General features: G+C 38.5%; 2 protein-coding genes across 8 annotated transcripts in view; both read left to right on the forward strand.

Annotated features, from left to right (window-relative positions):
• Positions 1-14268: 14268 nt before the first annotated feature.
• Positions 14269-116363, forward strand: LOC108697225 (protein Aster-B). 7 transcript variants are annotated; one of them, XM_041571268.1, is made up of 21 exons: positions 14269-14452; positions 37654-37864; positions 58608-58631; positions 76411-76431; positions 84469-84492; positions 93753-93837; positions 95043-95146; positions 96431-96526; positions 96616-96696; positions 96889-97004; positions 98268-98421; positions 99513-99693; positions 101599-101742; positions 101981-102099; positions 102229-102371; positions 102451-102554; positions 103416-103625; positions 109605-109689; positions 110742-110849; positions 111976-112096; positions 112376-116363. In XM_041571268.1, exons 1-21 carry the CDS (start codon positions 14430-14432, stop codon positions 112457-112459), a joined length of 2238 nt encoding a protein of 745 aa, XP_041427202.1. In that variant the 5' UTR covers positions 14269-14429; the 3' UTR covers positions 112460-116363. The 7 variants fall into 7 exon arrangements, with proteins under 7 accessions (XP_041427202.1, XP_041427205.1, XP_041427201.1 ...); XM_041571271.1 differs by lacking the exon at positions 14269-14452 and adding an exon at positions 14600-14698; XM_041571267.1 differs by lacking the exon at positions 14269-14452 and adding an exon at positions 33206-33390.
• Positions 116364-136759: 20396 nt separating this feature from the next.
• The window catches only part of scn3b.S (sodium channel, voltage gated, type III beta subunit S homeolog), a 16150-nt gene continuing 8730 nt past the window's right edge, over positions 136760-144179 (forward strand). The window contains exon 1 of the mRNA XM_018227684.2: positions 136760-137368. Coding sequence (XP_018083173.1) covers positions 137314-137368 — 55 coding nt within the window. The 5' untranslated portion in view covers positions 136760-137313. The remainder of the gene's footprint in view (positions 137369-144179) is intronic.

A 144179-nucleotide genomic window follows, 5' to 3' on the forward strand; every position in this document is an offset into this window, starting at 1 on the left:
ATTGAGCATAGGACTGGCCAGATATGGGATGACTTTGACGTAGTTGGCCAGCTTAAATATATTGCAATATATGGACAAACAATCCCTGTTTTGTTTAAAGGGTAAGGCATTTTTTAGTAGCAGTATGCACAAAATGTCGCTGTCTTAAATATATTGATAATGGGTTGAGTGCAGAGGACTCTTGTATTTGACTAAGTTACAGAATGCCACAGTCCTCTAGGATGAACTTTAACCCATTGATAAATACGCTTTTAAAAATTCCATAGAAATAAATAGAGAGTGGCAGAATTTCACTCAAGTGGACTGTGGCGATCTCTAACTTCACTCTTTGATAAATATAACCCATAATAGAATTATACTTACAAGCTTATAAGTTATTTTTCCTTTATTTAATGCTACATTTTGGGTTTAATTTATTTAAGTCCGATTTTTTTCTAGTTGTAGTTTTAAAGGGGAAAACACAAAGGAAAAAACCCCGCAATTTATTAAACCCAGATGGTGTTAAAAGTCTGAATAAAAAAGTACTCCATCTCAAATCTGCCAAGATCATGTAGAAGTCAATGGCAAATGTCCCATTTACAACTGGAAGACATAATGAGCTGTGCTTGATTTTGTTTAATTATTCTAATGGTTTGTGGTTTTAGGGTGAAATTTGAAATGCGAAAAAATCATACAATTCTGATTTTTTATTTCAATTTTTTTACCGCACCAGATTTTTTCTAGTAAATTTATTGGTAAATACGGTAAAAATGTGCATGTGAGTTTGGACAAAGTGGTTTTAAGAAAATAGTGAGAAATTTTTGGATTTTAGTAACTAATTCTCATAGGGGCAGATGTATCAAGGGTCGAATTTTTAGGGGTTAAATCCCTCGAAATTCGACTGGGGAATAGAATCGAATAGGGAATTCGGGAAAATTTACACGCTGGCAAATAGTCGAATGGGCGAATTTTCACCCGGCGAATAGTCGAGCGATCCAAAATTCGATCGAAGGATTTTCATTTGATCGAATGATCGATCGAATGCCTTTTTATTCGATCAAAAACTTAGAAAAAAAGCCTATGGGACTTTCGGTAGGTTTAATCTGGCGAAGTAGGCAGTCGAATGATTTTTAAAAGAGACAGTACTTCGACTATCGAATGGGCGAATAGTCGCAGCGTTTTTTCGCTCGATCTATTCGAATCATTCTACTCAGGCGAATTTACGCCAATTCGATAGTCGAGGAGCACAAAAAACTCCTCGAAATTCGAGTTTTTTTCCCTCTATTCATTCACCCGAGCTTAGTGAATGTGCCCCTTAATGTTCATTATATGTAACTAAATGGCTACGACTATGCTTTCTATTGTTTCCTTCTTAACAGCAAAGCTTGCCATTCACCTAGATTTTTTTTATATTTTTCTCTGCACATCCTTGATAATCTCATTCACACAGTATCTGGTATAATCTTTGAAATTCTGCTTAGTATTAGAGAATACATACAAATTTGTAGATTATTGTTTCCTTCTCTTTTTACACTACCATTAGCAGACCCATTCACCTGGTCAGTGCGGCCACATTGTTGATGTTGTCAGATCCAGCATCTTTGCTACACCACCTGCAAATGCTTGTATGCTTGATGATAATCTGACTGACAAAAGGTGTTTTAGAGAAAGTAAAGGATGATTACAGAATATATAATAGACTTTGTTGAACCCAGACAAGACAAGAAAAATAATCATCTTCCACACAAAACTGTGGAAGGCTCACCAAAAATAAACATAAAAATCTGTACAAAACAATGTTCTTTATCCCTTATAAAAATTTAATTTTTATCTCTGTGTTCCAGGGATATAATTTATACACCCTGGCACCTCTTGCAAAAGGATATTTATGCTCCCCATGATGATTACATTTAACCCATCCCCAGGGGAAAGAGGGACATTATTATATTCATTTAGCTCTCTGTCCCCCAGAACCACATTCTGTTCCCCTAAAATTACCTTTTCTGTTTTGTATGTGAAAAGGATGACAGAAAGCATAGTTAAATTCATTGTGAATGTTTTAATCACAGGAGAGAGTATTATAGTGAGAAGTTTTGCCAAGTATTGTTCAGCTAAGGAGTTTATTACGTAAAGTAACTGTCACTTCCTCATTGGCCAGAAGGATATTATATGAAAGAAATGGGCTACAAAAGGGTCTGAATCTCAGCACGCTGAAAGACCAAGTCTCTGCATTGTTGGTGATTTGGAGAAGAGGTGGTCGAGAGATCCATTAATAGATATGTTTTTCTAATCAAAACTCAAAATTCGTCCACCGACTAGGTCTATTTGTCCAACCTGGGGTCTTCCTCTTGATCTCAGACCCCACTCTACTGCACCCAAAATTTTCACTTCACAATAGACTGAATTACCTCTTGTCAGAAAGGGGATATTTATACATTGTCTCTGTTATTTCAAATACATGCAATTTACCATTTGTGTTTTCCACTAATATGCAGTTCCAATTAATGGAAATAGATGAATGAGCTTAAAAGTCAAGTAAGAAAGAATGAGATGGTGAGACATTGTGTCCCTGTATTAAGATTATGACCAAATATGGCAACCCTGATATTTTGTCAGTTCTTTATTAAATACTAATTCTTCTGTTGTTTTTTTTTTTATATATAGTATTTTCTGGCTGAAATGAGAGCGAGAGGAGACTAAACATGAGTTGAAGTCAGGACTTCCTGCTAAAGGAATCAAATAAGCTGCTAGCAGTAGACTTTATTAGCATGGCAAACATAATAATACAGTATACAAATGCAAATTATACAAGTTGTACTGCCGAAAGCATAGATTAATTATAATCTAAACATACAGTATGTGTCATATTGTCTGTTATTAGGCATCTGAAGACTGGCTAATTCTCAGAGTTAATGGACTGCAGAGGTGAACTTCAAAGATACATTAAAGGGAAACTGTCATAGGAAAACCATTTTTTTTTTTAAAACACATCAGTTAATAGTGCTGCTCCAGCAGAATTCTGCACTGAAATCCTTTTCTCAAAAGAATACACTGATTTTTTTTATATTTAATTTTGAAATCTGACATTGGGCTAGACATATTGTCAGTTTCCCAGCAGCCCCCAGTCATGTGACATGTGCTCTGATAAACTTCAGTCACTCTTTACTGCTGTACTTCAAGTTGGAGTGATATCACCCCTTCTCCCCCCCCCCAGCAGCCTAACAACAGAACAATGGGAAGGTAACCAGATAGCAGCTCCCTGATACAAGATAACAGCTCCCTGGTAGATCTAAGAACAGCACTTAATAGTAAAAAGCCAAGTCCCACTGAGACACATTAAGTTACATTGAGTTGGAGAAACAACAGCCTGCCATAAAGCAGTTCCATCCTAAAGTACTGGCTCTTTCTGAAACCACATGATCAGGCAAAATTACCTGAGATGGCTGCATACACACCAATATTATAAATTAAAAAAAAATACATTTGCTGGTTCAGAAATGAAATTTTACATGGTAGAGTGAATTATTTGCAGTGTAAACAGTGTAATTTAGAAATAAAAACTACAACATAAAAATCATGACAGAATCCCTTTAAAGGGGTAGTTTATCTTTAAGTTAGCCTTTAGTATGTTGTAGAATGTCTTGTTCCTAGTAATTTTACAGTTGGTCTTCATTATTTATGTTTTATGGGTTTTTTTTCTTTATTTGCCTGTCTTTTCTGCCTCTTTCTAGCTTTCAGATGGGGGTACTGACCCCGGCAGCCAAAAAAAGCGTTTGCTCTCTGAGGCTACAATTTTATTGCTGCTACTTTTACTACTTATTTTTCTATTCAGACCTTTTCCTATTTATTTTACAGTCTTTCATTCAAATCAATGCCTGGCTGCTAGGGCATATAAGATTCTAGCTACCAGATGGCTGCTGAAATACCAAACCAAAGTGCTCCTGTATAAGAAGCTAAATAAAACAAAAAACACAAAAATAAAATAAAAAAATGAAGACCAACTGCAAATTATCTTAGAATATCAAGATCCACATCATACTAGAATTTGATTTAAAGACAAACTTCCCCCTTAACATAGGAAGCCACAAATAATATGCCTAAAACATTTTTCTACATGGAAAACTGTTTTACAAGGAATGATTGGAGTACAAGAATGTAATTTGTGACAATATTTACAAAATAAACAATTTACAAACTGAGTCGGCAGTTTATCGGCCCATGTTTGTGGCCCTACTACAGTCTTCCCCGATCAATATCTGGCCGAAAGTCGGCCAGATGTAGATTGGGCAGGGTTAAAAATCTCGTTGAATTGCGGCCGCATATGTTCGTAGATACATCCTGCGATCTGACCGCCCATATGCCTAAAACATTTTTCTACATGGAAAACTGTTTTACAAGGAATGATTGGAGTACAAGAATGTAATTTGTGACAATATTTACAAAATAAACAATTTACAAACTGAGTCGGCAGTTTATCGGCCCATGTTTGTGGCCCTACTACAGTCTTCCCCGATCAATATCTGGCCGAAAGTCGGCCAGATGTAGATTGGGCAGGGTTAAAAATCTCGTTGAATTGCGGCCGCATATGTTCGTAGATACATCCTGCGATCTGACCGCCCATATTGGCAGCATTATCATTGAATTGTTGGGCCCTAGGGTCCACGATTGGATCAGCCTGATATTGCCCACCAATATCGCATATCGGGGAGAGATCCACTTATTTGGCAAACTTCTATGCACATGAATGAATGAGTATCTGGAAGGAGATGCCACTGTAATGCGGAAAGCTGTTTAGTGCAGGGATTGGTGGTGGTGTGATTATTTTACAGAGGCCAGTAGAGATGTCGCGAACTGTTCGCCGGCGAACTTGTTCGCGCGAACATCGGGTGTTCGCGCTCGCCGGAAGTTCGCGAACGTCGCGCGACGTTCGCCATTTTGGGTTCGCCATTGTTGGCGCTTTTTTTTGCCCTCTCACCCCAGACCAGCAGGTACATGGCAGCCAATCAGGAAGCTCTCCCCTGGACCACTCCCCTTCCCTATAAAAACCGAAGCCCTGCAGCGTTTTTTCACTCTGCCTGTGTGTGCTGAAGAGATAGTGTAGGGAGAGAGCTGCTGCCTGTTAGTGATTTCAGGGACAGTTGAAAGTTTGCTGGCTAGTAATCGTTTTGATACTGCTCTGTTATTGGAGGGACAGAAGTCTGCAGGGGTTTGAGGACATTTTAGCTTAGGTAGCTTTGCTGGCTAGTAATCTACCTTCTACTGCAGTGCTCTGTATGTAGCTGCAGTGGGCAGCTGTCCTGCTTCTGATCTCATCTGCTGACTGCTGCAATAACAGTAGTCCTTGTAAGGACTGCTTTTATTTATTTTTTTGTTGTTTTACTACTACTACTACTACTACTATAAGAGCCCAGTGCTATTAGTCTAGCAGTGTTGGGGAGTGGGACTGGTGTGCTAATCTGCTGCTCCTAGTAGTTCAGCAGCACCAACTTTAATTTTTTTTTTTAATATTCATTTTTTTTTTATTTTACTTTTTTTTATTTTACTACCGCTGTAGTAGTGTATAAGTTGACCTTTTAGGCATTATTTGCCCTGTAGGCATTATTTGCACACTGTTTTCTTCAACCCGCCATCTAGCTGTGTGACCTTGTTCACATTCTGTCTAAATATCCATAATATTACCGTCTCCAGAAAAAACACCGGAGTGACTTTTTTCAAGCAGCCATAATATATTTTACGTAATCCGTATCCACCGCTGTAGTAGTGTATACGTTGACCTTGTAGGCATTATTTGCACAGTGTTTTCTTCAACCCGCCATCTAGCTGTGTGACCTTGTTCACATTCTGTCTAAATATCCATAATATTACCGTCTCCAGAAAAAACACCGGAGTGACTTTTTTCAAGCAGCCATAATATATTTTACGTAATCCGTATCCACCGCTGTAGTAGTGTATACGTTGACCTTGTAGGCATTATTTGCACAGTGTTTTCTTCAACCCGCCATCTAGCTGTGTGACCTTGTTCACATTCTGTCTAAATATCCATAATATTACCGTCTCCAGAAAAAACACCGGAGTGACTTTTTTCAAGCAGCCATAATATATTTTACGTAATCCGTATCCACCGCTGTAGTAGTGTATACGTTGACCTTGTAGGCATTATTTGCACACTGTTTTCTTCAACCCGCCATCTAGCTGTGTGACCTTGTTCACATTCTGTCTAAATATCCATAATATTACCGTCTCCAGAAAAAACACCGGAGTGACTTTTTTCAAGCAGCATTCATATATTTTACGTAATCCGTATCCACCGCTGTAGTAGTGTATACGTTGACCTTGTAGGCATTATTTGCACACTGTTTTCTTCAACCCGCCATCTAGCTGTGTGACCTTGTTCACATTCTGTCTAAATATCCATAATATTACCGTCTCCAGAAAAAACACCGGAGTGACTTTTTTCAAGCAGCATTCATATATTTTACGTAATCCGTATCCACCGCTGTAGTAGTGTATACGTTGACCTTGTAGGCATTATTTGCACACTGTTTTCTTCAACCCGCCATCTAGCTGTGTGAGCTTGTTCACATTTTGTCTAAATATTGATAATATTATCGTCTCTAGAAAAACCACTTGAGTTACTTTTTTTCAAGCAGCATTCATATATTTTACGTAATCCGTATCCACCGCTGTAGTAGTGTATACGTTGACCTTGTAGGCATTATTTGCACACTGTTTTCTTCAACCCGCCATCTAGCTGTGTGACCTTGTTCACATTCTGTCTAAATATCCATAATATTACCGTCTCCAGAAAAAACACCGGAGTGACTTTTTTCAAGCAGCATTCATATATTTTACGTAATCCGTATCCACCGCTGTAGTAGTGTATACGTTGACCTTGTAGGCATTATTTGCACACTGTTTTCTTCAACCCGCCATCTAGCTGTGTGAGCTTGTTCACATTTTGTCTAAATATTGATAATATTATCTTCTCTAGAAAAACCACTTGAGTTACTTTTTTTCAAGCAGCATTCATATATTTTACGTAATCCGTATCCACCGCTGTAGTAGTGTATACGTTGACCTTGTAGGCATTATTTGCACACTGTTTTCTTCAACCCGCCATCTAGCTGTGTGAGCTTGTTCACATTTTGTCTAAATATTGATAATATTATCGTCTCTAGAAAAACCACTTGAGTTACTTTTTTTCAAGCAGCATTCATATATTTTACGTAATCCGTATCCACCGCTGTAGTAGTGTATACGTTGACCTTGTAGGCATTATTTGCACACTGTTTTCTTCAACCCGCCATCTAGCTGTGTGACCTTGTTCACATTCTGTCTAAATATCCATAATATTACCGTCTCCAGAAAAAACACCGGAGTGACTTTTTTCAAGCAGCATTCATATATTTTACGTAATCCGTATCCACCGCTGTAGTAGTGTATACGTTGACCTTGTAGGCATTATTTGCACACTGTTTTCTTCAACCCGCCATCTAGCTGTGTGTATTATCGTTTCCAGAAAAACCAACTGCCCCTAGCACAGCAGAGGCCGTGCTAGGGGCCGTGCTGCTATGCAATCCTGTGGCCCTAGCAAATTGCCCAGTTTTAAAAAGCCAATGACCCTGAACTCCCAAAATGCTGAAGAGGTAGTTGACTGGCTTACACAGCACACCCCATCCTCTACCGTTTCTAACTTTACCACAACATCCTCCTCATCCTCCACTGCTATGGCCACCCCACGTAACACTTCCTCCACCACCGGTGCCCCTTCTTCACTGGGGTCAGAGGAGTTATTTTCCCATGAGTTTCTTGAACTGAGTAATGCGCAACCATTATTGCCAGAAGAAGATGAAGGAGATGAGGACCTTACACCAGATTTAATTCTGGCAGAGAACACGACAGAGATGGACATAATGAGTGATGAGGAGGAGGTCCCCGCTGCTGCTTCCTTCTGTGATGTGTCAGAAGAAATTGATGCATCTGAGGAGAATGATGATGAGGAGATTGATGTTTTGTGGGTGCCTAGTAGAAGAGAGCAAGAGGAGGGTAGTTCAGATGGAGAGACGGAGAGTCAGAGAGGCAGTAGGAGAATAAGACTTAGAAGAAGCAGGGAGGACAGCCCGCAGGGATCAGTAGGGCAACAACATGTATCGGCACCTGTGTTCAGCCGGCCAACGCACCCGCCATTGCCGCCAATGCCGCCAACTTCTACTGTTACCGCCAGATCGCACACTTCCAAAAAGTCAGCAGTGTGGGGTTTTTTTAATGTGTGTGCCTCTGACAAAAGCATTGTAATTTGCAATGAGTGCAGTCAGAAACTGAGCCTTGGTAAGCCCAACAGCCACATAGGTACAACTTCTATGCGAAGGCACATGAGCGGCAAGCACAAAGCACTTTGGGAGCAACACCTCAAAGGCAACAGGCAAACTAAAAGCCACACTCCTTCTGGTCCAGCATCTTACTGCTCTACCTCTGCTCTCCTTGACCCGTCTGAACCACCCTCCACTCCGCCTTCCACCTTGACCACCTGTTCCCATTCCCAGTCATCTGCCACCAGCCAAGTTTCTGTGAAGGCCATGTTTGAGCGTAAGAAGCCAATGTCTGACTGTCACCCCCTTGCCCGGCGTCTGACAGCTGGCTTGTCTGCACTCTTAGCCCGCCAGCTTTTACCATACCAGCTGGTGGACTCTGAGGCCTTCCGCAAATTTGTAGCAATTGGGACACCGCAGTGGAAGGTACCCAGCCGCAATTTTTTTTCTAAAAAGGGAATACCACACCTGTACCAACATGTGCAGAGCCAAGTTACCGCATCTCTGTCACTTAGTGTTGGGCCAAAGGTCCATATGACTACTGACGCATGGTCCTCCAAGCATGGTCAGGGCAGGTATGTCACCTACACTGCCCACTGGGTGAACTTGGTAATGGCTGGGAAGCAGGGAATGGGTAGCTCAACAACAACAGTGGAGTTGGTGTCACCGCCACGGATTGCACGCGGTTCTGCCACCACCTCTACTCCTCCATCGCTCTCTACCTCGTCTTCTTCTTCTTCTTACTCTGCTGCTGGGTCCTCCTTCTCCTCCTCCACACCTGTGCACCCCCAGCTCCCCCTAGGCTATTCGACGTGCCAGGTACGCCGTTGTCACGCTGTCTTGGGGATGACGTGCCTGGAAAGCAAAAACCATACCGGATCTGTACTCCTGTCATCTCTGCAGTCACAGGCCGATCGGTGGCTGACCCCACACCAACTGCAGATCGGAAAAGTGGTGTGTGACAATGGAAGCAATCTGTTGGCAGCGTTGAGACTAGGCAATTTAACACATGTGCCCTGCATGGCACATGTGTTAAATTTAATAGTCCAATGTTTTGTCTCCAAGTACCCAGGATTCCAGGACGTTCTCACCCAGTCCAGAAAGGTGTCGGCCCATTTCAGACGTTCCTACACAGCCATGGCACGCCTTGCTGACATTCAGCAGCGCTACAACATGCCAGTCAGGCGTTTGATTTCTGACAGCCAGACTCGCTGGAATTCAATGCTCCTTATGTTGGAACGTCTGCTGCAACAACAAAGGGCCGTCAACGAGTACCTTTTTGAACTGGGTGGTAGGACTGGATCTGCACAGCTGGGGATTTTTTTCCCCCGTTACTGGGTGCTTATGCGCGATGCCTGCAGGCTCATGCGACCTTTTGAAGAGGTGACAAATATGGTCAGTCGCACCGAAGGCACCATCAGCGACCTAATACCCTTCGCTTTATTCCTGGAGCGTGCCGTGCGACGAGTGACAGATGAGGCTGTAGACCAGCGTGACGAGGAGCTGGAAGCGCACGATTTCTGGTCGGAATCACCAGAACGAACCCAGGCACCTGCTGCAACGCAGGGAGAGGTGCCAGAAGTGGAGTCAGAGGAGGAAGGTGGCTTTGTGGAGGAGGAGGAGGAGGACCAACAGGAGCAGGCTTCCCAGGGGGCTAGTGGTGACCTTTTGGGGACCCCTGGTCTTGTACGTGGCTGGGGGGAGGAGACCGTGGATGATGCAGTCCTTGATAATGAGGAAGCGGAGATGGATAGCTCTGCATCCAACCTTGTGAGAATGGGGTCTTTCATGCTGTCATGCCTGTTGAAGGACCCCCGTATCAAGAGGCTTAAGGAGAAGGACCTGTACTGGGTCGCAACGCTACTAGACCCTCGGTACAAGCATAAAGTGTCAGAAATGTTACCAACATACCACAAGTCCGAAAAGATGCGGCATTTACAAACCAGCCTGCAAAACATGTTGTACAATGCTTTTAAGGGTGATGTCACTTCAGGAACTCATCAACATTCCAGGGGCAGAGGTGCCAGTAATCCTGCCACGAGCACACCTGCAAGGACAAAGCCCTTTGGCCAGTCTGTAACGTCAGACATGCAAATGTTTTTCTGTCCAAGGCAGCGCCACAACCCTTCTGGATCCACCCTCAAAGAACGCCTCGACCGGCAGGTAGCGGACTACCTGGCATTAACTGCAGATATCGACACTCTGAGGAGCGATGAACCCCTGGACTACTGGGTGCGCAGGCTTGATCTGTGGCCAGAGCTGTCACAATTTGCCATGAACCTCTTGTCTTGCCCAGCCTCAAGTGTGCTCTCAGAAAGGACCTTCAGTGCAGCAGGAGGGATTGTAACTGAGAAGAGAACTCGCCTAGGTCACAAAAGTGTCGATTACCTGACCTTTATTAAAATGAATGAGGGGTGGATCTCGGAGGGTTACTGCACGCCGGAAGACTTGTTCTGACTTCTATGCAGCTGTCCTTCTCTTCAAGCCTCATGACTCCACACACAGCTGTCCTTTAGCGTCCTCCTCCTCCCTCCGCCACCGTTACAAACTAGGGTGCAAACCCTACTGGTTTAATTTTTTCTGGCCTCTGTGCTTCAGTGGCTGCAACCAAAAAAACTGGGCAAACAATGTCTACAAGGTCAACGTATGGCAAAAAATGACTATTTTCAGCATTTATATGGCATATTTTTTCTGGCAACTGTGCTTCAGTGGCTGCGTCCAAAAAAATGCATATTTTCAGCATTGAAAGGCATTGTTTGCCCAGTTTTTTTGGCCGCAGCCACTGAAGCACAGAGGCCAGAAAAAATATGCCATATAAATGCTGAAAATAGTCATTTTTTGCCATATACGTTGAGTCAACGTATGGCAAAAAATGACTATTTTCAGCATTTATATGGCATATTTTTTCTGGCCTCTGTGCTTCAGTGGCTGCGGCCAAAAAAACTGGGCAAACAATGCCTACAAGGTCAACGACGTTGACCTTGTAGGCATTGTTTGCCCAGTTTTTTTGTGTTTGTGCATTAAGGTTCATATACTATTCATATACTACAATAATATGCCACAGTGATTCCTAGGGACTATTATGCTGAACAAAAAAAAGTTAAAAGAAATATTATTGCAGGCGCTTGGCCTTTTCTAATTAGATGCATTGCCTAGGTGGTTAATATGACTCAGCTTTGCCTAAGGGCCCAGCTGAACAGTGAATTGCTGAATCTGATAAGGTGACATATTTGCTTTGCATGCAGTCTACCAAAAATGATGTTTTAAGGTATAGTTTTAAGGCTAGTGTCCTATTGATTTTACACTGCAAGAAGGGTTTTTTTGTGCAGGGTTTTTTTGTTAGCAGCTCTTTTTAAGGAAAAGACAATTGCTTATTTTATTCAGTTCAACTAGTATATTTTGTTCTCACAATAACACTATGTCAACAGTACTTAAGTCACTCTAAACTATGAGGCAAACAGATCAAAGATGTTAGGAATGTGATGCTCACTCACAGTGACAGCTGAGCAATGTCACCTGACATAGAATAAGAAGAGCTGATTGGCTGCTTTTAGACATCTGAAACAGGGAACAGATGGCCAGATGTTTATATGTGTATTTATACACAGAACCGCAGGCATTAGTAGCTGGGAATACGGACATAGGTATAACAAAGCTAATAATGCAGCTGGCTCTTCAGGGTATACAGGTATATAGCACATTTTATGATTGTCAAATGAATTAACTATGCTTAAGTACAAACTTACGGTTGGTTAAAATTTCCCAAAAGCACTCTATTATGTCCAGCTTTTCCTTGGGGGGGTATATGACGCCTCTAGCACATAATTTGTAGCATGTATTGCAAAATGTTGTATTGTCCAAATGTACAATATGGTGCATCAAAGAAATGAGTGTAAAGCTATTTTGGGCTATTTTAGACAAAAAGGGTTAATGCCCAGCTAGTGCATTAGAGCATGGGTTACATTTGACTCTAACACTTAAAGCAGGGCCTTCACCAAGTGGAAGAAATAAAGTTGAAAAATAAAGCTGTTGTGTAGTACAACTAATGGAGGAAGAAGGAAAGCGTTACAGGATAGGAGCAGTGCACACAGGCAATCCACCTCCTGGTGCATCCACAGGATCCGCTCTGGCCGCGGCAAACAACAATCCAAAATAATGATTGCGGACTCCACCAAATAACATCCAAGTGCGAACCGATGTGTTAAAATAAATCCATCTTTATTATGTAGTATTTGTGTAGTATTTGTGTAGTGAAACTAAAACCCCCCCAGGCTACTGTGCATAACAATGAGAAATAAAGGACGCCAGGAGGTAAAACAGAACAGAAACAGTTCATTTGTCAGAGATAAATGATCCACAGTGTTACTTACAGTCCAAAGAGGTATATGCAGAATAGGTACAGCATACCTCCAGGCAGGAATACCTCCAAAGTGTTCCGGATGTAGTAGTGGAGTAGTAGTGGAGTAGTCAGAGAGAACTATCTAAACCTGACACCCTATCCAACTGTGGTCGCTTCACTGTAGGCAATCTTATAGTTTAGGGAAACTACTCCACGCTACAATCCTTAATAGAGCACAAAGCTGCTCTTTCTATGTTCCCTCACTATCTCACTCTCCAAGAGAGTACTATAACAGATATTTGTCCTGTATCTAGCTGGCCTCATTCAGGGGGTCCCTGCTCCCCAACCTAGCTCTACAGATCAAGGTCCCTCTAGGGCAAAATGGCTTTACTGGGCCTTGGTGTAACCAGGCTCTCTGGAACAGATCCAGCTGGGTGAACAACCAGAAGCCAAAGAGAACGTACCACCTCTTACCAGACACTATGTTAAAGTATGGCAGGAAGTGGCTGATCACACAACCATTTTAAAATGCTCCACCATGATGCAGTAATTATCTTTCTATTCAGACCTTCTCCTGTTTATTTTCTAGTATCTCATTCAAATCAATTCCTGGCTGCTAGGGCATATGAAATCCTAGCAACCAAATAGCTGCTGAAATACCAAACCGGAGAGCTCCTGTATAATAAGCTAAATAATAAAAAAGCACAAAAATAAAAAATGAAGACCAACTGCAAATTAGCAAAAAATATAAACAAATTACATCATGCTAAAATTTGATTTAAAGATGAACCTCCCCTTTAACATAGGAAACCACAAATAATATGCCCAACACATAAATAGCCCAACACATTTTTTACACGAATAGCTGTTTTACAGGGAATTATTTGAGAGCAAGAAAGCATTTGGTTTAAATAGCTGCAGAGCAGTTTAATGATAAGTGCTCCCCCTCAGTCTTTAAGAAAATATAACAACCCCCAATCTCTTAGGCACAGAGGGGTACTAAAGCTTCTTTTAGGAAACTTTCCCATTGTACAGCGAGCAAGGCAGTATCTTTGCAGCAAAGTGCACAATGTTCCAGCAATTCTAATTTATACCACACAAATTAAATATCTGACATCTTGCAGTTTATAACATCTCTAGGTCCTGCTAGAACAGCATCTCAGAAAGAGATAAATAAACTAGCGATGGGAAGCAGCCTAATAAGAAATAGGCATTTGTGTGGGATAGGAAGCAGTTTTCAAGATTGCTTAGTAAATCTGCACCATTATTAATAATTGCTCCAGTAAGTATGGGTTCAGGGATGTATGAAATTATGTGCTTTATTAGGCAAAGAGGCAAAGTAATGAATGACAAATACAGATACTATAGCTACTATAAAATAATTAAAAAAGCAATTGTCATGTCTGTCCCTTTTATAACATATTCTAAATATGGAGTATTGCAGTGTCCTTTAGGAACCTATGATTTTCTTGTCCCTTACTTTGCAAATCACTTCCCTTTCTATCCCTCCCACTGTGAGGCAGCATGTTTAGTAAGAATGCCAATTCTAGCATTGCTTCCCACTACCCCCTCCATTCTGCACATGCTCAGCACACATAGTCAGCAGAGAACCTGTATTCAGCAGAGCTGATGGGAGAGAGGCAAAGAGGGGATGTTACAAAAAAAGAAAAAAAACTATTGCACACATTATTGCAAAAAACAGGCTTGATGATCATCATATTCTATTTCAGCATGTCCTGTACCAGACACAGTTTTGAGTGGGCAGGTAGCGATGTACCCACTGGATTAGCCTCTCAGCACTAATGAAAGGGTTCAGGCTTGTCTGGTAAGCAGAGAAATCAACAATCCCTTCCACCCATTGCCCTGCTAATACCTAATCCCTTCATCCCAGGCATAGTACTTCCCACTGGTTTGGATATGGGCTCTGGAAAGTTGGCTTCTGCTTGCTCGTTTTCTCTGCAGCACTTACTGTGAACGTCCGCTGCCAGACTGCAGCTGTCAGGAGGTTATCCATGGATTGAAGAGACGCACTGTACCTTGATGCTGGGGATGCACACAGGATGGCATGCAGGTTTATCATCCTCTGTTTCTAGTCTTGCAGTGCAGATAAGTGGATGCATCTCAGTCTTGGCTGTGACATTTTCATCTCCTTGTGCTTATAAAACTTGTGCTTTTTAATTTATACATTTCTTAATGTTTGCTAGTGTTAAAAACTATTAAACATCTTCAGTTATGCATTGCAGATACTCTTATATATTGGTAAAAGTGCTGAGTTTGAAAATTCATTCATGCATACTAGCAACATTAAGTTAAATTACAATTGGCAATCCTTGCTCATTTTCTAGCTTCTTATACTTGTATTTGACTTTTTGCTAAATTGTATTCAATTGATAGCTATTATATTGTTTCTTAGAGAATAGGGAGAAGGTAAAATGAAATCAAGCACTTTGTATCTGAAGCTACTGTTCCTATTCCTTTTTTCGAGGGCGGGGGAGAGTTGTTCTACCTTCATGTTGTGGTGCATTGCCCTGCTTTTTTGTGCACTTTCAAAGGGAACTTAATGCAGGGGCTATTTCTATGATGGTTATTGCATGGCTGCTATAACTGCATTAGATGGCATATATATTATAGCAATGCAGGGTTTGCTTTCTATCTGCAGCATCTGGTGACAATACCTACGTTTCTGCAATTTCTGTACAGTTCTATATTAAGGCCCTGTTTTCAACTGCCTTAGAAAAAAAAACACTGGAATGCCTGTATTTGTACACTATCTGTTCCATTTGTGACCCCATCTACAAACTGTTTACAATCACTGCAACCTAGATTCTTGATTTAATTCTGCAGAAATATTTTTTAAGCAGCATGGTCCAGTGACTAAGCTAATTGTTATTAAAAAATCAGAGTGCTGACTTGCATGATATTTAACTGGAAACATTGGTATATTTCCAGTGCATATAATTAACAGGAGTAACAATATACATGGAAAATGACTGAGACAAACAAGTTAGAGACAGGGAGTGTGGCAAGAAGTGAGAGGCTGAGGACATGGAGAGGATGCCATCTGTAGTTCGAGCCTTTAATCCTCTTTCATTTATCCTGCTTCCTTTTCTCCCAGTCCTTTATTATTAATAGCCTTTTTCTAACATCATGTACTAACAGTTATCTGCATAAAGATAAATTGCTTACTCCCCAGATATTTGTTATATTATGTACACCGTGGATGTTTATCTCACCCTGACTTGTCCTTTTGGAAACTACAGCTCCCTGCACCCTTATTCAGCCAGATAACTTGCAGATCATTGAAGATGGAATGATTTCGGACTTACATGACATTTTCAAAATTAGCTACATTTTTTTAACTATATGACAAATATATCCCTAAAATAGCAAGTTTATGGTAGTATACTTTATGTAGGATATGTTTGACCTACGAATGACAACCAGGAGGTGCATCATTTAAATAGTCTCACACATTTCTACAATCCTCTTTAAAGCAGGAATCTTAAAGAAACAATCAAATGTCTGACAGGCTAGGTTGATTTTAAGGGTAAGGCCAGACGAGGAGATTCGGGGAGATTTTGTCGACTGGCGACTTATCGCCACGTCTTTTGCGCGACTATCTCCTCGAACTGCCTCAGCATCTTTTCCCCATAGGCTACAGCGCAAAATTGATTGCGCTAATGCACACGCGGCGATGCGTTTTCAATAGTCGCCCAAAATTTTTGGCATAGCCAACCCTTTTAAAATGTGTGGTTCCACGCATGCTGTCAGTCAGTCCCACCCAACAAGGTTTGTTTTCAGTCTGCCCTCATAGTAACACAGGTGCATCAGGAGGTCTCATTCTGAGCGGTTTCATCATGTTGGAAACCTGAAAGCATGCACTGAACAACACAAGAAAAGGTTTGGAAAGCATATCATTGAGTCTTCTTATTAAATGCAATTAATAGATAACCCAAAATAGCAGCAAAAGAGAAGACCACATATCTAAATCCTTTCACACACCCTTACAACCACAGAAAGAGAAATAAAATATACAGCTATTTGAAAATGTGTACAGCCATTCATTTCCTAAAAGCATCCCTTCAAATATCCCTTAAACTAAAACCTAATTACCATTTAGGAAAAATATTTTTAATAATCACAAGTGTTTAAAACTTACAGTTTAGTCCCAGCATTATCCTTTAAAAAGTGAAACTTAAGGAAAATCCATCTGAAAAAAGTTTGCTGAATCTCTGTATCACCAGATGTGTGTTTCTATTCCCTCACTAATGTAGTACAGCAGATACAGATTTGCAATTGTATGCATGCTTTTTCTATAGTACGCTTAAGGTTAAACACTGGATATTATGGTCCCATGCTATCTGCAGGGTACCATAAAGAATTCACAAGAAAGTCTAACACCAAATTCATTAACATCTGCAATTGTCTACAATTTTAACTCCATCTTTTTGAACTTGCCATTACTAACTCCAGTAAAATGGAGTTCATAAAGCCAAAAAAAAGGGAGAAATTGATACTCTAAATTCAATAACATTCTGGAAGTGCTATATAAACAAAATGGATTTTGTGACTCTGGAGTTCCAATGATATTATTTACCCCAGGTGGAGTAAAATATTTTTTTACTTCAGAAAATCATTACACTAATTTACAATCGTTTAATGTTTCATTTTTTTATTTATAACATCCTACACCAATAAAAGTATACATTAAAAGTCAAAGTAAAGCAACGTTGCCAGTTTTTCTGAATTTGATGTTAACACCAGCAAAATGATTGTTAAATAATGTCTGACTTCAGACTGTAGTAATTCACTTTACAAATTAGCCTAAAGTAATTTGGCACTCAAAATGATCAAAATGGCACAAAGAGTACAAAACAGCATTAATGCAATGTATATCATGTTCTCCTTTAATAACAGTTTAACTCCAATAATATCTTAGGTATGATGGCTGGACCCAGTGTAGCTTTCTCTATTGCATGTTGCCAGCTCATACAGGACACAGTCTGTTTTAGCTATCCTGCATGGCTAATTACCAGTTAATTAGGATGCATGATACAGATTGCACTGCTTTCTTGGTAGCCTAGCATTGTAAATTGATTGATAATTAGGCCTACATAGTGATGTTATGTCTTGTTAAAAGGAAGAGGTGGCAATTCTAGCAAGAAATAACCTGCACATTGCATAGCAATGCTTGAGCAACAGTATGCAGTTTGGCTACCATTACGTCATTACTGACAAGCATGTCAATCAACATTCTCAATAAAAAAAGGGAAAATTGTGAAATAATACAGAATGTCCAGAATGTGTAGAAATACATGCAGCCACAAGTTCACAATTCGTCTTGGACTGTGCATCCCTGCATCTCAGCAGTTTATACAATTTGTGCAGTTTATCTCAGGCATCTCTGCAGTTTATGCTCATTTGTTCCATTGCAGATATTATACATCATTAGACTATACATGTTGCCGATGTGCTTTAAAGTTCTGCAATATGTCATAGCTGTATCAACCTTTATGAAACTCCACTAAAAAAGACTGATTTCCATAAGTTTATCAGGCATGCTAATAAATGTAGAAAACTGCTAAGGGAGCTGATTTCATAACTAATCTAAAATATATATAATGGTTGCCATTCCTTGACTGATACTCATAGGTATCAGACTAATTGACCCACAGACTGAAAATATGGATTTTGTGAAATGTTATGCCCACCTCACTATTGTTAATTTGGATAGACAGAAGGAAGTAAATAGGGCCTGCAACTCTTCTGCTGATGCAGAATGCACTTGCTGATATGTCTCATAGGCACATTAAATTGCCCTGAATGCCACTAGATAAACCAAAATACAGTATATCCACAGAAGTATGCACTGCCCTCTACCCTTATGACTGTTTGCCTACATAGAAAGCTATGTCATTCAAAAGCAGATCTGGTTCACCATAACTGTGTTCTTTAATTTGCTTAACATATAATTTAAGTATGAATGTGATAATTTATATGGGGATTCAGGATTCCTTTAAAAAAAAATACTAGCCGAAGCAAAGACCTTTTGGGTATTTTTAATTAAAAGTTTTTCCATGACAGTGTGGCCAAAATTTTTTGTTGCCTATTACTGGACCATACTTTGTGCCATGGTATCTGAAATAATTTGTAAAAACAGTAAAAAAAAATAATTGTGGAAAACACCCACAGCATTGTTACAACTAAATTCTCATGGAAGAATTGCTTAATATTTACAGTGATGATTGAAATGTTGTAAATATTTTTGAATGTAATATGTCTGTGCCCTAACATGTGCCCTAAAATGTGATCTGTTTTCCACAAAAGTCCAAACACTAGAACTTTTTCTTATTTATTTATTTATTGGGAAACTGAAAGTTACACATTTGTGTGATGTTGTGTGATATATATATTATGTGTCCCTTTGCTTTTAGTATCTGGTGTGCCCTCCTACAATTGTCTCAGTTTAAATATTTTGTTTACACTACCCTACTCCAAAAATATTTTTTTCAAGTTTCCTTTCTAAAAGAACTGACAATCTTAAGCGATTCACATACTTTTGCCAAACACAAATATGTAACATTGGATAATTTTCCTCAATAAATAAATGAACAAGCATTGATATATTTGTTTAATTTGGTACTCCTTATTTTGAGGAAAACCAGATTATGTTTTTGGTCATATTTATGCAGAATTTTTTTTAAAACATCAAAAAGCCCCTCTGTTGTAAAATCTACATGTTATTTATATGTTTAATTACTTATTTGTTAGTTGCTCAACCTAGCATTTTTTTAGCTGCAATCAACACATTGATGGTGTGAGATGCTGACACATTTTACCTGCTTTAAGAGGCTGATTCTAGCATGTATTTATTGCATTGCTGTTGACCAACATGGTTGATTTGTTTGTAGTAGGAAAGCATGTAAATTTGAGATAAACCCTGTTTGTGAAAAAGCATAATTTCCCCCCCATCTTTTTATGAAATAGATGGATCCCATTTATTCCTTTCTGTGTAATACAACAAAGAATCTACAGAACCTGTATAAAAAGCGATATATGACATTGCTATAAATGTTATGTTTCCTTTTGGTTTGTCCCATGTTCCACTCCTGTTAGTCTATTATTTAATCCTCTCCTTCATCTAATAATGTATAGCTCCTCGGGCCTTCAGAGCACTTAAAATATTTTACTGTGAGGGCACATAACTTCTAGATAGACTTTGGGTAAAGGGCTGCCTTGTGTCTGACAAGCTTTCACCTCTTGAATTAGAGATGCGGCATTAAGAATTTAATTTAACAGGTAGCAGTGACTTACACTGCAAAGTAAAGCTATGCAAAACTAGATAAAGGATACTTTCACTAAAGAAAAACTGTTTTAAGAGACTCTTTAAAGTTGAAAGATTAGGAGACAGTCTGATGGAACATGAATTCCACGGAAATGGTGCAGCTCAACCAAAAACTTGAATTTGTGTATGTGAAAAGTTAAAAAAAAAGGTTTTTGGAGTAGATTGCTAGAACAAAGAGATCAATTTTGTGAATACTTGGAGATACGTACAAGGAAATAGGGTGGACAGACAATGAACTGCTTTAAAAAATGTGGGTCAGTAGTTTGAATTTTATCCTGAATAGTAGTTTAGGGATTAGCAAATTGCCATAGCATACAAAGCCATTTGGTTAATGGTATGAGCCTGGCAGCTGTATTTATTATTGCACAAGAATGGGTATAGCCAATACACTGTGGCACTGGTCAATCCATGACATTATGAAAAAGTTAATTTAAATTATGCCAACTTATGAGTTGATTGGTAGTGCTTCTAGAAAAAGTCTATAGCTGAATTACTAAATTACTATTTAGTAATTGATTGTGTAAATGGAATGCAGAACTAAGCAGAATCAGCAAAACGACAATGCACCAAGGAAAGGCTGCAAGAGTGAGAGAAGTTTAATTTAAAGGAAACAAAGTCAATCACTGGGGGGTTGCCAAGTTGTTACACACCCCTCAGTGGCTATAGTTGCCTGTCCTCTTATCGCACAGAATATTTGTTCTGCACATGACCCTGCCAATGGTGGAGCAGGGGATACCAGGGGGCAGACAAGAAGATCGTGGCAGTACACTTTGCAGTAAAAGATTGTGGTCTTAACAGGTTGTGATTATACTCACTGAGGGGCTCCAAACAAAAAGCCCAGTGATTTTAACTTTAGTAAGTAGAGTTGGCTGATAAACAAGAGGAGATCTCAGGGTTATTATTCTGAGTCTTATGGTCTTGTTATTTAGCTATTCTCCTGGGTAGGATGGCAAGGAAGACAATGCAAGCCTTGATCTAAAAAGGAATGCAACTGTGTCTATAAATGTTATGTGCAGTTGCCAAAATAATGTTTATTTACTCAAACTTTCTCTATAATGGACCTCATGTGTAGTATGTTTTAAATGAATTTACTTTTGAATAATTTGGTAAAACCAAAGACAGTGTCATCAGTAACGTAACTAGAGGGGGGCGGGCCCTGGTGCGGGACGTGCAGCCGGGCCCCCGCCCCCCTCCGTTCATGATTTTTGGCCCGGATTTCAGTGGCGCGTGAGCTGACGGGGGGCCCTAAGGGGGTGCGGGCCCTGTCCCGCTCGCACCCCCTGCTCCCCCGGTAGTTCCGCCACTGATCACTGTCATTTCTAGTGGAACTGATCTGATAATAGCATACAAGAACTAGAAGGTAGGCTGCTTGTATGAAAGATGCTTGCTCAAAGTAGTCAGTTTATGTACTGTAAAAGCAAACACGGCAATGTTTTACCATAATTAAACCATAACCTTAAACCTAGCATTATCCTATGCAAGTTTTTATCCAGAATACTTGGGACCTGGGGCTCAGTACAACAGACCTTTCCTTAATTTGGACCTTCATACCTTAAATCTACTAGAAAATCATGTAAACATTAAAATAAAACAAATGGCTATTCTGCTTCTCATAACTGTGCCGCCCATTGGGCTTTTATAGCTCTTTATATATATTTTGATAGCCCAATTATATTACTGTTACTTAGTTACTTCATTCAGAGCCTCTAGCTTTAAATTTGCTAGCCAATACCTCACTACCACTGATTCAAGGGAGTCATGTGATCATAGGGCAGCCGTTATTTCCCTTCACAGTGGCAGCCATTCATACCTGTTCAGCTTAGGGTGAGAAGGTATTCTGTTTTTACCTCGAGGATACAGTTTTCTTTTTGGATTACAATTGCTTGCAACAATTCTACAATTAAAGCCAAGGAATTAAAGCTCATCTAATGCTGTGTTCTTGTGAGTAAGCTACTGTCAAATGTAAGTTCATCCATTCCTACAATTTACTGGAGGCAGAATAGTAAAAACAGAACCTTGCACCCTTTGCTAGTGAAGACAAAGGCTTGCACCCTGTACTAGTAAAGATAGCAAGATTGAGACTTGTTTCTTGTTATACAACAAGCCTGCTCACAGGATTGAATCAAGAATTGCTTAAGTCTGCTTATGCTTTGCTAACGTGGGACTGTTAAAAATCAAATGCCTGTGTCTGTTGTCAGCTGTTGCCAGCCTGCTATTTAATCTTGCTAAACTGAACTGTGGTTAACTGGATCTTTTCATCCCTACAATATCTTCAGAGACAGATATAATTTCTCTACTTGTCATAAATCCGTGGATTTCATTATCTATAGAAGTTTATATTGTTTTGACTTTTCAAAGCTTAAGGATTACAGTTTATTTGCTCTTATTGAGAGGATCAAGTTACAAACTTATACTGGACTCTTTTTGCCTGCAAGGTGGTAATAATTTTCATCACACCCAGCTTTCTGTCAAATATATATAATGTCTTTACAAGGATTTGAATGTTCAAGTAATGCAAATATTCAAGAAATGGCATCTGCAAAAGAATTAAATCAAATGTCTGTTATGCCAAAGCGTGCAACCAAACCTTCCCAAAAGGTGATAGAAAACTATGAGACCGAAAAAGATCTTATTTTAGGGAAGCTGGATGATATTTGGAAGAAGAATGTTCATTGTATGTCACTTTTTAATGCCAATTCTGATAATTCCAGTGAACTGAATGATGTTCTAAAACGTTTAAGAAATGCCTTTGACTGTTTTCAAACACTGTCTGAGAGATATCTTGCATTTTTAAACAGATCAGGTATTAAAGGTTTATCTGAGGAGAAGAATAGAATTTATCTCATTAAAGAGCAACGGTGTAACACTGTTCTTGAGGTAATAATGAAGATTGAACATAGGATTGCGGATTTACATGAAGTTAGATCACATAGGAGTGTATCTTCAAAACACACATCCAGGTCCTCTAAATCTTCCAGATCCGCCTATTCACACCATTCCACAGTCTGTGACAGGCTTATTAAAGCACGTGCAGATGCGGAAGTAGCAAAATTATTATCAAAGTTCTCTGTAAAAGAGGCTATGCTTAAAGCTTCTCAAACACAAATGCAAGCAGAAAGAGATGAGGCTGCAGCTTTAGCAAGGCTGAGGGTGTATGAGGAGGCTGTAAAAGGACAAAGTGGGGAGGAACCAATAAGTATTGCTGCTTCACTTGCCTCAGAGGACCCACTGAAGCGTACTAGAGACTATCTTGCAAGTCTCAGCAGTAGGCAAGCAGTAGACAATGCCTCAGAGGAGCATGAATTTACACATAAAGTTCAGGAGCAGTCCCAACAAGAAGCATACATTTTGTCCAGGAACAAAGGTCAAATTACTGCGGATACAAATATTAATGCTAGAAGCCTCTACAGTGCTCAATCCATGCAGCTACAGATGGGTGCACTACAACAGGTTGGCATCACAAGTTTGGATACACCGCATGACACAAAGGCCTTTTCCCTGGGACAAACACTTCTAAGTGATATGGCTCCCTCGCAGAGACAAGCGAGAACAACACTCATTGAACCTCCTCCAGGACTGAACACCTTTGCACCTCCATACATTCCTGCAACCTCAAGTGTAACAAATACAGATACCAGGCTAGAACACGCTCCTCAGATCATTAAGACGGAAAGGTCAGAGATGTCTGAATTTGCCAAGTATATGATCCGACGTGAGCTTATAAGCTCTGGTCTTACAAACTTTGATGATTATCCTGAAAACTACAGATCTTGGAAGTCAACTTTCAAAACAACAATAGAGGATTTGGGAATCTCTGCAAAAGAAGAACTTGACCTACTGGTAAAATGGTTAGGCTCAGTGCTGCTTGGGAAATTTTAGAGCAGACATATGGCAGCTCAGAAGTTATAGAAAATGCCCTGTTCAAGAGAATACAGGATTTCCCAAAAATCTCCAACAGGGAAAATCTTAAATTTCAAGAACTGAGTTATCTTCTTCAGGAATTACAACTTGCTAAAGAAGACCCTTGCTTACCAGGCCTCAGTTATCTTGATACTGCACATGGAGTTAATCCAGTGGTTGAGAAACTGCCTTTCAACCTTCAAGATAAGTGGACATTTTTAGGTTCAAAATACAAACAGGAGCACCATGTCTCCTTTCCACCTTTCTCTTACTTCTGTAAGTTCATCAAGGATATAGCCAGAGCCAAGAATGACCCAAGCTTCATATACACTGACTCAAGAGTACCTACGTCTCCTTCTTCTAAGTCACAGAAGCCAGATTCCAGGTACAAAGAGAAAACTGGGCCAGTATTTGTTCAGAAAACAGATGTTATTCAAAGAGAAAAGGTTGAGAATCCAGACAGACAATGTCCTCTTCATAAAAAACCTCATGCTCTTAAGAAGTGTAGAGGATTCAGGGACAAAACCCTCAAGGAACGCAAAGAGCTTCTTCAAAAATATGGCATTTGCTACAGGTGCTGTGCATCAACAGAACACTTTGCTAAAGAGTGTAAGGCTGTCATCAAATGTTCAGAGTGTGAAAGTATTAAGCATGTTTCTGCCCTTCATCCAGAGCCTCTCAGTCCTTCGTCTGGGCAACAGATAACCCCTGCAGCAGAGAATGGCGGGGAGGACGCAGTGTTAACCACTACATCTCCCATGGTTTCTTCTACATGCACACAAGTTTGTGGAGATCGCCTTCATAGCAAGTCATGTGCCAAAATATGTCTTGTTAATGTGCATCCTAAAGGGCATCCTGAGAAAACTGTGAGAATGTACGCTATCTTGGATGATCAAAGCAATCGATCACTAGCTAGATCTGAATTCTTTGAACTGTTCAATATTAATGGGAACACTGAACCCTACACACTTGGAACATGTGCTGGTGTAACAGAATCAATCGGAAGAAGAGCAAATGGCTTCATAATAGCATCACTTTACAACACTTTGAAGTTACCACTGCCAACTTTGATAGAGTGTAATCAATTACCAAACAATAGAGATGAGATTCCAACACGTGAAGCTGCAAGTCTTCATCCCCACCTGATGCACATAGCTGACCAGATACCAGCAGTAGACAAAAATGCAAACATACTACTTCTTCTGGGCAGAGACATCTTGCGGGTCCACAAGGTTCGTCAGTATTGCAATGGTCCTGGAAATGCCCCTTATGCCCAGAGACTCGATCTTGGATGGGTGATAGTTGGAAAAGTGTGCATTAGTAAGGTACACCCACCAGATAGAATCAGTACATGGAAGACTAACGTGCTAGAGAATGGTCGCACTTCTTTTTTCAAGCCATGTAAAGATCATTATTATGTGAAGGAAAAACCTAAAACTGGCTTTGAGTCATCCCTCTTCACTCAGGAACGGTTAATGTCCTCAACGTATTTCGATGACCAGCTTGAAAACACAATATTCCAAGTTACAGTGGATGACAACAAACCAGCTCCATCTATCGAAGATAAAGAGTTTATTAAGATAATGGACAAAGAATTCTTTAGAGATGATTCTAACAGCTGGGTAGCTCCTCTACCATTCCGTGTCCCAAGACAAAGGTTGCCAAACAATCGAGAACAAGCACTCTTGAGATTTGTTTCACTACAACGTTCCCTGAAGAAAAATCCAGAGATGAGAGAACATTTTGTGAATTTTATGAAAAAGATCTTTGACAATCTTTACAGAAAACAATGGAAAAGTGTTCAGCATCTTGCCGATTATTTTTGGAGCAGATGGAGGAAGGAATACCTCTCTACTTTACAAGACCGCAGGAAATGGCAGAAAGACCAACCAAATTTAAATATAGGAGATCTAGTTCTTCTAAAAGACGAGCAAAGTCATCGCAATGAATGGCCAATGGGACTAATAAACAATGTATTTCCCAGTGATGATAAAAAGGTACGCAAGGTTGAAGTAAAGACTGTTAAAAACGGAACGGCAAAGACTTTCACCAGACCTATCACAGAAGTAATACTTTTGCTGCCCAATAAGGACAACTCAAGGTCAACTCATGGGAATATCAAAGAAGGCATGAATGACAAGGGATAGTGACTGTTTATCAAGTATTCCCTTTATGGATTGTTGTTGCGTGTTCTCTCTTTTTTTTCTCTTTCAGGCTCCTGTGGAAGATGCAGAATTGAACTATTGTTTGTTTTATTGGTTCTTAGATGTACATACATATTTATGTTGATATATCTAAAAGTTTAATTAGATATATAATTTTTAAATAATAGTGGTATCTACAGATACCAAGCGGGGAGTGTGCCGCCCATTGGGCTTTTATAGCTCTTTATATATATTTTGATAGCCCAATTATATTACTGTTACTTAGTTACTTCATTCAGAGCCTCTAGCTTTAAATTTGCTAGCCAATACCTCACTACCACTGATTCAAGGGAGTCATGTGATCATAGGGCAGCCGTTATTTCCCTTCACAGTGGCAGCCATTCATACCTGTTCAGCTTAGGGTGAGAAGGTATTCTGTTTTTACCTCGAGGATACAGTTTTCTTTTTGGATTACAATTGCTTGCAACAATTCTACAATTAAAGCCAAGGAATTAAAGCTCATCTAATGCTGTGTTCTTGTGAGTAAGCTACTGTCAAATGTAAGTTCATCCATTCCTACAATTTACTGGAGGCAGAATAATAACGATTAATTATATCTTAGTCTGTATCATGTACAAAGTACTGGTTTAATACTACAGAGAAAAATTTAATAATTTTTAAAATTGTGGATTATTTGGATAAAATGGTGCAGATTTCTGCTGATAGGAGCATCGGCCCAGGGTGTCCCGTGTGTAAATATAATCATTTGTGGGTGCCTAACTTTTGTGTAAGTCAATGTAAATTGCCTTTCCTTTTCCTTTAAATTGATGCATCTGAATGCTGTCTATTTATCACAGTTTTTAATATTGCCTGTAGTGATATTATTCAGGTTCTAAAAATAACTCGTATGCAAGTGATATCATGCTGAACTGTAGCCCAGAGCTAGCAGTTTTAGTAGCATTGTACAGATTTGCATACCGTAGCTAGTAATAGCTTGCTATAACAGAAAATCATTTTTTTAATGAAACAGGAATACTAGAAAATATCCTTTATGCTGCATTCGGAGCACCATGTTTGGTACTGAAGCCATCATGCCAATGAAACTCATAAGGATAATAGTTTGTGTTCTGAAGTAAGAGGGGACAATGCAGGTACAAGTTTATCCAACCCTTAGCCTCTGTTCTCTCTCTCTTTCTAAACACATGCTACCCATGCATGCATTTATATCTTGCTGAAAAACATGCTCATCAATGGCAATAGTATGGAGTACTGAGGAGGACTGCTTTGGAATCTGTGACTTTAGAGGACCCCAAGAATACTGAGCAACAATAAGGTAAAGAGTGCAAGGCTAAATATACAACTTCATTTGTTATCAAATTCTACATGCAGGAAAGGCCATTTAGACAATTTATGACATACTACAATATGTGTTCTAATTGTCTCATTTCAAATTGGCCCAGTACATGAAGATTTAAAGGCATGTAGGTCATTTGTGCTCTAGATCTTCTAATGACATAGTATGCGTCTATAGAAAATACTAGCATAATTAAAAAGATTGGGATTTAAAGTCTGTAAGAAACATATTTCTCCACTGGCAGAATTTTCCATAGTCTGCCACTGTATCATGTGCTCTCCATATTGTAATTGACAGTACAATGATTATGATTTGTAATAACAATTACTAGTTAGTTCAAAGTAGTTTTCAATTAAGAAGCAGTCACTAGTTTTGTGTTTATTTCATCATCTCTATGTTCTGAGGCTGGTTTAAAAATCTTAGATTAGTGAATAGATGATATTTAGGGAGTGGATTTCTAGTAATCTACAGTATTACACTGAAAAAAAGATATTGAAGTCCTGGCTGATTTTTTGAGAACAGAGGGCACCTTTAGCTAGTTTAGTTTTGTAAGTTCTGCATGATCTTATAATTATGATGGAGAAAAGTATAGTGATATTTAATGTTATGATGGGTGAGGACCTCAGAGTGTGATTCCCACAAAGTTTTCAGCCTACCCACAATAAATTATGGTTAGAGGCATAATACTATCCACAAATGTCTATAGTGGCTTCTACTATCATGGTATCTTAATAGAGGACATTTTTTATACTGGAGGGCAGGTTCAGAAAAAGCTTCATATAGATCATTTAGGTTGTGCACTATAGCAAATATAGTAAACAAAGCTGTGTTGCTTCACAAAAGTGCAAGTATAGATTAGGAGATGTAGGTCATGTAAACAGATACTACGTATGACATGAAGCGAGTTTTAATTACACTTGATAGCATTGACCTACAATGGTACTGAAATCTATAAAAGTGCTGAGCATGTGCAGGGCCTAGTAAAGAGTTAATACATGGAAGCATAATGAAAGTAGAAACAGAGCTAGAACCCTATATGTACCTATGGCAGCAGCCAGGCAGTGGTTTAAATGAGAGAAAGAAGGAGTGGTCCTAAATAGAATTATAAGTAATACAAAGCAACAATATAATTGTAGCCTTGCACCACCACTGCCTACTCTTGCTTATATTGTATTAAGAGTCAGACCCAGAAAGTGATAAAGAAACACTGCTTTCAATAACAATAACTTTTATGAATACTAAAAAACCAATAAACATGTTTAATGTATATATTGGAAAGTTTATTGTGTTATATTTTATTATGCAAATCTCAGTCTATACAACTGGGCTCCTGTAGGTAAATTACCAAGTGGCAAGCCTCCAGTGCATTCTTTCTCCTTGTTGAGAGGTTAGTTTCAGGATAACAGTCTTACTTAACTGTAAGATGTAAATATAATATTTAGTAGGAGGTTTGTCAAAATTCTAAAATGTAGTTGCTTCCTATACCATAACCAATAACCAATCAAAATTTAAACTGCTTTTAGTTTGTGATAGTTCAATTATCAGCCCATATTCTTCAATATGAAGAGAGGCAGAATTCTATTTGGAGGAATTGGTGAATACAATTTCAGACTTAAGGAATAAGAAGGATGTATTAACTTTATCTGACCTGCAAGACATTGTGCAATCAGAAGCCTTAAGAAACAGGGTTCTTTTTTGTGCTATGAGGTGCCTGTACTACTGCAGTGTTTTTTAAATAAGTTCCCCTTAAAGGAGAACTAAACTCCCCGCTGCACAGTCTTACTTCAGAATTCTGTCCCCTCTTGAAATAATTGCACATGCAAAGTGAGCATGTTTATTTTCTTTAAAAGAGAACTAAACCATAAAAAATGATTATCGCTAGAAATGCCATTTAACCTAAAGGTTCATTATTTTTATAGTAATAATGATCCTGGCCTTTAAAATTGTCACAGAAGTTTCCCACCTTGGATATTGTTAGGAGTGTATGTGACACGCACATGCTCAGTGGGCTGTTGAGAAGCTAAGCTTAGGGGTTGTCACCAATCATCAAGCAGAAAATTAAATTTGCCTGTTATATAAACTGATGCTACAGGGCTGATTATTAAAATCTGCTGCTTATTGTACTGTTTATACATTGCTGTGTACCATTAATCTGAATTAATTGCTAATCAGCCTTTTATTGTTACATTTTTGTTTACTATTTTTTTTCTGTGTATGTTGGTCCCTAAGCTCAGTAACTGACAGCAGCACAGAGTATGTGTAGTGAATCACCAGAAAAGCAGCTGGAGAACTACAGGGATATATTTGGAGTTACAGATATTTACTGCTAAATGGTCATGGTTGGCTTGGGTTGCCCAAAAACATATCTGCCCTACTTCTTTAGATCAGTTTAGTTTAGTAAATCAGCTGATAGGTAACACAATTATAAGCTTATTCAAACTCAGCAAATATAAAAATTGTATTTAATTGTTGTGATCCTTTGTTGTGGCTAGGAATATTGTATTTCCATTTTGTATAGCTTGGTTTGAGATATGTCTCTAAAGAACAGTCAGTTTGGTCAAGTGGACCATTTGAGTTGATCATTCAGTTTTATTCTTGCTGTTGAATCAGCTATTTGCTTGGTCAGAATGTCAGAATTATTTTTAGTGTGTTGTATTGCATATAAAATATGGTAAGTATCATTAATTTTGTTCTTAATTTTGGTTTTGTCAAACCTAAAATTTGTTGGCAACCAGAAACTCTACCAAGGGTAAATTGTTAGTTATTTTTCATTTTTTATTTTTTGTGTTCAATATCAATCCACACTTTATTTAAATATTCAACTAAATATCTGATTGCTTGCGATTGTAGTCATAGCTGTTATGTAGCAATATATAAACTGTATTAACTGTTAAGCAAATTTTCTATTTAACATTATGCATTTTATACAAAGTTTTTGTGAGCTGGAACTAAAGGTAACTTTTATAGAGTGCAAAAACAAACATGACTTTATGCATAAAACTGTAGCGTTACTGCATTACTGAGCTGTCCTAACTACCCTTTTGGTCTGCCTGTGCAAGTTCCTTATTCACCATAAAAAACTGGGACAGTTGCTAGATATATTCTGTGAAATATTATATAAAAGTAGAAATACTTAGGGGAAGATTTATCAAGGATCGAAGTGAATTCAGGCAATTTTCGAAGTTAAAAAATTCGAAATTCTAAGTAATTTTTTTAATACTTCGAACATCAAATAGGATACTACGACTTTGAATTTACTTCGACTTCGATTCAAAGTAAAAATGATTATTCGACCATTTGTACTGTCTCTTTAAAAAAACCTTGACTTCAATACTTCGCCAACTTAAACCTTCCAGAGCAATTTTCAAAGTTTTTTATAGTCGTACGATAAAATTGTTCAAATCGTATGGTTCGAAGTATGATCGTACGATCGTATTACGATCAGAAAACGATCGTGTGATGAATAGAATCCTTCGACTTCGAATTCAAATGCCGGAGGATTCTATTTGATGGTCGAATTTCGAAGTATTTTTCACTTCGAAATTCGACCCTTGATAAATCTGCCCCTTAGAATTGCATTCTTTTATAGTTATTTATACTTGTGTACATAGCATCTAGAATCTTATAGATTAAGTAGATAAGTTGAGCATCTGAGGGGTTGTTAAATGCAGCAGGTTGCATTGCTCAGGATACTGACTTGGAGAATAAAGAACAGAAAATCAGTTAGTCTCCCTTCTTCAGGAGAGGGGCCATCACCACAAACCCTCCTTGACACTGGGAACTGATTCTTAGTAGACATTTAGGGGTAACAAACGGAAACTTATTAAATATTGCTTTTTGGGGGCATGGTTTCTCTGTACATTTTTTATGGCTGCTGTGAAAGTATTTTTGTTTCATTAAGATGAAGGGATTTACTACATATTCATTTCATTTATTAATCTGATATAGTGCTGATGCACACACTTTTTTTCTCTCTCTCTTTGTTTTGTAATGCCATTCAGTGTCCACAATTGTACTCCAAGCTAATGCCTGCTGATGCTTGTGAGAGCAATATTTGTCCTGGCCACTTTCCCTGGAATCCAGCTGTTGACTGTTTATGAATGCAAAGAGCAATGTAGTTAAAATCAATGGGCAACATGAAAAAAAAACTTCATTATGGCTAATTCTAAGCAACTTTTAAATTGGTCTTCATTTTCTCTTATTTTATCGTTTTTGGATTATTTTCCTTCTTCTTCTGTATCTTTTCAGCTTTCAAATGGGGGTCATTGACCCCATCGAAAATACAAATGCTCTGTAAGGCTACAATTCTATTGCTATCGCTATTCTCTATTCAGGTCTCTCCTATTCATATCCCAGTCTCTTATTCAAATCACTTCATGGTTGCTAGGGTAATTTGGATCACAGCAACCAGATGGCTGCAAACTGGAGAGCTGCTGAATAAAAAGCTTAATAACTCAAAAACCACAATTAATAAAAAATGAAAACCAGAATATCACTCTCTACTTCATACCAAAAGTTAATTTAAAGGTGAACAGCCCCTTTAAAGCATACATTTTGTGCTTCCCTACCTGGGTTGCTACCTTGTGCTAATGCCAAAACCATGGCAGATGTGTGACAAATTAGAGGTGCCCTTGACGTGGTCTAATTAAATCTCACGCCCTATTCCTGATTATAGTTATTTAGACAAACACACAATCCAGTCTCAGAAAGTTTTGATTGACTGAACACTGAACCATATATTGCTAAATAGAAGTTACACTATTTGATCCCTGTTGATCCCATACTGTTAATTTAGTGTATAACTCCCAAGATTTGAAAAATGTAAAGAGGGAATTTTTTTTACCTTGTCCATTTTATGGTCACACCCCCTAATTACCATGTCCATTATACAAAGTTTGGCAGGTAAAGAAAGTTTGAACACATTTATGTGAGTTTTTGGACAATATTTTTGCTAATGAAGGTGAAATTGCCCTTTAAGCTGCAAGTCTAAGTTCTCCCAACAGAATTGCTTATCTTGAATAATTACAATTGTATCTTTGCTTATCTTAAATTGTTATGGATGTAACTAAGTGCAGCAGGCGCATAGTGTTCTGGGCTTTCTGCCAAAAAGCCCCTAATTTTAATTGTTTCAGAAACTTCAGAATCATAAAGAAACTCTGGACTTTTTAATAAAAATCCGGGACTGCGGGATGAGTTTTCAAAATCAGGACTGTCCCGTAGAAAATGGGACAGTTGGGAGGTATGTTATTGTTCTTCTGTACACTGCTATGTGCACAAGTAGCATTTTACACATAAAAATATACATACATACAGTACATCCTTGGGCTCCAATTTACAGTTTTCAAGAAGTGCATTTGAGCCAACTATCACTATAGTACCGAATGTAAGCATTGACCCAGCATGAGCATGAGCAATGAGGCCACACAGTGTAAGAGAACCCTTAAAGTGCATTGATCAACAAACACACACATACAAAATAAATTTACTAAATAAATGTCGAGCAGAGTTATCTTCTCTTGTGCAGTCACTGTACCTATAGGTGTCATATCATGTTCCCATAAAATGTGTTTATTGTTCTTTGTAACTGCACAATAGTAGCCCTCTGCCATGTTAGGAGAAAGAAGGGAAAATGCAGAAAAGGCATTGGTATATGATGTTGGTTAAGTGTAAAATAGAAGAGCGAGAAAAAAACATATATATTTTGAATGCAGCCTGGGATACACAGAGCAGCTGTGAGTTAGGGAGGAGGGGTGCTCTGAGTGGCTGATCCCTCCCAGTGCTAGCACTCATACAGAACTGCAGAAGGATAGGGGGAGAAACAGCAGAGAAAATAAAGGTTTCTTAACCCCACCAGAACTTCAAATGTTCTCCTCTTTCCCCATATGTTAGAGGGGCACTGAGATGGACCTGGAGGTGAGTAGCCCTCCTGCCTGCTCATTGCCTTTCCTCCCCCTGCTGCTTTCTCTGCATGAATGAATGGACCAAGCGATGCTGCTGGCTCATCCTCTCATGGCTGCCAGGTTAGTGCTTCAGCTTCTGGGTGACTGTGTTGCTCACTGAGGATGTGTCTGCCTGTGACCTTGTGAGTTTGTATACTGTATGCGTGTGCCTGTCTCTATCTCCTGGTGTGTTAATTGACATCTGCTGCTGCAGTAGTTGATGAGGACATTTTAGAGCATGTTGTAGAATCCATGCTGTGTACTGCTGCTACTGCAATGGATCATATTTGGATGCAGAGTTAAAGCAACCCGCTTTTTTTATTGTGACTTGGATGGGGCTCAAACAAAAGGCTGTCGCTTTTCCCACCCAAATACTGTATACTGTATACTCAAATTACCACTGTGTCATGCTGTTGTATCTGCAGTATTTGTGTCAGTTATATATGTGTTAGAGCATGAACATTTTACATAATGCACAGTCTGCATACATATTATTGTAATGCTGTGGGATTGCATTTATTTGTGAGCGGAGAAAATAGAAGAACTTAACATTGTTTTCAGCTACCAACTACTGTATAGATCAATCATTTCTGTGTGTTTACAAAATTTACTCAGGGTGTGTCATTTTGTGTCTCTCTTTACATTGTATATGAAAGGAAACAAGAGCACCTGATTGTATAAATGTGGCCCTATATATCATTTTATTCACAGGCACTGTTAGAAATAGGCTTTTTAACTTAAGTGAGCTCCCTAGAGAATAGCATTGAGAACAGGTGATAGAGCAAGATCTTTACTTTCTTCTTGTTCTCCTCGCCCCCTGTTATTATCATTTCTCCTGAGACAGAGACATTAAACCATCCCAGAACTTTCATGACTATAAGATAAACAGCTATAATTGGAGGACTGAGAATGTGCTGCTGCTGCTTCTGAAGGACATATTACCTTTTGATGTGATACATTTACAAAATGAAAAACATAATCTTTAATGTCTGGAGGTCACGTGGAAAATATGAATGGATCAGCATTTATCAATGTGGTTACCATCTGCAATAAACACATTGGTTCCTATCTGATTGGGGTGTGAGAATCGTTCCTGAAGATTACAGCACATGCTGTAATTCATGATAAGGCAGCTATTGGATGATTTTATTGAAAAATGGACATATTAAGCCTGGCTGTTTGTTAATAGAAGGAATATGCATCTTTATAAGTAACCTGTACTACAGAATAGAGTATCATTGATTTCTTGGAGAGAAGACACAGCTGAACATATGGTAGCTGAAAATGTGTTTTTAGTGGCCTGTATACTATAAGGGAATATTAAATGTCAGCATTACAGCAAATCATTCCTGTGGCCCTACATGGTGACAATAATGGTATCCAGCAAGTGCATGTCTTGAGTTGCACTTGGTGCAGAATGGGAGTTAAACAGGACACCTAGAAACAGATAACCTGTTATCAGCTAGGGTACCATGCTGGACTTGAAGCAAGCTGTATAGGTTTTTTTAATATATTGGCACTGCTTATTCTTTACAGCAATGGGAAACATGCATTTTTTTCTATTTTTTCTTCTCTCTTCTTTTTTTGCACTTATATTTGTTAGTTGACCCTTACTGGAATTGAAAACAAGTAAGGGCTAGATCAGTATGGACTGTCTGTTGTCACTTGGTGTATATCTGATATCCCAAGCATTCATTGTTAAACATCATGATGCCTTGAAAATTTGGAAGTCAACCATAAAAATCACAGATATCACATTGCCTGCATTCTCCAGTTGGAAAGCATATGTTTGATATAGGAGTGTAAAAAATGAGTTGACAATATGACCTGGGGCTGACTAAGGATTTTTTTGATAACCGAGTACTCATAATGGATAACCTCCCACAAGGCCAAAAGAATATTATCCCGCATTTTTTGTAAAAACCTTTATGGTTTTTTAAAAGTGTTTTTTTTTCTCCAAACAAGTACATGACTACTTACTATATCGCTGATGCAGCTTGACCAAGCCTCTAACTGGTTATTCTCTGGGGAAGATGTGGGCATGGCAACTACTTTTAGTTTGTGCCAATGAGAGGATCAATACTGCAAATCCCAGCTGACGAAAATCTTCTTACCTGATTTCCAAGTCTCTAACTGGCAATAAAATACCTATAGCCACTTGCTCAGAATGCAGCGGTCATTGCTCTTCACTGGTCATAGGGGAAATAAGCTCTATATAGCATGCTGCATACGTGACTCAGAAGACATGTAAGAAATGAAGTGTTTCTAGTCTTATCTTTCCATTAAAAGATAGCATTATTGCTACCTGTGTTATTTTTGTTATTCAAGTTTGAAATGCATGAGAGGTACTTTCAGATCTCAACCAAACTGGAGGTGTGTGATTACAGTAAAAACTAATGGATTCTGTACCTAATGTAGGCAGCTTCACAAATACTTGTTGACTGGTATTAGAAGAATGAGCGTAAGAACAACAACACCCATGGAAAGACACACAGGAGAGGTAAAGGGACAGCAAAAAGATAGAGGGTGGTTTATATCAAACCAACAGGAAGGGGGTGAAAGCTTAGAGTAAGTATATATAATGAACTGCAGTACAAGTATGAAGCTCTGAATTACCAAACATCAACATTATTTTCTTTTTCTCTGTAATAATACTTGATCCCTACTAAGATATAATTAATCCTTACTGAAGGGAAAACAATCCTATTGGGTTTAATGAATGTTTAAATGATTTGTGGGAGACTTAAGGTATGGACATCCAAATTACAGAAATGTGCATTATTTCCAGATACTGAGCATTCTGGATAACAGGTTCCATACCTGATTATAGTTAGAATGGGGACAAATATAGCAAATGTAAATGTTGCACCCAATGAAAGATCCTAGTGATCCAAAACATGCTGAAATATTACTCCTTTTTGTCCTGTGCATACCTTCTCTCTTTTTCTTGTTTCCTAAATCACCAGACCTGATAAATTAGCCCTTTTGCACTCACAGGTACACTGATATAACTGGCAACAGGTGAAAGTTCTGGATGGTCTTTATACTTCCACGGTTGAATGCTCTCCAGTTTCCTTCCCTAGCATTTAAGTGCAAGTTGAATGAGCCAAACAGTTCTTACATAAATTCTGCTTGATTTTGGTAGTGTGGGATAAGGTCTATTTAGCCTAAATTCTATTTCAGCAAATACTTTTTGCCTTAGTCAAAATCACCTAAACAGTACCGTTCAGTGTTTATTTGGTCTGTTGGGATTACAGTGTGCTCCCACTAACAGCTGTAGAACAGAAGAATAAGTAAATACAGGATAGGCCTTTAGCATCAGCTGTCCTTCCCAACTCACTTGCTAATGATAAGATCACTGTCATCTAAAAATGCTATTTTTATGCGGGACTTTCATATACAGCCTCCATTCTGACCAATACACAAGAAAAGAAGTAGGAGTAGGGTTCCAAAAAAGGGCTGATTTATGTATGTTAAATTATGCAAGTGCAGTTGCAAGTACCAGCCAATCAGTAATTATTTTTGAACTTCAACAACTTTGAAAATTAAAGAAAATATGCTGTTGGTTTACTACTGGTAACTGTGCTTGTTCAGTTTAACACCTATGTTCATAAATAATCCCTTAAGAGTATAAGACTCACTTTCACACACTGCATCTTTTTGTACCATACACAGTCCACTCTTGTATGATTTCCTCCTTACTGCATTATCAAGGCCTTTTCAGTCTGGATAGTACATTGTAAGCATAAAAATAATAAATGCATTTTTGCTGTGTTTCTTTAGTTAAATTTATCTTACCTTGCCAGTAACAAAAATTGCAGCTGTGACTTTTCTCTTATTTGGTCTAATAACACTTACATGTATCATTGTATTTGTTCCTTCAACATTAATTTTTATCATTTGACTTGCTTTTATTTTTCTGCAGTAGAGAGATTAACTGTGGCAGTCAAAGGTGTACTATCAAATAATGACTGTGTATCCTCATTTTAAGCTACAGAAAAAAGGCACGGTTGCCATAAAATTGTTTGCTATAATAAAATGTCATCCTTTTATACTGTTTACAGATTTACTGAAAACTGGATATGACACAAATAACATAGACAGGCATGCATCCATCAGTGGTTATCTGACTGCCATTATGCTGATTGTTAGGGGAAATATTTTCGTTATACTAAGGCATGGGGGATGAATAAAACACATATAATTTCATAAAATTACCCCTCTCTCTGCTGTGTGCATATGATCCATTTTACTTTAGTTATTGTTGTTTTCAGCTGTTATATATTTGACCAAGATCCTTAAAATAGAAAATATTATTCAAATATCTTTCTTCCCCCATCCTAGCACGGCAAGTAACTCAAATCGAAGTTCTCCTGCTTGCTCCCCCATTCTGCGAAAGCGCTCCCGCTCCCCAACACCCCAGCATAGTGAGGGAGAAATCATGGTGGAGAAAAGCTCGGATCACTCTTCAGACAAATCACCTCCCACACCAGAACCAGGAGTGCAGCGGAGTGGATCATCTCAGTCTGGACGAAGTGGTGGCAAAAATTCAAAGGTATGTTTGTCTGGTTTATATTGTCATCACACCACCCCAACCCCATGTAGCCAAAATAGAATATGTATGTAAGTTTTACTAATATATAGAATAAAATGAATGTGATCTTTGTTTATAATCTACATGCATGTACATTTTGCATAACTGGCAACTCTCACTTAACTGCTCGCTGTTGGCATTACCTTTATAATCTCCTTTTATGGTTGTTTTTTTGTATCACACTCTGGTGGCTTTATTCTTCCTTCATATTATTGACTACCGTTGCACATTGCATTAGAGGTCAGGTATAAAGTTTCTACAGAAAGATGCAAAGGAAGCATGCAGTGTGCACTGAAATCATATCTGATGCCGTTAAAAGTCTGGTTGGCATATATAATATGATATTTTTCTTTTCTTTTTTTGGGCTAAATTACAAATACAGTAGAACAACCATTTTACATCCACTTATTTTAAGTTTTCCCTCATTTTACATTATTGTTTTGTGATCCCACCTATATATTATGCATAATACATTTCCCTGATTTTACTTTTTCTTAGATTTTACACAATTTTTTTTCTGGTCCCCTGAAAAACGTAAAATGAGGGTTCTACTGTAGTTAAAATTTTCAGTCTATAAGTTCTTCTACACAGTTGATATTGTTTAACATGTTTGGACTGATGATTCTTAGATACTAAGAAGATACCTTGCTTATTTTCCCTCAGAGTATAGGGAGACAGAATACAAGTTAATACAAGAAAACAGATGTTAATCAAATTACTTATACAGAATGTATACTGTGCAGATGAGTGCTCAGTTCAGAGGCACATTAGTAATGAATAAATATGGAAAATGCATTTATTACTACTGATTGTGATTAAAAGAAACTTTTTCATTTTAGTATATAGTTTTACTATATATACTATAACTGATTGGTTTAAAAATACAGTAGTAAGGATCTTTTTACAATTAAAAAACAAAAAAACAAAAAAACAAAATATATATATACAGTATAATATATATATATATACACATAGTCCATGAGCGTTCAGCACACCATTAAGAAGATAATGACCCAGGTGCTACTCTCGATAGCAGTATGCAAAAAACAAAAAAGTGAGGTGCACACCAGGAACGTTTTTCAAATAGTTAAAAAAGTTAAATTTTATTTAATGCATTTAAAAAAACAGGTCAACGTTTCGGTCTGTGTCTAAGACCTTTCTCAAGACTTGAGAAAGGTCTTAGACACAGACCGAAACGTTGACCTGTTTTTTTAAATGCATTAAATAAAATTTAACTTTTTTAACTATTTGAAAAACCTTCCTGGTGTGCACCTCACTTTTTTGTTTTTTGTTTTTATATATATATATATATATATATATATATATATATATATATATACGTTTCATTCAGCATATGAGTTCTCTACCAGCCATCTCCTTTATTACATTATTTTTGGATAGTTCAGTGGCAGGATGCAATTGCAATGTATTTGCATTATCTTATGAACACGTGTTATTGTGCCACATTTACTGTATGTGCATCTTAAGCTGTACAGTATGTGATGCCATAAACAGGTCAGTCCAACATTATTATTATGGGCCTAAGTCAGCCAAGGATATATGTTAATATACTAAAGGTAACAAAACAATGTTAATTGTCACCAAAAGGCAACCTTTGTTTTTCATAAAGGGACAGTATCCACCTAAAGCCACCTTTGCTAAAATGATACCATTATATAGGACTTGTGTTGAAATTACAATCTGCTTCCCTTCACCATTATACAGTAGTCATTTGATAGTTGGCCATGTTCACTGAACTTATGTTTTCATTAAACATAATGTACCTCAACGGTACACATAGCATCCATGCAGCATTCTTGGTAGTCGAGATGATGCATATTTGATTTGTATTATTGTGCCTACAACCGACCCTAGCCCATCCCGAACCTCTGTTTATAGGCCTGCAACTGACCCGCCCATCTGTGATGCCACAAAGGCAAGGCAGGGCAGGCGGCACGCCTCTAAATAGATGTAGTCAGAACAGGAAGATGACACTGGAAGGTCTGAAAACCCGCCCCCCCCAGCCTGCACTAGTGCTCGTATTTTTCATGAAGTTACATAAAGGTTAATTCAGCAATCTCTAATGATTATTATACTTATACGGTTTTTACCTGATCAGACTCAAATATGTTCTAACATACCATAGACATATACCATAGCATAGACATTTTTACTAGGGATGCACCGAATCCACTATTTTGGATTCAGCCGAACCCCCGAATCCTTCGTGAAAGATTCGGCTGAATACCGAACCGAATCCGAACCCTGATTTGCATATGCAAATTAGGGGTGGGAAGGGGAAAATATTTTTATTACTTGTTTGGTGACAAAAAGTCACGCAATTTCCCTCTCTTCCCATATGCAAATTAGGGTTCAGATTCAGTTCGGCCGTGCAGAAGGATTCGGCCGAATCCTGCTGAAAAAGGCTGAATCCTGGCCGAATCCCGAACCGAATCCTGGATTCGGTGCATCCCTAATTTTTACTGAATACCAAGTGTTTTCTTTCTATACATGTTGTTCAAATAATAATGATAGTATTAATACTTCAAGGTTTGGAATAGAATTTCAGCACTTTTGATAAAGGATATGAGAGTCTCATATTTTAACTTCTTCATATAGTTTTTTATAAACCAATATCAATAGACAGGATATTCAAAATGAGTTTGTATTTACAGAAGTAACATAAACCCATTCATTTTCTACTTGTATCTATATCAGTTTTTGGCTAGTATTACAGTATCTCTTCACTTCATTACCATATTGTCCTAAGGTAATCAATCCTGGGGTTCTTTGCTAAATAAGGGACTAAAAAAACGGCTCTTCCAATGTAATGGAAGAATGTTTCTACACAGAAAAGGTCAATGTAATTAAAGGGATACTGTCATGGGAAAAAAAATGTTTTCAAAATGAATCAGTTAATAGTGCTGCTCCAGCAGAATTCTGCACTGAAATCCATTTCTCAAAAGACCAAACAGATTTTTTTATATTACATTTTGAAATCTGACATGGGGCTAGACATATTGTCAATATCCCAGCTGCCCCAAGTCATGTGACTTGTGCTCTGATGAACTTCAATCACTCTTTACTGCTGTACTGCAAGTTAGAGTGATATCACCCCTCCCTTTTCCCCCCCAGCAGCAAATCAAAATAACAATGGGAAGGTAACCAGATAGCAGCTCCCTAACACAATATAATAGCTGCCAGGTAGATCTAAGAACAGCACTCAATAGTAAAAACCCATGTCTCACTGAGACACATTCAGTTACATTGAGAAGGAAAAACAGGAGCCTGCCAGAAAGCATTTCTCTCCTAAAGTGCAGGCACAAGTCACATGCCAGATTTCAAAATTGAATATAAAAAAATCTGTTTGCTCTTTTTCGATGACAGGATCCGTTTAACAAGGACCGGAACTAGGGGTAGGCAGAGTAGGCACGTGCCTAGGGCGCAAAGCTGGGAGGGCGCCAGGCACGTACCTTCTCTGTCGCCTACCCCAAGTCCGGCTCCCTTCTCGACTCGGCATTTTTCGGCGCTTCTCAACGCTCCCGCGTATGCGCGCGAGCTTGAATTCGCGCATGCGCACGCGAGCTTGAATGCGCACGTGGACGCAAATTTGTGCAGGCGCCGTGACTGCCAGGCCTGCCTAGGGCGCCTGCCCAGCGTGGCCCGGCACTGCCTTTAACATTGGCAGATAGTGAATTTTTTGTTTGGGAAGGCTAATTTGCTTTATCTTGGCTACAGATCAGAAGATAGATGTTATATACAATATAATTTTAATAATTTTACTTAAAAAATGAAAGTGATAAATTATACTTTTGACACAAAGTGGATGTTTTAAGCTGAACTAAGATACAGTTTGTAAAAAACTATACAGATAGTTAACGAATTCATATAGCAACTCTGCTGTTACTGTTACAGCTTATTGCTGTAGTTTGTAGTATATGGTAAACAGTAACAAATAAAACAGGAGAAACACTTAAGATTATGACTATGAAGATAGATTGACATATACTAGATATACTTAGATTATGTTGCATTAAATTCCTGAGGTTCTGCTGCCACAAGAGAATGCACACATAGGCACACATTCATATATATATATATATATATATATATATATATATATATATATACTGTATATAGTACATCCTTATGCATAAACACAATTATACATCACTATACAAACACACACAAGTACTACTAAACTGTAGCAGAACAAATAATGGTTAATTGGGCACAATTAACAATGGTTATTGGGCACAATACAATAAATCTAATTATAAAGACCTTACAGCCCAGAAGAATACTACACAGAATACTATAAAAAATCCAATCCAATCAAAGTTTACTTGTCCTGTTTGGGCATCAGCCAATCGAGTGTATCTTTCCCCAGATCTGTCCCCACCCCATTTCACTGTCCCTTGCAATGTCTTACAAGCTTTTGCAATATCCTTAAGTTAGTTAGCATTGTTATACAAATAAACAAAGAAATATCTCTGCTGTGAACTGAAATTTTGTCTCATGGTAAAGACAGATTGTGTTTGTACTAAAATAGATTTCAGTGTTCTACACTCTCTTGATATTCATTTGACAGTATATACACCATTAAAGTGTTATATGAGTTTTCTCACACAACTAAAAAAAGTGAAAAGAGAGAAACCAATGTTTTTATGGTATTATGTAGTCGGGCTAATATTAAACAAATCTTATTTGCAGGCAGGATATTCAGAATTTATTTTTAGATCAACAGTACAAGTTTTAAGCATGACATGTTGATGCTTTAGCCTCTTAGTGATTTTGACAGTTCTAACATGGCTAAAGACAGAACCACCTGTGCTTTTATGAGGATATATTTATTAGGAATATAATGTGTTCTTATTAGATGACTGTGTAAAAAAACACATTGTACATGTTTTAAAATAATTGTAAGTTTATGGCTAGTGATGGTCTGGTCTTGAGGTCTAAAAAAATTCCCGGGTTATTCACAAGATAGGGTCTGTAGCTTTGAGCTTAAGTTGAATTTGTTGAAACATATACATTTACTTATTAGATGCAACAAGTCAGATGTTTGTCTTAACATATTTATTTTTACCTTTCTGTTCAAATGTAATTTTACCTTTCTGTGCTCTGCAGTAGACACCACAAGACTTGATATAAATATATATATATACATATACATATATATATATATGAAAAAACTGGAAGCATGCAGGTTTATTAACATTTGAATTTATGATACTCGAGTATAAGCCGACCCGAGTATAAGCCGAGGTACCTAATTTTACCTACGAAAACTGGGAAAACTTATTGACTCTAGTATAAGCCTAGACACAACTACAGCCCTGTCTCCCAGCATCGCACATTCCGCCAAAAGCGACCCCCCAGCGATCAACCGGATTACTGTGTGCATTGTCCCACTGTCCCACTACCATGTGCAGAGGGTGCTGTGTGATATTGCCATCACTGTTAATCTTTCGTATAACCAACAGAGGGCGCTGTGTGATATTGCCATCACTGTTAATCCTTCATATAACCAACAGAGGGTGCTGTGTGATATTGCAGTCACTGTTATTCTTTGATATAACCAACAGAGGGCGCTGTGTGATATTGCAGTAACTGTTATTCTTTCATATAACCAACAGAGGGCGCTGTGTGATATTATATGTAGGGGATTTAGTGGGCGAGAGAGCCATTCCACACACATAGGGTAAAAAATCACTGTCCAGCTTTATTGAAAAAAATTAAAACAACAAACAGACATCCTTGGCAGATGTACTCCTACCCTATGACATGTTAGATCACCTGACGCGTTTCATGCCCCCTTCTGGCACTTCATCAGAGGTAAGGTCACAGGATATCCTGTGCCTTATATACCTGTGTTCATTAAAAAAAATCTCAGATATAAAAAAAAGCAAACAAAAGAATGTATGTTTTGTTTGTTACAAGTCATATAAGTCACAGCCAATATTATCATAATGTAATATAAAAGACATATTGGTTTTACACTTCCTTAACAGCGATGTAATTCACTCCTAAATCATCACATATGCACATTTTTGGGTTGTTATACACACATTTCTCTTTCGCTGTGTGATATTGCAATCACTGTTAATCTTTCATATAACCAACAGAGGGCACTGTGTGATATTGCAGTCACTGTTATTCTTTCATATAACCAACAGATGGCGCTGTGTAATATTGCAGTCACTGTTATTCTTTCATATAACCAACAGAGGGCGCACTGTTATTCTTTCATATAACCAACAGAGGGTGCTGTGTGACATTGCAGTCACTGTTATTCATTCATATAACCAACAGATGGCGCTGTGTGATTTTGCAGTCACTGTTATTCTTTCATATAACCAACAGAGGGTGCTGTGTGATATTGCAGTCTCTCCCCAAGTGAACTGTTGGCATAGGAATGATTAAAAGTGACTGCAATCTCAGCTACTGCCCGCTGACCCGAGTATAAGCCGAGGTAGACATTTTCATCACATTTTGGATGCTGAAAAACTCGGCTTATACTCGAGTATATACGGTATATATTATAATATAGTATATATAGTATAACCATCGTCATCATATATATATAATTGTTTGGTGGGCAATGCAGCAACAAAACCTGGATGGTAATTCAAATAAAATAAACAGGGACAAGAGAATAAACTTTTTATTTGCACTTACAAATGTCAACAACCACTTTTTCCTTTGAGAAGAGAATCTCATTTTAAAAATGTTAATAGTTAGTTAGTGCTGAAATGGGCTCTGTTCTCTCTCTCTTTGTCTTTGTCTCTGTCTCTGTCTCTCTCTATATATGCATATGTATATATATATATAGAGAGAGAGAGAGAGAGAGAGAGAGAGAGAGAGAGAGAGAGAGAGAGAGTGTAATGGAAATGGAGGAACTTACCCCACGGGACATCCAAGATGGCGACCTCCTGCTCCACCATGCGGTTCTTCCTGGTCGCAGTGGGACTGCGTCAGAAACGCGTCGCCCCAGGATTGGTCGCCGGCGACGGAATGGACGCCGGCGTCGGAATGTGCGTCGGCGTCAGGACACTAACGTGAGGACGCCGGCGTCGGCGTCATGACGTCAGCGCGTCAAGTTTTGGCGCCAAACTATGGACTATTTAAATCTATTTGCCCATCCTGTCATTGCCCAATTATAGGTCTATCTTGTATAGTTCCTGGGTGCGATTTCTTGCTATTTGGATTCTCCGTGTATTGACTTATTGCCTGTTTAACGATTCTGATTCTTTGCTGCCTGTACCGACCAATTTGCCTGCTTTTGACCATTCTTCTGATAAACCCTCTTGTACTGCGAACTTGGTGATTTGTCTCCTCCTTGGTCCACACTACAACAGAGCCTTCAGGCCCTGACAGAGAGAGAGAGAGAGAGAGAGAGAGAGAGAGAGAGAGAGAGAGAGAGAGAGAGAGAGAGAGAGAGAGAGAGAGAGAGACTTTTAGGCTACTGAGAAGCAGTTGTAAAATATTGTTAAGTTCTAATATCTCAAAAAGTGATGGATAAGAGATATTATTTTCTGCACTGTATTAGAACAACCATTATATTGTTGTTGTTTTTTATGCCATGCTTGTGATCTTTCGCTATTCATAAACAACACCTCCCATCATCTTCAGGGAGCGGCAATTGTGCTATATCTGGGTAGCAATACATCATAGTATGTTGTGACTGTACCATTTAAAGGGTTAAATCGTACAAGCAACAGAGTGATGGTATTAGTCAGGTATTAGTCAGGTTACTTTGGATTAAGTATAATAAAGTAGGCATTTACTGAATGGGCTATGCTTTAATGAAGGGATAATTGACAGGCCCCATATGGAAGCTTATTTGCTGTGTTAAATGTATTTGCTAGATTTTTCTTTTGATTTACGATAATTCTTGTGAAAAGTTTGAGCCAGGTTAACAAGTAGCTTGTATTTCTGCTGACATACAACCTACTGAACCTTGGAATTGGTGGTGTTGTGCAGACATTTTCAGAATTACTTTTTGCAACTTAATTGTTTTGAAACAAGGAACAAGACTGATTCACTGTAGTTTGGAGAACAAGCACAAATGATTTTAGCCTACTTACACTGATATGATCAAATACACCATGTAGGTTGTTCAGATGGCATAGGATTATAAGATCTAGAAAGAGCTGTGCTGAGCAATTGTTGGCAAGTGGTATTATCCTGGGTAGCTGATTAAACACGAATCTTAGACAAAGCCCAGTTTGGTATGAATAGCACATGACACAATTTTACCATCAACTGAATGGAATCAAAAAGAAAAAGTTAGAAGAAGACCCTGAACAGGATATGATAAAATCAAATTCGTAATATAAATACTCTATGACGGTAAAAGCCATCTTCCATAGAGTTGATTTAAAATAATTAACTTGTTTAAAAAGTTATCACATTTGTGCATGCAAATTAAAAAAATGTTTATATATAATACTAAAACAGCATGCTGGATTTATTTAATGTGTAGTAGAGTTAAGGTATAGTGATCCAAAATACAGAAAGATCCCTTATCTATTTTTATTTGCATAAAAATAGAACTGATAATAGCCATATATCCTCTGAGTGTGCCAGTCCAAATATAGATCATAAATAAGAATACAAAGAGTATTGGAAAGTTCAATGGGCAATATATATATGGGATTACCTAACGATGCGGCATGTGTATATGTATATATATATATATATTTATTTATGTATATATATATATATATATATATACACCACTCTGTGCACACCATATACTACATCTATATTTGGGTGTCACAGCAAAAAAAAAAACACATAAAAAAAGAACAAAGCTACTGCACTCTCAGGATTTGAAAAATAGCAAAAAGGATTTATTTAAGCAGAAAATACATGCAGAATACTCAACGTTTTCGGCCTGCATATATTTTCTGTTTAAATAAATCTTTTTTTCTTTTTTCAAATCCTGAAAGTGCAGCAGTTTTGTTCATTTTTATATATACTGTATATATATATATATATATATATATATATATATACACACACATACATATATATATATATTTAATGGGAAAGTCAATGTTTCAGTCTACATCTTAGACCTTTGCTAAGATATCCATACTCCAAAACCAAACCGTATATACCCCCGGTGCAATTTCTGGCACTAAACTGCATGTCAAAAAATAGGATTAACATAGATAAGGAGACTTAAACCCTGAAAAAGATACAATGCCCAGAGACACAATGCAAAGTGAACTATTGTAACAAGATAAAATAAAGCAGCAATGTATGCCCATAAACAAAAACAAACAAAATATGATCCTTTCCCCAACAGGTTGCCATAGCACCACCCGGGGTTGCGATGGTGACGTGGTGAAGTGGCTGGTTATTGTAACAGACCCTTAATATCACACTAGTCTGGCCCCACAGCCAAACATATAACCCAATAGTACGCTAGCATTAAACGATTTTGACCTGTCATGACTTAAAGGAAAATTCAACCCCTTTGGCGCTAAATCAAAGTTTCAGATTTCTTTTTTGGAAACTTTGTGACTTTCGAGCGCATGAGCAGTAGATCCTTACCGATAAATCCCTCTACTGCGCATGTGCCACCAAATTCTGGCGAATACAGGAAGAAGAGCGCACGGGCGAACATGGCTGCCGTAAACTCACCAGGGCAAAACTGGGGAGGAGGGATTTTAGCGCCAAAGGGGTTGAATCCTCCTTTAAGGTGAGAAACTACTGTTTGCCAAGTCTGGGCTACCTTGATAGGGTACCAGAGGGGGCCCAATCAGTGGGACCTGTTGGTGATCACAGGTCTTAAGCCTAAATCTAACACTGTGCTGCATCATTCTGCTTGATATTGTTGACCTACATCGTAGCTGCATTGGAGAGTGCTGTAATTTCTGTTTGTGCAAATAAAAACAGTGATTGTCTGTATAATTCAAAATAGGTTAACACCTTTCTACTTAAAACTAAATGTTTTCAGTTTCTGAATGATACTGAGAACTTACCCACATGTTCTTGAGACCACTAGTAAAATAACAGAAATATTAATGTCAGTAGTTTTCACAGTTTGATAGCAGATATACATAGGAATATCCAACTTAACTATGAGCATTAATGTGCAGGATAGGTTTCCTTAGATTGCATCTCCACTGGAACAAGTACCAATGATCGATCTTTGTAAAGCACTTTATAAGCCTCTGTGCCCATATTTCTGCTATATAATGCTTATTGTGCTTTGCAAAAAAAAAAACCCAACAAAGCATGGAAACTGTATTTTTTTTAACTCAGTACATAAAGATCTGCATATGGAATGAAATGGGCTCCAAGGCCTGTATGTAGAGAGGGGTTTAGATTCTGGAGCTGCTTCTTTCTGCTTAATTTTGGAAATATGTAAAGCAAATTGCATTTTTTTCCCATGCTAGAGATTGATGCTCGACATGGTATAAAGTATATGGAGTGTTTCTGTGGTATGTGTTTGCCATGCCTGTGTAAAGGTAAAAAGTTTTTGACATCCTCTGCATCTCTATGCAAGGACTATATGGCAACACATGAGTCAATTTAGGTCATGTTTCCCAATGGGGTCTGTACCAATGGGAGTAGAGATAAATGCTGAACAAAATTAAAATAAGAGAGACAATTTTTATTACAAACAGTGTTTTTCTCTCTGTTCAAAAAAGGCACAGAGAGAGCCAGTGGGAAACATGAGATCAATTAAATCATATTTTACTATATATTGCATAGAATAACCTAGGATGCAAATGTTTTTTAACCCAAACAGATCCTGACCAAATGTGTGTAAAACCTTAAAGGACTCTTGAAAAAAAGTCTGGGTGTCAGCACCAGATTATGGGTGAATTGGAATGCTTCAAATACATTTTTTTTATTTCAGGACAAAGCCTGCTACAGTATATTGGTAGAAGTATGTGAATATTCAGGACATATCATTTGCATCTAAAGCTATGTGAGTTGTACAAGCCGGACAGGATTTATAGTGGATGGCAGATATGTATCTCCGGTTTTTAGGTTCTGAGCCATCCATTTAAGAATGTTCCCTTTAAGAAACACTAGAGATTTAAGCAGCCAGAAGGTGGGCTGGACAGCCAAGGGGTGTTTAAGGGAGTCAGCAGCAGGTGTGCAGTGTGCGAGAGAAGGAGCTGCACAGGAGGGCTGGGCTGTATTGTTGGGATGGCTGGACTTTCAGAGACCTGGGGGGATTGATAGCCAGGGGGATATTTTCCTGGTGTTTTCCCCACAGACCAAGACTGGATAGTACCTTGGGGTTCTGAAAACTTAAAAACGCTGAAGTAAGCTATTTTGTTTATTGCTGGACTTTATGTTGCTGAATGAAGCTGTTTTCTTTCTGTTACATTTTGACTGCTGCTGGAAGCTCTTTGTGTTCAAAATAAACAGACTGTTTTTCTTTTCACCTTGGAGTGGCCTGCATTTATGCTAACAATCCCGCTGTGATCCCCCCAAACTTCACAACTGGTGGAGGATGCGGGCAGGCACTACCAAAGAAAATGTTTTTTTTCCCTCTGAAAACTGACATTTAAAGACACAGTAACCTATTTTTGCTAACGATGGAGGAACTGTTGTAGCAAATGTCTCGTGCTACAGTTCAACAGGCTACATATGCCCAGCAAAAGAGCCTGGAGGCTCAAGTATTGGCTTTGCGAGAGTCTGTAAATTTACAAGTAACTGCCTTACCACCAGCACTCCACAGATGCTCAGTTATTGGCGTTGTGAGAGTCTGCTACTTCACAGGCAACTGCCTTACAAGAGGCTACAATTACTTAAGCCAAGGTGTTGGCTGAGGCTGTCCAGCAGTTTGCTCCAGGACGGGGGTGCCTTGTCATGGCCCAGGGGAACCCGGTAACCACCTGGGCAAGTCATTTTCTCACAGATGATGTGGAGGCCTTTCACGTTTGAGAGGACGGCAGAGTGAGAAGGGTGGCCTGAAATAAATGGGCCAGCCTAATAGCTCCATTTCTGTCTGGTGATCCACAAAAGGCATATTACGATCTTAACCCTGATGACGCCATGAATTATGATTGGCTAAAAGCAGAGATCCTGGCCTGCCTAGGGGTAACCACTGCAGTAAGAGTTCAGAGGGTACACAGCTGGAAATATCAAACTAAACTACCGCCTAGATCACAGGTGCATGACCTTATCCATTTGGTTACCAAGTGGCTGCAACCCGAGGATCTGAATGGACCCCAAATTGTGGAGCGAGTTGTGACAGATTGTTATCTTCGGTCCCTCCCTGTTGACCTGCAGCGTTGGGTGAATTATGGGGACCCCAAAACCGCGGATCAGCTGGTCGAAATGGTTGAGAGGTACACAGCTACCAAGGAACTACTGGCTCCCACCGGTCAGCGACCATTCACCAGCTCACGTCCGGAGAAATCTACGCCAGCCCGGAAAAGTTCCCCGCAGAGTCCTAGGCTCAGTGTGAAAGAAAGTGGAGACGTGTCATCCCCTGCCCAACAAGGGGTACCCGCAGATACCTCTTTACCCCGGAAGGGGGGGAACGTGCAATGTTGGAGGTGTCAAGCCTGGGGCCACACTAGAGCACAATGCCCATTGAAGGAGGAGCCCATGGAGTGTGGGGCTCTCCAGCAACTGTCCTGTTATGCCCACAAAGTTTGCACTGCATGCCCTGACTCAGTTGAGGGGCAGTTCGAGTGTACTGTCTACATTAATCAGGTTCCAGTCAAGGCTCTCCTGGATTCGGGGAGCATGGTGACCCTGGTATTGGACAGTGTTATTGGCGAATTTGAACCAGTGTCCAAGTCACTCCGGGTAATTTGCATCCACGCAGATACCCAGTCTTACCCCCTAGTCCCAGTGACCATCACTGTTGATGGGGATCCGTGGTGCATGAGGTGGCAGTGGTGAGTAAACTGCTACACCCCATTATTGTGGGATGTGACTTTACAAAGTTCTGGGAATTATGGGACAGTATGGAGGAGAAAACCACTGACTTGAGGGTGGGTTCCCAAAACCCAAGGGGTGCTGAAAATGATGTAATGCATGAATGTAAAAATGATATTGTGTCACAGCCCCAAACTCTGGAAAAGGGTAATAAGGTAATTGAGGATCCTGGAAAGAGGACCGAGCCGTCCTCTGGGGGGCGGGGGTTCTTCCCGTTACAGGTAATGCTTGGGGAGGATGATGAGGATGATTTATTAAGCCCCGTATCTCCTGATCTAGATGTGTCAAGGGGAGCCTTTAGCACTGCCGAGATGCAGGATCCTACCTTAGTTAATGCCCGAGAACAAGTGGTGGTGATAAATGGGGTTTCCCAAGAACCAGGTGCAGAGAAGCTTTGGCCGCACTTCGCTGTAAATGGCGATCTACTCTATAGAGTCACCAAGGTTCGTGAGGAGGTGGTGGAACAACTGTTAGTTCCAAAGCCATACAGATGAATGGTACTTGACCTGGCGCATGATGATGCACTGGGTGGACACTTGGGGGCAGAGAAGACCAAAGCAAGAATTACAGACCATTTTTTTTGGCCAGGTTTAAAGTCTGAAGTAAAAACCTACTGTGCGTCCTGTCCTACCTGCCAGTTAACGGCTCCGGCTTTTCATTTTCCCAGCCCCTTGGTGCCCTTACCCATTATTGAGGTACCATTTGAACGTATAGCAATGGACTTGGTAGGTCCCCTGGTAAAATCTGCCCGAGGGCATCAGTATATTTTGGTAATCCTTGATTACATCACCCGATACCCGGAAGCCATTCCCTTAAGGAATGCCACATCTAAAGCCATTGCCCGGGAGCTGTTTCTGATGTTTTCAAGGACAGGGTTTCCCAAGGAGATACTCACTGACCAAGGTACCCCATTCATGTCAAAGGTTATGTCAGGTGTGTGCAAATTGTTCCAGATAAAGCAATTACGTACGTCTGTCTACCATCCTCAGACAGACGGCTTAGTGGAACAGTTTAATAAGACCTTAGAAACCATGCTTAAGCGGGTGGTACAAAAAGACGGTAAGGATTGGGATCGTCTATTATCTGCTCTTTTATTTGCAATTCAGGAGGGGCCTCAGGCATCCACAGGTTTCTTCCCCTTTGAGTTAGTGTACGGGTACAGGCCCAGGGGACTGCTTGATATTGTCAAGGAGGCTTGGGAGAGTGAAGCTACTCCCCACAAAAGTGTTTTGGAGCATATCTCTCAAACGAGGGAAAGGATTGCAGGAGTGATGCCATTGGTTAAGGAACACTTGCAAAGAGCCCAAGAGGCTCAGTGCTGGGTATACAACCGGTACGCTAAGGTGAGGCAATTTCAAGTGGGAGATAGAGTGGCAGCGTTGATCCCCACTGCAGAGAGCAAATTCTTGGCCAGATGGCAGGGCCCATTTGAAATTGTAGAAAAAGTGGGCGAGGTGAACTATAAGGTTCACCAACCTGGTAAGAGAAAGCCCTACCAAATCTATCACATGAATTTGTTAAAGCCTTGGAAGGATAGAGAACAAGTTTCGGCACTGGCTAGTGGGAAACTTGAGTCTCAGGTTGGTGCTGACAGTGTCCTGGTAGCTACAGCATTGTCAAAAGCCCAGACCCAGCAAGTAAGGGAGTTTCTGCAGAGAAACAAAGATATTTTTTCTGATTTGCCGGGGATCGCTAATGTCAAAGAGCATGAAGTAATTAGAGAGCTGGGAGTAAAGGTGTGTCTTAAACCTTACCGCATTCCAGAAGCTCGCCGGAAGGCTGTCTCAGAGGAGGTCAAAAAATGCTGGAGTTAGGGGTTATTGAAGAGTCACAGAGTGAATAGTCAAGTCCCATTGTGTTGGTACTCAAGCCCAACGGTACTCTGCGATTCTGCAATGATTTCAGAAAACTCAATGAAATTTCCAAATTTGATGCCTATCCTATGCCCCGAGTAGACGAACTTATAGAGAGGTTAGGTCCTGCCCATTATATTACCACTTTGGACCTGACCAAGGGGTACTGGCAAATACCCCTAACCCAGACGGCAAAAGAGAAAACTGCATTCTCCACTCCAGATGGCCATTTTCAATATAAAAGAATGCCCTTTGGTTTACAAACTGCCCCAGCAACGTTTCAAAGGGCAATGGACAAACTTTTGAGGTCCCATCAGAGGTACACATCCGTTTACCTGGATGACATTGTCATCTTTAGTAGGGACTGGTAGTCCCATTTGCCTAAAGTCCAGGCAGTTCTTCACTCTCTGAGACAGGGTGGGTTCACGGTGAATCCTGAAAAGTGTGCCATAGGGATGGAAGAGGCAAAATACATTGGGTACATTGTAGGTAGAGGGCTAGTAAAACCCCAGCTAAATAAGGTAGATGCTGTCCAGAACTGGAACCACCCTAAAACAAAGAAACAGGTATGAGCATTCCTGGGAATGATTGGGTACTACCATAGGTTTGTCCCCAACTTTGCCACAGTAGCAACCCCATTGACTGACCTGACCAAAGGTCGGAAGTCAGTCATAGTTGAGTGGAACATGGATGCTGAAAAGGCATTCTTCGAACTCAAGTCCGCTCTTTGTCACCACCCCATCTTGGTGGCACCAGATTTCTCAAAGGAATTTATTGTACAGACGGATGCTTCAGACGTAGGTCTGGGAGCTGTCCTATCACAGGTCATTAATGGGGAAGAGCATCCTGTAGTGTTTCTCAGTAGAAAGCTGACTGCAGCAGAGAAAAACTATGCAATAGTTGAGCGAGAATGCCTAGCCATTAAGTGGGCCTTGGACTGCCTCCGTTATTACCTTTTAGGTAGGAGATTCTGTCTGATCTCTGATCATGCCCCACTCACCTGGATGAAGCAGAAAAAAGGGGCAAACGCCAGGGTAACCCGATGGTTCCTGGCACTCCAGGAGTTCAAATATACTGTAGAGCACAGACCCGGGAAACAGCATATGAATGCGGATGCTCTGTACCGAGTCCATTGTATAGGCTCTACTAGTGCCTCCACCTCCCCTGGGTTGAGGCAGAGAGGGGGGGGATATGTACAAGCTGGACAGGATTTATAGTGGATGGCAGATATGTATCCACGGTTTTTAGGCTCTGAGCCATCCATTTAAGAATGTTCCCTTTAAGAAACACCAGAGGGTTAAGCAGCCAGAAGGTGTGCTGGACAGCCAAGGGGTGTTTAAGGGAGTCAGCAGCAGGTGTGCAGTGTGTGAGAGAAGGAGCTGCATTGGAGGGCTGGGCTGTATTGTTGGGATGGCTGGACTTTCAGAGACCTGGGGGGACTGATAGCCAGTGGGATATTTTCCTGGTGTTTTCCCCACAGACCAAGCCTGGATAGTACCTTGGGGTACTGAAAACTTAAAAACGCTGAAGTAAGCTATTTTGTTTATTGCTGGACTTTATGTTGTTGAATGAAGCTGTTTTCTTTCTGTTACATTTTGACTGCTGCTGGAAGCTCTTTGTGTTCAAAATAAACGGACTGTTTTTCTTTTCACCTTGGAGTGGACTGCATTTATGCTAACAATCCTGCTGTGATCCCCCAAACTTCACAGAGTGAAAAAGCATTCCTGGAATTAGCATTATATGTCTTCGCCACAATTCAGTAAACACTAGTTAAAATGTTCTCATCACTGTTTAACGCAGAATTATAGCCTAATACCACTTAACAGTTCTTGTGTTTTATGTGCGAAGAAGCTAGTGTCAGTTGTCAAACTTGACATTATATCCAGTGTAACTGAATACTTGTGACATTGTCATTTCAGAAGCCTAACCACATGTGGCTTCAAGGTCACATAATAAATCTACTATTAATCACATTGTATGAAAGATCTATCATGGCATCATCTAATCTAGTTTCGGTTGTACAGCCTGGTCTATTTGTGCTAATTACAGGGCAGTACTAAATATCATATGTACAGTTTGTAAGGAATAAAGATAAACTTTGAGAAACTTTGTTCTAATGGGTAGCTGAATTAAACCTGTGGTTTATACATTTTATACTGCCTTCCCATTTTTGAAGTGAGAAGAAACTTTTTTTGAGACACATGAACTGTAAGGTTACTTGGGGAAATCCCTGGTGGTCCAGTGGTGGCTCTCCTGTGTGTGTCATATGTGCCTCTGCACTTCCAGGTTTTTAACGTGTGCAACGCGTTCCATTGCGAAATTCAAATATTTAAAGGGCCAACTGTTACTGTGTCATTGCCCAATGTAGGTCTATTAACTTACTTCCTGGGTGTGATTCTTGTGTATTCTGATAAGTTCTTGACCCTGCCTGATCCTGTCCAACCCTTGTAAGCTGCCTGTCCTGACTCCTGTATGTATCTCGCCATTCTATTGGTCTCTGTTTTTGTCTGCCATTTTGTGTACCGACCTAGCCTGTGACCCCGACTACAACCTCTGCCTCTGATTCTGTACCAGTGCTGGGCTAAGTTGGCCAGGAGCCCTAGGTAAACCGGCCAACCATGCCGCCCTTATTCGGGCATACATGCAAACAAGTGCACATGCGCGAAAAAGCATGCATGCCGATGAAGCTTGCATGCGTGGAAGAGCACACATGACGAAATGCCACTGCAGTTTGGGGAGCACAAGGATCCAAACTAGGGGAAGGCAGAAGAAGTAAGTGCCTGGCGCCCCTCTACTTTTGCGCCCTAGGCATATGCCTCTTACACCTACCTCTAGTTCCCGGCCTGTTCTGTACTGCACTTCCTGTATTGGTATCGACCCTGCCTGTCCTTTACCACGCTTCTATCCTCCTTTCCTGTTTGCACGTGCGGTTCCCTTGCTTGCCCAGAACTCTCTCCCTTGTTCTCCCATATTAAGACCTGGCGGCATCTGAGTAGCGGAGGGCTCCACCCGAAGCCAAAGGCGGCTTCTATAGGCAGAAGAGCAGGCTTATTCCGGAACCTTGGAGTTAGTTCTGGGTTTGGGACTCCATACATTACATGAACTTCATGTATATATACGTGAAGTTCCCAGGCCTGCAACCCAAAATAAGTGGCACTTTTCTGGACTGCACCAATGTATGCAGAATACATCTCTTTATGTAGAACAGGATACAGCAAGCCACCAAGCTCTGACCAATATTTTACAAGCTAAACTTGATGGTTTACTGTTTACTTGGAAATGCAGTTTTTCCTTTTTACTTGCCTTTTTAAAAAAAAGAAATTTAAGTGAATAGAAAATTCTTAGTTGTACAAAACCATATCCATAAACTATTTAACAGACTGCTGGTCAGTATTGCTATGTTTAATGTAAAGCACTGCGGAATATGTTAGCATTTTGTTAATACTTATCATATTAATAATAATAAAGAATCATGTATGTTACTGGCAAAACCAAATTTATATTTTGCTATTACAAAGTGAGGATGATTCAAACAAAATTAAAAAGTATAATTGGCTTTCAATTGTAGAACGATTAAATATGTCCAATCCTAACTTTGAGATATGAGAGATTTGGTTATATATAGAAATGCTTTGACTATATTGCATACCATTGGCATAACACGTGTACTATTAATCCAAACTAAGATATAATTCATCATTATTGGAAGCAAAACCAGTCTATTGGGTTTATTTAATGTTTACATCATTTTCTAGTAGTCTTACGGGGGAATGTAATAAAAGTCGCAAAGAGCAAAACAATTCGTGCCAATAAGAATAAAAATCCAAATTGCGTAATGTAATATTGTTCCTTAAACTATTATTGCATTGTGAATTTTAATTGTACATTGCGAATTGCGCACTTTAAGAAGTGCTTGAAGGTGTCGTAATCTTTTGGAGCAAACATAACAGCTTTTTCATTAATAAGTTTTATTACATTAATTACGCATTGCCGCAAGCTATAACATTTGCAAACAGTCTTCCACTGTCAGAAGTGGTCGCTAAACAGTTTCCGGGTTCGCAAAAGCAAAATTTGTTTGCGTGAAGGCACAACATTTCGTATTGTGAATAGTTTCCTGTTACCGACTTTTATTACATTCCCCCTGTAAAAGTATTAAGATTCAAATTAAAGAAAGATCCCTTATCCGGACAACCCCAGGTCCCTGAGCAGTCTGGATAACAGGTCCCATGCATGTAGCTATAATAACGCAGATACATGTATCTGTAATAACACTGTTCTTGGACTGATACTAAGGGGAAAATAGAAACTGATTAGAGTCAGCTCAAATAAACCCTGAATTTCCCAAAAACAGGTGCACGTACCATCAGTGGTCCATCATCCACCAGGAGCAGCCAACAAAGAAATCTTCGTACAGCACCTTATCGTTAAAAATGCCTTTATTCAAAGTTTCATGGCAAACCTGGTCAGCAACTTTTCAGGCCGATGTGGCCTTTTATCAAGCTAGAGGTTTTTGTGGTATTTGGATTTTCTTCGGATCATTCAGTGCTTTTTTGTTGTTCTTACTTTATGAATCGTAACTTTTAATGAATTCAATGACAGCCATGGTTTTAGAGTTTGTGAGTTTAGTCATGGTTAAAAAAATGAACATGAACAGTCACCCTGACACAAAATGCAGAGTTCCAAAAAAAAGGCATACAGACTTCCTATATGAAACGTAATATGTTCTGATGTGTTTTACAACTTCATTTGTATGTTATACACAAAGATTTACCTACCAGTCACTTGCCTTGTTGAAAATATTTTACAAATATATTACAAATATTACAGCAAAGCAAGTAATGCATATAAATATTCATAGATAATATATACAAGGTTATATACAGTCAAATAACCTTACTATTACTATTTTTAGAAGCTAAGAATACATACAGTTATTCTTCTCTACTATGACCAATTCTGCACGAAAATGTTATAGTGTTGTGGCCCTTTAAACATATAAATAAAGACATAAAATTAAAAAAAATGAATAAATCTGGATACACAACAAAATTGGGACTTCACCCCCAGCCCAAGTGATTCAAATATACTCAATTAGAGGTAAATAACACCTGAGAAATGCAGTAAAATAAAAGGCAATATTTATTCAACACTATGCCATAACACCTTATCTAAAACTAATTAAAAATAAGCAGCGCTGCATGTGGAAAAGGGATCCCTTGGTGTAAGTACTTAACCCCATACACTGATGCAAGGAATCAAGTGTGTGTGTGCGTTCGTATATATGAAATTACGTATGTCCCTAAGGACTGGACAGGGTGGCCCAGTGATAGAAGGATTGTCCCCCATATGTAATTAGGTGGGCGGCCTCAAGATGTCCAATGGTAAGATTTATTGCATAGCTAACATATAATGGATCCCAAGGTCTGTAAAGTACGTGGTCCGCAAATTAGATAAGGCACCCAAGAGGGGTGCCTGCTAGTGTGTGTCCCACCTGGCAGTGTTCAATTACAAGTGTGTGCCGCTGTAATACTGGAAGGCCATGGCAATAAAAAGATTGTGTTTGACTACAACTCTCTGCCTGGTGTAATTTACTGGAGGATGCCCCCTGCTGGAAGGTCAGACCACACTGTAATGGGTAAGACATAGGTCACAAGCTACTTGTCACTGCTACAAAATAGACAATAGTGATAATTGGCTTTGCTTAAAACACTAGTAGTATGTGTGTTTTAGCAGAGGCAAGTCTCAGTTTTATCTATGGCAGGGTATTTTTTTCGGCATTTTGTAGCCACACCAAGTGGCTGCTACTAGTAGCTCCGATTGTCTTCATCCTAAAAGGAGTTTTAATATCCACTGTCTACCCATAGTATCTCTGTTTTTACATTGTCTTTTCTTTCAGTTCTAACGTCTTTGTATTTTTATTTCAGTATGACAGACTTAACCTGATCAAAGTAAGATGTTTCTTTTTGTTTTACCCCACCCTGCGTTGTTTCCTCCTTAGCTTTCCTTTTCATTGATTAGAAACATATTAGCTCATCTCTGCTTCCTGGCTTTGGTAGAAGCCTTTTATTTTTCAAAGTCTGTTTGCCTGTTCTCTACTGCTTTGCTTGATACTGTAGATCAGGGGTCCCCAACCTTTTTTACCTGTGAGCCACATTCAAAAATGAAAAGAGTTGGGGAGCAACACAAGCATGCAAAAAGTTCTTGGGGTGCCAAATAAGGGCTGTGATTGGCTATTTGGTAGCCTCCTATGTGGACTGGCAGCTTCCAGGAGGCTCTGTTTGGCAGTGCATCTGGTTTTTATGCCACCAAAACTTGCCTCCAAGCCTGGAATTGAGGCTTTGAGGCCACTGAGTGCAACATCCAAGGGGTTGGTGAGCAACATGTTGCTCGCGAGCTACTGGTTGGGGATCACTGCGTAGATAATGTACTAGGAAGTACCATAGGAGAAAATCTAGCTTGTACCTGATTTAAAGGGGTTGTTCACCTTCCTGCAACTGTGTTGAGAGTGAAGATCACATATTGTATTATAGTTCTTATTTAAATTTCTGTTACTAACAGCCAGGAGCAGTGGGATTTGTGTGATGTAAAAAATAACAAAAAGAACTAGCTCTCTCAGCTGCCACATGTAAGTTAGGAACTCACCACATTATCGTGAGAAACACAAACCTTTTTAATCATAAAACAAAGGAAAGCTCATGTCAAACAGGGACATTATCAGCAGCTTCTTGTATCAGGCATCAAAAGCTTTGGACTAATTGCCCGACAGAAAACAAAGAAAACTATATTTAGCCAGCTACAAGTAGGAGCTTTTTATATTCCAATGTAACATTGGCTATTTACTTTATTTTAGCTCTATGTTTAAAACTGGACATACACTAAAAGATCCGCAAGTTGGGTTTATTTACCAAATGATCAGATCTTTCCCAGAATGCCCACCATGAAAAAGGACCAAATCATCAGCTTTTATTGGCAGCAGAATTCTGCACTGAAATTAATTTTTCAAAAGAGCAAACAGATTTTGTTTATATTTAATTTTGATATTGACATGGAGCTAAACATGTTGTTAGTTTCCCAAGTACCCTCAGTCATGTGACTTGTGCTCTGATAAACTTTAGTCACTGTTTACTACTGCACTGACAGAGAGAGAGCCTAAGGCTGACTACATAAAGTATGACTACAGACAGAGACTAATTTTCTGTGTTTTCCAAGACAATGTTCCATCTTAACCTACTATTGGATAAGGGTCTTCATGATTAAACTAATATGTGTGCCATAAAGCTAATACTTTGCCCTGCATGCAGAGTATTTAGATGATACCAAGAGTGCATTATAAGACCTTGATTCCTTTTCACTAATTTAAAGGGACTCATGATTTTATGGTGTAGTTTTTATTTCTAAATTACACTGTTTACATTATAACTAGTTCACTTTACCCAGGGCTGGAACTAGGGGTAGGCAGAAGAGGCTGCTGCCTAGGGCACAATGACTCTACTACAAACCCCTAGACCGGACTTGGCACTGGATTTGCGCCGGTAAATGGTACTGTGTGGGTGGCTCTGAAAAGAGCCTTTGGGTGCGAGTGAATCATTAGCCGGGGGGGGGGAGAGAGGAGCAGATTTAGCAGATTTCAGTAGAGAGTGCAGCCCTGGCGCTTCAGAGCCTACACGACATCCATTGCAGTAACTGGACTTGTGCCAGTGAATGGTGCTTGCGCATATGCCCACAAGAACACCGCTGCACTCATGCGCACAAGAATGCCACTGCGTGTGCACCCAAACGTTGTTGCCGCTGTACATGCACAAAATACGGGGATGGGGGGCAAGCTGACTGACTGGGTTGTCTAGGGCACTCGGCTGGCAAGGCCCGCCTCTGACTCCACCATATAAAATTGTATTCATGAAGCAAAGGTGTATTTTATTAGCTGTAATATTGGTGTGTAGGCAGCCATCTCAGACTACTTTGTTTGATCCTGTGCTTTCAGAAAGAGCCAGATATTCACAATAGAACTGCTTTCAGATTTGTGGCGTTTCGCTAAAAAAAATTCTCAACACTTTTTGTGCGCACGACTATTTTGTCCAAAATCATTAAAATCAATGGGCGTCCGAATAATTTTGACGCGCGACTATCCTATCCTAGGATAGTTGCGAGACAATTTTTTTTGTCGTGGCTTATTTTCGGCCTGCAAATTTTTGCTGCAGTTTTGTGAATTTATTTGCCGTGATAACTGCCGAATTTATTCGCCAATCACTACTTTGGCCTTTTCCAAAAAAGATACATTTATGTAGTGTGCAAAGGATTTTCTTCACTTTGTTCTACATGTAGCTGTTGCTTTGTGGAGCCCCTGGGTAGGCCAATCCTGCTTGTGCCCTGTAGTGTTGGAAATACTAAGGGACTATTTCCTACTGAAACAAGGGGCTTTCTTTGGTAATAACTGAAAAGTTTCTTCCAATGCTTGGTTCTCTGTGGATGCAAAATCATGCTTCAACCCTGTGCTTGGTTCAGTAGGTATACTATATATCGCTGGTAAAAGTTATTACTGCTTGTTGTGATCTGCAGTTCAGTGTGTATTCATTGTAACTCTAACATAATCTAAATACGGTAATTTCTTTCTATTTGTTCCAACTGAATTACAGATTAAGTAAGTCTCCATTTAATTAACCTCCATTGAAGCCTACATATGGTGCATATTATCTAGATGGAGACAAATTGTACAGTGCAGACTTTATTTACAGTAGTGTTCCACTAAGCAAGGCTCTTGCTAAATGTTGCTGTTAATAAAATTTGCTTTCACAGGAACCATCATTCACAGAGTATTTTGCCTATTAAATTAAATGGTTGCATTTGAGTGCGTTTATGAATTTCAATTGCAAAAAGGAAAAGTCAGTCACAGTAACCTCTTCCACAATATGTTCTACAAATTAAATTCTTAGTTAATAGCTCCTAAAAATCCTATGCACACTTGTAGTTCCTTTCAGCATGTCTATTTTTCCCTCTTAATAATTATAAATACTAATGCATATTTATTTGTGTGTTTTTTCTGTCTAATCAGTTTATGATCATTTTAAAATGAAATCCCACTTCTGCTGGATACACATCTGGCTGCAACTTTTTAAAGTGCTGGCAGGGGTCAGGGCCAGAATTAGAGGTAGGGAGAAAATGCATATGCCTAAGGTGCAACAGTGGAGGGCATCAGCACCTACCTTTAATGCTTACCTTAATCTAGTTTCAGCACATCTTCAAATCAAGGTCCATGTGGTGGGGGGCACATTAGGATGGGTGCCTGCCTTGGGTGCCATCTACCCATCACCCTTCAAATATTTTAAACTTTTGGCTCTTAAAATTACTAGTGGTTGCTTTCTGTAGCCCTTGGTAACATGCCACCCTTGGTAACATGCCACCCACTGGCACCTAAGGTAAGGTTTTTACCTCATAACACTTGGTTTCATAATGTTTTTTGCTTTACCATTGGAAAATCTAGATTACAGGTATTTAAGGAGGCCAATAAATCATGCAAAGAAGCTATATGGCAAGCTAAAATGGATATGGAAAAGGGTTTTGCAGCAAGCAGTAAAAATAATTCAAAATTATTTTTTAAATATGTTTAATAGTAAAAAAATGAAGCAGGAATGGGTGGGACCTTTAATATCAGAAGGGGGTAAGCTGGTCAGTTGGAACAAAATAAAAGCGCATATTCTGAACTCATATTTTTTGTCTGTCTACACAAATGAGGAACCAGTTAATGAAGGTTTCCTTCTTAAAGGAACAGTAACACCAAAAAATTGTTTTAAAGTAATGAAAATATCATGTAGTGTTGCCCTGCACTGGTAAAACTGATGTGTTTGCTTCAGTAACACTACTATAGTTCATATAAACAAGCTGCTGTGTAGCAATGGCAGAAATTGAAAAACGGCTATATGGCACAGGTTAACTAATGGATAACAGATAACACGATTAGTCAGACAGAGCTTATTTGCTATCTGCTGTGTAACCTAGCCTTTTCTCCTTTGAATGGCTGCCCCCATTGCTACACAGCAGCTTATTTATATAAACAATAGTAGGGTTTCTGAAGCAAACACATCAGTTTTACCAGTGCAGGGCAACACTGCATTATATTTTCATTACTTTAAAACACTTTTATTTTTTGACATTACTGTTCCTTTAATAGTCCCAATTCTAGTAATACAACTAATGATGCATGGTTCACACATGAGGAAATTCAAAAGAGACTAGAACATGTTAAGATAAATAAAGGTCCGGGCCAGATGGTTTTCATCCCAAGGTACTTAGCGAGCTTAGCTCTGTGATTGCCAAACCTCTTTACATAATTTTTCAGGATTCATTGAGGTCTGGCATATTGCAGAAAGACTGGCGAATTGGTGCCTCTGTTTAAAAAAGGATCCCGTTCTCAGCCTCAAATATATAGACCAGTTAGTCTAATGTCAGTGGTTTGAAAGCTTTTTGAAGGGTTAATAAAGGAAGGTACTGGACTTTATAGCAAATCATAATACTATGAGTGTGTGCCAGCATGGTTTTTATGCGTAATAGATCTTGTCAGACTAACTTTGTTTCTTTTTATGAGAAGGTAAGCAGGGAGCTCGATTCTGGGATGTCAGTGGATGTGATTTACTTAGACTTGATAAAGTATTTGATACAGTGCCACACAAAAGGTTACTGGTTAAATTAAGGAAGGTTGGCCTGGAACATAGTATTTTCTACCTGGATAGTGAACTGGCTAAAAGATAGACTACAAGGAGTGGTGGAAAATGGAACATTTTCTAATTGGACCAGTGTTGTTAGTGGAGTACCACAGGGCTCTGTACTAGGTCCCTTGCTTTTTAACTTGTTTATTAATGACCTAGAGGTGGGCATTTAAAGTACTGTTTCTATTTTTGCAGATGATACTAAATTGTGCAGAACTATAGGTTCCATGCAGGATGCTGCCACTTTGCAGAGTGATTTGTCTAAGTTGGGAAACTGGGTAGCAAACTGGAAAATGAGGTTCAATGTTGATAAATGCAAGGTTATGCACTTTGGCAAAAATAATATAAAAGCAAGTTATATACTAAATGGCAGTGTGTTGGGAGTTTCCTTAAATGAGAAGGATCTTGGGGTTTTTGTAGATAACACGTTGTCTAATTCTGGGCAGTGTCATTTTGTGGCTACTAAAGCAAATAAAGTTCTGTCTTGCTGAAAAAAATCACTTACTCAAGAAAACATAATTATACCTCTTTATAGGTCACTGGTAAGGCCTCATCTGGAGTATGCAGTGCAGTTTTGGACTCCAGTGCTTACATTAGAGGACATTATGGACAAATAGCAGGGGACCTTTTTACCCATAAAGTGGATCACCATACCAGAGGCCACCCCTTAAAACTAGAAGAAAAGAAATTTCATTTGAAGCAACGTAGGGGGTTCTTCACAGTGAGGACAGCAAGGTTGTCGAATGCACTGCCGGGTGATGTTGTGATGGCTGATTTAGTTAATGCCTTTAAGAGTGGCTTGGATTATTTTTTGGACAGACATAATATCAAAGGCTATTGTGATACTAAACTCTATAGTTAGTATAGGTATGAGTATATATAATTTATGTGAAAGTATGGAGGGGAGTGTGTATGGATGCTGGGTTTTCATTTGGAGGGGTTGAACTTTTTTCAACCCGATTTAACTATGCAACTAACTATGTAACATTCTACATTCTTCTCTGCAAAAATCATTGGATCTATGTAAATAATTCAAAGTTTACAACATTATTGGAGGCATCCAGTTTAACAAATACAAATGCAAGAATAAGTATTATTTGCTCAGTTGTGGCATGAGTATCAATGCTCTGAGGCAGTCCTACATTGTCAAGTAACATTTTTGAATAAGGTACTTTTCCTCTTAAAACAGAATTATCTGTTATGTGATTTGTGGTCCTTGTTACAGGAAAAAAACCTAAATAACCCCTTACATACAGTATATGCTCTATGTATGATCCAGTCTTTCATATTTCAGAACTGCATGGTGTTAATACTGTAAAAGAATTCAAGCACTAAACAGAGAGAGTAAATGTTAAATATTACATTTAATTAACATGTGTTTAAATATTAATGAACAATGCTGACATGGGTTATTTTTAAGATGTTCAGGTTTTGTGAATTGGACCTGTAATCCATTCTTGGCTGTATTAGCCTTTACCAGCTGCTCTTAGGCTGAAAACACACAGTTACATTTACAATCCTCAGATGAGCCCTCATGTGATGTAACCGAACTTCAATCTTAGATGTTGTTACAAAAAAATAAAATAATAAAGGGCACCAGTGGCTCTTAAAACAAATAAGAATTTATTAAACAAGTAGCAGCAGTTTATTCAATAGTTCAGATACTATGGCGAAGCATACACCAGGCTTTCTGGTGAATTACGTACAAACCACATTATATCTCTTGGTGGCACACAGATTGCTCTTTCTAGCAACCTTGTTCATTTATCACTCCTGGAGTGCTATAACAGGATCTGGTATTCATTCATTCACTGGGCCCCTGCAACCCTGACTCCTCTAAGGCTTTGTTTACCTTATGTTAACTAATACTGAGGCCTTTCTCTATCTCAGGCTCTCCAGAAGCATCCATTCATAGGACTAGGGAATCCTGAAACCCCTAGACAACAACAGAACTGCCAAGGAATATTTTAACTTGGAAAGGGAAACAGTTTCCCTTCTCAACTGTGAAACAAGCCATGGCTGGATAAACCCTTATGGGGACTGGCATAAGTAAAGTCAGCACAGCCTTTACTGTTCTACACACATCTGAGCATGTTGAGCATGTCAGCATGTGCTTAGAAATGACCTGTAAGATTCTTGAGGGTTCACATCACAGCTGATGAGATCAACACAGCTCATCCTTCTTGACAGTATAAAGAAAAAACTCAGTGTATCATGCTCAACTGTTTTCTGAAAATAGACACACTGTGGAGGCATGCACCCTATTTTTTTCTTCATTTGCTTATGATGAAAGATATCCTGTGATAAAAGAAACTGGTGAAATTCTGCAAACTTAGTATACAGGTGGCTTGCCTTCTAACTAAAAAATGTCTTATTTAGAAAGAACTACTTTCTGAAGTTGAACAAAACATATTTGCAGGGACTGTTATATTTCTAACAAACGTATGTACCTATTGAGGAGTAACAAAGTAGAAAACATTATGGCTTTTGTATCCACTGTGCAGTGCTCCAGTTAACTAGTTCAGGTGAACTAGTTAACTGGAGGACTACATAGTGGATACAAAGAGGATTTAGCGCAGATAGTTCGATCGAACGATCGAAGGATAATTCCTTCGATCGAACGATTAAATCCTTTGAATCGAACGATTCGAAGGATTTAAATCCAACGATCGAAGGAATATCCTTTCGATCAAAAAAAGTTAGCCAAGCCTATGGGGACCTTCCCCATAGGCTAACATTGACTTCGGTAGCTTTTAGATGGCGAACTAGAGGGTCGAAGTTTTTTTAAAGAGACAGTACTTCGACTATCGAATGGTCGAATAGTCGAATGATTTTTAGTTTGAATCCTTCGATTCGAAGTCAAAGTCGTAGTCGAAGGTCGAAGTAGCCCATTCGATGGTCGAAGTAGCCCAAAAAAACCGTTGAAATTCGAAGTTTTTTACCTTCGAATCCTTCACTCGAAGTTAGTGAATCGGCCCCATTGTGTTCATTTAGCCCATGGATTTCAGAAAATGTAAACTAGACAATGCAACCTACAATATTACAGCATGGTCTGTCAAAATGGAGCTCCAAGCTAGCTTTGTGCCAAACTGCCGACGTAAAGGTGTATATACTGTACATGGCCACCTTTTCTCAAGGGAAATAAACCCATGAGGGAACAAATCCATAGCTATGGGGGCCTAGACTAAATACCATTTCAGAAAAGTCTGAATGAGATTTGGAGTGAATATTAACTTGCTGCCCAAAATAATGTTGGACCGCAAAGGGGATATTGAACTGAAAGTCCATTAACCATTACTTTTAATGGTGATAAGGAAATGCAAATGTCATATATGATTCTTACCTAAAGAATAAAAAAAAACACAATGAAAAGATGCCTTATTTTTGTAGTTTATGGGTCCCCACAACCTATGTCTTTAGTAGAATTTACATGATGCTTGGGGAATTATGCACATTCATTTATCAAAGATAGGGATATGTGTTTTTAAACAGGTCGTATTTGATCTTACAACGGGCTCTGGGACAGATGAAACTTCAAGTTAACTTCAAGTAGGAAAAGGCAGCCTGTGCATTATACAACAAAATACAACACTGTCATAAACATAGAGCCTTTCAGCCATGTAGTTACATAGTTAAGTTGCTTTGAAAAAAGACCAAGTCCATTCAGTTAAGTCAAATCTCTCTGCAAGATGGGAGCATCCTTCATGGAACTTTTGTTGTTTTTGCACAAAAAAAGGACCAAGGACAGACCCCTGTGGAACATCATTAACAGCACTGATCCAATTAGAAAATATTCCATTTTACACCACTCTCTGTAAGCTATCCTTCAGCCAGTTCTCTATCAAAATATAAATACGTTTCAGGCTAATGCTACTTATTCTATTCAATAACCTTTTGTGTGGTACTGTTTCAAATGCTTTGGAAAAGTCTAGGCAGATCATACCCACTGCCACCACATAGTCTAAGTTCCTACTCACCTCCTCATACTATATACATTGGCTATGTAACACCCCCTTTCCACCTTGGATAAAGAGTGGTAGAAAGGGGTATTATTAATTAAAGCCATTGCTGTTATGCCAGAAATAGCACCCCTACATATGTCTATTTTTTGTCCATATGTTATGGCTCCAATGCAAAGGGAAATAAGCATGTTCCCTCAAACTATGCAAGCCTATATGCCAGGAGTTTGAGACTGTTAGGATCCTGTTTAGTTGTTGCCCTCTCTTATTAAACCTTATCTACTGAAAAAAATGTCCTTGAAGATGCCTGTTTATTTAGTGGTTGCCTATCACCATCTATTTGCAGGTCATGAAATTATTAGCAGTGATTCAAGGAAAACAAAAATTATACAAAATAATCCCCCTTGGGTACCTCTTCTTGGGTGCTGTTATTTATCACTAGGCAAAAAAATATTTAAAGATTTGCTGTATAGAAACTGTAAATTGTGTTGCTAATCTAGTTAAAAAGTGTTCACCGTGTGTACATAGATATATGCCTTCTTTTCTCAAAACCCTAAGTTCAGTTTTGATTTAAAATGAAGCCCTAAACTTGCCTTACTGCTGGCAGTTACTATAAATAATATTGTTGATTGAATTGCACCTAACATTTGATCCTTTCAATAACTGCATGAAAGTGTAATTATGTGCCAAGTAAGAAACCCTTATTTTAAATATAAGTATAAAATAAAATAATCCAAGTGGCTTCATCTGTAGAAGAAAACACATTGCTGAACAGATGCTAATGTCAATCATTGCTTAGGGCTTGAAGAGCTATAGATTATACTTTTGTACTTTACATCTGCAAATTCAATGCTTTGGAGGGTTTTATTTTAATTTTTTTCCATGTAATTTTTCCATCTAACACCGTTGTCTGTATTTCAAGTCTATAGTAGATAAAAAATAGAAAACCATTTTAAAAAACATGCATGTACACTGGGCATTTTTGCTGACCTGCATATCCAGTGAGAAGCCACAAAGTCACACATGGGCAGATTCTGTGAAGTGATTAGGGTTGCCATCTTTTAAAATTATTACTCGCTAGCTCGGAGCAGTCACAAAAGGGGATGGGTTATGATGTAATTGATGGCGTGGCAAGAGGCTGGTGGCGCCACATGGGTGGGGCTATCACACCACCGGCAGCTAGGAGGTGGATCAAAGGAGGAACAGGGAAGGAAAAAGTTATGATTGGGGCGAATCTATAAGAGATCTCAGAAATTAGTACACACAATACAAATTGCATAAGGCAGCAGAGGTATACAGTAGTTGTCAAAACACTGCAGTGATTACATTTTCTGATCTGCACCTAACCCTTGCCAACTTCATGTTTATAACCCAAGGTCAACCCCTTCAGATGACATCACAGATGGACAGATGCTCTGGGGTGGTGGGGGCCTGCTTTAAGTTTGGTCCACTACACACCCAAAGCCACATCTGATACTCAGTTTCTTGACCTGAACCCTTTTGACTTATCACTACAGTACTGGACTTCCCAAGGTCAAGCACAGTAATAGTGAGTTAATCAACCCAGAACTGATAGCAGAGAACTACAGCAGGCTTTTGACTACCCTTTTGCATAGGGATAAACCTTTAACCTACCACACTTACAAGCCCATCTTAAAAATCTATTTTTTCTCATACATGGGTCATCATTAAAAAAAATTCCCCCATTTTATCACAGAGGAGCTACAGTTCTGTACTTATCCCATAGAGACACCTATTTAATTACAACATTCATAACAACATTAATCAAAGAAAAAGGTACGTATAGGTACATAGTGCAAAAATAATTTCATATAAAAAAAAGCATATGAATGGCTTTACAAAGTCAACTCAGCATAAACATTCTTTAGTTAATTGAAAGATGTGAAAATGTGCAATCTGAGATCTGTTGTTTTTTTTCAAATATCCCTCGACATTCTGTGCTGTATACAAGTAGAGCTGCCAGCATCATATTTGCAGCCCCAGGAAAAAGAACCTAATAGGTCCTGTCATAGTTTGGGAAAATATCTGCACAAATTGTCAGGAATAACTAAATTATCTACCTTGAACTTTTAACTCTGTTGTGGCCATTTGCTTTTAAGATTTGGGGGCCGATTCACCAAGGGTCAAATATCGAGGGTTAATTAACTAACATTGAGTTCGGTAGCTTTTAGATGGCGAACTAGGGGGTCGAAGTTTTTTCTTAAAGAGACAGTACTTCGACTATCGAATGGTCGAATAGTCGAACGATTTTTAGTTCGATTCATTCGATTCGAAGTCGTAGTCGAAGGTCGAAGTAGCCCAAAAAACACTTCGAAATTCGAAGTTTTTTTACTTCGAATCCTTCACTCGAAGTTAGTGAATTGGCCCCTTGCATTTGAGTGGTGATACCACTTTCCTTTCAAGACATATATATATATTAAGACATATTTTCAAAATGTGGGTGGAGTCTAGCTAGTGCAGGGCAATATAAATAAATCAAATCATAATGATGCTATAAGCTGCTGTTAATGACTCCATTATTTTTCTATTGGTTAATGTTTTGTCTGTGATACCTTAAGAACTTATGGATGTATTGTGAAACAAGATGGGAGTCTAAAGCTCTACATTACCTCTCCTTTCCATTTATTGTGGAATCTAAATGAAAAGAAAAGATTAGTAAGTAAGTGTCAATGTCTGACATACTTTTAGGCCTGAGCTCTCGCATCCCCTTCTGAACTCCTAATTTGCATATTAAAATGTGAGCAAAAAAATCTACTTCCCAAAGACCATACATGGAGTTGCTTCAATTTCCCTTTTTGACCAGTTTAGCTCAAGAAGTAACTAAAACCATTCATTTTTTTATAATGAAAACAAAGAAATTTCACAATTTCCTATTCATTAAACTCATGTTGAACAAGTGGGTCATTGCAAAATACTGTAAATACAATAGTACTTTTATATTGCTGGGTATCAATAGATTATAAGCTTTTTAGGGCAGTATCCTTATCCCAACTGTGTATTAAAATATTGTTTATTTTCACTTTCATATTTATAATAAATGTGCCCCTGTAAAGTGCTGAGTACTTTAGCATTGCAATAAAATTAAATATATACTGCAAATGTACAATTTACAATAAATGAATGCATACAATGTATAGCCATTGTCCAGTGTAATTTATGAGTAGTGGATCTTAAACATTATTTCTTATACTCATTGGTTATGGGCTGTATTATTTTGGATTCTAATTCCATTAAATCTGAATAGAACCAATAACCCCACAAGATACAAAGTTTACATTATTGAGTTCTTATGTAATAATAGGCACTAAGTTTGCCTGGGTACAGTAACCCATAGCTACCATTCAGCAGGTAGAATATACGTTTAAAAGCAAACATGTTATTGGTTGCTATGGGTTACTGCTTCTGGGCAACCTTAGTGCCTTTTATTATATATGGGGTAAATGTTCATGCAGTTTTTCTCATGTTTAATAAAAACAGCTCACAGATCAGACAAACTTTATAATTAAGATGTAGCATTTCATTATCTCTAGGAAAAAAATGACCCATTTTTCTTGTGCAAAGAGGGAATTCATTTTTTCACTCATTTTTGCACAGAAACAAATTGACAGACAATAAAAAAAAGATTTCTGATAGAAAGGGAAGTGATTTTTTCTATCTTCTTATCATTTGAAAAAACAGGATAAAACATACTATCAAATTAAAAAGGATTTGTTTGTTTTTTGCTGATGGAAAAAAAGAAGTTTTTCTTTTTAGATATAACATTGTATAATAGCAAATAGAAATTATTTCCTGTGGTAATAGGGTAGGTCACTTTTTAAAACTATTCTTCTCATAGGAAACTAAAAATCACACACAATTAGAAATGGAATATCCTTTTATCCCCTGGGAAAAAGTTGCAAATATCTTAAAATAATAGAACATTGAATTAAAATTAATTAAAGTTAACTACACTTACAGGCAAATCAAATGTTTGTGTTAATGCTATGCTTGTTACAATAATACATTGTTTTGCTGCCATTATGGTGCAGCAGTTGTACAATATGTTATGAACTACCTTAGCCTCACCTGTGGGCCTTTGGTGTTTAATTAGAAGCAAGTCTTGGGACTATTTACCTTAGAATGCATATTACCTTGGAGTATAGTACCAACAGTTAACATTAAGTTACAGTTGTTAACATAAGTAAGAGTGATTTTTTTTTAAAATTCTGTTCCCTCCATGTCCAAATAAAAAACAAATCTAGGTATCCAGTTGTATGGTGTCAGAGAGGCCTAGTCCTCCACCATCTGAGCTCCATCTTTCCTTTAACCATGCCTATTTCTTATTGTACTTGGATGTCTCTTTTCCAGAGTGGTTATATGTTGTGTATGTTTTTTTTAAGACAACTTATTTGAATTTTTACATATATTCTTTACATTTTGCTTCCTTTTTTGTCAGTAGTATTGATGTACATTTTTGATAGTTCTCTATATAGCACCAGACACAGGTCTACAATTAAAAAAAAATCACAATGAAATACTTAATTAATCATATCACTGGTTTCTCTTCTCCTCCACTGGTAATTGAATAAATTCCAAGAACCGGAGGGCATCTTCCTTTAATCTTATTGATACTGACCTTAAATGGCATCACTACTCAGAAGGGATTTGTTGAGCCACTGGTTACAAATGCCTCTGTAATGTTACCTCTGTAACCCTATACAAAACCTGGCATGTCCTTTATTCTTTTACTACCCAAATCTGATGCATTAGAAGAAAATTCCTTTGTCTCACATTTTCTTTCTTTTTGTAACTCTTTCTTTATCATTTTGGTCACATTTGGTTTAACAAATCTGTAACAATATAGATTGAAAAGAAAACCTCTAAAACAACTCTAGTACTATTCAACCTGAGCCCGGGAATGCGTCTCACATTATTAATTGGTTCAAATACAATGTTTCCCTGATTTCGCAAAATAAAGATAAAGAAAACAGGTAACCAAATGGCATGTTTTTTTTTTTAAGTTATGAATTCTTCATCAACAAAACCTCCTTTCAATCTTCCTCCCACCTCAAATATACTACTTAGTATTTACTATCTGTGATCTCAATCTTGTCACACTATATCAAAACGTGTATGTTGATGCAAATTAATTATTATCACCAACAAGCACTTTAAGCTCTGGACCTTGTCTGTTTTGAAACAATGGGCCCATTTTGTTTTGGGGTTGGTGCCAACACTCCCAGTACCATTTCTGATAAAATGGTACTGGGAGTCCATTGGTATTAGTCACTCGGTAAGCAACTTAGCCGATTGATCAACAATGCAAGCAGGGATGTCATCACAGAAGTGCACTTGCCATGTGGGGTGTTAGCTCTTAGCCATAAATCTGAGGTTTGTCGATGACCACTGCCGGTTTTAACTCTGCATCCATACTTTTAACTTTACCCTAAGGCTCCTGGTATTCTCCTATTTCAATATCTTTCTCACCTGTGAAGTTGAAAAAGTGGTTACTCTTAGAGACATATTTATCAAAATTAAAATTTGTTATTTGTTGGAAACTTTATTTTGAAAATAAGTTGTAGGTGTTTTAGCTCAAAAAAACATGAAACTTGAATTCCTACATTGATAAAACAGGCCCTTGGACTGCTTACACACAGGTTAGAACTTAAATACATTGGAGAATGGTATAAAATATCAGCAAGTAGTGTAATCAGGAGACAGTATACATGGGTGCCCTGGTTCTTCATCAAACAATAAAACAGTCCGTATTACATAACGTAATAGCAATCACACTACAGATTCACTATCTGCTACAGTACTGCACTACTATTTTTGAGATAATAACCTCTGGTCCTATTCCAACACACATGGAGACCCTGCACTATTATTTTAGTCCCCAGGTTACCAATTTTACTTTAAAGCTATGACCAAGCTGAGATCTGTATAACTGCATTTTGTTCACTGAGCAACTGACAATTTAGCCCCCCACTTGCTAATCCTCCTATCATGGGCTCCCTTTCTTGCTTGGGCTTTCCTGGGACCTGCCAACCCAGGTACTTCAAAATGGGTCCTGGTGTAATGTTATATAAGCCATGAAATTACACTTAAGTAAGCACTGTAGATAAGAAATTGGGGAGTCCACTATCTATTTAAAGGAACAGTAACACCAAAAACACCAATAAAACTAGTGTGTTTGCTTCAGAAACATTACTATATTTTATATAAACAAGCTGCTGTGTAGTTATGGGGGCAGCCATTCAAGCACAGGATACGCAGTAGATAACAGATACATTTGGAATAATCCCATTGTATAATACCGAGTTTATCTAATATCCGCTATGTATCCTGTGCCTTTTCTCCTTTTTTAGCTTTGACTGGCTGTCCCCATGGGTGCACAGCAGCTTTTTTTTTATACAAACTATTGTAGAGTTTCTGAAGTACACACAAACACGCACACCAGTTTTACAGTGCAGCCAACAGTGCATTATATTTTTATTACTTTAAAAGAATGTTAAGAATGTTTTTTGGTGTTACTGATCATTTTAAGTTTATACTCCAGGTATTCCCATGTCCCCTGTATGTGAGGGGTCCAAGACAAATATCGAAACCACCCCTTTTATAATACGCAGAGCTCACACTCTAGATAATGCCAGAGAGCGTCATGAGTGAATTAACTTAAACCTTTTTTTACCCTGGGATAACACCAATCATGCAGTTAGGTTGCTCCTGAGCATAATTTAATCTGGCGGCACTCATTGCCTATATCCCTACAGCAGTATAAAGGTACAGAGATCTAAAACTAGTCTCATGGTTACAAGTTTCCAGTTTCCTTCTCACACCATGCATGCTTTATATATACAGTAAGCAGAAGTGGTCATATTGTGGGTTTGACAAGAATGTAAACTGCTATTTCTCTCTCATAGATAAAACAAGTGATATTCATATTCTGTTTGTACCAAGCCACAGATATAGGTTTCCTTTAGGCACTATTTGAAGGGGGTCTATGTTTACTGGAATGGAAATCTTGGTATTAGGACTTCACAGTTCCAGGTACTGCTTGATAAAAATATCTTCACTTTCTAAAGTATAAATATTAATACTATGTAGGGCTCATTTAAGGCATTGTAAAGTGCAAATGATCATTGCAATCTACCAGGTTTTTTTTACCCACAATGCAGAATTACCCCAGGATTCCAAGATATTATTCCTGGCGTTTTCAAGTCAGTTTGTGTATAAATCACTTTTAACATGCTGAAGTTCTTGACCTTAATGACAGCTGTTTAATGCAGTTTGCTAGATGCAAGTCAGTTGCATGTTTAAGAGCAACATGCTAAGGGAAACCTGGAAGTAACACCTTTTACAAGGAACATGTTCATTCCATAAATTCAAATGATCCATGTACCCTATCCATTGCACATTCAATTTGCTAGTGCAGTGAAACACTGCATTGATGCTAAGTTCAGGTTATAAGGGATTTGTATTAGGTTCAAGTACCTTTATTAATCTGCCATAATATTGTGCTTTGCATTTGTTTGTTTTTTTGTTTTTTTTCCAAAAGTGTATTGATTAGACAGTGTCGGACTGGGACACCAGGGGCCCACCATAGAACCTTAGACCAGGGGCCCACTATCAGTACCAATATTCTTCATCTCCTCAATCAACCTCTATTCTCCTAGTCTGTTTTCTTTATACTATAATCAATTATTCCATTTATTTAGCCTCTTTGTTTTCATAGAAATAGGGAATGGCCATGAAATAGGCCAAGTGTTAGCAGCATGAGGGCCCACTGACACCTGGGCCCACCGGGAGTTTTCCTGGTATCCCTGTGGGCCAGTCCGACACTGTAATTAGATCACGTGGGCTCCAGACAAGATAAAATATACTCTCCTCTGTTCTCCAGCAGATACCTGGGTAATTGCTGTGGCTTATGTAATATTTTTTTATGGACTTGCTACCCGCCTTATTTCCAGCTTGGTGGGGTAGCATTAAAACATTTAAGTTGTCCCTCCTTTGACCTGGATGATGACCTATCTGACCTGACCCTGCACTTACAGGTCAACCTCTTAGGGTGGTGGCAAACATGGCTACTCAGGGAGATTAGTCGCCCATCTACAAATTGCCTCTTCTTCAGACGACTGATCCCCCCCTCAATGCCTTCCCACTGGCTAGAATTTAAATCGCATGACAGAATGGCACTCGGAACGAATCGTTCACCGAAGTCGTCCAAGGTTGCCTCAGGGTGGTGGCACACACTGCTGTTCGGGGAGATTAGTCGCCCATCGACAAATCGCCTCTTATTGTAATGACTATTCTCCCACTGGCTAGCATATAAATTGCCAGTGTGATAGCACTCGGACTGCTTTCCGAAGTTGCACAAAGTTTCCTCGTGAGGCAACTTCGGGCAATTTTTGGAAAAACGAAGCGATCTGAGTGCCATCCCGTTTGCGATTTACATTCTAGCCAGCGGGAAGGTATTGCAGGGAGATTAGTCGCCTGAAGAAGAGGCATTTTATTGCAGGGCGAATAATCTCCCCGAATAGCAGTGTGTGCCACCATCCTCATGATGAAACTTCTAGCGACTTCGGAAAGCCGCAGTGATCCCGGCCATCCTGCCAGCGATTTACATTCTAGCCAGCGGGAAGGCATTAAGGGGAGATTAGTCCCTGTTAGAAGAGGTGATTTGTCATTGGGCTACTAACCTTCCCCAGTAGCCTCATGTGCCACCACCCTTATTGCTGGGAAATGCTCTCTGTACTGGCATTTGGTATTGTTAGGTTCCAATTTGTTACAATGGACAACTTGGACAAAGGACAATGTCCCCAAATCTAAATGCTTTTAGATCATTAAATACCATCTATTCCCATGACTAGATTCCATGGAATTTAGACATGGGTGCAGGGAGTGGTAGAATACAAATCCTTATGACCCCCCCCCATTCTAACTGAACCAGAAACATAAAATTTTTCCTGTAGTGTTCAATGTTATACATTTATTGGCACCACTGCTTCTGTGACTTATTCTTTGTTGGTTTCATAGTAATCTAACATGATTTTTTTTTCTTATTACAGAAAAGCCAGAGCTGGTACAATGTGAGTACCTATATATACATATATTTTGCTTTTTGCCTGCTTTCAGTCTGCATGTTGAGCCTGCTTAATGTTATCTATGCGATATACTTTTTAGCATGGCAGTTTGCAAGTTATAGGATAGTGCTGCCCTCTTCAGGTCATTTGGGAATACAGAAATTATGAAATCCAATACAGGCAAGGGATCCAAACATCCACATGTGCTTGTGAGCTGGATCATTTCATATAAGGGATCCTTTCATAAGGCGGAGTACTATGATCTACAGCTACGAAACACAAACAATAATTAGTACTCTCTTAATATTAAAGAGAAGAATCAGATCGGTCAAACATACAAAAACAGATTTCTTTGTTTAAATAGAACGCTGCAGGAAACAGCAATTCTGTGTTTGAATAAGGGGTTTCAGGATAATGGTTCTCATATACACAAAATCTGTTGCACAAGGTCTCTTGCTTGATTCAGCAATGATTTGGACTAAGTGTTTATCTTGATAGTGACCACAAAATATGCCATTATCACAAATTTTAGAGACATTATTTTTAGTTTTTTAAATAAATGATGCAGATGGTTATGATGTTACTGATGGTTTAAAGGTGTGGAATCAGGTTGTTTCCTGCCTTTCACAAGAGGTTTGGTACTTATGATTCCAGAAAAAATATTAATGTTATTATGTAATATCTATATATATGATATTACATTGGCAAAGACTGAGCTACATGACCAGCTGAAGTATTGTTTAATGTTATTTTTTCACACACAAAAATATAATAATTGCATTAGATCGAAAACACACCTTTTTCTAGAATTCCAGCATGATTGTTGTCATATACAGTTAGGCCCATCCATTTTTGGACAGAGACAACTTTTTTCTAATTTTGGTTCTGTACATTACCACAATGAATTTTAAATTAAACAACTCTGATGCAGTTGAACTGCAGACTTTCCTCTTTAATTCAGTTGGGTGAACAAAAAGATTGCATAAAAATGTGAGGAACTAAAGCCTTTTTTTTACCACACTTCATTTAGGGGCTCAAAAGCAATTGGACACTCAAAGGCTATTTCATGGGAAGGTGTGGGCAATTCCTTTGTAACGTTATTATCTATGAAGCAGATAAAAGACCTGGGGGTACTTGTATGTGGAAGATTTTGCTGTGAACAGACAACATGCGGTCAAAGGAGCTCTCCATGCAGGTGAAACAAGCCATCCTTAAAGTGGACCTGTCACCCAGACACAAAAATCTGTATAATAAAAGTCCTTTTCAAATTAAACATGAAATCCAATTTCTATTTTTTATTAAAGCACTCATAGCTGTTGTAAACTCATTTAAAAATCTCAGCTGTCAATCAAATATTGTCTGCCCCTCCTCTATGCCCGTGGCATAGAGGCGGGGCAGACAATTACTTTCACTTTCAATTCAGCACTTCTTAGATGTCACTGCTCTCCCCACATTCCCCCAGTTCTCTTTACCATATAATTGTGTAGCCAGGATATGGGGATGGACATCAGGTCCCCCATTCTGGTGCACAAACAAGATTCTGAGATGATACAAGGCTTGTCTTAATGACAGTGTCCACAAAATGGCTGCCGCCTGCTTGTTATAATTTTGAAATCCCAGATTGAAGGAAACAAGATTCATTAATTTATATAGTGTAGTTAAAGTTCATTTTCCTTGACTAATCTGATAAAATAGGATTTTGAATAATTTTTTTGGGTGACGGGTCCCCTTTAAGCTGCAAAAACAGAAAAAAACCCTTTCGAGAAATTGCTACAATATTAGGAGTGGCAAAATCTACAGTATGATACAGCCTGAGAAAGAAAGAAACCACTGGTGAACTCAGCAACGCAAAAAGACCTGGATGTCCATGGAAGACAACAGGGGTGGAATCATTTCCATGGTGAAGATAAACCCCTTCACAACATCCAAACAAGTGAACAACACTCTCCAGGAGGTAGGCATATCCAAGTCTATCATAAAGAGAAGACTGCATGAAAGTAAATACAGAGGGTGCACTGCAAGGTGCAATCCACTCATAAGCATCAATAATAGAAAGGCTAGATTGAATATTGCTAAAAAAAATCTGAAAAAGCCAGCAAAGTTCTGGAAAAACATTCTTTGGACAGATGAAACCAAGTTCAACCTCTACCAGAATGATGCCAAGAAAAAAGTATGGAGAAGGCGTGGAACAGCTCATGATCCAAAGCATACCACATCTCTATAAAACATGGCAGAGGCAGTGTGATGGCTTGGATGTGCATGGCTGCCAGTGGCACTGGGTCACTAGTGTTTATTGATGATGTGAAACAGAACAGAAACAGCCGAATGAACTCTGAGGAGTTCAGAGACATACTGTCTGCTCAAATCAAGCTAAATGCAGTCAAATTGATTGGGAGGCATTTCATAATACAGATGGACAATGACCCAAAACATACAGCCAAAGCAACCCATGAGTTTATTAATAGTGATGGGCGAATTTGGGGCGTTTCGCTATGCGAAAATCGCAAAAACTGGAGAAAATTCGTGAAACGGCATCGGCGTCTCCTTTTGACGCCAGCGTCCATTTTTTTGACGACTGCATCCATTTTTTTTTAACGCAAATTTGCTGGTGAATTTATTCGCCGGCAGCGAATCACGGGAATTTGCGACTAATTCGCGACTGGCGAATAAATTCGCCCGTCACTATTTATTAAAGCACGGACATGGAATATTCTTGAATGGCCTGGTTAGTCACCTGATCTGAACCCAATTGAGCATGCATTTCACTTGTTGAAGACTAAACTTCGGACAGAAACTGAAAGCCGCTGCAGTAAAGGCCTGGCAGAGCATTAAAAAGGAGGAAACCCAGAATCTGGTGGTGTCCATGAGTTCAAGACTTCAGGCTGTCATTGCCAGCAGAGGGATTAGAAGGATTAGAAATTAACATTTTATTTTCAGTTTTTTAATTGCTTTTGAGCCCCTGAAATGAAGTGATTGTGTAAAAAAAGGCTTTAGTTCCTCACATTTTTATGCAATCTTTTTGTTCAACCCACTGAATTCAAGCTGAAAGTCCGCAGTTCAACTGCATCTGAGTTGTTTTATTTAAAATTCATTGTGGTAATGTACAGAACCAAAATTAGAAAAATGTTGTCTCTGTCCAAAGATTTATGGGACTGACTGTAGATTGCGTGATACATAATTTGCAGCTGATTCATATATTTGGACATTTGACAAATAAGGTGTGCCATAAAGGTTGTAATCAAAAACGCGATTCAGATACCAGAGCTCACTTGTGGCTGTTTACAAAGCAGGAGCTTGCATGGAGAGCACTATGTATGAAGACAAGTTAGAAGGAATATATATATATATATATATATATATATATATATATATATATATATATATATATATATATATATATATATATATATATATATATATATATATATATATAAGGAAGTACCTATTTTACTCCCACTTTTACTCAGCACTGTCAATAGTTGCAGTCCCCAAGTGCAGTCCATTAATTAGGGTGATAATGATCCAGTTCTAATTTTTTGAAAAAAAAAATTCTCTCCAGACATTACAGAAGTTGGATTATTTTCACCCTAATAAGATGGGGTTAGTTAACATCTCATGAAACGACAGAGGCAGACAACTCCCTTGTAAGCTACTGTTTTTGTTGTTGTTGTTATTATTAATAATAATAATAATATTCTTATTGTTATGTGATAATAAAGTTGTTGGGGCTGTAGAGAGTTGAGTTATGTGAGAGACAGGAAAAGAAGCAGAGGAGTGAGGGATAATTTAGAAAAGAAGAATCGCAGGTGATCTGAAGTTCAATTTGTGTTAATCAAAAGTCTCTTTTAGGGTAGGGCTACACGGACATTTTCGGCATGATCTGACGCGCTATAAGGTAAGTAATGGAAATGTCGGATGAAGTCGCAGCGTTGATCCGCCGCGACACGACTGACGGATGTAGATGCAGTGTGCAGCGTCTGCATCCGACAGTCATGTCGCGTCGGATCAACGCTACGACACCAACAATGCATTCACTTACCTTATTTCCATTGAATGCGATTTGACGCTGGCGTTTTGTCGCAGCGCATCGGATTGTGCGAAAACGTCCGAGTAGTCCTACCCTTAGACTTTTACATTTGGCAGTAGTCTGGGAGTGGGATACTGATTGCAGATCATTGATGACAATTTTCTATTCCAAACCATCCTGTGAGCCCGGAGGCCAAAGGGAGTGAAAAAATAAGAGTCCCAGTAGTGACGGCAGCCACAACTGATACTACTGCTGGGGAGTCATCTAAGGCCTAGAAGGATGGTGAAAGAACTAGAAGGGTCCCTAGCTGACATGAAGGAAGTAGTGGCAAACCTCTGCAAAGGGAGTGAAGGTCAAGCCTTGCTGGCACGAGGATGGGTTGGCCAGATGAGGACCCCTCACTGCTAGAACTGTGGGACCCAGGGTCTGCTGCCTGATGAACACTGTCTCTGAGGTGACCACCATGACCAAGGCCTTCTTCAAAGAGAGGGGATTCAAGAAACTGGAGTGCCAAGTATCCAGGATAAACCTGAAAGCCACCAATAACACCCCCATTGAGGTGACAGGCAGCACCCGGATGGATATTATGTTGTTTGGACAGTGCTTGCCACGCAAGGGGGTGGTGCTGGCGAGACAGCGTCCTATAAAGGGAGACCGATGATTATTGGCATGAACATCCTCCAACAGTTGGATGGGTTGCTGCTAGATGCAGTGGGCTCAAATACTGGTCCCCGCCCTGAAAGAGATTTGTAGATCAACAATGTGATTGGCAGAAGGTTCTGAAGTTGTCAGGGGGGACTGGGGTGGTACGCACACCTATGTCAATCAGCCCCCATGCATCCCGAGAGGGCCTGAGGTTGACCATGAAGATAGGTACGTGTGCAAGAGGGTTGGTTGCCAGTGAGGAATCTGGGTACCAAGCCTGTGATGCTAATACTATTGTGGCTGACGTTTATGCTATCACAGAGGATGATGTTGTGAACCCAGCAGAATAGAGCTACTGGGTAAATGGGCCCATGGTGGTCAGGGGGCCCAAACCAGCAGGTGAAAAAGGCTATTATGTAGCAGCTAGAGTTGCCTCATATTTATTTGACCGAGGCTCAGTGATAAGGAAGTTGCCCCATACCTCATGCAGCAGAGGACTGCTCCAAATAAAGTGGGACAATTACAATCCTTCTTAGGACTGCCTGGGTATTACTGGTGTTATGTTAAGTGTTCTGCCTGTATTGCAGCTCCCTTGACCAGGCTGCTGTAAAGTCACTCAGTGGGAAAAGATAAACTGCCCCAAGTGAGCAAGTGGGCCTGGGTGCACATTGCACCTGCTTTGTTAATGAGGCCTACTATGTATTACACTAATTCTGAATTCCCATGATTGACAAAATGTTCCATCTGTCATTGCCTTTAATAGAAAAAGGCTTATTACTAGGGGGAGGCAATTTGCTAAGCGACCTCAAAGATAACCAAGGCTCAGGGCCAGTGCTGAAAAAATGTTCCATCGTAGGGTAGTGGCACTACTTTCTATCCTGCCGCCGGTTCTTTCTTGCACCCTTGTCTGTGCACATGTGCAGTAGAGTAAAATTGGAACTTGAAAAAAATATTGGACCTTTTGCTCTACTATGCATGTGTGCACCCCAGAGCTGCAGGAAAGAAGGTGCCACTACCCTTTGCTAAGGTTGCTTGGCCTTTAAAGGCAATGACGGATGGGGCACATTGTCACCCATGGGAAATCTCTGGTTGATGAGCTTCGATTCTCCCAAATATACCTTTCCATCAGAATTCCTTGAATATGCCACATGTAACACTTTACATGCAATAATCCATGGAAATCATCCATAATGATGTTAACATTAGAATTTTAAGGATTACATTTTCGTGAATTTGATTGGGGACAGCACTAGTAAAATAATTTTAAAAACAAATATCATGGTTCCTGGAAGTGCATATTATGTATGACATATGTATAAGTGCACCCAGGTTATATTTTGTTATACTACCTTTTGCCAATCTATTGCACCTGAGATGTTTACTGCTGCCCTCTACTGGTCATTTCTTTTATGACTTTTCCCCCTGACCTATCCAGTTGTTTCTATGATGTGATGGTTAAAGCTACAGGTCAGAGTCAGAAAATTACTGAAAACAGAAATACATAATTATATTTTTACAATCTCTGTTTATTACTACATGCAAGGCAAATGTTCCATGTTTTTCATTCTTTTTTCATTGTCCACAATTGGTAGTCACTGGTTATATTTGTGTTGTGTTGCTGCCATTTTTCCAGGAGACAGTTGTGGAAACACACCACATGTTAATCATATTTAAAAAAGAACTAAACTCAATAACTTAATAAGAATAGAATTACCATTTACCACATTTTATATATTGTGCTTAATGCACAATATATAAAGGTTTAGCATCTCTAAAACAGTAATGATCCAGGCCTTCAAAGTTGTACACAGGGGAGGAGCACATGCTCAGTGTGTTCTGGGCAGCTGTTGACAAGCTAAGCTTAGAGGTCTTCACCAATCATCAAGCAGAAAATTAGGCTTGTCTGTCATAGAAGATGATGCTTATTAAGTTTTGATGCAAATTGTACTGGTTTCGGAGCTGCTGTGTAATGATAATATTAATTAATTACTAACCAGCCTTATATCAAGACACTTATGGATTAATTTACTACAGTTGATTTTTTTCTGGTCAGAGTTTTAAAGAGGAAAACACCATGTTTTCAAAGAAAAAAACTCAACTCAAACCTGCCAAGATCATATCAAACTCAATGGCAGATGTCTAGTTTAAAAATGAGGATTTTATAAATAACCCCCTTAGTTGCTATATAAGCAGTAGGGTTGCCACCTTCTGTCAAAATGCAGACCTGGCAGGGGATGGGCCTAGTGATGCTGGGGGAGGGTGAAGTTTTACTGCCCTCTGGAAAAAATGGGGGGGGGGCCTAGTCAGAAGCACAGCTCTTCCCTGCTAAAGAGCTGTGGTTGCCTTGGGCTGGTACAGAACCCCAAAATATAATGTGCAGCATTTCTACTGTACTTCTAGGTTAAGCTTTAGATCTCCTTTAAATTAGGTTCAATATATTGCCCTAAATATATTACATATTTGGAGGCCAGATTATAATAAAATAATTGTGTTTTACATAGTAGCCAATGAAGAACTATGAATCAATTGAAAGGCCACATTTGGATCCCAGTTGAGCAGCCCTGATCTAAATCCGCAAAATCCCGAAAAACGCTGACAAGAGTGAAAATAGTTTATAGGATACATGATTAATTACGTTACTCAAAGGTCCCTTTACACAGAGGCATCTGTAATTTTATCAGCCTGTATATGTACTCCTGTGGGACCAGGCCTATAGGGGAGACTAAATCAATTAATTCCAGTGTTGCTGTGCTGCATGACAAATAGTGATGGGTGAATTTGGGGCGTTTTGCTGAAAAATGTGCTAATTTCCAGCAAAATTCGCGAAACGGCAAAAAAAACGTGAAACGGCACAGGCGTCTTTTTTTTGACACGGCATCTGTTTTTTGGACAGGGGCATCCGTTTTTTGTACGCCGGTGCATATTCTCAGGCAAAAATGCGCCGGCGTCCAGAAAAACGGATGCTGCTGAATTTTCTCTGCGGTTTCACGAATTTATTTGCTGGCGGACAATCACGGGAATTCGCCACTAATTCGTACCTGCCAGTTAAATTCGGCCATCACAAATGACAATTCAAAAGCAGCAATACATATTTTACCTTGCAATACATATTTTACCATTAGATTTCTGCCTTAGAGGACAGGTTCAATTTTCATTTCAGAACCAACATTTATTTACATTAGCCGTGATGACTCAGCAAGAGATAAGTTATCTATCAAGTAATGACACCATGCTTCAGAAACCAAAAAATGGCTTGTGTTGACTTTCCATATGCTGCACTCATTTCATATTGTGTGTTTGGTTACTTTGTCACTGCATGTTTCATTGTGTCATGTTTCTGTTTTTTTTGTTTTGTTTTCTTTCCCCATCAGCATGAGCGACAGCACATCCGCAGAGTAAGGATCTTACTATACTGACCCCTAAACCTCCTGCAACTCTTAGATGCTAGAAACCTTTTGGGGTCACTTTGGCTCTGGTGACCCCATAATCCCTCTCTGATTTTGTTAATCAGTATTCTGTGGACTTGCATGAAGGGAATAGTGACTATATGTCATAGTTATATGGAATATAATGATAAACTGTACATGTTAGCACAGACATAACATGCTTGCCACTTGTACTATATCTCATGATAATCTGGCCAGTGGAGCACTGTGTTTTATTAATATGGTCAGTTCAGCACAGGATTCCTCAACAGAAACATGCTGATAAATATAGCTACAAGGGACAACAGTTTCTTTTCATATTTTTTGTTTTGTTGTCCATTAAAGAGACTTCCACAGAGATTTCCACAGCATGCTGAATATTAGTTTTCTGCTTCCCTTTTACTTTCTGCATTTTCCTACTGCATCTCCTCCTTTTCCTTTGTGCACCCCAAACCCCCACCAGAAGGGACACCACTATGTAGTAAATATCTTGTCTCACAAAGCACATGGAATTATCATAACCTTGTATCTACTGTACCTCTTTAGGCTATAATAAAGCTATACTGGACTTACCAGACCCAGTTGAAGCCCATGTTAGCCGTATCTTGAATTAATTGCTACTGCTACACTAGAGTGAAAGAAAGTGTGTGTGTGTGTATATATATATATATATATATATATATATATATATATATATATATATATATATATATATATATATATATATAAATATATATATATATATATATATATATAGTGAAATATGTAAAAGTGAAATAAAATGAAAAAAATTTAGAAGTAGTGAAAGTATATATATATATATATATATATATATATATATATATATATATATATATATATATATATATATATATATAGATATATATAGATATATATGTAAATAGATATACTGTATCTATTTCCATGCAGTGTGTGGGAGTTTTTTCTCTGTCATAACAAAACCAATTAGAAGGAATATAATTAGCAGATGATCCTGTTTCATTATTCTCTGCCAGGTAGTGCCAGCCAGTCCCAGCGATTGTGTTTGCAGAACAGTTAATATTTTATCACTAAGCAGTGTTATCGCTCCTTGGAGTTTCGGTGCAAGGCAGAGATAAGCCACAGCTACTGTGCTGTACCCTTCCCACTCCTACAGACATTTTTAGATTTTACAGTACATCTGAAACGCAACTTTAGTCAATAATTAACTTCTCCAACAAATGTGTTTGCAATAAACATGCTTTTATTTTATTTTTTTTGCATGATTCAGACAGGCAAATACAAATAGGGTAAGGGATTTTCCAACTTTTTTTTGAATTAGTGGTCATGAAATCGATTTTGTTTTATCATAATGTATGCTGCTTGGGCAGCTGGCCATTAATTTTCTTTGAGATTTTGCCATTTGGTTTAACCAAACTGGACAGCTACATTAGAGGACCAGTAACACCAAAGGGTTTTGTACATATTACATCTGATAATATTTATCGGATGTATTATATTTAAGATTAGGATTTGTCCCCCAAGGCTATACAAGGGGCCTAGAAATTTTAAACTGGTCAACATACCCTACCAAATCTGGTTATGCTTAATCACTTTATAGTTTTTTTTTTAACTTACAGTTAGTGATGGGCCAATTGTAGAATTATTAGCGAAACATGTAGGCAGCACTGCGGCACATGGATAGTGCAAAGAGAGGAGTTGCATTCTCTGCACTGGAATAGCTGAAATTCTGATTTAAAGGGGACCTGTCACCCAGACATAACAAGTTTAATAATAAAAGTCCTTTTCAAATTAAACATGAAACATTCTTGGTTTTATTAAAATATCCCTACCCTTTATAAACTTGTTTAAAAGTCTCAGCTGTCAATCATATATTGTCTGCCCCTCCTCTATGCCTTACGCATAGAGGCGAGGTAGGCAATTACTTAAAGGGCAACTGAAGTCTAAAATAGAATAATGTTAGAAATGCTGTATTTTGTATATTAAATATAAGCATGCACTTACTGCACCAGAAGCCCAATTAAACAAATGATTTATGCTTTCAAAGTTGGCACATGGGGTTGTTCTCTTGTAACTTTGTTAAACATCTTTGCAATACAAAGACTATGCACATGCTCAGTGTGGAGTGGGCTTCAGTTGGGAGGGTTAAGCTTAGGGATTGTCATAAATGTTTAAAACAGCACAAGTCAAATAATATCTGCCATAGAAGCTGATACAGCAACACTTATTAATAATCAGAATATACAGACTGCACTGGGTCTGTGAATACAAATCTACACAGTTGTTACAGGGAAACAAACAAAGCTGCTCGAGTTCTGGGAAGTAAGGTGGGGGGCTCCCCCCTGTCATTTGAAAGTATGAGTCCTCAAATGTACAGTATGGCTGCCTTTAAAGGGGTTGTTCACCTTCAAAACACTTTTTTAAGTTCAATTGTTTTCAGACTTTTTTCAGTTACTTTCTATTTTTTACTTTTTTCAAAATCTTAATTTATATTTTAATATCCCTGCCTCTCCTGACTGAACTGTTAAAATTTTGCAACATTTAGTTGTTTCAGCAGCATCTGTCTGTCGGTGACCCCCCCCCCCCCCAAAGCTGCTTTAGAAGGTGAAAAATTAAACTCTACACTTCAATATTCTAAAAATGTTCACACATAGAAAATAGAAAGTAAATGGAAAAAGTCATTATTTTTAGTGATCTATCTGAAAACAACTAGTTGTTTGAAGGTGAACAACCCCTTTCAGGCAATGGATTAAACAACAAGATTCTGATTGGGGGGGAAAGAGAGAAAGCCCCCACAGACAGAGATCAACAGTAGCACCATTTAATCTTAAAAAAACAATAAAAGGATTACTGTATAAAATCCTAATACAGTGCTGGTCACAAAGTGTTTAAGGGTTGGTTCACCTTTAAGTTAACTTTTAGAATGTTATAGAATAGGTAATTCTAAGCAACTTTTCAATGGGTCTTATTTTTTTTCTTTTTTAGAGCTTTTATTGAAATATTTTAGAGTAATTATTTGTTATTCTGACTCTTTCTAGCTTTCAAATGGTGGGGGGGGGATCATTAACCCATATACAAAATGCTCTGTAAGGCTACATATTTTTTTTTAGTGCTACTTTTTATTACTCATCTTTTATTCAGGTCCTCTTCTATTCATATTGCAGTCTCTTATTTAAATCAATGCATGGTTTCTAGGGTAATTTGGACCCTAACAACCTGGAGAGCTGCAAACTGGAGAGCTGTTGAATTCAAAGCTAAATAACTCAAAAAACACAAATAAAATAAATCCAGGATATCTCTGTTTACATCATAATAAAAGTGAATTTAAAGGTGCTCAACCTCTTTAAATAATGACCTAATGCAATGGCACTAGGGTCATGAAGGAGTGGGCTGCCACAATGGGATAGCCCACTTCAGTATGCCTTTTTTCCTACCTAACACCTAATACAATGGACACATGCTATCCATACTAATGCATCAATGTTCCTCTGAACCGCAGATCCATTCTACTGTATGGCCTGTCATTATGGTAGGAAGATGCTAATATCGGTCTTTCCCTTTTCTCCATATAAAATTCATTGCTTAATTGGACTCACTAAAGCTTTCCATTTTTCACAAACTGAACTGAATAAATGTCAGACTCTCAGCGTGATCATTCTTGCTAGACTTAAAGGGATACTGTCATCGGAAAACATGTTTTTTTCAAAACGCATCAGTTAATAGTGCTACTCCAGCAGAATTCTGCACTGAAATCCATTTCTCAAAAGAGCAAACAGATTTTTTTATATTCAATTTTCAAATCTGACATGGGGCTAGACATTTTGTCAATTTCCCAGCTGCCCCTGGTCGTGTGACTCGTGCCTGCACTTTAGGAGAGAAATACTTTCTGGCAGGCTGCTGTTTTTCCTTCTCAATGTAACTGAATGTGTTTCAGTGGGACATGGGTTTTTACTATTGAGTGCTGTTCTTAGATCTACCAGGCAGCTGTTATCTTGTGTTAGGGAGCTATCTGGGTACCTTCCCATTGTTCTTTTGTTTGACTGCTGGGGGGAAAGGGAGGGGGGTGATATCACTCCAACTTGCAGTACAGCAGTAAAGAGTGATTGAAGTTTATCAGAGCACAAGTCACATGACTTGGGGCAGCTGGGAAATTGACAATATGTCTAGCCCCATGTAAGATTTCAAAATTGAATATAAAAAAATCTGTTTACTCCTTTGAGAAATGGATTTCAGTGCAGAATTCTGCTGGAGCAGCACTATTAACTGATTCATTTTGAAAACATAATTTTTTTTTTCCCATGACAGTATCCCTTTAAGATAGCATAGGAGTGCCATTTTACTGAAACACACCAAAATAAGATAGTATAATATATTGATAATATACACAAGAGCAACATTAGACTGGGGTGTTCCTTCTACCCTGTGGGGGTCAGGAGCCCTGCTGCTCACTCATCCACCCACATTCGACCCATCCCCCCAGCACTTTATATTTACTTTCCCTCAATCAGGGGAGGGCAGAGGGGGAACGACAATATTGCAGGAGGAGATTGGGTTTGGAACTCCATGGTCTTCATTTATATTATTATGGAACTCCTCTATGACTTATCCTTAAATATCAGCACCAGAACCAATGCCTATGAATACACATATATATCCTTATAATACACAAAAGCTATCAATATCTTGTAAATTATGTCCTTATAAACGGTGAGTTCTGATGTCATCAGTTATAAACGGTGAGTTCTGATGTAATTTCTGTCACATGACTCACTGAAATTTGTGTATTATAATAAATAAAGTACCCCAAGTTGCAAAAAATGAGAATATTAGAAGTTACCACGGAGTTCCATGCCCTGTATAAAAACACTCGGCCTTCGGCCTCGTGTTTTTATATGGATATAAAACTCCTCGGTTATTTATAATATCCTTATATTTTACAAGAGGGGGTAGTTTATTCACTATATAATGAAAGTAGAGTGGATAGAGTGTACTTCTTTCAGCAGTGTCCCTTTATCTGTGTACATTATGCCAGCACACCACAAAAATAAAGCAGTTTCACTCTTTTTGAGCAACACACAGAAAGAGTAAGAACTTTGTAAATAACTTGAAAATGAGTGGGTTTGATTTCATGTCATAATTATTTTATTTATTTGCAAACAGTTCTAGTGATAAAATAGAAGAAAAATAATTGAAGTTTTGAAATCAGAGGACTGAATGAGTGCTGTATGATGTTATGTGGTGGTTTTCCATAAAGATATTTATATAAGCATAAACATATTTATATATAGCAGAACTGATCATTGCAATGTTAGTCCTTCTGTGAGTAAGGGGTAGCCAGCTACAATTGAATGGCTGTTATAAAGAGCAGTATTAACTGTTGCTTAGTTTCGGTCATGCTGACTCTGATCGGGTCAGTTATTGATTTGGGCTGACTAATGCAAGCATGTTGTAACTCAGTGTGAGCTATTTAAAAGCACTACTAGGGGCTCTTGTGCAGAGTGGAGAGATTGGCTTGACAGTGTTTACTTCTGTTTGTTCCCAATTGTGATAGGGAGTTGGACTGGAGCAGTCTTGTCAGACTAGTAAGGGGTCATTGCTCTGGAGTGACCCTTGCAGAAGAAGGCAGAGATTTTGGTAGGAGTGGGGAGTGCCTGAGCAGGGTGTCTCTGTATATCTCTCATGCTTCCTGTCTCATGTTGCTGCCACTGCTGATCCTGCTTCTCTATTTGTCTCTGGTATAACATCTGCTGGAGGCTACACTCACACAGCCAGGGTTACTGTAGGTCAGAGACCCACGTGGTTTAACAGGAGGGGAGTGGTAAGGAGTACTGTGTTTGTTTGAGGGATTCATAGCAGAGAGACTATCAAAGAAGTGTTGAGCAAGAACTTACAGCAGTAAGTGAATACATAGCTCTGTGGCATTTTTCTGCAGCTGAGCCCTATGCGTCCTAGAGATTGTATTATTCTAAAAGGCATGAGGGGATAAACCAGCAAAACAGTGGAACAAGAAGTGGCACTGGGATTGAAGATGAAAGAGAAGTCAGTGGTTGAAACACTTTCCATGCCCATTGAGAACGCTTTGCAGCAGCATCTACTTGATACCATGGAGTGCAGCACAGACTGGGACATGGACAGTATTCAGGAAGAGGCTTTACTGTGGTACCTGGACAGGTTAAGTTACATTCCACAGGAGTGCGGGGTCCACAACACTGAGTGTGAAGAAGTTCCAGCTGTAAGTTGAGCTCTCTCAGTATCAGTTATCTATTAGGACACACACCCAAGTAATTTATACACTAACATTTAATGTTTAGAATTTAGTCTGTTTAAAGGTAAAGGACAAAAATTAATTTTGATTTCTGTCATTTGAAAAACATGCTGCTGAAGTATACATGTCGCTTGTACATGTGTGTGTGTCAAACACACACACACATGTCGAAAGACAGTCTGTTTGTCTGCAATATCTGTCCAGTGTGATTCTCATCCGGCTGTGATCAGATCATCCCCATTAGGCCCACCTCCTGGTTAGCTGAATCACCCAAAGAGCTGTTTTTAGTGTATGCATTTCATGTTTTTTGCTTCCTAGTTTACAACAACCTCAACTGCTTAAGCTTAGGAAGAGGTATGTGTACACCATACATATTTACAGTATATTTGTTTGACTTGCATGTGCTGTATATGTATACATCTATGCACACACATTCACACATATAAATTAACCATGCAATTCTTCATTAAATAAACATGCACTTAATTATGTAGAATTTACTGTTCTTGTAACCGGCCATAGATTCTCTGATCTGTGGTATGGAAAAAGTTGAACCCCCTTTAATTACAAAATATGGTGGCAAGGCTGCCTGTTGCAAAGAAGTACTTACTACAAATCATGACAAAGCTCTAGTGTTGCAACTGTGTGATTACACAATAATAATGCAATTACATAATCTCTGCCAATAGTTTTGGCAGTATTCTAACTAAAAGAGATATAGTAAACTACCATTTTTCTGATGTAGAATGTGTTAATAAAGATTTTACTTACGTTTAGGCCTTATAAACAACAGTGCAAAACACATAAAGGATATTATATATATATATATCCTTGATAAAGGCCCCAAGGGGGGCCGAAACGTTGTACACTAGATTCATGCAAATAAAGGTGATATGATTAGGAAATCCTTTATCCAAAGATAGCTGTCCCAAGGCTTTTGTTTTCATAAAAAATATTGTTTTATTAAATTAGCATTAAAAATCAAAACAATATTGTTTTATTAAATTAGAATTAAAAATCAATTACAAACAACCCCACCAGGCCCACCTGGGCCTGGTGGGGTTGTTTGTAATTGATTTTTAATGCTAATTTAATAAAACAATATTTTTTATGAAAACAAAAGCCTTGGGACAGCTATCTTTGGATAAAGGATTTCCTAATATGTGATCGCCTGAGAACTGGGGCAAGTCCCTTAGGCTTAATCAAATATAAATCAGATGTGGACTCCCAATTGATGTATAATAAGGTGATATGATTCACTAAATCGGAGTGCGGTTCTATGTGATCAAATATATATATATATATATATATATATACAGTATATATATATATATATATATATATATATATATATATATATATATATATATATATATATATATAAAATCAGTTGTCAGCTGCTCAATTGGTGGAAATATTTTTATTTGTAGGGATGACATGCATATATATTTTCACAAGTGTTCCTTTGTCAATAAAACAATTACAAAGATTTTCAGGGCCAATTATTATTTAACTTGATGATATAGATGTGTGAAGCCACCACTTGAAGAAGGTTTATTCACATAATATCATTGAGAGCATAATCACTTTGGACTAAGCTTTGGGCCTATGGCAACCTCAAACTTTCTTCCACAGCAACATCTACTTGTAACTTGGTCTTTTTATAAAAATATTGTAGTTCTTTTGGCTGTCCTCTAATGGGTATTGGCAGTGGCACGAGATTAGTCCACCTAGATGCAAAACTTTTAGCTGTTGACTTTTTTCCTTTCGCCACTTCTGCTTTAAAGGGCCCTGTCATAGCAGAAACTTATGTCCATGTGACCATTATGTGACCAGAAATAAGTAGGGGAAAAAAATAGAGCCCCCAAGTGCTTTTCATATGTAAGCATTCAAACCATTATATACAAGAAAAAGGAATACATTATCTATAGCTCTTTATAAAGTCTTTGGGAAAAAAATGGATTTTCAGTTAGCAACTGCACTTTATGTAAAAAGGTAACAATATTTGTTTGGTACAGTTGACTTGTCTGGGGGCAGTCATGTATGCATGGTGTCAAATCAGTGCAAGTGAGAGTCCTGCTAAGATCCAGTAAAAGCTCTTTCTGCAGTGCCCCCCTTGCGACAAGGCTTTACCAAATGTCAGAGAGTGCCACTCTTTTGATCCCTGGGCAGAAAAGAGGAAGACACTGATAATTACAAATTGGTTTCATCCCAAGAATGATCAATATGTTGGTGCTCTAAAAATACTTGAAAAATAATCATATATAATGAAGACCAGTTGAAAAGTTGCTTAGAATGGGACAGTTTATAACAGACTGAACTTAATATAAAGGTGGATTTGCCTTTATAAATTATATGTAGTTTATAATGACCCAGAATATTGAGTTCTGCTGAGATCAGATGAAATTTGTTAGCAGTGGTATTTTGTTAATAGTCTACTGGCAGTGCTTGGGTATTTTACTCACCCTGGAACTCTTTAATGTTTATAAAAGAAAGATTTGTTTTCTCTTATTTAATGTAATATTACATGGGGCATTTTGTCACCTACATGAAATCACCTCTTATGTAGCATTCAAAACAGCCAAAAATACCTTTGTACTGTATGCAATGAAATGCATGAATCCAGTTTTTGTTAATGGAGATAAGTTTTAAAACTTCATATAGAGAGCATATTTGTTCTCTTATACAGACTGTTTCCAGCAGACAGTCTCACTATCAGCACTAAGTGATCTTCTTTGTACTCATCCCTCCCTGCATACTCATTCTTTCTGTTTCACACCCGTTGGCACCATCTTTTTGTGCATTGATAGATTTACAGTTCATTTGTACATCAGGCCGACATATTGCACTGTCTTTGTGACTGTCTGGCTATCGTTGCCTGTTCCCCCTCCTGGTTTGTCAAATTCTTACTGTCCTTGAATAATCCCAATGTATTTATTTTATTAATCCCCATTTCAATTTTCAGGTACTTAGTCCAACATACAAACAAAGAAATGAAGACTTTCGAAAACTCTTTAAACGGCTACCGGATTCTGAGCGCCTCATTGTTGGTAAAGAATAATGCATGTAGTGTCTAGTCAGTGTAAATAACATTCAGTCTTATATGTCCTTAAAAAGGTAATTTATTTACTGTCTGCTACTAATTTCCAAAGTTTCACATAAACATGTGTGGCATGCTATATAATCAGTTTTAATTTCTAAATGTGGTACAGGTATGGGACCTTATATCCAAATGCTTAGGACTTGGGGCTTTCCCAATAATGGATCTTTCCATAATTTGGATCTTCAGTCTCCTTAGGAACAGAGGAATTTGGCCTTTCTTTAGCACACCAAACCTACTGTTCTATTATTACAGCGAAAAAGGGAATCATTTTTAAAAAGTTGGATTATTTGGATAAAGTAGAGTCTGTGGGTGATAGCCTTTCTGTAGTTACGAAGCTTTCTATATAACGGGCTTCTGGACAATGGATCCCATACCTGTGCGCAGCAGACACAGTGCTGCTCTGTATATAGTGACTTAACAAAGTTATCCCTGAATTCTGTGAACTTCTGATCTGTATCATATGTGCGTGTTTGATCCAGAAACAGATGCACACTTCAGCTTGGCTAAATGGGGCTGATTTTATAACTCTTTCCTGCTCTGTATGAGATTAACAGTTATATCTACATTACTAAATGTGTATTAAAGGAACAGCTCTTGATATTGATTAACTTGTAGTATGATAAAAACTGTGGGAATCGTTGAACATTTGCAATTTGTAGTATAGTTAATAAGTAACATACAGTAGGTCAGTGCAGTGGCTCAGTTGTTAATATTTCTGCTAATATTTAGTGCTACTGTAGTGATGGGCATATTTGACCTGTTTCTCTTTGCCAAAAACCGGCGAGGATTTGCCAAAATGCATTGAGGTCTATGGGGCGACAACGGTTTTTGGATGCATTAGAGTCATTTTCACAGCGAAACTTAGCAAAAAATTTCACTAATCACTAGTGCTAGGGTACTAGGTTCAGTTGCCAATTGGGTCCTTTCTGTACATGTATATTTATTGTTGGACAATCAGATAGCTATTCTGCATCATTTTTCATATGGCCACCTGAATGAGCCAATGTCAAAAGGGGGGTAATTTCCCTTTAAATATTAAGTAAGTGTTCCTGTTTTTCTTTGTGGGTTATTTTTTTTTTATGCTCCATTTCAACAAGCCACTGTGGAATGTTTCTTGTTAATGATGACCTCATATTGTTCTTTTATTTGCAGATTATTCTTGTGCTTTGCAAAGGGACATCCTATTGCAAGGGCGGCTCTACCTGTCTGAGAATTGGATCTGTTTCTATAGCAACATCTTCCGTTGGGAGACCTTGGTGAGCACTGACTTTTATGCAATCGTTGTGCAGTTAGGGTGACATGGGAAGTTCTTACCCTTAATTAATGGAAGTTTCTCTGAAAGAAAATGGACGTTTTCCCTTCAAATCAAGATTTTCCTGTAGATGCTTCTTATTAGGGAATATTTTTTTCTAGCATTAAAAACTTCCAGCAAATCGAATGTTGGAAAACTTGCTGTGATTTTGCCACACATTATAATCATTTATACCATCACAGAACAGGGTAATATTATTCCAAGTAAGAGATGAGAAAAGGTGAAAAAGCACCTTCCTTTTAATTCAAAATTCCAGCAGTAATAACTTCTCAAATGTTAATGTACACAAAAGCACATAAATTTACGTTTTTGTTCTGTGTATGTATTAAATTGTGTGTATTGTGTTTTTTTATTTTTTACAATATTTTCTTAATATGTTCATATTTATACATATATTATGTGCATTATAGACTATACATATTACCCATTAGTGCTAGCAGGCTCTTCTTTCTCTCACTTACAAATTGTAGAATGCTATTATGATTCAAATCACAACTCTATATTAAATTGGTTGTTCACCTTCCAAACACTTTTTTCATTTCAATTGTTTTCAGATTGTTCACCAGAAATAAATTACTTTCCATTTTTTATTTTTCTACAATTTTTCCAAAATTGAAATGTAAAGTTTAATGTTCCTGTCCCTGGTGTTTCAGTCTGGCAGCTCAGTAATCCACATGCAGACTGAATTGTTACATTTAATTCTAGCAATTGTTACATTTGCTATATTTAACTGATACATCTCTGCAGTATATTTGGAATATTAGCAACTATTGTATCAAATCTAACAGCTGACTTCAATTAAAGCAGGGATTCTGCTCAGTAGACAGAAAGATAACAAATGTATCAACTAGTGTATCAGTTTAGAACAGTCTACCGATTCTGCACTCCCCCCCTCCAGAGCTGCTTCAGAAAGACATGAGAAGGTGAAAAAATTAACCTTTGAACTTCAATAAAAGGAAGAAATTGCAATTTGAAAATTGAAAGTAATTGGAAAAAGTCTTTATTTTTGTTGAACTATCTGAAACCAACTGTAAAAGGTGTTGGAAGGTGAACAATCCCTTTAACAACTTCATGCTTTATAACCAAAAAAAGTTCTGGTATGTTCAGGCAGGAAAAAGCAGCTTACAGCAGCCAGTAAATCAAATGTGCTTCATGTTATTTTATATACATATATCATTCTTCAGTAGACTTGATTTTGTGTTTCTCATTTTTACAATGCATCTTGAAGCTAACAGTACGTTTAAAAGATATCTGTTCGATGACCAAGGAAAAGACTGCCAGGCTCATTCCAAATGCCATCCAACTCTGCACTGAAACTGAGAAGGTGAATAACAAAACATTACTTTTGCTTTCTGTTCATTGTTGATTGGACTTACAAGTAAAGAACACTATTTTTTCTTTGTCTCTCCTTAGCACTTTTTTACATCTTTTGGGGCTCGAGATCGAACCTACATGATGATGTTCCGGCTATGGCAGAATGCTTTGATGGAAAAAGTAATGTAATTTGTAATTATCAGTCTATAACCCAAAAATAACGTGCAACATTACTGTAGGGCTTCTAGCCTATGGATCAGTGCTGGGAGTGAAGCTAGTTTCAATCTTCTGTTCTATTCTGTTTAAATGTATTGTTAATGTGATCCATGACTAGCTTAGACATTCTTACTAAACTTCTGTTCTGTCTTGCAGCCTCTGTGTCCAAAAGAGCTTTGGCATTTTGTCCATCAGTGTTATGGGAATGAGCTGGGGCTTACCAGTGATGATGAAGACTATGTGCCTCCAGATGATGACTTTAACACAATGGGGTATTTATATATATATATATATATATATATATATATATATATATATATATATATATATATATATATATATATATATATATATATATATATATATACATACTGTATAATACTTTTTTTATTTGATTGAGTTATTGATTTGACATGCTGATAGGTGACTTGGTACATGATTCTATGGGTAGGATTTACAATTGTGTGAACAGTTCTTGAAGTATGTCACTTTGTAACTCTGTAACTGTTTTGACAAACATTCCAACATATACAGTACAATTCAGGCTGTACTTTACAATTCCACTCTATGTTAAGAGACAGAGAATTATACATTTATGGCTCTGTTTTAATTCCACCCCATTTGTGTGCAGATAAGGATTTGAGGGTACCAGTAACTAAGGCAATATGTTAGAAGGGATCTGGAAAATTGAATATTGTGAATATGATAGATTGCTATTTTCCTTACAGAGTTAAACCTAATTTCACTTAATTGTTTTAGTAATTGGCTAATTCATGTTACATGCTACAATCTTGTTTACAATGTTGATGGCTGCACTGGTAAATATCAACTCAGCAAGAAGTCATGCATGCTCATGTCTACAAATAGTTTTATTTCAATTTTCCATAGATATGTATACATAGAAAATTGTTACTTTTTGCAGTTTCTCAGAATTCTTCTAATTATGTTGCATAATTAATGTGCCATAAATGATTAAATATGTGTTGGCTATGTATTTTTGTAAAGCTAATTAGTTTACTTTTTGTAAATTCCTTGATGTTTAGGATGACTTTTAGGGGCAAATTTACTTATGGTCGAATATCGAGGGTTAATTAACCCTTGATATTCGACTGTGGAAGTTAAATCCTTCGACTTCGAATATCGAAGTTGAAGGATTTACCGCAATTTGTTCAATTCGAAGGATTTTAATGCATTGATCTAACGATTTTTCTTCGACCAAAAAGATTGCAAAGCCTATGGGGACCTTCCCCATAGGCTAACATTGACTTCGGTAGGTTTTAGGTGGTGAACTAGGGGGTCGAAGTTTTTTTTAAAGAGACAGTACTTCGACTATCGAATGGTCGAATAGTTGAACGATTTTTACTTCGAATTGTTTGATTCGAAGTCGTAGTCAAAGGTCGAAGTAGCCAATTCCATGGTCGAAGTAGCCAAAAAAAATATTCGAAATTCAAAGTTTTTTTTCTTCTATTCCTTCACTCGAGCTAAGTAAATGGGCCCCTAAGTGTTTCTTATGTGCCTGTACTACTTTGTTATAGTTTCTGTGAAGAAATTCCTGTTGAAGAGGTGGAAGTAAATGACAATCCATCAAAAAGCAGTAGTGAGGTAAAACCAGAGACCAATTCAAACCTACAGGATCCATCTCTAACAAGCAGCAATGTGACATCCACTGCCAGCAGCGATGCCCCAGCAGTAAGTAAAGCATCATATCACCACACTACTAAATGCCCACCAAATGAAATGCATGGCCCAAAAATGTAACATTGTATATTTTACCTTTATACTTTATAATTTACCTATATATTTTTTTAATTTAACGTCTCACTTGCCTTGGTGTCTGTTTATTTTTGCTAGACCTATTATTCTACTGAGGATGCAGGAGTTTAACAACTCCTGCACTGCTTATAAGTTGCTTGGCTTGGTCACTTGTTATACAGAATCATTCACGCTTTGGACAATAGTTGCTTATGTGCAACTTTTTAAGGTGCAATTAGACATCTGACTCTGTCACTAATTATCTGCCTTTTCAGAAGCATAGATAAAATGGTGTGGTAATAATCAAAGGTAGTAGAATTGATCATTATATAATAAAATATGTACAAAGCAAACATAAGTCAGTCAGGTAGCTATGTAGGTAGTGGGCTGCAGAAAATGCCACAAAGCTGCAGTCAGTAAACTTTTGACATTATATATAATATAATAGTAGCAAACTTTTGAAAATTATTTAAGAGACCTGACCCTATATGCCTACAGTATTTTCTTTTGGATACTAAGCAGTGCACACCTGCAGACTATGCTGCTATTAGAACTATATTAGTGGTTTGTTTTATTTAATACTGGCCTATTATAAGTTAATATTGTAGTATTTGGGGTTTTTTGTCTGTATTATAACTGTCCCATTAAAGGTGCACTCTACACCTGTGTTCATGAGCAAAAAAAAAGAGTCAGAATGGCAAATATATAGCTATGGCATCAATTATTTAGAAGCCTGTTATGCAGAAAGCTCCAAAATTCATAATCCATATTTTGGAGTATATGCTGTGTGCTATAAATATAAATATTTTTGTCTTATTTGGAGTGCTTACATAATGTAGCTTCAGTATCTTGTTTAGCTCAAAAAATAACAAAAACAATATTTTTCTGCTTCTAGGTAGCGGTGAACAAAAAGCTGTTATATACAACATGTCAATCGCCAATGATAGGATTAAAAGTTTTTTGGAATGATCTTAACTGCATATCTCAAGATTACATTTTATAGCTGCTGTACTTCTATCTCTTAACAGTTTGATGGGGGAGAGCTAGATGAAATTGACAACTCATTAGATAAGGAGATTTTAATTGCAAATCTTGAAGAACAGACGGTGGAACTTCTTCCTCCCACCATCACTTCACTGTCCTTGGACTTTAACGATAATGAAGACCTCCCCACTGAGTTGAGTGATTCCTCAGATACCCATGATGAAGGTTAGAAGAACACATAATAACAAGCAATAGATGTAAGCAGTGTGGATTGCAATTTAGAGAAAGTGCAAATTAATAGGCATTAGCAATAAATAAGTCATAGTAGGTAATACTCCAGTGCTTCAAGCTAGGAGACAGCAATAAGGTTATATATGGAGTACTATTGTTGTACTTTTCACATACCTTAAGTGCCTAAAAAAAAGGAGAGACATTTTGTGTAAATATGAAGGAGCTAACACAACTTGGGTATTGAATTAAAATTAAATAGGAAAATGCCAGCCCTCTTTCCCAGGAAAAGAAAGATATTCGCTATTGCAGTTAATACAGATGGGTACTCACATCCTCTAAGTTCTAAGCAATACAACTGCTTGGAACTTGCTTCAAGACTAATTCATTTTTAAGTGAGATGGTAATGATTATGACTTAATACACAGTTCCAAGTACTTTCTCTCCCTGGATTTTTTTTAACTATATAAACTTTTAAGGAGTTATTTACTGAGCAGCACATTATTTTAGATATGAATGAATTTGAGGATATTAGATATACATATGTATCTATTTTTTTTATAATATTTAATTAAATGTTTTAATTGAGTAGGCTGGCCAGCCACTATTTGCTATTTTATATTTGTTGAATAAAATATGATTTACCGACAACCTCAGTTTAAGGTAATATTACTATCACACTTGTGGATGAAAACTGGTTATAGATTTCTATTGTGATACATGCTTTGTTATTATTTTTTATATTTAAATAAGAAGTCAGGGAAATAAATGAACCTCAATCAAAAATACTATGTTTTGCCCAACATTAGTTGCAAATGCTGGAGAATAAATGTTTTCATTTATGTATTATTCATTAGGATACTTTTACCACTCCAAAAAGTAATTATTGAATATAATATATATATATATATATATATATATATATATATATATATATATATATATATATATATATATATATATATATATATATATATAGTCAACTACAAGAGGTCCTCTGCACTCAACCCATTATCAATATATTTAAGACAGAGACATTTTGTGCATACTGCTACTAAAAAATGCCTTACCCTTTAAACAACACAGGGATTGTTTGTCCATATATTGCAATATATTTAAGCTGGCCAACTACGTCAAAGTCATCCCATATCTGGCCAGTCCTACGCTTAATTTTCATCTGATTCATTAAGAATTCAATTGCTTAATTATACATTTTACAAAGGGACTAAGTTTTAAACTTAGTCCCTTTGTAAAATGTATAATTTTACACCCTCATTGCACCCCTGCCTAATGGTTTTTAAAAAATAGTGGTGAGCACAACTTTCCCTTGTTTGTTATATATATATATATATATATATATATAGTAGTCCAAAAGGAACGCACACCATAAGTACAGTCCAAGTCTGGGTGCCAGTCCGTAGTTAATACAATGTATAAATCCGAAGGTGACAGCACTCCGAGTCAAGTAGTAATATCAACAACAGCAATGAATAAACTATAACAGGTTTATTGTGTCCAACGTTTCGGTTCTATTTCAGAACCTTCATCAGGGAAGGAAAAATAACAGTGCACAATAAAATGGCTATTTAAACCTGCTGGTTTGGCGCCAAAACTTGGTTACTAGGGAGTCCTAGCAACCTTAGTTCGTGATTATGTTACTTACTGCGGTAATGGAGGGACACACAGAGTATAGTGTCAGAGTCACTTTATTAACCCTAACCCCTTTTTCTTGCAAGTTTGCTTTTTCTTGTGGCTTGCATTTGATTGGGGACATATTTACTATTTGTTCCTTTAGGCTGGTCTGAATAATAGCACAATAGATTATGTGAAAGCTATTTGTTACAAGTTTTAAAAGTTCACGTTAGCTCACAATTTTTTTTGATCTCCCTGTGTCTGTCAAAGGTGAAGTGCAGGCGTTTTATGAGGATCTGAATGGTCGACAGTACATGAATGAAGTGTTTAGTTTTAATGTGGATAAGCTCTTCAGCCTTCTGTTCACCGAATCTCAGTTCCAGAGGGACTTTATGGAACAGAGACGCTTCACAGGTTAGACATCATATATTATGTGCCATTTTATAGTGATAAAGGCAGGCAACTGTCTTGTAAATAGCGATATTAGCTAAATAATAGATAACAATAGTTAGAGTACATTTTCAATTATAACCCAAAAATTCTCTTCTTCACATTGCCTTAAGCAGTAATGTATAAGCATTTGAATGTCTTTTTTTTGTTTTATTTTTCCCTCTCTGTTTAAGATTTCACAATGTTTTTTTTTTCTTTACAGAAGTTATATTTCAACCCTGGAAGAAGGAAGCAAATGGAAACCAGACAAGAGTTATTCTGTACACCATTGCACTCTCTAATCCTTTAGCACCCAAATCCGCCACAGTCACAGAGAATCAGGTAACCTATGAATGATTGAATGCAATACAGAGTGCAATTATGCACATTCTCTAATCTTGTACACATATGTATAATGAATTAAAAGGACAGAAGTACTGTATATCTGACAGGTGTACCAATGTGTTTCAGACATTGTACAAGGCAAGCCAAGAGAGTGAGTGCTATGTGGTAGATGCTGAAGTTCAGACTCACGATATACCTTATCACGATTACTTTTACACCATCAATCGGTACACATTGACACGAGTGGCCAGAAATAAGAGCAGACTCAGGTACAGAAACATAGAGCTTTGCTCTGTCTTTTCTTAATTTGCACATCGGCCCTTATGTTTCTATAATTCTGTCCCACAGGATCTCAACAGAGCTACGCTATCGGAAACAACCATGGGGTCTTGTTAAATCCTTCATAGAGAAAAACTTTTGGAGTGGACTTGATGAGTATTTTCATCATTTAGGTTAGTTCTTCAAAAAATGTGCATAAGTGACACTATGATTTTTTTTTAATGACCTTAAAGTTCTATAGTTAGTCTAAATAGTGTTTATGCTGATCAAAACATTATATTGTTTTTTCTTCATGTGATAGGACTTAAGTACATTCCCTGTGTTACAGAAGTGTCTTACTCTGCTGGGGATTTACATAAATCCTCAAATCTTGGGTTTGTGTAAATTGCTTGCAAGAAATAAGTTATTTGGTTTGCTTCTAAAATTGTTTTAAAAGAAACAAATGTCTTAAAAATGTTTTGGGGGAGTGGGTTTTTGCCAAAATAAAGTGCTTGCTGTGTTTAAGGTGTCACATTGTAAGAGTGCTGGTGAAGTGAAGTGTAGAGTACCTTGATTCCCTTTTAAACATGGTCTGTTACAATCTTAAAGCATGTTACTACTTCCTATCAGACCTGTGCCATTTGCCTTCACTTAAATTCCATGTTCCCCATGTAGGTACCAATGCACATAGCTAGCAATGTTGAAGTGATCTGTAAGTTTTAAGTTTTGTTTTCATGGTAGTGGCCTTTAATTAGGACTCATAGATATAATTTTGAATTTAGCCACAGCCCAATTCCATAGCCTCCAGTAAAGCTTGCAGTCAAACCCTGTGAGACTTCCCCTGTTTGTACTAATTACACAATTGTAGACATGTCTAAAGTATTGGGATTCTTTTGTCCCCAAGGACAAAGAGTGTTAATTATAAGGGGTATGATGTTTCTTGACAAATCTTTGCGAATTGATAAATATGGCATGTCAAAATTTAACAATAAAGCATTGTTAAATATAAACAATTGTAATTATTTTAGTAGCTAATTACATGCATCATTTTATAGAGAATGGACTGACCAAAGCAGAGACGGCATACTTATCTGATCTACACCAACAGTCCCCCAAAGTAAAAAGCAGCAAAATCCCATCCACACGCAGAAGGAAACGCCCCCATACTCACTTGCGCATCCCACATCTACATGAAGTCCTGAGCCCAGTAACTACTCCCACCGATGAAGAGAGGCAGCATCATCATCATATCAGACACGTCGCAGGTTAGAAGAACTTCTAGCTATCAAAGAAATTATATTCATTTTAAACTGTATAATCAATCTCCCTGGGTCTTTTTGTCTTCCTCTGTAACTCTCTTTCTCACAACGCCTTCCTTCCTCCATCTCTCCTTTTACTTACACGTCACTTTCAATTCTGTATTCCATCACCCCCTTTGTTTATATTTGTTGCATTTTATATTTGTCCATGAAACCTGTTTCAAATTATGGTTTTGTTTGAGTATTCTAGAATAGCAAATCTTGAATGAAATGACGAGTGCTCCAATTTTTACTTTCCCATTTTATGGATTTTAATTTTTTATGTATTTACCTCAATAAAGCACATGTGTAAAGCATAGTAGACTGGGCTATTCATGTTACCCATTCATTATCTATATAATGTGACGGAACCTCCATTTCCAACAAATACTAACATTTGTTGGCGTGCAGCAGTGCTTATAGCATTTTCTTTATTTCGTGGAGATTTTTTCTACCAACTAATGTAGCAAATTTTAACAGTTCAGAATCTGCTCCTGGATTACTGAGGTAATTGAAACATGGGAGATGGGGACATTAAACTTTACATTTCAATTTTGGAAAAAAAGTAAAGAATAAAAAATGGAAAGCAGTTGGAAAAAGTCTTTCCCTGGCCATCCCCCGTCAGCATTAACTGACGGGTATCCCCTCCCACTGACAGATGTGTCCCCTAGCAGAGTTTAAAGCCCCACCTACCTACTTCCTCCCTGTCTTCTTTTTCTCTCTGCGGTGTCCTCTGCAGGAGGTATATTTTTTTTCTTTTGTGGCTCACCCGGTCCTTTTTAGGGCTGGAATCCAGGCGCAGTTGGCCTCTCTCCGCCTGAAGCTCCAGGTTAGCGTTCGCCTTAGCGCATTCGCTCTGGGGATCCCTCTTAGCGGCCGGGGATTGCAGGTCTGTTGACTCTAACTCGCTTGGCGTTTGTTTGCCGGCGCGTACGCACGTGCGCGCGCGTGTTTTTCGCGCGCGCGCGTTACTTCTGACGCCCGCGCCGGCGTCATCACGCTGCGCCTTTTGGCGCCAGTTCTTAACCGGTTTTCGGCATCCTTGCCTTTGGCCTGGTAGTTTTTACTGTGCTTAGGCTCCTTAGGATTGCCGGCTGCCGAGAATTGTGCCGCCCCTCAGGTTATGGTGAGTCACTTTCAGGTAAGTGTTTACTTCGAAAAGAGGCATTATCTGTACTGAAAGTAAATTGTTTCTTACAGATGGAAGATTCATCTGGGAAAAAGAGGTTGGCTTCTGGATCTGAATCTGATGTTGTGATAGTCTGCAGAGCTTGCAAGAATCCCGCTGTTAAGGGGAAGAGGCTCTGCAAACAATGCATCCTCGAGTTGCTTGACAAGGACTTTGGTCAATCTGCTCCAGCTAGCAAAAAAGCAAGATCCGTAGAGCTGGATAGTCAAGCTTCCCCTTCGGGGGCTGAGTCTGCCTTATCTGATCCGTCTCCAGCGGATATCTTGTCATGTATTTCTCAAGCTGTGTCACAGGGCATTAAGGAAGCAACGGTGAATCCAGGCCCTTCAAATCCTAGACAACAAGTACCGTATGAAGAGTCTGAGGAAGAGGAAGATACGGAGGATGAATCCGATCCCTCTTTTGATGTCAAATTAATTCCAGCCTTGATCAGGGCTGTGAGGCATTCCCTTACTCTGCAGGATGAGGAGCAGACATCCACGCCCATTTTTGTCTCCAAAAAGGTGAGACAAACTTTTCCTATGCATAAGGAAGTTGAGGAGTTAGTATCAGCCGAGTGGCAGAAAGGACCAAGAAGAGTTCCGGTCGAACCTAGATTGGAGAAGTTCTACCCCTTTCCTGCTGGAGTCTCCAAGGTTTGGGACTCTCCCCCTACAGTAGATGCTCCTGTAGCACGTCTTTCTAAGAAGACGGCATTACCAATTGATGATCTCTCAGCACTTAAGCATCCTATGGAGAAGAGGATGGAGACAGAGTTGAGGAAAACCTATTTGGTTGCTGGGGCAATGTTGAGGCCTTCAGTCTCGCTAATTTCAGTAATCAAGGCCATGTCTCTTTGGACAGAGTCAGTGGCTGTTGATACCAATGAGGAGACTTTAAGCGAGCAGTCTTTGCAGGTTCTGGAAGACATCAAGATGGCATGCAATTTTTGTCTCGAGGCTGCTGTGGATTTAACCAGATTGGCAGCTAGAAGTATGACTTTTTCGGTCGCAGCCCGTAGAGCCTTGTGGCTTAAAGCTTGGTTTGCGGATACTGCCTCTAAGAATGTTCTATGTAAACTTCCTTTTGAGGGGCAGATGCTCTTTGGAAAGGCGTTAGAGGAGATCATTAATAAGTCTTCAGGAGGGAAGAGCACTTTTCTCCCTCAAACTCCCAGACGTTTTAGGAACCCTCCTAGACGTCAGGATCGTTTCATGCCTAGACGTAGGGATGACTCAAGATTTTACAGACCAGGCAAGGAGTTTTTTCGTGCCAACACTTGGAGGACAGGGCAGTCCAATGTGTTCAAGGGGTTCAGACCCAAGGAAGCTAGATCCCCCAAAAGGCAAGCCAAGCAACAATGATATGAGGCCTGTCCTGATTCCTGTGGGAGCAAGATTATTAAAATTTGCAGGGGTCTGGGCAAAGGAGACGAAGGATGTTTGGGTAAAAGCTATTGCGACCCGAGGTTATATGATAGAGTTTCTTTGGAAACCCAGATACAATCATTTCATCCAGACTCCGGTCCCTCGGGAGGAAGACAAGAAGGTTTTTTTAAAGGAGTATATCCAGAAACTAATTCTGAAACAAGCAGTGATTTCAGTGCCCAATTCTCAACAGCGAAAAGGCTTTTATTCTCCCCTGTTCCTGGTCCAGAAAAAGTCAGGCGATATGAGGCCAATCCTGGATCTCAGGAAACTAAACAAGTGCGTGAGGGTTCGCTCCTTCAAGATGGAGTCCATCTTAACCATCAAGAGGGCAGTAAGTCCTGGAGACTGGCTCATCTCAATCGATCTAAGAGACGCATATCTGCATGTGCCCGTCGCGGTAGAACATCAGTGTTTCCTCAGATTCTTTTCCTAGGGCAGCATCTACAATTCACCTGCCTTCCGTTTGGCCTTTCCATGTCACCCAGAACATTCTCAAAGGTCTTAATAGTTGTCATTGCGAGGTTAAGGAAACAAAACATAGAGGTTTATCACTATTTGGACGACCTATTAGTTGTAGCCAGAAATCCAGAGATCCTAGAAAGACATCGAGACACAGTGATGTCGGAGCTACAGAGGTTCGGATGGTTGTTAAATCTGGAAAAGAGCCAACTTGTACCAACTCAGAGATTAGTCTATCTGGGAGCTCAGATAGATACATGTCTAGGGATGATTTCCTTGTCTCAGGAGAGGATCTTCAAGATAAAACAAATGATGACAACGGTGGTGTTTTTACACTGTCTTCCAGCAAGACAATTTATGCAGGTTTTAAGCAGTTTGACTTCAACAATTGGAGTAGTTCTTTGGGCCAGATGGAATATGAGGAAGATTCAAAGGCTATTTCTGATGCAGTGGGATCGACACAGGAAAGATTGGAACCAAATGATTTACTTTTCAGTGGAGGCAAGGAATCAGATGTTATGGTGGCTGAATGCCTCAAATCTTCGGAAAGGATTCCCTCTGCTAGATCAAAGGCCATTAAACATCTACACAGACGCTTCGGGCTCCGGTTGGGGAGCACATTGCCAGCAGTGGTCAGTCCAAGGTCGTTGGGAGAAAGATCTATCTCATCTGCAGTCCAACATCCTGGAATTAAGGGCAGTCTGGAAAGCTCTACAGGCTTTCGAACCTCTACTTTGGGCAGAGGAAGTCTGCATAAGATCGGACATCGTCTCAGCAGTAGCTTATATCAGGGGTCAGGGAGGCACCAGGAGCAGGGCAATGATGAAAGAATTGAATCCCATTATGGAATTTGCCCAGTCATGTCTCTTGGGGATAACGGCAGTTCATATTCCCGGGAATCTGAATTGGAAGGCGGACTGGTTGAGCCGCAAGCAAGTAGATCCTGGAGAATGGAGCCTCAACAGCCAGGTTTTTCGGAAGATATTGGAAAGATGGGGGAGACCCGATCTGGATCTCATGGCCTCTGTGAACAATCACAAACTTCCAATCTTCTTCTCCAGAGTTCCATGCAGGGAAGCGTGGGCGACGGATGCATTTGCCCACAGTTGGAACAACCTTTGGGCTTACGTATTTCCCCCATTCGCAATGATCTTCAAGGTTTTGAAGAAGATTTTGAGGTCCCGGATCGAAGTTGTCGCAGTCCTACCGGATTGGCCGAGAAGGCCTTGGTATCCGTTGTTAAGGAGGTTGGCTGTGGACAAACCAATGAGACTCCCTTACAAACCAGACCTTCTGTTCCAGGGTCAATTTCTTCATCCTGCTCCTCAACAACTAAAGCTAGCGGCATGGAGACTCAGCTCAACAGGCTGAGGGAAGAGGGCTGTTCGGCATCCCTTATAAATACTTTGTCAAAATCTCGGAAGAATAGCACTTCTTTAAAATACGATAGGATTTGGAGTGTTTTTTCTTCTTGGGCTACGAAGGAAGGATTCAATCCTGAAAACCCAGAGGTGATTCAAGTGTTGGAGTTCCTTCAGTTGGGTTTGGATAAGGGCCTCAGCACTAGTACCCTTAGAGTTCAGGTATCTGCAATTTTGGGAATTCAGTTTGCCAGCAATCCTTTGATAGTTCGCTTTTTCAAGGCTGCAGTAAGAATTAGACCACCAGTTAAGGAGCTTGCTCCCTCTTGGGATTTGCCGCTTGTGCTGGAAGCTTTTTCAATATCTCCTTTCATTCCTGAAGAGAACATATCCATGTGGGATTTAACTCTGAAGTCGGTATTTTTGGTGGCTATAGCTTCAGGTCGAAGGGTCTCCGAACTGCAAGCTCTGATGGCTAACCCTCCTTACACAGTTTTCAGTGATCAGGGAGTGACACTCAGACCAAGTTTATCATTTCTGCCGAAGGTGGTGTCTGAATTTCACCTAAATGAACCGATATGTCTTCCAGCCATTGACAAAAATTCAGATCAGGAGAAGGATATTCCTGAAGTTCTGGATATAAAGAGGTGTTTGGAGAGGTATCTGATCTCTACAAGACCCTTTAGGAAGTCTGAAAGCCTGTTCATTATCCCTTGTGGAGCTAACAAGGGTCAAGCGGCTTCGATTTCCACGATTCGTAGATGGATCATTACTATGATCAAGAAGGCTTACTCGCTAAAAGGGCAAGAAGTACCTGAGGGGGTCAGGCCCCATTCAACCAGAGGTATGGCGACGTCTTGGGCGGCAGAAGCAGGAGCACCTACAGATGCCATTTGCAGGGCAGCTACCTGGGCTAGTCCTAATACTTTTGTTAAACATTATTGTTTAGATGTCAGGCTAACCAAAAGAGCTGATTTTGGTCGTAAAGTTATTCAAGCAGTACTGAATTCTAAGTAAACTGTTTGATTCTCCCACCCCTTGTTTCATTGCTTGGGTATTACCCGTCAGTTAATGCTGACGGGGGATGGCCAGGGAAAGGAGGAATTCTATCATACTTACCGTGATTCCCCTTTCCTGGCCATCCCCCTAGTCAGCATTCCCTCCCGAATCTTAGAGCTTTTTACAGAGACAGGGAGGAAGTAGGTAGGTGGGGCTTTAAACTCTGCTAGGGGACACATCTGTCAGTGGGAGGGGATACCCGTCAGTTAATGCTGACTAGGGGGATGGCCAGGAAAGGGGAATCACGGTAAGTATGATAGAATTCCTCCTTTATTTCTGCAAACAATCTAAAAATAGCTGAAACAAATGTTTAGAAGGTGAACAACCCCTTTAAAGCTTTGTTAATAATTAAATGTGATCCTGAAATGGAAAATGCATGCTAGTTGCTTTGGGTGACTTTAAATTACAAGAATTGCCAAAGAATGTATCAACTTTGACACATATTGTTTAAGCTTTGCTTTTTTTTTAGGGTCAACTCAAACGCGGCATATTCCAGAAGAGAAACCAAGTAATTTACAAAGCATTTCTAAACTCCTGCTGGTGATCAGCTGTATGTAAGTTAAATATTTAGAAAACTCATTATATATTAAAAATATATGTCAAAGTATTTAAGCCCATGCAACACATGTAAATGGTTATTTACTAAAACTCCTCATATTTTACCAGAAACAAACTTGACTTCCCTCCCATTCACAAATGTAACTAATTAACTAATAATTAAACTTGAAAAAATCATCTGAAAAAACTAAACAAATTCAAGTTTTAACAAATACCTCAAATTATTGGAGTTTATAGGCTTAAACCCCTTAAAGGAGAAGGAAACCCAGTCGCGCAAAAACCCTCCCCCCCCTCCCCTGTGTTGCTTCCCCTCCCTCCTCCCCCCTGGCCTACCTGTCTTGCTGGGCAAATGCCCCTAACTTGTTACTTACCCTTCTGCGCAGGTCCAGTCTACGGAGTTCACCGATGCCATCTTCTTCCAAGCGATCTTCTTCCTGCTTTGACTGGCATTTTGGCGCATGCGCAGTAGGAGCATTTCGCCGGTACGGATCTACTGCGCATGCGCCAAAAGTCACAAAGTTTTCCAATCTCAGTTAGGGGCATTTGCCCAGCGAGACAGGTAGGCCAGGGGGGAGGAGGGAGGGGAAGCAACACAGGGGAGGAGGGGGGGTTTGCGCCGACTGGGTTTCCTTCTCCTTTAAATACCTTGAATGTATCAAGTTTTTGACTGAAAACCTGCATCAAATTAAAAAAATCTCACAATTCGATTTGTTGCATGATTTTGTTGCAACTTTTTCCTGCACATGCTTTTTTATGGATTTATTGGTAAATTAAGGGGATTTGGGTTTTTTATAGTGAGAAAAAGTTGTGTTTTGCATCTAGGCAGTAATCCATGACAACCAAATGTTTGCTTTCATTGTTTTACCTTTTGAGTTGGCTAATATAAAATTCTACAGATACTGTCCAGGTGCAAATTTGGCAAGTGTTAATACTTTATTTTTTCACTATAGTATATGTTCATTTTTCTTTTTTATATGTTCATTTTCTTAATACAGTTACTTTATTTTAATTTGGAATATAATGTACACTTCTTTCCTTTATTTCCTAGTTTGGTGCTGCTAGTGTTGCTCAATGCAATGCTTTTCTACAAACTGTGGGTGCTGGAATATAGTACACAAGCACTGACAACATGGCAAGGCCTTAGGCTTCAGGACAGGTAAAGACAATTGCTTTACTTTAAAATAGTAAAATTTTAGGGTACAAAATTAATGTTTACCCAGGGTCTAGTAACCAGAACTAGTAATCAGTTGTTGTCTTGCAAACAGTTGAACAGTAAATGGTACCAGGCAAGTTGAGGCTATCGCCTCAGGCGGCAGTGCCCCACTAGGTACCAGGGGCAGCAAAAATGCTGCTCCTGGTACTTTAAGAGCGAATTTCTGGCGGAGGGGGGGCAACAGCAACTACTGCTGCCTCAGGCGGTGGAGGTGCCAGGATCGCCCCTGCAAAAGCTTACTTGCAACTGATGGAGATGATGGAAAAGTGATGGATTCCAGACATCAGTTTCTATTAACTTGAATATTGAGGGTTCATACATCTACCTTCTTGTGTAGTAGTTAGTACTACTACACAATATCACTTTGCATTTTATCAATTTACGTAACAATATATTTGGATGTTCTTCAAAAACCATACTCCTCTCTGACACAGATTGATAGTTGCACAGCCCCAACCTAAATTTATTTTAGAAAACAACTCATTTTAAATGTTTTCATAAAGTAAGAAATATATAGTAGACAATTTAGGGTCTCATTTACATGTTGGGGAAGCATGCAAAAGACAAAAACTAGCAATCGTGTTTTTCGCACTTTGCACCATTCCCAAGCATTGATCACCTGTGACAGCAGGTCCTTTCCTTCCAGAATGGCTTAAACCTGTGTTTTACCAATGAATAAAGCACTGCATTTGTTGGGAAGTAATATATTTATGAGGGGCCAGGATGGGGGAGGCACATAGGCTTCCCAATCTCTGCACTATCTACCCCACAACTTGCACTTCATTCAGACATCCAAGTTAGGGAGCACTAGCTGACTCAGGGGGGAAAGGAGCTCTGTACTTCTGCCTGCCCTGTGTTTTTTTTAAATAATATAAACTTTGTCATACAGTAAACAATAATAATTAATTTTTTCAATGTTTAGAAATGTTTGGACCTATTGGACATATATTTTTTGAATTCAACTTAATATGTAGAAACAACTAATAACACTTTGTAAGTGCTAGTGAAATGATACTAAAAATGGCAGTTTCTTAGCTAAATGTGATGCTTATGTTATGTGCTAAAACAGCCGCCTGCCTCAGTCACAAGCGGAATGGACACAGTTGTTAGAATCCCAACAGAAACACCATGATACTGAAATGCAAAAATGGAGGCAAATCATTAAGTCTTCGGTGATGCTGCTGGACCAGGTATGTAGGCAGAGCTTTTTTAAAAGGGTAAAATTGACCATCAGGGTCTACAAGGCTGGGGGGGGGACCAATGTTTTTATCTGCTGTCAATTTTGTACCACCACAGTAGGTGTATAGTTTTAAAAGTGTGGGAACAACAAAAAAAATTACCGGTACTTACTATTACCAGAAATCCATTACATAATTTTAGTTATGAGGATATTTTCAAAATCTTTCTTTTGTTTGAGTGTAAAGCTATATACTTTTTGAATTTGTTTTTGCATTTCTTTCCTACTACAGATGAAGGATTCACTAATAAACCTTCAGAATGGAATAATTTCCCGAGACTTTGTTTCAGAATCGGAAGAAAAACAGTACCAATGAAAACTCCTGGTGCAGACAACCAGAGAAAAGAGTGCAATATGTGTATAGAAAAGACTTGAATGTAGATAGATATATTTGTATACTATGGAAGCAAATGTATATAATATAATACATTTAAAAGAGAGCAGCTATGTGGATGAATGTTTATCTTCCTGCTGTCTGAGATTGGAGGTTTTCAGATATTGGCACAGTTATATCTGACTTAATTTCTCAGCACTTACTTTATGTTCTAAAGAAAAGTCTGTGCCGCTCTTCCATGGAACCAGGATCTTTCCCAATCCAATGTACAATTCTGCTCCATTGCTCTACCTCCAATGCCACAAACCTTGCAGATCTCAGACTGACATTGCCCTTCACCATGGAGCTGTTCACTGGTGCCCTAAAGTGCTGTGGAGATATACACACAGACAGCCCAGTTATCTGACTTGAGAGAAGAATGGGGCTGTTGCACAAAAGCTCCATGCGGATATTTCAGAATAAAATGAAGTGACTCATCCGCCAAACTCCACTGCCACTAAGCACACGTCTGACAGTGCACCATCTGTGAATAACCTATCTCCTAGATGGAGAAAATACCTGGAAGAAGTTTTTTTAACAATACTTTTCTTTTATTTGAGTAATTTAAAGCTTGAATTATAGGGATTTCTTTGTCTTACTTTTCACATGTATGGAATTCCTAGTGTGGATTAGGTTTTACCTGCAGTTTTCTTCTCAAACAGTAGCTGTTGGGCAATTAATCTACATACAGACCATTATGTGGAGATGACCAATGAGTATCTTGTTTTTAAAATCCAGGGAGTTTCCAAAGTATAATGTTTCCAGTTATATGTGTACAGCCACTGTAGCAGAATAGTTTGGATTACCATTTGCCTAACTTAATTTTAACTGGTTACTCAATGGTGCAAATAAGAGAGTGCTGCTAAGAATCATGAGAGTCTCCAGGTTATGACATATATATATATATATTTCACAGGCACTGAAAGAGATGCCTCTCTTTGTCATCTCAATATTGTTTTCTTCTTCTGGCTGCTTGCTCGCTTTTCTACTATAATGTATCTATAAATGGTGTGTACTGAGAGCCAGACAGCTCCAAACACACCTTTGGAAAGGACTTTATGTTGACCTGCAGGCTCTGGTTAACACTGCCATATTTCTGCTCAATGACACATGCTTTGAAGCAGCAAATGATATTGAGGGTGTGGAAAGTGTAGTATGTTTGGTAGCTGGCTGCCTGATTTGTTATAAGTGTGATGGATGCTTACATGCATAAGTAGTGGTGTAACTAGAGTGTGCCAGGCCCCCCTGCAAAAAAATCTTTAGGAGAGGCCCAGCGCACTCCAATCCCTATCCTCCTCTGGGACCCCTGTTCCCGGGCCCCCCTGCGACTGTGGGGGCTGCTTCCTCTATAGTTACGCCACTGTGAATAAGATGATTCATGCATTCCTTAGATGTAATATGATCAGAGAATTGGGAGAATTTGTTCTTAGCACTTTTATTATAAAAAGCCACCTTACAATGTTAGAAAATATTTTAAGAACATTGTTGTGCTATTGGTTTGCACTGGATAGCGGGAACTGCAGTACAAAAGAGCAACAAAATGTGTACTGATGTCCTGTTCAAATATCCTATGCCAATGCATGTCTGTGTTCATTATAATATTATCTAACACTAAAGGAAGCTGATAAAATAATGTGTTTAATCCACATGGGCCTAGATATTGGTCATCTACCTACTGCTTGGTTTACTGAAGGGTGGAAATATGCTGATTACATTTCAGGTCTGGGGTAAAAATGTTTATGTTAAAAGTAAGCATTCACTATAAAACTGTATATAATTGCCCCCCCCTCAAAAATTGACTTCTGTTCTGCAAATAATCCAAAGAAATTGCAAAGAAATGAATACTTGAATAAGGTTTTTGGTAATTTGTTTTGTATCATAGTTGTGAAAATTTACCAGCCAAAAAAGTGACTCTCAAATTTTACCCAGACAGTATTGTTCATTGACGTAAGTTGATTGGTGATTTTGACAGATTCAGTTTTGTTAATTAAAAAAGTTTTGTAATACAAAAATAGCCCTTCCTCTTTGAAAAAACATGTTTGTCAATATAGGCTTGTATTGGAATAGTTAATATTTTTGCATTCATAAAGGTATGAGCTCTATTAACAAGAATGCTGGGGACATGGCTGATCACATAATGTGGATCGCCATTTAAATATTGAACTACCAATATGTTTGTTTTGCCATCAGCATGACTTTATATACATTTAATTAAAGTCAAGTACAAGGTACTGTCTGTACTGAAAAAATGAATCACTGAATCACTGACACTGAATAATTCTTTGTTTAAATGGGACGCAATGGAAAATTGCTGCTCTACTTTGCCACTTTCTCGATAACAGGTTTCCAGAAAATAGTTCCCATACCTATATTATTGTTTTCTTTTTTCTTGGAATATATTAATAGTTAAAATGCTATAGAGGTTAACGTTCTTCAGAGCATATAAATGGTTTACTCAATAAGAAGTTAATGATTGATGATTGTATTTTATGCAGTTTGTGGACTGATGCTTTGAAAGCAAGAATTGCAAGGGGTCAGTTACATGATTTGTCAGAATTGCTGAGCACATCTGCCAAACATGTAGTCAAATAGTTGTATTTATCCATATATATAAGGTTACTGAGTATGTAATCAGTTGTTATGCATTTAACTGCAGGACCAATCACAGTGGACATAAATATATATATATATATACAGGTATGGTATCTGTTATCGGGAAACCCATTATGCAGAAAGCTCAGAATTATGGAATGGCCGTCTCCTATAGACTCTATTATAATGAAATAATGCAAAAACATGATTTCCTTTTTCTCTGTAATAATAAATCAGTACCTGGAACTTGATCCAAACTAAGATATAATTAATCCTTATTGGCATATTGGGTTTATTTAATGTTTACATGATTTCCTAGTAGAATTAAGGTATAAAGATCCATATTACAAAAAGATCCGTTATCCAGAAAACCCCAGGTCCTGAGCATTCTGGATAACAACTCCCATACCTGTACTTCAGTCTGGGGACTCTTTTTGAGTGAACCAGAGTGTTGATTGTTCCCCTTCGGCCCTGTCTCTCTTGTATAAATACAAGACCACCTGGTGCCTGGAGAGATTCAGATAGAGACTCTGTTCAGCTTTAAGATTTTCAAATATGTGGGGTAAAAGACATGTTTGGGGGGAACTAGTATGGAATATGACCAAAATTCTCCCATATTTCTTCATTAATAATAAAAAAGGACAGTATGTTGCACAGATGTAGGCTTATGAGCTATGTAAAAATTGAAATGGATTTGAATAACATTTAGGTATTTAAAACATATATATTTGCATTAAAAAAGAAAAAAATACAACTAGTGTGATGTAGCATTTTATTGTTATTTTAAATTATATTGTACAGCGATGCAGTATATATTGGAGCCTTATAAATAAAGGTTAATATGATATATACTTTTGCTTCTATGAATTCTCCCCCAGGAATTAAGGCAAAAGAGGTGAGCAGCAGCATGAAAATGATAGCACCGTTTTGTACCAAAATCTTGCCTTAAGTAAATAACTATTTGGGGGGACATATGCTATTATTATAAACAAATCAGTGTCTTAATGCCCATTGTTTTTGGTTATATGCCTCTATTAATAGGGAATATTTAAACATGGTTCTTTTTTTTACTTGCTGAAAATCTCTTATTGTTTCATGGTGTAGTTTTATTTATTTTGGCTTACAAAAATATGTATTGCGCAGATTTATTTTATCTTATTGTACTAGATGCACATTATTTAACATCTTCATTGGTCTTGGATGTAAAGTTTATTACTAAGTACTTTGAGGATTATTTATTAAAGGTTGGATTTTATTGGTTTTAGAGGTTTTTGAAACCACAACTAAACTCACAAACTCTTAGGGGCCCATTTACTTAGTTCGAGTGAAGGAATAGAATAAAAAAAACTTCAAATTTCTAATGTTTTTTTTGGCTACTTCGACCATCGAATTGGCTACTTCGACCATCGAATTGGCTACTTCGACCTTCGACTACAACTTCGACTGCGAACAATTCTAATAAAAAATCGTTCGACTATTCGACCATTCCTTAGTCGAAATACTGTCTCTTTAAAAAAAACGTTGACCCCCCCTAGTTCGCCACCCCCATAGGCTAGGTCCCCATAGGCTTTCTAAGTATTTTTTGGTCATTCAAAAAAAAAAAATGGTTCAATCGATGGATTAAAATTTTTCGTCGATCAAATTATTTGCGGTAAATCCTTCGACTTCGATATTCGAAGTAGAAGGATTTCCATTCGGCGGTTAATTAACCCTCAATATTCGACCATAAGTAAATTTGCCCCTTAAACACCAAATATTGTGAGATTTATTTAAAAAAAAAAGTACGAACGAAAAAAAACACAAATACTTTAAAAACTTGAGTTTTTGAGTTTTCTAGTGCAGAAAAACTACAGGTCGAAAATAATTTAACGTGGTCCAATAGGATCAGTGCAGCTCCCATTGACTTCTATAGAACCTCAAACTTCTACTTGGGGAAGTTTAGCATTAAAGGCTTTTGTGGTTTTTTCACTTAATAGATCTCAAATTTTTCGAGTTTTATAGAAATATAGAAAAAACACACATTTTTAGAGATTCGTAGAAAAAAAGTGACATTTGACATTTTCAGGGACGCTCCTGCCATAAGTCAAGGTGGGAACTTTGCCTCAGATGACAGTGAGTGGCCAGTTACCCTAAAAAACAGTGCAGAAAAACAGTTTTTCCCCTTGTTATTCAGAGGTTATTAAGTTTGAGCAGCCTCTAGACACAGGTCCCTTACCCATTCCACCATAGCCATTCAGTTTGCTGTATGTTTCCTCAGAGTAATGAAAGTTGGTGTAACATTCCCATACAAATGTACCAGACTGGTTTTTGTGCACAGAAGTGAAAAAGAGACACTTTTCAGCCATCAATGCATTTCTTACTGTCATGATAAGTCAGTGCTTACATGTATATTTAAATGTTTATGCTTATATGTAAACCACACTCATAGATACACAAACAAACATACACTAGCAAATGCACTAACACTCTTGAAACCATCCATGCAGATATAATGATCTGCACATGTTTTAACACAATTCCATATTCAAAAACATCTAAATGTCAGATCCATACTTTCTCACATCTTACGCATTTGCATGTGCACAATCTTAGATCCACTAAACCTTCCAAACCATCACTAAATCTGCCATCTCTTAACACTTGTATTCACAAATACACTCCCTCAACCCCCCACATATCATATTTGTACACTCCCCAGCTGCACACTTACAGATGTACTTCCTCACACTAACCCAGTGAATCACACTCACAGTTGTACAATCACACAGGCTAAGCTAGCGCCAACCAAAAATACAGCTCACTCTCAGGCAACAGAAGAGGCACAGAGCGTTGCTCTCTCCACCTGGATAAGCAACCAGATCAAAATAATTTTGTTAAGCAAATTCCTGAAGTTTAGTCATCAGACATATTCATAAAATACAGTTGATTAATGCTTAAATTAAAACTATACCCCCAAAATAAACACTTAAGCAACAGATTCATATCATATTAAGTGGCATATTAAAGAATCTTACCAAACTGGAATATATATTTAAGTAAATATTGCCCTTTTACATCTCTTGCCTTGAGCCACCATTTCGTGATGGTCTGTGTGCTGTCTCAGAGATCACCTGACCTGAAATACTACAACTCTAACTATAACAGGAAGAAGTGTAGAAGCAAAAGACACAACTCTGTCTGTTAATTGGCTCATGTGACCTAACATGTATGGTTTGTTGGTATGCTTGTGAGTACAGTGAATCCTACGATCCCAGGGGGCGGCCCTTATTTTTAAAATGGCAATTTTCTATTTATGATTACCCAATGGCACATACTACTAGAAAAGTATATTATTATGAAAATGGTTTACTTACATGAAGCAGGATTTTACATATGAGCTGTTTTATGCAATATCTTTTTATAGACCTACATTGTTTGGGGGGTATAGTTTTCCTTTAAAGCTAATGTTACACTGGGCATTTCAATCAAAACCACAATATTATCTGTGAGTCACTTCCAGCTGATACCAGTGTGAGACTCATCCGAGTCATGTATTTTTTCTCCAGATATCAGGTGAACGAACACCTGCAAGATAAAATGCTGGGAAATCACTCAGAAATTATTTTAATTGTTCAGAATAGCCTCATTTGCCATGGTCCTAAGGGGTGAAGGAGGCAGGGCATGTTATCACCAATGGGGAAGTACCTGTAAATACATTTCACTCCAGAGGAATAGATATCACTGCCTATACAACACTACCTTGCACAATTGCATGAACATACCTTTTTTGTATTATGCAGTTGAGTGCTGCATGCAAAGTTTCACATGCAGTGGTTTTTATTCATTTCTAGGCAACATAATGTTTGGACACTGGAGAGGCAATTTCAGTTTGTCATCATGTAATGCTTGTATCTGGTTCTTATTCCTTTGTAAGCTTTATCTTTATTTTCTAAGGGTAAGGCAATGGTACACCCACAAAAAATCTGTGCTACCGCTAGCAAGTAATCTCCCAAAAATGCCTTTCCCTTTACTAACCTGTGAAATTCTGCATGAAAAACATGAATGTGGTGATCTGTCGTTATCAAAGGAAACTACCTTCTGCCTCTGAACTTTTAGTGCTTAGACCAGAAATCTTCCCATGTTCCATAGCCCTAAAGTAATTTAAAACAATAGATTTGTTTGATTGGATAATCCCCTTTTTTCACTTATTCTTTCTTGATATGTAAAAACATACATTCAACAGGCTTAATAGCCACTTTTCCAATAGAGCTCACTTATTCAATTTCACCAGCATTTGTCACATGCAAAACCTTGGAGGATAGCGTCTTATTAACTGGTGATGTATCCAGTAAGGCTTATATTATGCAACTTGCTTTGTGAGAAAAACTACTTTGTCTGTTTTATTACCTTCATTTGGTGTGTCAGGTCTCAATACTCAAGCCTACTTGATAAAGTAAAGGGAATTATGCTTTAAAAAGAATCTTTCTTTCTGAACTGGGTCACTGCATGCCACAAATACAAAGTAGAAACATATGAAAACTGGTATGTTAAGTGCAGGGCCGTGCGTTTAAACAGGGAATGCACTTTGCACCTTTCATTATTAATGAAGATAAAGCACTTTCTTGCATGTGAGATATATTTCATATGATGTTGGCTTTGAATGATGCATACCTGACATGTTTGCCTATTATTTCCTTTAGTGGGGCACTATGATAATCAAACATTAATTTGACTGTTTTCTAATAGCTTCATGATATGTGTGTATTTTGAAGATTTATGTCTGCTAAACAGTTTTGCATAAACAAGAGCAAAATTAATGTATCTTCTTTTTCATGTTTATGTGTTTGGGTCACTGCATGTTTGAGGTTATGGTATATAGTACCACCCACTTCAAAACAGACATGATCAATGTACACCAAGATCTGGCCTCTGGACTCCTTTACTGACAAGATCATTTTACTTTCTATTACAAAGCAAACTACTGTTTTCCTGCGGTCTACATTTCTATTCACAACTCACAGTAGACTTATAATACTGCAGGACAAATTCAGCCTCTTTTAAAATAGGCAATTAAAAATATTAATGTTATATTGAAGTTGATAAATGCAGAGGCATTTATGACCTGTGCAGGGCAATCCAAGGTGTTTCTCAAACAGTTCAAATCTGTTCTGGGAACTGGGGTGTCTGATCACATATTTTATATTAATGGTACAGAGATTGTTTCTAGGTATGATTTGCCAAGGAAATGATGAACCTTCTAACCTTATTGCTCATCTCCATTCCCTTTGCAAGGATTAATTGACATGATATTTATATAAATATGTCAGGGAGGTAAAATAATCTGTGCAGATCATAATATTAGGAGCACATGAAATAAATCTTTTGTTTTGTGGTTATGCAAATCTTCCAGTACACAATGGATATTTTGCCATGACATCTACAAAATGTGACATGCTGGACTGACTTGCAACAGATTCTTCTACAAGGTTTTCAGAGTCCCATCAAGAAGGTCAATTTATGGCCATTATGAGTTTCCAAACTTCATTAATGATATATGTTTGCAGGGTCAGACTGGGCCGCACCCTGCACCCTGCAGATCCGCACCCTGCGCTGCTTCCTTTTGCCCCAACCTCCATTCTTTGGGCAGTTTGCAGCAAACACACACATTTTGCACGCAGCGGGGAGGGGCCCTGAAACAACAGCCCCAGTGGGCCTCAGGCCCCCCAATCCAACCCGGTATGTTTGCATTTTAAATTTATGGTTCCCCTACTGTTCATCGTGTTCTTTGCATGACCTAAGCGCATGGAAACTAGTGATGCATGGGAAAGTCTACTGGGAGTACCAAACCAATCTATGCAAAAAATAGAATCCTGCCCTTTTTTTTTACCTTTGTATTGATGCTATTCAACTTATTTAACCTTTAAAAAGGAAAGACCTTTTAGGAATCACCTACACGTTTCGCAATGGGATTTTGTTTCCACAAACCGTCAGTGTCAAGGTGGTGCTTCCATATTTACTAGTGATTTCTTTAATCTACCAAGCCCCTAAAAGCTTACAGTATGTTTCCAGCTGATAAAAAAAATGGTTCAATGTTTTCCAACTATGGTGTATTGCCAAAAGATTTATGTTGCAAATGGTGTTTAAATCATTTCCCTTTATAGGGATAACAGCCAATCACCATTTTCAAAACCATTTGACACACTAAGATGCAATATTGCCACATCATCTTTGGGCCATCCCATATTTAGTAAAGGCAACAATTCATGGCCAAGTCTATATATCAGTACTATTTCCCTTTTTTGTATTTATCATGATATATTATGAAATACTGGGATATAGACAATCCAGAAGGAAAAAAAGAGGTTGCTTCCCCCATTTTGCAATCTAGCACTGATATTGTTAGAGCTCTGTTCATCTCAAAATATTTTGGTGCTAATGCAATGGATTGTTTTTCTCTCTGCACAAATAGCAGCTGCACTGACATAGATGGCTCTGTCATATTTTAAGTTAGCTATATGCTGGTATCAGTATTGTGGGCATTTAATTATAGGTTTTCTCTTTTTTATGCCTAAATATATAAAATGTAAATATATATATATTGAAATTTATATAAAGTATTTAGTGTTTTTGATTAAATTGTTAGTGAATTTGCGCAGTAACGAAAATGCCAAACGCTAGCGAATTAACGCTAGCGTTCGGCGCTTCGGCGCTTAGTGAATTTGCCCCTGAGAGTGAAGGTTCCTTATTTTCCATTCAATTTTCTTTCCATCAACCCCAGTAGTTCTCTCTTAAGTATAATTCATTAAATGGCCATGTAAACCTAAAAATATGTGCATAAGTGGGCAAATTCACTAAGCGCCGAAGCGCCGAACGCTATCGTTAATTCGCTAGCGTTTGGCATTTTCGTTACTGCGCAAATTCACTAACGAACGCTGGCGTAGTTTCGCTAGTGTTACTTCGCACCCTTACTCCAGGCGAATTTTCGCTAGCAACGTAACTACGCAAATTCACTAACTTGCGCAGTGTACTGAACGCTACCTTTTACGCTAGACTTCCTTCGCCACCTCAGACCTGGCGAAGCGCAATAGAGTAGATAGGGATTGTTTAAAAAAAAGTCAAATTTTTTTCTAAGTCCCAAAAAACGCTGGCGTGTTTTCTACATGATGGGTGATAGGCTGAAAAAGATCGAAAAATTTTTTGGGACTCCCCTCCTTCCCCCCTACATTTCCTGACTCATGGCAACTTACCTAGACAGTGGGAACATGTGTAGGGCAAAATAAAAATTTTATTTGCTGATTTGAAGGTTTTCTAGCCATTTGTAGTGCTGATACGTATTCCTCCATTGAAATTTGAATTTCGCGCCGTATGCAAATTAGCCTTCGCTAGCGTAACTTCGCTTTACATAGCGAATCAACGCTAGCGCAACTTCGCAACCTTACGCTACCCCTGAGCGCAACTTCGGATTTTAGTGAATTTGCGGAGCGCTGGCGAAACTACGCCTGGCGAAGTGCGCCGAAGTTGCACCTGGCGCAACTTCGCATCTTAGTGAATTTGCCCCTGAGACTGCTTTTTCAATGAGATGACTTGTGGATCACAACATTATCAGACAAAATCCATACACTAAATTTGTTATTTTTTAGATCACACATTTATAGGGTTCTGAGATCAGATACATGTGGAGTGTGGCTGGTTTATGTATGTAGAGAAAAACCTATGGATGGAACAGTAGTATTCAAGAAATATGGTTAGCATGTTAAACTGTTCTCAATTATTTAAATGATCAATTTAAAATGCATTCTACATAATAACATGATTCTCATCTAAACCAAAGTGTAACTTCTTTTATATTGCCATGGCTGGGGGAATCTAGACTATGTAACAAAGATGATACAGTGTCTCTAGTGAATGAAGAGTGACTGTAATCTATGTTAGTGGGTGTTTACTGACCATGGTTTGCATTTTCTTTGGTCAATAGACATGGCATGTATATGAATAAATCTCTACAATCATGTCTTGGAAATGGGCTTATTGATGATGGTGTTTAAACATGTTTGAATCATATGTGAAAAAAAAAAAAAAACACAAAAATATAACTTCCATAAGCGCTGTGCGCATGGGATTATAATTCACAACCTGGTAGTATAGGTATGTAATGGCTACAAAGCCAAAACTCAATGTGAAGTAGCTATATAAACCTTATGAATAATAAAAACTATATAACAACAAGGAAAGAGGCTTGGCTTTTAATTTGTCTCTTTAACACTGCAAGCATTGAGCAATTTACTATTTAACTGTTCTGTATCAAACATGTTGCCTTCCACTGTAGTTGGTTGGTTAGAAATAGTCCTCATAGGTATCTCAATACTTTCCACTGTACAGGTCTGGGATCTGTTATCCAGAAATCTGCAAATTTCTTGAAGGTCATCTCCCACAGACCCCATTTCAGGGCCGGAACTAGGGATAGGCAGAAGATCAACTGCCTAGCACACAATCATAAGGGGGCGCTTGGCAGGTACCTATTAAGTGTATTGCTGCCTACCCCTATTCCATGTTCAATACACCTCTGTAGCTCCCCCCACCCTCCTCCGCCCAGTCACCTCCTCCGCCCAGTAACCTCCTTCCATCTTCGTCACTCCCCTCCCTCACCCCCTTCCTCCTCCCCTATCCGTCACTCCAATCCACTCCTTCCTCCCCATCACCCACTCCCTCCTTCCCTCTACGTCACTCACCTCCCTCCTCCTCTCTCCTTCACTCACCTCCCTCCTCCTCTCTCTGTCACGGTCCTCCCTGCCCTCTGCCACTGCGCATGTGTTCGTTCGTTTGGACGCGCATTCGTTTCCGCACGCACACGCCCCCGGGTGCAAATGCACAGGGGGTAGCGGGCTGGCTGGCTGGGTTACCTATGGTGCCCGGTTGGCTTGGCCCTGCTCCATTTTAATCAATAATTCACATTTAGAAAAGTATTTTATTTTTCTCTGTATTAATAAAACAGTATATTTTACTTGACCCTAATCAAGATATAATTAATCTGTATAGGAGGCAACACAATCCTATTGGGTTGAATTAATCCTTAAATAATTTTTATAGGTACGGTGATCCAAATTACAAAAAGGTCCTCAGGTCCCAAGCATTCTGAATACCAGGTCCCATACCTGTTACTAGGATTGTTAGTAATGCTAATATTTACTGTATATTAAGAATGCAGTCTAATTAAAGAAACAAAAACTGGGATGGGTAAAATGTCGGAAGTAAATGATTTTACTTCTGCTAGAAAAGTACATTTTTCAGTATATGTACCTTACTTATTGGATTAGTCAATAAGGATTACATTTTGGTGACACAGAAATACTTCTGTACAGTGGGACATTTTGCTGATACACAAAATACCTGAGGAAAATATATATTTGGCATTGTTCCTGCAAACGTAAAAACATTGGCAAATCATTTCTAAAAGGGGATACCACAGTATTTAGTTACTTTTATACATTTATCTTTTTTTTTTAATCAATTCTTTATTTTATTTTAAAATTATAACAGTGGAAGGGTACAGAAGGCAAGATGGGGGGGGGTATAGGGTTTTCCATGCATTTATACATTTTGAACCAACCAGTATTTTATTGATGTATTTAATACATTTTGAATTTGGCTAATAACTGGAGCAGAGTGAAAAGTACTCATTACTCCCCTCTAAATAATTATTTAGATTTAGATTTTTTCCTTGTGTTCTGTCAATATGGCAGTTTGTTAATGTATTCCTAGCCTTTTTTCCTTCTAAATATTTTTAACTCCAGATCATGTTAAGTAATGATTAAAGATCAGATGGAGATATTATGAAAGACATCACAGTTGATATATCTGGTCTGATGTTATTAGCTCTACAACACTGGGATTATAGTAACTAGAGCCTCCCTTACTGCAGAGCAGCAACTAGCAACAAGTTGTTGTGTGCACCCCACTAACATTTAGAGTGGAGAAAGATGGAGCTTTTATTTTTAATGGGAACTAAATGCTTCCGCTTTGCATAGCAGCTCTCCTGTGTACTATCCTAAATAGGCTGATTACATTGGATCATGAGAAGCTGACAGCGCCTGTAACACCAAAGTGTGCCTTTACTTATAGGAAAGACACATCTACCTTCTTTCCTTGAAGAGCCAACACATTCCTACTACATCAGAATGGTGGTTGCTACAATTAAGGAAATAAAGTGGTATATGGGAGGAGTCGCAAATAGGAAATAATGGCATTCGTGGAGAGGAATAAAGGTAGATGGAATGGCACATGGGGAATGCGGGAAAAGAAACTAAAATGATGTGAAGAGTGAAAAGAAATAGCGAATGGTACAAGGTGAATTGGCAAGAAGGGCAGAAGAGAAGATAATTCACTGGAGCACATGACAAGTGCAGATGAGAGAAGGGCACATGGGAAGTGGAATAGGAGAATGGTACAATATTTTAGGTTTATGGTTAGGAGTGGCACATGGGACAGAATGACTGAAGAGAAGATAATTCACTGGAGCACATGACAAGTGCAGATGAGAGAAGGGCACATGGGAAGTGGAATAGGAGAATGGTACAATATTTTAGGTTTATGGTTAGGAGTGGCACATGGGACAGAATGACTGAAGAGAAGATAATTCACTGGAGCACATGACAAGTGCAAATAGGGAATTCACAGTTAATAATCTTCCCTTCCAAGATTTTTGGCGATCCCTCCATCATTGAGCACTGGGCACTAAATATCCAGAAGAGCAGGGTCTGCGGGTTTGGATCTATTATTGTTACAAAATGACTGAAGATGGAAAGGTTGAAAGGTAAGATAATAAGCAATACTTTTTTATACATTGATTTTTCAAGTTACAAACATGGTTGTTTTTGTGTGTGTGTGTGTGTGTGTGTATAGGGGCAGTTTTGTAACTGTGACTTTGCATAAATTTAATTCTTGGTTCATTTGCTGAGTGGTAGAAGGCTTCCATTGTTCTGGTACCTGGGCTTTCCTTCTGTGTTTTATAATGACAAGTTAGTAAAAAACATCATTCTGCCCAGGTTTGGGCTTAACTCTCAAACTGAATTATGGGACTGCTGTTTGTTAGTGCTGGATGGTAAACATTCTAAGAGCAGCAGGAATTAAAAAAATATTTCTTTCCCCATCATACAGTACCTATCTATTGAAGAATGCCATTCTGTAACCTGTTTAAGTGCATCTTTCTGTGTAAAGGGGATGCTTCTAGCAAGATCCTTGTAAGGATTGATCATTTTGATGGGCGAAACCAGTTGAGTGGAGTAGGCTAGGTCCTGTATGCATGACAGATATAAAAGTAGATATAAAATTAGATCGAATGGCATATGGGAAAAGCAGGAAAGGAAAATAGAATGACGTAAAGACTGGGAAAGAAATCGCGAATGGTATAAGGTGACGTTAATAGGGCCAAAATGAATACAGTAGCTATTTATGGTTGCAGATAATAAAAGTCTGCATAACAGGTCAGGGGGCAGCAAGGCAAGTCCAAATAACAGGTCATAGGGTGAATCCCAGAATCCAAGATCAAGGTGGGAACAGGGAGCTACAGGATTGCAATGCAGAAGGCCATATAGATTCAGCATGAGCTAATGATTAAGCAACTGATATAGTAGGTACAAGAAGATGCTGTATAAGGGCTCTTTATTCAGGTATATAGAATTCAGAAATTGTCAGCTCCTGACACCGAGAGACAAATTTACCTGAATATGAGATTAGAGCTCATACAACACAGTTTCATAAAAGTTTCATATTTATGAAAGTTAAATGTCAGATAAGGCTGTTACTAATGTCAACTCACTCCACAGCAAAATACTTTTGTTGTATCATACTAAGAAAACCTTTTTGCCTTAAGGTGCACTTGCAGAATATGACATAATTTAGCAGCAGTACAGAATCCAGATACAAGACTGAAGCAATAAGGAAGATTCTGGCTCCATTTTGTTCTTTATTAAGCTTTATTAAGCATCATATGGGAGGGCTCAATGTCCATTTTTCTCCATTTTACAATTTAAAACCATGTGATTGTGATAACATCTTAAGACAGGTGCATACATTTGGGCACCCCAACAGAGATATTACATCAATACTTAGCTGAGCCTCTTTTTGCAAATGTAACAGCCTCTAGCCGTCTCCTACAGCCTTTGATGAGTGTCTGGATTCTGGATGGCTGTATTTTTGACCATTAGTCCATACAAAATCTCTCCAGGTCAGTTAAATTTGATGGCTGCAGAGCATGGACAGCCTGCTTCAAATCATCGAATAGATTTTCGATGATATTCAAGTGGGTGGACTGTGATGCCCAATCCAGAATATTGTACTTCTCCTTCTGCATAAATGCCTTTATAGATTTTGAAGTGTGTTTAGGGTCATTGTCTTGTTGGAATATCCAACCCCTGTGTAACTTCAACTTTGTGACTGATGCTTAAACATTATCCTGAAGAAATTGTTGATATTGGGTTGAATTCATTCGACCCTCGACTTTAATATGGGCCCCAGTCAGTGATGGACGAATTTGTCCCGAAACGCGAATTTTGACACCCGCGTCAATTTTGAAGCCTGCATTAAAGTCAATGGGCGTCCGAATAATGTTGATGCGCAACAGTTTTGACGCTAGTGACAATTCCGACACGGGTCCAAATTTTTTGGACGCCGGCGACTGACTGTGTCTTGTCTCAATGAGCTTTTGCATACAACAAGCGACTTTGTGGTGTGAGTGCAAAAAGGGCTTCTTTCTCAACACCCTGCCATACAGATGTTCTTGCAAATTGTGCAAATTGTGCTAAATTGTAGAACGATGTACAGGTACACCATCTGCAACAAGATGTTTCTTACAGGTCTTTGGAGGTGATCTCTGGGTTGTAACCATTCTCACAATCTTCTGCATATGCCACTCCTGTATTTTTCTTGGCCTGCCATGACCTGGGTTTTACAGCAACTGTGGCATTCCATTTCCTGATTCCATTCTTTACAGTTGAAACGGATAGTTTAAACCTCTGAAATAGCTTTTTTTAGCCTTCCCCTAAACCATGATACTGAACAATTTTGTTTTCAGATCTTTTGAGAGTTGCTTTGAGGATCCCATGCTGTCACTCTTCAGAGGAGAGTCAAACAGAAGCACAACTTGCAAATGGCCACGTGAAATACCTTTTCTCGTAATTGGACACACCTGATTATGAAGTTCATGTCTTAATGATCTAATCCAATCAATTTGGTGTTGCCAGTAATCAGTATTGGGCAGGTACATGCATTCAAATTAGCAAAATTACAAGCGTGCCCAAATTTTTGCACAACCAGTTTTTCACATTTAATCTCATACAACTGAATCCTGCTTTACTAAAAATCTTTGTTCAGAAAACACCCCAGTACTCAGATGTTCCTGGGAAATGAAAGACATACCACTGAAAAGATTATTGTATTTTATTGTCCACTTTAAATTTGTTTTTAATTTTGCCACAAGATGGCAATGTGCTTTTTGACATAATATTATTATTATCATCCTGTATTTATAAATCACCAACATATTCTGTAATATGTGCAATAACTGGTGTATACATTGAACATACACTACATTCAAAGCAGTTAACTGATACGAGAGGTAAAGAGGGCCCTGCCAAAAGAATTTACAATCTAAAAATTACCAATGGTAGCTTGACAAAGGGCCATATGGTGCCAAAACATTATTAACAGACCACTGCAATGTGCCATTGATTGGCAATTAAAGGTGGTCTGATGGAAATTAGTGCTGTCCCACTGTTAAGTCCTTGCACACATATGCTACGATAAAACATTTCACAAATGTACATTTTAGGTTACCAATCAATATTTTAGATTAATTAGTTTTGCTGCAACTGACCAATCAGAGCTAGTTGCTAATTAGTTACTATGGATTACTACTCCTGAGTTAAATGGTACCATTGATTTGTGAATTCCCCCTACAATATCTCCATGTCTATATTTGGAATCTCAAGTTAAAAAGAAATGATCTGTCGTCAGATATGTTGATTGAAAAAGGGGATCTGACTTCTGTCAGTATTTATAGCTTTATACAAAAGAAAAGAAGGAAAGTATCCCCTTTCAATCAAAAAAAACACCCAGGATTAATGTTTATCCCCTATGTCTTTTGGTATTGGACTGGACACTTCAATCCCGTAGCTCTGTATATATTTGTTTCCCATTTAATAAATAATCCCACAAAGTGCAAGTGCTTAATTTACATAAATTAATATATATATATATACAGATCTTTCCGTAATTTGGATCTTAATACCTTAAATCTACTAGAAAATCATATAAACTTTTAATAAACCCAATAGGCTTGTTTTGCCTCACGGCGAATTTGCGCGATTCGCCGCCAGCATATAAATTTGCGAAACGCCCGCGAAAATTTGCGGCAAAAATTCGGCGGCGTCAAAAAACATTTTTCCGAAAAAACAAACGCCGGCTTCAAAAACGGGCGCTGGCGTCAAAAAACGGGCGCTGGCATCAAAGACGAGACGCCGGCACAGTTTCGCGAATTATTCGCCGTTTCGCGAATTTTTCAGCGAAGCGAAACGGCACTAATTCGCCCATCACTATTGGCATCAAGTACAAGCTACTGTTTTCTTATTACAGATAAAAAGAAAAAAATCTGGATTATTTGATTATAATGGATTCTATGGGAGATGACCTTGCTGTAATTCAGAGCTTTCTGGATAATGGGTTTCTGGATAACAAATCCCATATATATATATATATATATATATGTATATATATATATATATATATATATATATATATATATATATATATATATATATATATATATATATATATTATGCACAACAGGCAAACAGGCAAGTGTGTGCATTCACTCAATTGAGTGCGAAATGAGTGTGAACTTTTACTTTGGACAGTGGAAATCCCTCAAATGAACTAGGATTAAGGCAACAGGGACGGTGCCTGGTGCCCCTCAAGCTTTGCCCCCTAGGCACATGCCTCTTCTACCTACCCCTATTTCCTTCCCTGCTAAGGGGTCTCTTACCCAGAGAGAGGTTAATATTTTTGTTTGGGGAGGCTAAAGATGGCAATCGTGGGATTGCCGACTGATTGCTCTAAAATCTGAATGTACAAAATATTGACTTTTTTAATGAGAAAATAACTTTTTCCATTAAATTTGCAGCTAGGGTTGCAATCCAGGGACAGATTTGGGGGTGTGGCATCCAAATTACAGCAGTAATACAATCAGCAATTTGATGCTCCATGGGACCATCAATAATATGCCAACTTCATATACAATGCCATAGAACACACAGTATATGATGAATATCATAACAACTTTTAATATAATGATATTATAAGTTATCATATAAAATACAAATTTGTGGAACTCAGTGGTGACAGGAAGTCCATCTCCCTTGGGATCAATTTTAAGCAAATAATTAAAATTTTTAAAAATGATTTCCCTTTTCTCTTTAATAATAGAACAGAACCTTGTTATTGATTCTTACTAAACTGCATGAATCCATATTGGGACATACTGGAGTAAAACAATCCTTTTTAGTATAATTCAATTTAAATAGTTGTTTTTATAAGACTTAAGGTAATGTGATCAAATTACAAATTACAGAAAGATATCCTGAAAATCCAGAGCATTCTGGATAATAGATCCTATACCTGTACCAAAAAAGTGTTGTACGGAGAAACTCCAATTTTACATAACCTAATTTTAAGCTTTACTGCATTTTAAATATTTTTGCAGTTCTACCAATATAAATTGCATTTTGCAATGGGTGTTTTCCCTGACACTAAGGGGCACATTTACTAACCTCGAGTGAAGAATTTGACCATCGAATGGGTCAAATTCGATCGAATTTGATCGAATCGAATGATTCGAACAATTCAAAGTAAAAATCGTTCGACTATTCGAACGATTTTTACTTTGATTGATCGAAGGGTTTGCGCTAAATCCTTCAAATTCGATATTCGAATTCGAAGGATTTAAATTCGAGGGTCGAATTCGAGGGTTTATTAACCCTAAAATTCGACCCTTGATAAATGTGCCCCAATATGTTGTCCTGATGTTTCCAAAAAATTGCTGTTTGTGAATGTTATTACTGATGAAATTAAGAAGTTTGAAATACTAACCAGATGCATATTTTGACATGGTTGTGTCAGTAAATAGTCAAGTCCAATACTGTATGTACCCCATACAGTCATACAAAAATCACTAGTTGCTTTAGGGTGACTCCTGCGCTTATATCCTTACTTGAGAATACATTTCTTTATCATATTTGCCTAATTTTGCATATTCCTTTACACAATTTTTCCTGGTCTCCTGAAAAACTTAAAATGGGGTTCTATTATATGTATTTTGGCATACATGTTACTTATATACAAGCATTTGCCTATAGTATTCCACATGTGGAGAAACTATGACTGTGGCACTGTGACATATTACTCCCATGGTGTCACAACTGACAGGCTGCCCTTCCAGCACTGCACATGAAAAATGGTTGTCTTTGTCACCCACAAGCAAAGCATTTGTCAGGACTCAGGAGGAATACCTTCCACATTCTGCCATTCCACTATCAGGTAAAGAACACTTGCGTCTGGCCTATACAAATGAACTGGCAGCTGCTTCTCTCTGTACAATCATAAAGCTCTAGTGAACAGACCACTTACCTTACTTACTTAATTGGTGGATAGCAGGTACAACAAGTCTGAGAATTGACAGAGGCGCCTGGTGTGTTTATACAAAGACACTGTTGTTTTTGCTCCCGTTCCACATTGCCTGATGAAGCAGGAAAGGCCTGCGAAACGCGTTGCAATACTGTTTTGTGAATAAACTATTATTGAAAATTACCACTTTCGTTGGTGTCTGCTTGGAGGAGGTAAGTTCACTACTACCTCCTCTGAATTACCCATTGGGTTTGTAAGTGCTGTTAGCTATTTTAATCCTTTTGGCGCCTCTGTTTTGTCTTACTACTATATCGAGTCCACCCCGAGTGGAGGGGTATCATCCCCGTTTTCTTCTTCTACAGAGAGCGACGTCTTATTCCTGAGTGGGGTCATTATAATCTCCCCACCTGCCTATACAGTGGTTGCCTATCGGTAACCCTGGCTTGTGAGTATTAACTTGTTTACTCTACTATTACTCCTTGTAAAAACATATTACACTATTGGGGCTCTTGGTGTTCCTTTTTGTCTTCAAGTCTGAGAATTGTTTTTATTATAATTGTAAGGCAGGTTTGAGGAGCTTCCCAAAGCCCCAATGAAAATCTACCTGCCCCCTTAGTGCTCTTGCACAACCCCAGGGTTGTAAATGTGTCCTATGGAGTGTGTGCTAATTTAATGTTTTGCCATTAGATGTTGAGTGAGTTGACTACTCAAATAAGCATAATGTGGCCTCTTAGTAAATTTTTCTGCTTGCGATGGCACATGGGTATGTTTGTTTGCATCTAAAAATGCATGCTAAGCACATCAAAATCACAGCGCTGTGAAATATGCTGGCGCTATATAAATAAATGTTAATAATAATAATAATAATAATAATAATATGTATACTGTGTATATACTAGGCCTTTTTGTAGATAACAAGCTGTCTAATTCCAGGCAGTGTCATTCTGTGGCTAATAAAGCAAATAAAGTGCTGTATTTCAAATAAAGTGCTGTATTTCATAATAAAGGGCATTAACTCAAGGGATGAAAACATAATGTTACCTATTTATAAGTAATTTCTAAGGCCTCATCTGGAGTATGTAGTGTAGTGTCACTTCCTTGTTTTGTGACAAAAAGTCATGCGATTTCCCTCCAACCCCTAATTTCGGATTCTGTTCGGCCGGGCAGAAGGATTCGGCCGAATCCGAATCCTGCTGAAAAAGGCCTAATCCTGGGCAAATCCCGAATGAATCCTGGATTTGGTGCATCCCTACTGTAACCGCTGATTTTTTTTAATGCCTTTAAAGGTGGCCATACACGGGCTGATAAAAGCTGCCGACAGACCGTGTTGGCAGCTTATTGGCCCGTGTATGGGGCCCACCGACGGGCTTCACCGATCGAGATCTGGCCGATAGTGGGCCAGATCGCGATTGGATGGGACAAAAAATCCCGTCAGATCGTGGCCGCATCTATTCGTTGATGCGGTCCCGCGATCCGACCGCCCGTTAGAATCGTTAGAATCCGATCATTGGGCCCTAGGGCCCACGATCGGATCAGCCCGATATTGCCCACCTCAAGGTGGGCATATCGGAGGGAGATCTGCTCGTTTGGCGACATCGGCAAACGAGCGGATCTCTCCATGTATGGCCACCTTAAGAGGGACTTGAATAATTTTTCAGAAAAGCATAACATCCACGACTATAGTGATACTATAGTGATACTAAAATCTATAGCTATTGGTACAGTATTTATAGTTTCAGTGGGTATATGTAGATATAGTTGCTGGGATTCATGTGGAGGGGTTGAACTTGATGGACTTTGGTCTTTTTTCAACCCAACTTAACTATGTAACTATATGTATTTTTGTAAAAGCTACTGTGTTGTTGCAAGTTCATTTGCACGCATCTATGTATTTCATCTATTTATTTCATTGTATTATGAATGTGCGTTAAGTTAAACAAAAAGGCAGTGTTTAAGAGCCCTTACAAATCCTTTGTTTTGTTTCTTGCTTTGTAAGACGTCCATAAACAAACAGATTACTATGGCTGCTGTTTTCATTATTAAATTAATGATTGTGTGGGTGGACAGAGACTTTCCTGCTGTGTTCCAATCATTAAGTGGAAGATTATGTATCTGATTTCTAATGACTCAGCTACTTAATCAATTTACTTCCTTTCAAGAACTGCTCAAGAAAGCTTCATAGAAAATGCTGCTTGGAAGCCATCCAAATAATGTAATGTTGTTCAGCTCCTTTGAAGCTTGTATGGTGTATAATATTCACATAATCATTTATTATATAAATTTTATATGTGAACTCATTCTTTTCTTATTTACTGCTTTGTGTAAAGATGGTTGCTTACATGCATGTAAGTACACTTTGGGGTATATTTATTAACATTGGAGACAAACATCACAAGTTATGTTGCCATTAGCAAATAATCAAAAATTACATTTGAACAGTCATCTACAAGTTAGAAAATAAGAGCATAGGTCTAATTGTATGCTATGGGCAACATCACTAGTGATGTTTGTCTCCGATATTAATAAATATGTCCCTTATTTCCTTACTTGGCCTATTCTTTGTAGCTAGTGGGCCCTTGCAATATAGGTGAAATTTTATACAAGGAGGGTGTACATATTCTGTATATTTCAAACATACAAAAGTGTTGAAAGGTTTTGCAGCACTTGTCTTGCTATTGTTATTCCCAGAAGATGAGTGCAGTTCAGAGTTTAAGATTCAAACTAAACCCAGGGTTCAGGGCCGCCATTAGAAATCACGGGGCCCCGTACAACAAAATTTTTGGGGCCACCTGGGCCCCGCCCACACTGACGACCAAGCTCCACCCCATATACCGCCCACTCCATATCGCAGTTAAAAGACCACACAGACATCAGCGCTAAAAAAGTAACCCCCCCCCACACAAGTTGTAAAAAGCTATTGATGGTCAGGGCCCCCTTATAAAAAATTGGGGCCCCAAAAAAAAAATTAAAATTTTTTTTTTTTAAAAAAAAAAAACATTGGTGGCAGGGGCCCCCTTATAAGTTAAAAAAAACTAGGGGCCCCAACAAAAAAAAATTAAAAAAAAACTAAAAAAAAACAAACATTGGTGGCAGGGGCCCCCTTATAAGTTAAAAACAAATTGGGGCCCAAAAAAAAATTTGATACAAAATTTTTTTTTTTTTGAAAAAAAACCAAAAAAACATTGGCGGCAGGGGCCCCCTTATAAGTTAAAAACAAATTGGGGCCCCAAAAAAAAATTTGAAAAAAAAAACTTTTTTTTTGAAAAAAAAAAAAAAACTGGTAGCAGGGGCCCCCTTACAAGTTAAAAAAAATTGGGGCCGCCAAAAAAAAAACCAATGGTGGCAAGGGGCCCCTTACGAGTTAAAAAAAAAATTGGGGCCCCAAAAAAAAATGTTTTAAAAAAAAGATTGGTGGCAGGGGCCTATAGAATATTAAAATAATACATTGGTGGCCAGGGGATTAAAAAAAAAAAAAACCACACAAACTGGTGTTCAGTAGGATTGAACTCATGGCTTCGGGTCTTTTCACCGCTTCAGGACTTCAATTTCGGCTGTTTTCGTGACTTCGGGTCTTTTCCGCGCTTCGTGACTTCGGGACTTCGGCTTTTTCCGTGAGTTCGGGTCTTTTCGGCGCATCGGCTTCGGCTTTTCGGCACTTCCGCATTCGGCAACGCAAGAGGCAAGACGTACGGCTCGGGCGCTTGTAAGGGGGGCCCGGATCTTCCATAAATGCAGTGCTGCCGGGCCCCCCTTCATGCCCGGGCCCGGTACGCTTGTCCCCCCTGTCCCCCCCTGATGGCGGCCCTGCCAGGGTTGCCACCTTTCGGGGCAGTGAAGTCTGGACAGGGAGCAGGACAGTGATGTAGAGGGGAGGAGCAGCTCTTCTGAAAACTGAGTTGTCTTAGTGGGTGGCAACCTAAGCTAACCCCCATATGGCCTCCTCTGGTTATATTTTTTATAGGCTTGCACCTCCCTGTATGGTTTCAATTCTTGGGAAAGTGTCTCCTGACCTGGTCTCACAGGCTGATCCTCCACCCACTGTTGCTTTTGTAAGGGAGAGATCTCCAAGCCTAAAGCTGGCCATAGATGTGCAGATTTAAGTCTGGTATCTGACAAATCAGTGACAGTAATCATACAAAAGTTATGTCAGACAAATAGTAGTCAAAAATAAATGGAAAGCCAATACCTTGTCTGCTACAAACGGGTGAATCCCAAACTTTATTCCATGGTGCTCACAACACTTCAATGGTCAAACGTTTCGGGACCGCATGGCCCTTCCTCAGTAAGTACAGTAATAGATTACCTTTGTGAATCTCTACCCCACATGCCCACCTTAAGGTAAGCAAGGTCCTACCTACATCAGGAGGAAGCCGAAATAGTGTTTTCAGTAATGTGCCAGGCAGACCCGGGGTTCTGGCCAGTGTCGGACTGGGACACTAGGGGCCCACCTTAAAACCTTAGACCAGGGGCCCACCAAAGAACCATAGACCAGGGGCCCACTCTCTACTATTATTATTATTCTCCTCACTCAACCTCTATTCTCCTATTATTTATTCTTTACATACTATAATCTATTATTCCATCTATTTAGCCTCTTTGTTCTCAAAGAAGTAGGGGATAGCCATGAAATATGCCAAATCTTTAGCAGCAAAGGGGCCCCCTGACACCTGGGCCCACCGGGAGTTTTCCTGGTATCCCAGTGGGCCAGTCCGACACTGGTTCTGGCAAATGCCAGAGGGGCTGCTACAAGGTGCCATAGAAAGTCAGTATTTAGTGGGCTGGTGTGGGCTGATTGGGCCTCTGTGTACCTGAAATTCCACAGCCTATTTTAATTCTCAGTCTGGACCTGCACCCCTGTATGATTATCTAGTGAAAATCTATTGATTTAAATGCATTTAAAAAGGGCATGGATAATGCAGAGGCGGGGCAGTAGTTGCTATTTCCAGAGCTCAAATGTAATGTGGAGAAACAGGTCACCTGACTGACAGCTTTAATCTTACCCTAAAGTGCTGCGGGGTTTGTGTCAGTGCCGGGCTGGAATCGGTGGGATGAATTAGAGCTCTTAAACACCAGACATTACTCTCTGTCTCCACCTTGTGGTCAATCCGCTCACTTATCACTTATTGTTCTGGCTCATATTCAGGAATTGCCCATTTCATTGCTGTGTATTGGATTTGTTTCCTGACCTGGCCACCGAAGGAGCCTTCCTTGTCCATCTATGGTCAATGGCATAGTCCACTGGCGCCACAATCGCTTGGAGAAACCTAACTGAGCCGCCAGGATCCAGAGACAAAGCAGCTGTTCGCTGGTCTCTCTCTGAGCTCTACTCGTGCACAAACACACACACACCTACAGCTGCATCCACCAATCCCCTGCCTAGCTGCCCCAGACCCTCTTCAAGGTGCTGAAGAACAACGAATACTTGGGAAGCTCCCGGGGGCTGACACTGAAAATGGAATCTGAGAAAATGTAAGGGCTCGTCTCCAAACCCGAAGATCCAGCAAGAAGCCTGGCAGGAGTTTAGAGAGCAGCAAAGAGAGAGAGAAGTGATCATGACTGCCTGGGGGAACATATTCTGGACTGATTCATTTCTGCTCTTCCTAATGGGTAAGTGTGTCCCTGAAAATGTGTTACCTCGTAGCCCATTTTGATTCAATTTGTTCCCTTTTATGGTTACATTTGAATGCTAATATCACTTCTGTGCAGAGAGGTAGCCATAATGTAAACACTGGACAAATCTGTATATGTTGCTTCTTATGATGGCAAGTTTAGACAGCAAGTCCTTTAGCTTTCTCAGGCAAGAAAATAATAGTATTAAAATATCAGTAGTTGCAGCATCATCTGAAAATAAGCAATGATGCACTTTTTAACATGGTCCCAGTGGTAAACTGTAACTTTCACAATCACAATGAGTAACAGTTGCACCCTAATATATTCTGCAGCAGAGAATGAACTGCCCTATCCTGATCAACCAGTCAGCCTAAAAAAATGTTTTACTCATTTAAACTAAACCAGATTAGTGTGATTTGCTTCCTGTCTTATACTACTTTTCCATTATATGAATGAATATGGAAACATAAATTTGTAATTTGCTGATGTATGAGACATGGTATGAATTTAATTGAGTTTATTGGGGGTAAAAAACAGTTATGCAAAAGGCCTCTGACCCAAAGTAGTCAAGATACTAGAGGGATTATGCACTACACTGATGGCAAGGCAGGGTGCAATAAACAGGTGCAATCCTCTATGTTTTTCACACTTTGTTCCATGTCCCACCTCTGAAGCTGTGAGTTCCCTACATAGTGAATACAGTTCTGCCTGCCATACAATAGTGCTGTATTCACGAGGGCACATGGAGGGAGGCAAGAAATTGCATTTTAAAATAGAACTAAGAGACACAGTTCAGCACCCCCTTAGTGCTCTTCCACTTCTGCCCATGGCCGTCTTAACTGATCCCTTGGATACTGAGTTTTTATGTAAAATAATAAAGGACCTCTGGTTGTGGACAATACATTGACCTTTTATGAAAACATGTATTTTGTTATTTTTTTACTTCCTATGAGTGCGCTTACCTTACTTATGTGCAAATGTGAATGTATATGTCAAAACTGTATCTACATTTGTGTAATTGAGATATCCATGTAAAGTTTTTGGACTAAACTACCATGTTTCTATGCCCAACATGCTGATATTATGATTCTAAAGGGTAAAAAATTAAAAAGGGCCATTTTATACTAGGCGTTTCCGTTGTCGCTTTAAGTAGCAGCAATCAAATACAAAAGGTTGCCAGGAATTGCTATCCATTGCAGCCCACAATGATCTACCAAGCAGTGATTTTAAATGCCATAGGCATCATTTACTTCTACCTGGGGTGTAATTGCAACTCTCATTAGAAGACAGCGTGTAAGGGGGGTTAAGGGTTAATGCCCCACCATCACCATGGCAACCAACCTTCACTGGAATGATGGATATCCACACGATGGTAAAATCACAAAAATGAGAACTTTTATTGGTAATGCTTTCCAGTATCCATTAACTTTGTACAGTCCATACACAGTCCCATGGGTTTCACTTACTCCCTTCTTTGCAGAGCAATAACTTCCTTTTACGAACCCCTCACACGAAATCACTGGAGACACAGGAACACCCCTTTCCAAGGCGATTTACCACCTTCCTACTTCAGTCGGGCTGACACCACAGCAGTGCACCACTGACCTTTTAGGATAGGAATTTTCCACCTTCTGGTCCTACCAGTCCGGCATACGTCCTATGCCCCTCTGGCCTACTCCAGATAGGAATTTTCTTGCGCCCCTCTTTCAGGATGTTCGTGTTCCCCCTAACACTCCAGCCCTCACTGGCAAAGCCTTGGCTCCTAAGCCACTTACTCCTCGTTGGGGTCTTGGCTACCCATTCTAGTGGTCCACTCACTATCTATAGTACCTAGTACTTTACTGTAGCCCTATCACTATCTACTTTTCTTCAGAAGCATCCACTGAACACCCATTACTGTGTTTCATCCCTTTAAATACTATCCCTAATTAACCATCCCCTTAACATTCACTGTACATGTGCTTTTAACATTTCCCTATCATGTACTGTCCTCACTGCAGTGCATGTGCCTTTCCTTAATTCACCACATGAAATCTTTAACATTCCCCTGCATGACACCACTGCCACCCTGTGGTGATTTCTACACATTACAGTCTCAACATTTTCACACTTCCAATCACTTCAACATTTAACACTTTCAATCATTTCAACATTACTTTACAACACTCACATTCACTTTAAACATACAATACACATTTTCATGCACACAAACCAATCACCTTCTTACAAGCGCAGATAAATTCTGACTGCCTCATACCTGCCTGCACTTTTTACCCTGTGAGATTCAAAATCCACTACTTCATAACTTGTCCATCTAATAGGCACAAAAGTTAGGGGGCTGGAGAGAGGACACCTACATGTAGTATGTAGTATTCTCATGCAGTTCTCTTTGAGCATACTTTCCAGTACTTTAAGCTATTGTGAGTAGGGCCCAATGATACAATTTTTTTACTGTATAATCCTTGTTTGCTAAATTAATGTTTGAGCACTGTTCATTAAAAATTAATGTAAAGCGCTGAATGACTGGATGGTGCTATATAAATAAATGATGATGATGACAGTATGTAGGAGGGTTGGGGTGGGAGGCAGGGCAAATTGTAGATCCCACTTGTTTTGGGAACAGTGGGCAGAAAATTTTGACCTATATGTAAAGGGAATTGCTGTCTCTGTGCAAGAGGAAATACTAACACAAATTAAGTGTAATATTTACTTACAGGAAATGCAAAATATCAAAACCCAGAAATCATTTATTAAATCAAAAAATGTATGCTCACTTATATTAGTAGCATGTACCCACTTCCTGCAGAACCTGACCTTGTTCCTATTACATACATATTATTATTTGAACATTGTTCATATTTCTCCTGATCAAACATTTTTTAACTCACCTTCTCTGTGCTCTTATCATTAGCATATACACTGGCACTAACCCTGTGAGCTGTATCATTCACCTCATTTTGCACTTTTCTACAATGTCAGTTGCTATTTTTAAATTACTTTAACTTTACAGATTACTATAAATAGGTTGGTTTGGTAATATTATTTTCTGTTGAGCTGTCAGACATCTAATCGTAGTAGGTCTAATGCACATAAGTGGTTTATCTGTGAGTGAAGACACACTGATATTTATTTAATTTGAGGTTTTGCAAAAAAGCAGGTACATTACTAATATGAATCTGTCTTGGAAAGAGTTAAGGTAGGCCACAGCTTTGATCAAATTACAAAAGTGTGTAACTCTCAGTTCCTTTTCTCTCAAACTGGAAATTCAAGTTCTGTGTGAAGTGGGAAATACCTCTGTATTTAAGTAAATAGGTTTATGAAAGCATATTCTTTTCACAAAGGGTAATTGGGTTTTACTTAAAGGACAAGGAAAGTCTAAAATAGAATAAGGCTAGAAGTGCTGTTTTTTATATACTAAACAAAAGCATGAACTTACTGCACCACAAGCCTAATCAAACATATGATTTATGCTTTCAAAGTTGGCCACAGGGGGCTGTCATCTTGTAACTTTGTTAAACATCTTTGCCCGACCCTGACCCTGCACATGCTCAGTGTGGTCTGGGCTGCTTAGGGATCATCATAAACAAAGCTGCTTGAATTCTACATGGCTGGGAAGTAAGGCGGGGGCTCCCCCTGCTGTTCATAAGTATGATTGTTTCCCTGCTCAGCAGTTAGGGACCATCTCACAATTCCTATCCACAGCAGTAAATGAAGGGAGCATTTCACTGCACACAGTCAGGTTTCTTATAAAAACGGTACACATTTTTTAATTAAAGTATATTGGAGATAGGTTTCTTTTTCATTAAAGAAAGTAATAATGGAATTTTATTTTTTTGCCTTTCCTTGTCCTTTAAGTGGCAAATCAATTGCAATAAAGTTTAATTGAAGATGCATTGTGAAATCTTCCAGGAATGTTATATAAATCAGCTCTGTGATATGTGTGTGTTTTGTAGGATGGATAATTGAAATGTATGTGTGCTGCCTCAAAGGTCACCTGGCCAGAAATACTACAGTTCTAACTGTAAAAGGAAGATGTGTGGAAGCAAAAGACACAACTCTGTCTGTTAATTGGTTCATGTGTGACCTAACATGTATGGTTTGTTCAAGTGAACCTAGAATCCTAGGATCCCAGGGGGCTGTCTATTTATGATTACCCAATGGCACATGCTACTAAAAAAGTATATTATTATGAAAATGGGTTATTTACATGAAGCAGGGTTCTAAATATGAGCTGTTTTATGCAATATCTTTTTATAGAGACCTAAATTGTTTGAGGGGTATAGTTAATGCATTTAAATATTTATAACAAGTGGCCCATAGTATCAGGTCTTTCTTGAGTAACATGTAAAAGTAACAAGAGTATCAAACATTTTTTGAATGCAGAAGGGATAATTTAATTTACAAATGAAGAATAACTTTTCTTCTCGTTAATGCCGTAAATTAACAAGAATTTCTCTAAAATGAGAAAGGGGTCTCATACCCCTTTCTCATTTTAGATTATGAGATTTTTTGGGCAGTGCCCTCTTTATGTCTTGTATTGGTCAATTTCTGCATATGATTTACACATTCAGTACACACATCCATCATTTATCAGCACTGTAAAATATGTTGGTGCTTTATAAATATGTGTTAATAGCAATGTAATAGTGATGTAATGTACAATTATGACTTGTATTCTCTTAAAAAAAACATTATCCAAACCAATCTTTTTTCACTTTTCTTACATTTTATTAAGTGTTTCAGCCTATCTTTATGCCATAACTAAGGCATAAAGGAAAGGTATAGTAACATAAATATTTTACATTAAAAATATAACGCTTCAAAACACTTTTATTATTATAAATATAATGCATAAATGTAATATTAGCAGTGGTTTCTGGATAAATATCTTTACCATAGTTGTATAGGGATCAGGGTGCAGGTCTCTCTCAACTCTTGTCACATCTTGGCAGATCTCCCCCCTCCATGTACAAGATCAGGCAGCACGCTCTGTCTACACAAACTTTTAGCAGAGAGGGAGAATATAAGAACTCTGTCCCCCATCCTTCTCCCTGAACCAGAATTAAAAATACCCATTAATCACTCAGGGGGGAAGACATAGAAAGCTATCAGTAATGCAGGTTGGCACTGGAAGTCAAGCAATCACCACATCACTTTTTCTGGCTTGTTCTATAAGGAAATAGTACCTGTACCATGTTAAAAAACACTTATGATAATGTGCTTTCTGCATGATACATATGTTAATAAAAGTGTTTAAAATAGATATTTCTAATATCTAAAATGTTGAGCCTGTTCATTTAACAAAGAAGTAGAGAGAAATGTTGAACTGTTCATGTTTTGGGCACTTTACTAGCCCAAGGCCACCACAGCCATTTAGCAGAGAAGATCTATGCCTCTGAAACCTGCATGTATTCATAAAATATCATTATAAAAGGTATTAGAAATGAATTCAGATTCAAATGACATGGCAGCTCTGAAACAAATGCATTCTACGTCACAATTTAATCATCAGCCCTGTAGCATCAGCATATGAACCTCATTTTCTTATTAATATTTTATGACAATCCCCTAATAGTGATGAACAAATCTGTCCTGTTTTGCTTTGCCCAAAAATTCACGAAACACATTGAAATTAATGGGCATCAATATTTTTTGCATGCAACAAATTTTTATGCGTGCAATATTTTTTTCTCACTCCAAATGCATTATACTCAATGGATGTTTTTTCTTATGGTGACTTTTTTGTCTCTGCTAAATTTTGTCTTGGTGATTTTTTTGTTGCGGCGAAAATTTTTCACATCAGATTTTTGCTGCAGTTTTACTGATTAGAAATGATCAAAAGATGACCAAACAAGATCCAAGGTGGATTTATAGAGATGATGAACCTTTGGGCTGATACAAGTTCAGTATGTAAAATACAGCATATTCATGTTTAGACTTTAGTCCTCCTTTAAACTTTGCCTGCCAATCATGAATCTCTTATGTGCTGGCAGGATACTCTAATGGCCAAGAATGTAGCACATATCTTCCTTGGCACTTATAGATTATCTGTACAATGGCGGCAACAGGAAAAGTCAGAGGCTAAGACAACTTACCCTCTAGCCAAGGGGATTGTCGTTTCAGTCTTGTGAAGCATATTTCAGCCCCCTTGTGGCATTAGCTTTAGACTGTAAGCTCTATTAGGGCAAGAACTGATGTGAATGATGTATAAGCTACTATGTAAACCACTGCAGTGCACATGTAAATAGTGGATAATAACATATCTGAGTAGTACTGTCAAATGTATGATGGAATAACTATATGTACAAAAATGTGTCAGCTTATCTGGTCTTTGTGGATAAAGAGTGGACCTTGACTGTTTTTCTGTTTTGGGAAGTGTAAGAATGATTCGAATTTTGTAATCCTATACTGTAGCATTGGAATGAATAATAAACAATAACAGAAGTGGTTAGTAATAGAGCCCCATAGCAAGAAACAAGGACATAATCTGAGCTATAGTAATACTATTTTAATTATAGAGCAATGTAGATAAAAGCTTAATAAACTAAAAAAATCTTCTTATTTTGTCTCCTTTCTTTGTATTTTATTTGTCTTTTCCTGTGATTCTCTTTCTGTTTGTTCCCATGTATCGTGTTTGGTGCTGTGTGCTATTTTTGCTTCTAATTTTGTTTTGGGTTGCCTTAATCATGTCTAACTGTCCTATTGTGCCTTTTTTCCCTCCATGGTGGTTTCTATTATGTTTTTGTGTGTTTATGGGATTTCCCACAATGGAGTTCCATTTTCCTCCTATTGTTTTTTCCAATTTCTT

The sequence above is a fragment of the Xenopus laevis genome, chromosome 7S (assembly GCF_017654675.1).
Source record: "Xenopus laevis strain J_2021 chromosome 7S, Xenopus_laevis_v10.1, whole genome shotgun sequence".
Classification (NCBI taxonomy): Eukaryota; Metazoa; Chordata; class Amphibia; order Anura; family Pipidae; genus Xenopus; species Xenopus laevis.

Bases quoted from the DNA above. Each gene is read 5' to 3' on its own strand.
- LOC108697225 (XM_041571267.1), top strand. From the start codon at position 33,347: ATGGACCAAGCGATGCTGCTGGCTCATCCTCTCATGGCTGCCAG. The intron at 84,493-93,752 runs GTAAGGATCTTA...TTCAATTTTCAG, and splicing joins AGCGACAGCACATCCGCAGA to GTACTTAGTCCAACATACAA. The intron at 96,697-96,888 runs GTAATGTAATTT...TCTGTCTTGCAG, and splicing joins AGAATGCTTTGATGGAAAAA to CCTCTGTGTCCAAAAGAGCT.